The 123,046-nt window shown below is 35.3% G+C and overlaps 31 non-coding genes across 31 annotated transcripts; all 31 read left to right on the forward strand.

The window, feature by feature from the left end:
- The first annotated feature begins 21,816 nt into the window (after positions 1-21,816).
- On the forward strand, positions 21,817-21,890 carry TRNAT-UGU (transfer RNA threonine (anticodon UGU)). The gene has a single exon. It is a non-coding gene; the product is annotated as a tRNA-Thr (tRNA).
- Positions 21,891-27,258: 5,368 nt separating this feature from the next.
- On the forward strand, positions 27,259-27,332 carry TRNAT-UGU (transfer RNA threonine (anticodon UGU)). Its single transcript has one exon. It is a non-coding gene; the product is annotated as a tRNA-Thr (tRNA).
- Positions 27,333-27,541: 209 nt separating this feature from the next.
- Positions 27,542-27,615, forward strand: TRNAT-AGU (transfer RNA threonine (anticodon AGU)). Its single transcript has one exon. It is a non-coding gene; the product is annotated as a tRNA-Thr (tRNA).
- Positions 27,616-32,911: 5,296 nt separating this feature from the next.
- Positions 32,912-32,985, forward strand: TRNAT-AGU (transfer RNA threonine (anticodon AGU)). Its single transcript has one exon. It is a non-coding gene; the product is annotated as a tRNA-Thr (tRNA).
- Positions 32,986-36,036: 3,051 nt separating this feature from the next.
- On the forward strand, positions 36,037-36,110 carry TRNAT-AGU (transfer RNA threonine (anticodon AGU)). The gene has a single exon. It is a non-coding gene; the product is annotated as a tRNA-Thr (tRNA).
- A 2,775-nt stretch (positions 36,111-38,885) lies between these two features.
- Positions 38,886-38,959, forward strand: TRNAT-UGU (transfer RNA threonine (anticodon UGU)). Its single transcript has one exon. It is a non-coding gene; the product is annotated as a tRNA-Thr (tRNA).
- A 751-nt stretch (positions 38,960-39,710) lies between these two features.
- TRNAT-UGU (transfer RNA threonine (anticodon UGU)) lies at positions 39,711-39,784 on the forward strand. The gene has a single exon. It is a non-coding gene; the product is annotated as a tRNA-Thr (tRNA).
- Positions 39,785-39,992: 208 nt separating this feature from the next.
- TRNAT-AGU (transfer RNA threonine (anticodon AGU)) lies at positions 39,993-40,066 on the forward strand. The gene has a single exon. It is a non-coding gene; the product is annotated as a tRNA-Thr (tRNA).
- A 7,176-nt stretch (positions 40,067-47,242) lies between these two features.
- On the forward strand, positions 47,243-47,316 carry TRNAT-AGU (transfer RNA threonine (anticodon AGU)). Its single transcript has one exon. It is a non-coding gene; the product is annotated as a tRNA-Thr (tRNA).
- Positions 47,317-48,067: 751 nt separating this feature from the next.
- Positions 48,068-48,141, forward strand: TRNAT-AGU (transfer RNA threonine (anticodon AGU)). Its single transcript has one exon. It is a non-coding gene; the product is annotated as a tRNA-Thr (tRNA).
- Positions 48,142-49,487: 1,346 nt separating this feature from the next.
- On the forward strand, positions 49,488-49,561 carry TRNAT-AGU (transfer RNA threonine (anticodon AGU)). The gene has a single exon. It is a non-coding gene; the product is annotated as a tRNA-Thr (tRNA).
- Positions 49,562-52,615: 3,054 nt separating this feature from the next.
- On the forward strand, positions 52,616-52,689 carry TRNAT-AGU (transfer RNA threonine (anticodon AGU)). The gene has a single exon. It is a non-coding gene; the product is annotated as a tRNA-Thr (tRNA).
- Positions 52,690-57,731: 5,042 nt separating this feature from the next.
- Positions 57,732-57,805, forward strand: TRNAI-AAU (transfer RNA isoleucine (anticodon AAU)). Its single transcript has one exon. It is a non-coding gene; the product is annotated as a tRNA-Ile (tRNA).
- A 3,792-nt stretch (positions 57,806-61,597) lies between these two features.
- On the forward strand, positions 61,598-61,671 carry TRNAT-AGU (transfer RNA threonine (anticodon AGU)). The gene has a single exon. It is a non-coding gene; the product is annotated as a tRNA-Thr (tRNA).
- A 1,345-nt stretch (positions 61,672-63,016) lies between these two features.
- Positions 63,017-63,090, forward strand: TRNAT-AGU (transfer RNA threonine (anticodon AGU)). Its single transcript has one exon. It is a non-coding gene; the product is annotated as a tRNA-Thr (tRNA).
- Positions 63,091-66,143: 3,053 nt separating this feature from the next.
- TRNAI-AAU (transfer RNA isoleucine (anticodon AAU)) lies at positions 66,144-66,217 on the forward strand. The gene has a single exon. It is a non-coding gene; the product is annotated as a tRNA-Ile (tRNA).
- An 8,909-nt stretch (positions 66,218-75,126) lies between these two features.
- On the forward strand, positions 75,127-75,200 carry TRNAT-AGU (transfer RNA threonine (anticodon AGU)). The gene has a single exon. It is a non-coding gene; the product is annotated as a tRNA-Thr (tRNA).
- Positions 75,201-75,408: 208 nt separating this feature from the next.
- TRNAT-AGU (transfer RNA threonine (anticodon AGU)) lies at positions 75,409-75,482 on the forward strand. Its single transcript has one exon. It is a non-coding gene; the product is annotated as a tRNA-Thr (tRNA).
- Positions 75,483-77,962: 2,480 nt separating this feature from the next.
- On the forward strand, positions 77,963-78,036 carry TRNAT-UGU (transfer RNA threonine (anticodon UGU)). Its single transcript has one exon. It is a non-coding gene; the product is annotated as a tRNA-Thr (tRNA).
- A 208-nt stretch (positions 78,037-78,244) lies between these two features.
- On the forward strand, positions 78,245-78,318 carry TRNAT-AGU (transfer RNA threonine (anticodon AGU)). Its single transcript has one exon. It is a non-coding gene; the product is annotated as a tRNA-Thr (tRNA).
- Positions 78,319-79,381: 1,063 nt separating this feature from the next.
- TRNAT-UGU (transfer RNA threonine (anticodon UGU)) lies at positions 79,382-79,455 on the forward strand. The gene has a single exon. It is a non-coding gene; the product is annotated as a tRNA-Thr (tRNA).
- Positions 79,456-79,663: 208 nt separating this feature from the next.
- On the forward strand, positions 79,664-79,737 carry TRNAI-AAU (transfer RNA isoleucine (anticodon AAU)). The gene has a single exon. It is a non-coding gene; the product is annotated as a tRNA-Ile (tRNA).
- Positions 79,738-81,074: 1,337 nt separating this feature from the next.
- On the forward strand, positions 81,075-81,148 carry TRNAT-AGU (transfer RNA threonine (anticodon AGU)). The gene has a single exon. It is a non-coding gene; the product is annotated as a tRNA-Thr (tRNA).
- A 1,071-nt stretch (positions 81,149-82,219) lies between these two features.
- Positions 82,220-82,293, forward strand: TRNAT-UGU (transfer RNA threonine (anticodon UGU)). Its single transcript has one exon. It is a non-coding gene; the product is annotated as a tRNA-Thr (tRNA).
- Positions 82,294-82,503: 210 nt separating this feature from the next.
- Positions 82,504-82,577, forward strand: TRNAT-AGU (transfer RNA threonine (anticodon AGU)). Its single transcript has one exon. It is a non-coding gene; the product is annotated as a tRNA-Thr (tRNA).
- A 1,071-nt stretch (positions 82,578-83,648) lies between these two features.
- On the forward strand, positions 83,649-83,722 carry TRNAT-UGU (transfer RNA threonine (anticodon UGU)). Its single transcript has one exon. It is a non-coding gene; the product is annotated as a tRNA-Thr (tRNA).
- A 210-nt stretch (positions 83,723-83,932) lies between these two features.
- On the forward strand, positions 83,933-84,006 carry TRNAI-AAU (transfer RNA isoleucine (anticodon AAU)). Its single transcript has one exon. It is a non-coding gene; the product is annotated as a tRNA-Ile (tRNA).
- Positions 84,007-102,226: 18,220 nt separating this feature from the next.
- On the forward strand, positions 102,227-102,300 carry TRNAT-UGU (transfer RNA threonine (anticodon UGU)). Its single transcript has one exon. It is a non-coding gene; the product is annotated as a tRNA-Thr (tRNA).
- A 5,584-nt stretch (positions 102,301-107,884) lies between these two features.
- TRNAT-UGU (transfer RNA threonine (anticodon UGU)) lies at positions 107,885-107,958 on the forward strand. Its single transcript has one exon. It is a non-coding gene; the product is annotated as a tRNA-Thr (tRNA).
- Positions 107,959-109,313: 1,355 nt separating this feature from the next.
- Positions 109,314-109,387, forward strand: TRNAT-UGU (transfer RNA threonine (anticodon UGU)). Its single transcript has one exon. It is a non-coding gene; the product is annotated as a tRNA-Thr (tRNA).
- A 9,073-nt stretch (positions 109,388-118,460) lies between these two features.
- TRNAT-AGU (transfer RNA threonine (anticodon AGU)) lies at positions 118,461-118,534 on the forward strand. Its single transcript has one exon. It is a non-coding gene; the product is annotated as a tRNA-Thr (tRNA).
- Positions 118,535-123,046: the final 4,512 nt, after the last annotated feature.

Here is a 123,046-nt window from a genome sequence, read left to right on the forward strand (position 1 = left end):
ATAAATGGACTACTGTCATCTAATATATATATATATAGATCTTTCTATATAAAATTTGGAGGCTTCCAGCTAGTATTATGTTAATTTTAGACTTAATCTCATAGTAATAAATTAATTTTTTTATATCCATTTTGAAATGTATAATAGATATCCAAGTTGACTTATTCTCTTTCCCCTTATTTAAAATGGACTTATGAAGAATGTTTTTAGGTGGTGAGAGGTATAATCCACATTTAGAGATGAATGTTTAGCATGAAATTCCAAAATATGTAGTATTATACTTCTATCATTGATAGTAACCTTGCAAGTCTGGAATACAAAACAATATATAATAAAAACTCTTCAACAAAGGATTTAAGATACCAATTTATTTATTATTTTTTGAAAAAAACAAAAACTGTTAAGAAAGAAAACATCTTGATGAGCTAATTGACTTGAACACTAAGGGGTTAATTTTACAGCCTTTATTAGGAGAGAAACAATGGGAACAGTTATCTTGACAAAGGCCCCATGAGAGCCGATACGCGTGGATTGACTGATTTCCCAGCACCTGTGAGCTTTGTGCAAAGCAAGGAGAGGCTGATTGAGAGCCTGTATGTACCATCATTGTGCTCCCAGAACCGTATACCAAGAAGCCAGGATCTGTGCAAACAAAAGGAAGACAGATTGGTTGAACGGTAGGAGCGGCAATTTCAAAATAAGTGCGCGCACTTCTGCAAACGGATCGTTATACCCTCTGAGGATTTTCAAGTATTAAAGCGAAGAAACTGCTGATCGGTATTTGTCGCAAATTAAGAAGGAAAGTCCAACTGTTGGTGAGATAGCCTGGCGGTTATACAACAGTGAAACCAGACTGTGCTACACTGAGGGGATATTTGGTGAGTAAGAACTGATAATACAAAAGCTTGCCAATATCGCTGAGACCCAGATTCAGCATACTAGATTTATCTTACACGCATCAATACTGAAAAGATCAGCCCGGGCTAATTTGATGTAACAAATTTGATGTAACAAATTGGAAAAATATCTTAAGTTGCAACTTTATTACACTTATCCGGAATAGGAGTAAATCAGAATCTGACTAATGTTATCGCTGCAAGGTTACTAAAAGGGACTTTGAGAGCTGGTATCTTTATTATACTTCCACTAACCTGCATCACACGAATCACCTCTCATCTTATGTTCTTTATTTTAGATTGTTTGATAAGTATAATATATTGTTTTTTAGGAAGAAGTATATTATAAGTATAATAAATTGTGTTTTAGGAATAAGTATATTATATTGTGTTTTAGGAATTGTTTTTTAGGAATCATTGTTCTATTAGATTTTTTAATACTAATTATTTTAGGGGCACCGGTGCAATTCTACGCTAAATGTCCTAATGTTTTGACTAGTCTATGTATTAAAATAAAATATTATCAATTTATTTAAATAACTTGTTTTTTAGGATAATTTTTTATTGTCCTTAGAGCTGAATTAGTTTGGTAATATTATTAATAATCTCTTTTTAGAATAGGTATAGTTGTGATTTATATATATACTTTTATTTTTTGGAAATTGTGACTCACACTTTTAGACATATTCCCCACCAGAAATCAATTACTCTCACAGTTAGCCTTCACTGGCGCCACCCACAATCTTTCCTTTCAGTCTTTTCAACTTTTTCACACTTTGTGAGGAGTGTGAACAGTGGGCAGGCTTAAACTGTTTTACTGAGCTCCCTGACACAATCCACTTTTTACATAAAGCACTATAAACAGCCTACTAGCAAAATTTCGTATATCAGGGTAACAGGCCTTCATATAGAGTAAATGCCATATACTTCCTCATATATCGTCTCTTAGTTCTTATTGTTGCATGGACTTGCAAGTAATCATAGCTAACCGCCATCAGAGTACATATCAAACCTAAGTCCTGCATGTCTTGTAGCAGTCAGAATAGCTCTGAGATGTCCTCATCCCACACTGGCTCGAGCCACATGGGAGTTGTTCTCCGTGACAATGATAGACTCTGATAACTGGCAGAGAACGCTTGAGGAGTGTGCCAGGTATATGGCAACAGTATCGTCAGGCAAAATCAAGCAGTGTAACATGGCCAGTTCTCTCTCCGGTTTCGTTATTACCAATTGATTCTGAGCAACCAGCTTCTGCATGGGTTTAAAAATCCACTCCTCCGTAAAGGTCTTGACAGCTGTTCCCCCGGCGATCGGCCGCCTCACCGCGGGACTCAGCACAGCAGCCTCTTCTTCATCCACTGTATGTCGCCGCTCCTTAGATTCAGTTAGGGCTGTCATAGGGGACATTTGACTCGTTGTTCTGGTTGCCTGCTTCTCGGGACTTTCACCCGTTATGGTATGGGTTCTCTGAGTTGCCACATTCTGCGTAGGTCTCCGCGGACCGCTCGGCTGCGCCACCAGGTTCTCACAGAGACAGCACCACACTGCCTCTGATATCTCCTCTTCAATCCGAGTAAGATGTGCGACTAAAACCCTTCCAATAGTTTCATAGATATGTGTCATCATGGTAGTTTTAACCAGGTATTATCATCTGTAGTCGCCAGCCTCGTGGGCCCATTAGAGTACCAAAATTCCGGCTCCAAGCACACTGCAAGTTCCGTGGTCGCTCCTAAACACCAATAAATGAAACTGCCATAGTTTAAACAAGAATAATATAACTTAATGCCATCCAAGTCCACTTTTTGGCTCTGGAAAATAAAACAAAGTCAGGAGCTCTTAGTATACACGTCCTGCCATGTTGGAAGTTAGCTCCGCCCCCCGTGTATGCTTTTTTATGCTTAAGTAACAGATTTTATATTGTTTTCATGTACAGACAAAAGCATCTGCATGGTTTCAAAGCACAGATACAGGCATTAGTATGATTTTTATAAACTGATACAGGCATTTGTATGGTTTCCAAGCAAAGTTACAAGCATTTGTATGGTTTTCATGAAAAAATACAGGCATTTGCATGGTTTTCAATTCTAGATGCAAGCATTTGTATGTTTTCATGTACAGATACAGGTTTTTATTGGGTTTCCATTCACATATCTAGGCATTTGTATGGTTTCCATTCACAGATTCAGGCATTTGTATGGTTTCCATTCACAGATTCAGGCACTTGTATGGTTTTCATTCACATATACAGACGTGTATGCTTTTCATACTTAGATAAAATAATTTTATATTGTTTGCATGTACAGACAAAAGCATTTGTATGGATTGATTTACAAAAACAGATTTTTATTTGGTTCCCATGCACATATCCAAGCATTTGTATGGTTTCCATTAACAGATTCAGACATTATATGGTTTCCATGCACAGCCACATGCATTTGTATGGTTTGAATGTACACATGCAGGCATTTTTATGGTTTTCTTGCACAGATACATGCATTTGTATAGTTTTCATTCATAGATACAGGCATTGTTCTTGTTAAATATAGGTATTTATATGCTTTTCATGCACATGCACAGATACATGCATTTGTATGGTTTCCTTGCACAGCCACAGGCATTTGTATGGTTTCAATGAACAGATACAGGCATTTGTATGGTTTCCTTGCACAGCCACAGGCATTTGTATGGTTTCAATGAACAGATACAGGCATTTGTATGGTTTCCTTGCACAGCCACAGGCATTTGTATGGTTTCAATGAACATATACAGGCATTTGCATGGTTTTCTTTCCTAGATGCAATCATATGTATGGTTACATTTACAGATACAGGTTTTTATTTGGTTTCCATGCACATATCCAGGCATTTGTATGGTTTCTATTCACAGATTCAAACATTTGTATGGTTGTACAGCCACAGGCATTTCTATGGTTTTTATGCACAAATGCAGACATTTTAAATGCATTTGTATATTTTCCATGCATAGATACAGGCATTTTTATAGTTAGATACATGCATTTATACACATATACAGGCATGTGTATGCTTTTTTATGCTCAAATAACAGATTTTAAGCATTTGCATGGTATCCCAGCACAGATACAGGCATTTGTATGTTTTTCATACACTGATACAGGCATTTGTATGGTTTCCAAGCAAAGAGACAAGCATTTGTATGGTTTTTATGCACAAATACAGGCATTTGCATGGTTTTGATTTATAGATGCAAGCATTTGTATGTTTTTATGTACAGATACAGGTTTTTATTGGGTTTCCATGCACATATCTAGGCGTTTGTATGGTTTCCATTCACAGATTCAGGCATTTGTATGGTTTCCATTCACAGATTCAGGCATTTGTATGGTTTCCTTGCACAGCCACATGCATTTGTATGGTTTGTATGTACACATGCAGGCATTTTTATGGTTTTCTTGCACAGATACATGCATTTGTATAGTTTTCATTCATAGATACAGGCATTGTTCTTGTTAAATACAGGTATTTATATGCTTTTCATGCACATGCACAGATACATGCATTTGCATGGTTTCCTTGCACAGCCCCAGGCATTTGTATGGTTTCAATGAACAGATACAGGCATTTGCATGATTTTCTTTCCTAGATGCAATCATTTGTATGGTTTCATTTACAGATACATGTTTTTATTTGGTTTCCATGCACATATCCAGGCATTTGTATGGTTTCTATTCACAGATTCAAGCATTTGTATGGTTGTACAGCCACATGCATTTATATGGTGTTTATGCACAAATGCAGACATTTTAAATGCATTTGTATATTTTCCATGCATAGATACAGGCATTTTTATACTTAGATACATGCATTTATGCACATATACAGGCATGTGTATGCTTTTTTATGCTCAAATAAGAGATTTTAAGCATTTGCATGGTATCCTAGCACAGATTTTCATACACTGATACAGGCATTTGTATGGTTTTCATGCACAAATACAGGCATTTGCATGGTTTTCATTTCTAGATGCAAGCATTTGTATGTTTTTATGTACAGATACAGGTTTTTATTGGGTTTCCATGCACATATCTAGGCGTTTGTATGGTTTCCATTCACAGATTCAGGTATTTGTATGGTTTCCTTGCCACAGGCATTTGTATGGTTTGTATGTACACATACAGGCATTTTTATGGTTTTTAAGCGCAGATACATGCATTTGGATAGTTTCCATTCATAGATACAGGCATTGTTCTTGTTAAATACAGACATTTATATGCTTTTCATGCACATGCACAGATACATGCATATGTATGGTTTCCATACACATATACAGGCATGTGTAAGCTTTTCATACACATATACAGGCATTTGTATGGTTTCCATGCACAAATACAGGCATTTGCATGGTTTTTATTTCTACATGCAAGCATTTGTATGGTTTCATGTACAGATACAGGTTTTTATTTGGTTTTGATGAACGGATACTGGCATTTGCATGGTTTTCATACCTAGATGTAATCATTTGTATGTTTTCATTTACAGATAAAGGTTTTTATTTGGTTTCCATGCACACATCCAAGCATTTGTATGGTTTCTATTCACAGATTCAAGCATTTTATGGTTGTACAGCCACAGGCATTTTTTTTTTTTAAATTTAATTAATTTTTTATTAAAGTTGAGCAAGTACATACAGAAAACAAGCTTCACCAGTTTACATCAGGATAAGAAATGTTACAATCACAATTTAACATGAAGCATAAAAGTATCAACCATGTTTTGTAGGAGAGGGATAAAGGAAGGGGGGAAGGATAAGGGGAGGGGATTACACATCCATTAAGTACATTTGTTACTTAGTTGGTTAAAATAAAACATCACTATGTGATATCCTAAGAAAACAGAATCAAAATCGACTTTTTACTCCTATATAAGCAAATATTTAACTAGCAATTATGACAATTTGTTCAGGTTAGGGGTCTTTGCTCCTAAATAAAAATTATATCAAGAATAAAATCCCTCCTTCCTGTAAAGCAATAATGCAATTTCCCTAATGCTAGGGTATGATTCACTTCGGAGATCCATTGTGTGTATGTGGAGGGTTGTTGCTGTTTCCATAATCTCGGAATCAGCCTTTTAGCACTATTTAACATCATATGCATTAGTTTACTTCGATACTTAAATCCCAACTGTGGGGTTTGATTGAGTAGAATAATGGCGGGGGTGAGGTAAATATTTGTATTAAGTGTTAAGTTAATACATTTTCCTATCTGGGACCAGCATGTATATAATTTCAGGCAAAACCACCAGATGTGGCAATGAGTGCCTATGTCCCCACATCTTCTCCAGCAGCTTTAGGAGGCCCCCGGGAAGATGGATCTTATTCTCTGGGGTGTAAGATACCACCTAGCTATAATATTATAATTAAGTTCCGTCAAAACTAGTGAGATAGATGAATGGTATGTCACTCTAAAGCTTCGCCTCCAATCTTCATCATTGATTTGGCATTGAAGCTCAGATTCCCAATTGGAGAGATATTTTGGTCTTACTTTCGGGAAGGATCCTCTAAGAATTTTATAAGTGGTAGAGAGAATGGATTTCTTTATGTTAGGGTTAAGACAGATATGTTCAAATGGGGTGAGTGGTCTAATGATGTCTTTCTTATAAGGTCATGAATTAATGGCATGCGGGTTTGGAGGTATACATACCACTTGTGAAAAGGGGGGCCTAGTGTATCGCTTAATGCAGTTTTTTCTTTGAATTGTGACGTATCTGTTAATAAGAATATATGGAGATTTTTATATACTGAATTATTGCTAATCCATACGTAAGGACTTTGTTTAAAGAAGAGTTTGTTATTTAACAGTGGGGTAAGGGGTGAGATAGTTGTCGAAAGTGCATTTGGCTTTGAGAGACGTGTATCCCAAATGTCCAGCGTGGTCTTAATATATATGTTATTTGTTATATTGTCTGGTCTGGCCGTCTTAGGGAGCCAGCATAAGTCTCGTAGGCTATCTACATTGGAGATGTTAGTTTCAACTTGCACCCAGAGTTTGGATGGAGATGCATGGTTCCAAGCTATAATATGAGTCAGGTGGTTGGCTAAATAATAATTTTGTAAATTAGGCATATTTAGACCACCGTCCTCTTTACTTAAGTATAATGCCTGTCTATTAATTCTAGGTCTTTTGTATGACCAGATGAATGCTTCTATATTTTTTTGTTGAAGCATGAGAAAGCGTTGTGGAAGGGGTATCGGTAGAGTTTGAAATAAATATAGATATTTCGGAACAATCATCATTTTGATAGTGTTGATACGACCCATCCAAGATAAATGGCCCTGTTTGTGCCAGATTTCTAGTAATTTGGATGAATCGGTTTGGAGTTTTGTGTAGTTAGAGTAAAATAAGTCTTGTGGGTTTTCAGGTATATTTACCCCTAAGTATTTAATCAGTTTGACGATTGAGAAGGATGTGGTCCGGGTGATGCTTTCTAACTCATTCGGTTCTATGTTAATAGGTATTAGCCCTGACTTTCCCATGTTTATTGAGAAATTGGAGACCTGTTTGTATTCTTCTAAGATTTTTATTAATGCGGGTATGGAAGATGTGGGGGATTGCAAAGTGAAAATGATGTTGCCTGCAAAAAGCAGACATTTTTGAGTTAAATTATCAAATTTAAAACCCTTTATGTCTATACTGCTTCTTATTTGGTCAGCCAGAATTTCAACAGTTATAGCAAAAAGCAAAGGGGACAGTGGGCAACCCTGGCGAGTACCATTTGATATTGGAAAAGACGTTGAGATAGTGTCATTTATTTAGATTTTTGCACTGGGGTTTGTATATAGGTCCTGTGTTCTAGTTATGAAGGTATTAGAGAATCCGAATTTCGACAGGGCCGACCACATAAATTGCCAGTCGACCTTATCAAAGGCCTTTTCGGCATCAGTGAATATAAGAATTAATGGTTTGTTTAGTTTTGTGGCTTCATGAAGACAGTGTAGCACTCGTATGGTGTTATCTTTAGCTTCTCGGCCTCTGAAAAAACCCACTTGGTCCTGATGTATCAGTTTTGGGAGGACCATGTTAAGGCGGGAAGCCAATATTTTAGCACATATTTTAATATCTACATTAATAAGAGATATTGGTCTATAGTTTCCCACTATATCCTTAGGTGTGTCTGGTTTAGGGATTACACTAATCAAAGCTTCAAGTAGGGGTTGTGAGAATGTCCCTGGTCACTTGAATGAAATAAAGTATGTAAATGTGGGCCTAGTTGAGGTTGGAGTACTTGGTAAAAATTTGTTGTAAGTCAATCTGGACCAGGGGCTTTGCCTACTGGAAATAATTTAATAGTTGAGAATATCTCCTGTAAGGTTATTGGTGAGTCTAGTAGACGTGTATCCTCTTCTTGGAGAGTAGGCACCTCCAAAGAAGCCAAATAAGCATCAACAAGTTTGCCTTTGTTATCTTCTCAGTTAGGAGATAAATTATATAGCGAAGGGTAAAAGGAGACAAAGCTATTTGCTATATCCTCTGATTTGGTGAAAATTGTGCCATTTTTATGGGTGTTTTTTTAAATGTATGCGGTATATATTTGTTTTTTAAGTGATCTCGCCAGTAATCGGCCCACTTTATTGCTTTCTGCATAGTATTTGGTTTTGGTGGTAAGAGCTCGCATATGAGTGTGTTGTATTAGAAATTTATTTATGTCATCCTTAGCTTGAATTAAGTCATCTAATTTTTTGGAGGAAACTGGATCTTTTTTATGTATAGTGTCTAGTAGCGATGCGTTTTTAGTGAGTAGAGAGAGTTGGGAAGATCTGAGTTTACATAATTTAGACATGTGTTGCATAAGCAGACACCTTATATAGCACTTGAAAGCCTCCCAATTGTTTGTTATAGATGTATCAATTGGATTATTCAATTGGAAATATTCTTCCGTGCTCTTTGTAATGTTATCTAACGTGTCTTGGTCTGAGAGAATATAATCATTTAATCTCCAATTCATTTTGTTTCTTGGCTTGGTTGACCATTGAAATGAAGTTATGACCATACTATGGTCGGACCATGACGTCTGGGAGATTTTAGAGTATATAAGGTTTGTTAGTGTCGCTTGGTCACAAAAGATATAATCTAGTCTGGTGTACATACATTGTGGGTGAGAGAGGAAAGTATAGTCCCTTTGTGGGGTATAAACTGTTCTCCAAGTGTCAGATAGAGTTAGGGATTGCAAAAGTATTTTGTTGTTGTTTATTTGACTGTTTCGTATGTATGATTTTCCAGTGGAAGTGTCCATTTCTGGATCCATTGGGAAATGAAAATCGCCCCCTAGGACAATCGGGCCTTTGGTTATATCTAAAAGTGCATTTGTTACGAGTCGAAAAAAAGGAAGGGGTAGGTTTATTCGGGGCATATAAATTAGCTAGTGTTATGGGTCTTCCAAAGTAGTAGTAGTATTAATATTCTCCCTTCTTGATCACAATACTTATGAAGTAATTCAAAGGGGGTATTTCGCTTGAAAGATATGGAGACCCCATTTTTGCTGTTGGGGACTGAGCTAAGATAGTGTAGGTTGTAATGTTTTGTGGGAAGTCTAGGTTCTCTAGCTTTCTTGAAGTGGGTCTCTTGTAGCATAACAATGTCAATTCCTCTTTTGTATAAATCGTGGAAGGCTATAGATCTTTTTTCAGCCACTAGGAACCCTTTGACATTTTGGGTGGCTATATTTATCTGTCCCACTAAATGGTGGTGAGTTGCTGTCATTGTGAGTATTTGTGTAACGAAATTGGGTCTAATGTAACAATGTTGAGTGCAGGGTATATACACGTATAAGGGAAGTGAATAGGAAAGGGATAGTTACTAGTATAAGGGTAGGGGAAAAGGATAGGTAATGTATGGAGATGCTATAAAGAAAACAACTACAGCTGTCTCTTGTTCATTTGGTGTGTTGCAAGGAGCTATTTAAGAAGCTTTTCCCGTATGCACAAGTAGGTGAAGAAATTATAATAGTACAATATAACCGTCTATATTATATGTATGAATACAATCAGCAACACAAACTATCAGAAATTTCTAACACCTTAAAATATGTTTAAGCTAAACATTGTAATGTATTTAAACAACAGTGCCTATGAAGACGACAACAGAAGTATAATCTTATATCTGCAAGTTCTGCACTGCACCGAACTAGCGGGTTTCAACTTGCAGGCAAAGTCCTGCCATAGCAGGCCTCTTCTATTAGTTTACTAAATAAAGGTAACCATAAACAGTAAGTAAAACGTTAACTAGGTTATGTGTTTAGACAATCAAACAGCCCAGTAAAGCAATGTACCATTTTATTAGTATCTACCACTTCACTCATAGATCAGGACTGTATGAGGCTGTTTAGGAGGAATTACTGATTTGAGGTGGTTCCTGCAGTGCTCAATCCAGAACAGAACCATATCAGTAGTTAGAAGATAAAAGGACAATTTTAGTAGCAAACCTCACGCCAGTTCCTTTTGTTGATCAGACGAAAATAATTGCTTCCTCTTGTATTGTTTGGAAAGGGGGTCCGTCCACTCCCGTCTTTGTGGTTTGAAGATGTCATGATGAATGGGACCTTTGCTTATTTGCGCAGGTTCTTTGATCTCCAGAGGTGGTAGTGGTACATTAATTGCTGCACAGAAGGGCATTATTTGTTGGACCTCTTCACATTCAAATTTCTTTCCGTTCTTCATTACTATAATAGAAGTTGGGAAACCCCATCTGTATGGAACTTTCAATTTCCTTAGGTGACCGGTCAGATCTGCAAATTCACGTCTCTTTTGGAGAGTACGCATAGATAAGTCCTGAAAGATCTGAATCCGGATTTCTTGAAACAAAAGAGCCTGTTTTTGTCTAGCAAGATTATATATTAACTCCTTTTGTTGGAATTGCTGAAATCTGACAATGACATCTCTAGGTGGCTGGTTGTCTAGGGGCTCAGGGCGGAGAGCTCTGTGTGCCCTATCCATAGAAATTTCTGGTATAGTGGTGCTAGTACCTTTTGCCAGTTCCTTGAGCTATAATGTGCTTGTTCTGGTCCTTCATTTTAAAGGAGAGGTCTGCGATATTTTGGGACATAACCGCTTCATGTTCCTCTAGGGAATTAACTCTACTCCCCAGGTCAGAAATGTCTTTTTTAAAGTCAGTGCATTCCTCTTTTATGCATGTCTTGACCTGCTCTATCAACATTTCCATGGCTTTATATGTAATAGGGGGATCTGTTGTGTGATCTGGAGAGGCAGCTGACGAGTTGCTAGAGGAGTCTTCTTGGTCATATAAAGATTCTTCCATTGGCTGGGAAGAAGTAATAGGCTCCTTTTAATTTTTGTTTTTGTCAGAGTGTTTAAAAAAATTATTGACTGCTTTTTGTCCATTCTGTGTCAGTCTTTGGGATTTATACCCTTTGGTGGATTTCCTCTGAGACATTGTGGAGGATCTTTAAATTTTCTTGACTGAATTTAGTAAACTGGGTTACCTTTTTTGTGTGTGTTTGTGTCCTATATTATTGCAAGCCCTGTTGCATCATATAAAACACTCTGCAAACTGTCCTCTTGTTTAGCTTTATGACAGACTGCCTCTGAATCTACTATTTTATGTAAGAAATTGCCCTGCAACTCTTATAGTACATTATTAAGAGTGTACTACATAAGAAGGGGTAGCGTGGTGCAGCAATTTACTTGTGCGGATTTACCCGCATTTGTATAGTTTCAATGAACAGATACAGGCATTTGCATGGTTTTCATTCCTAGATGCAATCATTTGTATGATTTCATTTACAGATACAGGTTTTTATTTGGGTTCCATGCACATATTGAGGCATTCGTATGGGTTCTATTCACAGATTCAGGCATTTGTATGATTTCCGTGCTTAGCCACAGGCATTTGTATGGTTTGTATGTACACATGCAGGCATTTTTATGGTTTTCAAGCACCGATATAGGGATTTGTATGGTTTTCATACACTGATACAGGCATTTCTATGGTTTCCAAACACAGATACAAGCATCTGTATGGTTTCCATGCACCGATACAGACATTTCTATGGTTTTCATTCCTAGATGCAAGCATTTTTATGGTTTCATTTACAGATACATGTTTTTATTTGGTTTCCATGCACATATCAAGGCATTTGTATGGCTTCTTTTCACAGATTCAGACATCTATGGTTTCCATGCTTAGCCACAGGCGTTGTACACATGCAGGCATTTTTATGGTTTTCAAGCGCAGATACATGCATTTTGATAGTTTCCATTCACAGATAAATGCATTTGTATGGTTTACATATACATATACAGGCATGTGTAAGCTTTTCATGCACAGATACAGGCATTTGTATGGTTTCCATGAACAGACACAGACATTTGTATGGTTTTCATGTACAGATACAGGATTTTATATTGTTTGCATGTACAGATTAAAGCATTTGTATGTTTCCAAGCACAGATACAGGCATTTTTTATGGCTTTCATACACTGATACAGGCATTTGTATGGTTTCCAAGCACAGATACAAGCATTTTTATGGTTTCCATGCACAGATACAGGCATTTGCATGGTTTTCATTCGTAGATGCAATCATTTGCATGGTTTCATGTGCAAATACAGGTTTTTATTTGTTTTCCATACACATATCCAGGCATTTGTTAGGTTGCCATTCACATACTCAAGCATTTGTATAGTTTCCATGTACAGCCACAGGCATTTCTATGGTTGTTATGCACAAATGCAGGCATTTTTATGCTTTTCAAGCACTGATACATGCATTTGTATATTTTCCATGCATAGATACATGCATTTTTATAGTTAGATACAGGCATTTATATGCTTTTCATGCACATGCACAGATACAGGCATTTGTATGGTTTCAATGAACAGATACAGGCATTTGCATGGTTTTCTTTCCTAGATGCAATCATTTGTATGGTTTCATTTACAGATACAGGTTTTTATTTGGTTTCCATACACATATCCATGCATTCGTATGATTTCTATTCACAGATTCAGTTATTTGTATGGTTTCCATGTACAGCCACATGCATTTTTATGCTTTTCAAGCACAGATACATGCATTTGTACATTTTCCATGCATAGATACAGGCATTTTTATAGTTAAATACAGGCATTATATGCTTTTCATGCACATGCACAAATACATGCTTTTGTATGGTTTCTATTCACATATACAGGCGTGTGTAAGCTTTTAATGCTTAGATAAAGGATTTCTTATTGTTTCATGCACAGTCAAAAGCATTTGTATGGTTTCCTAGCACACATACAGGCATTTGTATGATGTTCATACACCGATACAGGCATTTGTATGGTTTCCAAGCACAAATACAGACATTTGTATGGCTTCCATGCACAAATACAGGCATTTGCATGGTTTTCATGCACAGCTACAGTCATTTATATGCTTTGCATATACAAATGCATGCATTTTTATGGCTTTCTTGGACAGATACATGCATTTGTACAGTTTACATGCATAGATACAGGCATTTTTATAGTTAGATACAGGCATTTATATGTTTTTCATGCACATGCACAGACACATGCATTTGTATTGTTTCCATGTACACATACAAGCATGTGTATGGTTTCCATGAACAGATACAGGCATTTTCATGGTTTTCATTCCCAGATGCAAGCATTTGTATGGTTTCATTTAAAGATACAGGTTTTTATTTTGTTTCAATGCACATATCCAGGCATTTGTATGGTTTATATTCACAGATTCAAACATTTGTATGGTTCCATGGACAGCCACAGGCATTTGTATGGTTTGTATGTACACAGGCATTTTTATGGTTTTCTTGCACAGATACATGCATTTATATAGTTTCCATGCTTAGATACAGGCATTTTTAAAGTTATATACAGGCATTTATATGATTTTCATGATATGCACAGATACATGCAATTGCATGGTTTCCATGCACATGTACAGGCATTTGTATGGTTTCCATGGTTAGATAAATTATTTTATATTGTTTACAGGTACAGACAAAAGCATTTGTATGGTTTCCTAGCACTGATACAAACATTTGTATGGTTTTCATACACTGATACAGGCATTTCTATGGTTTCCAAGCACAGATACAAGCATTTGTTTGGTTTCCATGCACAGATACGGGCATTTGTATGGTTTTCATTCCTAGATGCAAGCATGTGTATGGTTTCATGTACAGATACAGGTTTTTATTTGGTCTCCATGCACATATACAGGCATTTGTATGGTTTCGATTCACAGATTCAGACATTTGTATGGTTTCCATGTACAGCCACAGGCATTTGTATGGTTTGTATGTACACATGCAGGCATTTTTATGGTTTTCTTTTTTTTGTTTTGTTTTTTATTTATAACCAATAATGGATAACAAAAATAATATACATGTCTTTTTACCACGCAGGGCAGGAATGCAGAACTTCTGCAGCAACATAATTTTACAATGTAGTATGAACATACAATATTAACCTAAATATGCACCAATAACATAGCATATGTATTTCAGTACCACAATTCAAGATATGCAAGATAAATGATACATCATTATATACATCCTATGTATTCACATTATTGGATTTTTTTATGTTTTAAGCATTACAAAAAACACAACAACAACGTAAAATTACAAAAAAACCAACAAAAAAAAACAAAAAAAAAACTCTACACTTTGAAAAGGTATTAGCAATACCGTATAGTAACCGCTTATTATCTTTTCCTTCTTTCCTCTTTAATTCTATTTATTGTTTTCTCTTTATCACATACACACCACAAAGAGAGAGAGAAAAAAAAAAAAAAAACCACAACAACTTAAGAATACAAATCATACAGGAGTAACTTCCACAAAATGAAAAGGTCCAGCTCCCCTCATAACTTATAACGGATATGATAAAACAAATTACCATCACTACCAAATCTACTAAATAAAATTCCTTTAGTAGGCACTAAACTAATACGGTCCTTGAGCTCCGACTCCTTTCCTAGTCCTTCCTTAAAAAAAAAATAATTAGCAGCTAACTAACCATAAGGCGAGACAAGACAATAACAGGATAAAACAAGAAAAAAAAAAATTAATATTCCCCCCTCCTCTCCGCCCCCACCTCAGCTATCACTCATGAAGTTCCCAACTAGGCTACTCAATCCAATTATACGGAAAAATATTTAATAGGGTCAGTTCCGCAAAGCTCACTGATGATAGAAAGGGAGAGAGGATCGTTTTTGAAGCGTAATTGGATAAGATAAAATAACAGGGGACCATCTCCAGAGGAACTTCTTGATTCTATTCTCAGAAGCATCATGGAGATGATATGATTAAAAAAGAATTTGATCTTGAAGTATTTTAAAGACGGTGGCTAATCCTGGTAACGCTCTAGCTTTCCAATTTTTAAGTATACAATATCTAACTGCCAGTATTATTGTATTCAGACTATTTATAGTACTACTATTGAAAGCATCTTTTAAAGGAGATAAAAAAATAATATCATCTGCAGATAGGCCTATTGTAAATTTATACAATTTATTAAACCAGTAAATGATTTTTAGCCACAATTGTCTAACTATAGGGCAAGTCCAGAACATATGCAATATATCAGCTCTGGTATGAGCACATCGTGGACAAAAATTAACCACGGATGGATAGAACTTAGATAATTTCCATGGTGTATGGTAAAAATTGTTAATCAATTTCATATGTGATTCCTTCCAGGCCATCGGGACTTTACATTTACGTATTGACTCAAAACTCCGTTTAATTGTCCCGTGCTCTACAGAAGGAATTAAAGGTAACCAAAATTTACAGATAATATCCCTAATAGACAAGTTCTGTTTATTCAACATAATATCATAAATCAGGGAAATCGAAGAGTCCCCTGATGTGAATTTTTGTATACAGAGCTTAATATCCGACCAGAACATCAAAGAAGGAGCCAGCCAATTCTGATCTGAAATGAAATGCCGGATTTGAAAGTAGGCAAATAAACTGGATCTAGGTAGTCCATATTTCCTAAAGATAGCCTCCGCAGATAACAGTTGATAATTTTCATCAAATAATTGTTTTACATAGCATAACCCTTTTTCAGCCCAGTCTTTAAAAGCTCTCTGATATATACCTGGGAGAAAGCCTGGATTGCCTAAAATCGGTAGAAATTCTGAAACAGTATAATCTAACTCTAAAATTCCACATAGTTTTTGCCATGCCTGGACTATGTTTTTCATGGAAATAAGACAACTCACATTCTGGGGCAATTTCTGTACGTGAACATGTAAAATAGCTTTTAAAGAAAACGGTACAATTAGAGAAGATTCTATTTCTTCAGATGCAACTATGTTAGATCCTGAAAGCCAATCTGTTGCTATTTTAACCAGGGCGGCCAGATTATACAATTTAAGATTAGGAAGAGCAAGTCCAGCTACTCTGGTGCTTTGCATTAATCTTATAAGAGCAATTCGTGGTTTTTTATTATTCCAAATAAATTTAGAAAATAAGGCATTCATTAATTTCAGATCTTTATTTAATATAAAGAGCGGAAGATTCTGAAGTGGATATAGCAAACGTGGGAAGATAATAGATTTAATTAAATTGACTCGAGCTGTCAAAGATAATGGAAATGCAGCCCAAAGTTGTAGGTCAGTTTCAATCTTTTTGAATAGTGACTCAAAGTTATCTTTATACCAATAAGATGGGTTTTTATGTAAAACTAAACCTAAATATTTAATGGCATCAACTCGTTTAAATGGGACATTGGGAACTACTATCTGTGTGTTAGTAAAACATAATAGTTCGCTTTTTTCAAGATTTATCTTATACCCGGAGAAGGAACTAAAGATTTTCAAAATTTGTAAAACAGACGGTATAGCCTGTTGCGTATTGACTAAAAATACTAAGACGTCATCCGCATATAACAAAGTTTTAAGATAGTGTGTACCAAACGGGACTCCGCATAAGGCCTCTCTGAATCGTATTGCTAAAGTTTCCAATGCCATATTAAAAAGCACAGGGGACAATGGACACCCTTGTCTAGTGCCTCTCTGTAATGTGATTTTAGCGGATCGTGACCCATTAATAAGTAAAAAAGAAATTGGATTAAGATATAACCTATGGATAAATTGTACAAATTCTCCATTAAACCCAAACAGCTCTAATGTCCCGAATAAATACTCCCATACAATAGAATCAAATGCTTTAACTGCATCCAGGGAAAGAATAGCTACATCCTGCCATAGAGGTTTCTTTTTGCCTTGATCCACATTCCAAGCATAATCTAAGAAATTAATTAATTTACGGATATTTTTTGATGAATTTCTATTAACCATAAAACCTGTTTGATCCGGATGGATAATTTTATACAGACAGATAGACAATCTTGAGGCAATAACAGACATTAATAGTTTGTAATCTATGTTTAAAACAGAGATCGGTCTGTATGAAGCCGGGTCTTCAGGATTTCTACCTTTCTTTAAAATAAGTGAGACGTTTGCTGCTGAGAAATAGCTTGAGATAGGATTCTTTGTATAATAATAAAAATTAAAAAGTTTTTCTAACATCCATAAAATATCTTCGCCCATACATCTATAAAACTCTGCAGGAAATCCGTCTGGTCCTGCGGCTTTATTCAGCTTTAAATTATCTAGGGCTTTTCGAATTTCTTCCGTAGAGATTGGGGCATTAATTGCTATTAGATCCTCCCTGGAGAGTTTAGGTATCTTTATCGAATTCAGAAAGATATCCATATTCGCATTATCAATTTCGATTGCGGAATAAAGCTGATGATAATAAGTGTGAAAAGTTTCTAAGATATCTTTAGTTTCCGTAGACCTACCTTTATCCATTTGAATAGCTAGGATAAGATTTTTCTTTTTTCTGGCTTTGGTAAGTCTAGCCAAATATTTGGCCGAGCAGCCATGAACACCTTTAAAGTGAAGGTTTATTTTTGCTTCTTCCTCAACTAATTTTTGTTTAAGGAAGAGATCTCTCTCCTTTCTATTATCTTTATATCTATCCCAATTAGCCGCCGTGCGGTTTAAACAAAATTTGCTGTACGAATTCCTAACTTGATTTGTAATTTGAGTCTCTCGTGCACTCCGCTTTTTTTTTGCTATGCTCACAAACGATTGAATCTCTCCCCATAATACTGCTTTATAAGCTTCACAGAGAATTTCTGGTTTATCTAGATAACTTATATTCTCCGCGTGATATTGCTGCCAAGATACTTTTAAAAAAACTAACAAATTTGGGGTTAGTATATAAATAGCGGGGGAAAACAAATCCAGGAGTTTTACTTTTTTCTCTATTACCTAAGGGAAAAAATAACGAGATAATAGCGTGATCTGACACCATAATATCCCCAATCTCAGTCTCCAGTTCCTGTATAGATAGACTTTCGGAAATTAAAAAAAAATCTATTCTCGAGAGGGATGCGTGTGCTGTTGACTCACACGAGAATGCCAGCTTATCAGGACTTTTTAATCGCCAAATATCTACTAATTTTAACCTGGTACACAATTGTTTTAAAAATTTTGCATTTCTATCATGCATCGATCTGTTTTTATTGGAAGATTTGTCCAACACTGGACAAAGCGTTACATTAAAATCTCCCCCGAGTATTAAGTTCTCAATCGAAAAAGGAAACAATTTCAGTTTTATTTTTCCCCAAAAATCTCTAGAGAATTTATTTGGAGCATACACGTTGCATATCACTAGTTTTATAATATTTAATTGGATTTGCAATACAATATATCTAGCTGCTGGATCTATATCTGCTTTAACTATCTTATAATTTAACTCTTTGTGAAGCAAAATAGCTAGCCCACATTTTCTGGCTCTCCCGGCGGTAGAGATAACTTCACCAACTTTGTCCTCAATTTCGCTGCTTCTTGTTCGTTGAGATGTGTCTCCTGAAGGAGAACCACATCCGGTTCATAGCTCGCTAGTGTTTTAATAATGAGTTTACGCTTGATGGGGGAGGTTATTCCCCCTATATTCCATGATAAAATTTTGATTCCCTCACCCATCTAACCATAGGAGCTCCACATGACTCAGCCCAGGGGAACCATTGAAGAGATACACATATGCTGCAACACATAGGCGGGGAACAGGGGAAGAAGGAGGAAAAAAAAATCAAAAAACAAACACACATAAACAACCAGACACCATATATCAAAATAACAATTTCGCTAACACTGACTAATGTAGGCATCATACTGCCCCAATATTGGAGATCTCAACCAGTGTGTAACCTACTTCTTATCTTAACATAGGTCTTAGGCTAGCTCTGTACAGTCTCTATATAGGTTTTAACTTCCGAGATATCCTCAAAAGAGCGTCTAACGCCTTGATCTTCCACTATAATTTGTGCAGGATAGATCATCCGAGCTTTTAAGCCTTTATTTATTAATTGCGTACTATATGGGGCCATTGCTCTTCTCTTAGAGGAGGTCTTGGAAGAGAAATCCTGAAACATTAAGACCCTACAATTCCCAAATATCGGGGGGTCAGATGATTTGAACAGCCTCAAAAGTTCCACTTTATCTTGGTATTTTAAAAGTTTAAATAGGCAAACTCTATTCTTTAGGACTCCCTCTGAAGAGGTTTTCTTAGGGCCCAATCTGTGTGCCCACTCAATCATAAGAGGTAGTAATTGAGGAGACATCCCCAGAGCAAGAGGTAGAGTAGTGGAAGTAAATTTTAAAAGGTCTTCATATTCTGGTAATTCCGGGAGGCCAACTAACCTAATATTATTGCGCCTGGAGCGATCTTCAAGATCCTCCAGACGCAGCTGCATATTTTTAATTTTTGACTCCTGTTTCTGCGTTATTTCAGAGAGTATGTGGGTTTGATCTTCTACATCAGAGATTCTAGTCTCTGCCTCTGTTAGTCTAGCTGAAAATTGTCTCACTTCGGATGACAGTGTAACTAGCTCTGAAGAGATAGACCCTAATTCTTTTTTAATTACTTCGAATTGAGGGGAGAATATATCTGACATTTTTTATATGAGTTCTTGCAGGTCAAGAGAGCTCTTACTAGGCTCCATTGAACTATCTAGACTGGTATCTATTGTTTTATTACTATTTTTCTTATCTTTCACTTTCGCAGGCATTATGGGTGAATTGACTTTCACCTGAGTGATATATTTTTCCATAAAAATTAGTGCGTGAATTGTACAAAAAACTCAACAAACTCAATAATGCCAGGAAGGACCTGGCAAAACAAAACGTGAATCTATACAACCTGTGTATATTAAATAGACCTATGTGAAACAAACCCCTTTTTTTCCTCTTTTTTTTTTTTTTTTTCTCCTTTTTTCAACCTGTTCCTTTCTTCATACCCCCCCCCTTTAATGCATCAATTTAATTAGATGAGAAATAAGTGAGAAGGAAAGGCCTGTGAAAAATCCAATACTAGTAACCAGTCACAGCTAAGTTCTATGATCCTTTTTATCAGGGTATTGAAAAATGAAGCATACAAAAACCTGCTTATCACTACCTTGTAATACTTTCTACCACATAAGTGAGTGTTGCACTGTCGGCCAAATAACATGGTAGGATTATATATATAGCACTTATCTAAACAATCCCCACATCTCATTTCAGTTTGTACAGATAGAATGTATGGCCTCACCATCTACCTTACACCTATACAAGCAACTTTGATAAAGAATTAAACATTCAACATCCCCTGCCAAAATATTTTACAGAGAAGGAGAGCAAATTATACACATACCCTAATCAGTATATTGCATAGCACTAGAACCATAGATCAAATCTAGAGGTATCTCCTGCTCTCAAAACACATATAGCCAAGCATAAATATCCTCTTTATACAAGGTAAAAATGCAGGGGTTAACACTAAAGTCTGTAGGTGCTTTTAAACAGACAGAACCCAGACACAAACAATTAGAATCAACTTTGTTTGCAGTTAATAATTGCCCAGGAGATCAACTGATTCAGGCTTTACCCACTGTAGCATATGAGAGCCATTTCTCCAGGCTCCTAACTGTATTGGTAAGCAGACTGCCGAAAAGTTCCAGAAAATTATCTTCCCAAGCTCGTTTGCCAATCTACAATAGCAGCTCTTATAGCAATGTCATAAAAAGTACAGCGTTATAACCTCTTACTACTGGGACAAACTTGCAATTTACAAAGTTCACCATCAATAGATGTAGATATGAAACTTTACACTCACATAGCACTCCAACAGCTGCAAGATACTTGGGTTCTGGGAGAGCCTTTAAAGCTGCTGCTTTCGATATTATAGCCCAATCGCTCACCGGATCACTTTCCTCTTAATGGTGCAGGAATCCTTAGCTCTTGCGCGTCCACAGCTCTGTGATGAAAAGCTCCTACTGTAGAGCCACGTGTTTCACCACACCTCTGTATCTCATTTGTTGGTTCAGAGGGCTCGTCTTGGCCGGCCACCACTATTGGTCGATGGCTCCTCACTGCGTCCGTCCACCCCAGCCGCCTGCAGGGGTCTGGAAACCTGCTGCGGTCCGCGTTGGAAACAACAGGGATAGGCGGGTAACAATGCCCTAGGAGATCTTACAATCCCACAACGGGCACACAGCTCTCACACCGCCCTCTCGAACCGCCTCAGGCTGTAGTGCGTTCCTCTTTTTCTACACGCCTAGCGGCGTTCCGGATTAGGCGACCTGCACCCCAGCCGTTAATGATCAGTATGTGAGCCCCATCTCGCTCCCAGGGAAAGTCACTTGGTGATATCCTTTACAGCGGCACCTTTTAGCTTTACTAGGGCACTGGGGTGATAGCCTTAGCTATAGCAAAGTTGCGGCTCTCATATATTGTTCATTTGTAAAACTCGACAAACGTACCAAAGCCCAGAACACACAAAAAACCTCCAATGCATTATTATTTAGATGTCTAAAACAACTCCTACAAAAACCATCCGGATGTACTTGAATGTCAGGCGCTGTGGCTTAGTTGGTTAAAGTGCCTGTCTTGTAAACAGGAGATCCTGAGTTCGAATCTCAGCAGTGCCTTCTCTAAATCTGTCATATTTAATTCATATTAAAAAAGTATAAAGGTCTCTAAAATACAATGTAGGGTAATTTAAATGTGTGTTAAATTACATGATAATATAAGTTGTTTATTGGATGTTAAAATGTAAATGGCATAGAATGTGCTTTTTTTCTTAATATTTCAGGCCATGTCAGTCTCTGAGACCAAAAAAAAAACACCTGGTACTACAAGGCGCTGTGGCTTAGTTGGTTAAAGCGCCTGTCTAGTAAACAGGAGATCCTGAGTTCGAATCGCAGCAGTGCCTTTCTATTTCTAAAAAGCATCATATGATAAAAAGATTTTTAAAAATGCATAAAAGGTCTAGCAGGACATCAAATCTTCTTAAAAAGCCTACTTGAATCCAGTTGACAGCATTTTCCCTATTGAGGCTGAGCACAAAAAGCATGACCCAAAGCGAAGTGAAGCCACTAACGATCAAATCTCTTTTAGCAAAAAAAATATTACCTGAAATTTTTACAGAAAATTCAATCCATCTGATTTATCATTTATTTGTAAAATATAGTTTAAAGCAAATCCACTAACCTACAAATCTTTATTGAAGAAAATATCACATGCTAATTTTGTAAAAAATACAATAAATCTCATATATTGTTCATTTGTAAAACTCGACAAACGTACCAAATCCCAGAACACACAAAAAACCTCCAATGTATTATTATTTAGATGTCTAAAACAACTCCTACAAAAACCATCCGGATGTAATTGAATGTCAGGCTCTCACACCGCCCTCTCGAACCGCCTCAGGCTGTAGTGCGTTCCTCTTCTTCTACACGCCTAGCGGCGTTCCGGATTAGGCGACCTGCACCCCAGCCGTTAATGATCAGTATGTGAGCCCCATCTCGCTCCCAGGGAAAGTCACTTGGTGATATCCTTTACAGCGGCACCTTTTAGCTTTACTAGGGCACTGGGGTGATAGCCTTAGCTATAGCGAAGTTGCGGCTCTGTCACATGAGCCAATATTATAGCACCGGGGGATATTCTGAGAGGGCTTAAAGAGCATAGCCCGACTCCCTAGGGTGTAGTCCACACTAGCAACGAGAGCAACCGCAGGTGGGATTAGCTGGAAAAGGCTGTCTGAACACCACTCTGCACGCCAACCTCAGCGTGTACTCTGCTCACGACAGCTCCTCCCACTGGAAACACTCCCCCTCCTCTCAGGACTTTTATGGTTTTCAAGCACAGATACATGCATTTGTATGGTTTCCATGAACAGACACATGGAAACCATACAAATGAATGTATCTGTGCTTTCCATGCACAAATACAGGCATTTACATGGTTTTTATTTCTAGATGCAAGCATTTGTATGGTTTCATGTACAGATACAGGTTTTTATTTAGTTTCCATTAACGGATACAGGCATTTGCATGGTTTTCATTCCTAGATGCAATAATTTGTATGTTTTCATTTACAGATAAAGGTTTTTATTTGGTTTCCATCCATGCACACATCCAAGCATTTGTATGGTTTCTATTCACAGATTAAAGCATTTGTATGGTTGTGCAGCCACAGGCATTTCCATGGTTTTTATGCACAAATGCAGACATTTTAAATGCATTTGTATATTTTCCATGCATAGATACAGGCACCACTAATGGTAGAGGTCTACAAATTTCACAATCATCTGACCCACTTCGATAGATGTTACTCAAGCATATTTTGATAAAAGTTGAATCATTATTGATATGAGTACTCACTGGAATAGGAAGATTTTTTAAAGTTTGAGATTTTAATGTATAAACATCATGAATTGCGCAGAGTAAAATTTTAATTTAATATTTTAACGTATGCAGTAAACAACATCAAATCTTCTTAAAAAGCCTACTTGAATCCAGTTGACAGCATTTTCCCTATTGAGGCTGAACACAAAAAGCATGGCCCAAAGCGAAGTGAAGCCACTAACGATCAAATCACTTTTAGCAAAAAAAATATTACCTGAAAATTTTACAGAAAATTCGATCCATCTGATTTATCATTTATTTGTAAAATATAGTTTAAAGCAAATCCACTAACCTACAAATCTTTATTGAAGAAAATATCACATGCTAATTTTATAAAAAATACAAAAAATCTCATATATTGTTCATTTGTAAAACTCGACAAACGTACCAAAGCCCAGAACACACAAAAAACCTCCAATGCATTATTATTTAGATGTCTAAAACAACTCCTACAAAAACCATCCGGATGTAGTTGCATGTCAGGCGCTGTGGCTTAGTTGGTTAAAGCGCCTGTCTTGTAAACAAGCGATCCTGAGTTTGCATCTCAGCAGTGCCTTCTCTAAATCTGTCATATTTAATTCATATTAAAAAAGTATGAAGGTCTCTAAAATACAATATAGGATAATTTAAATGTGTGTTAAATTACATAATATAAGTTGTTTATTGGATGTTAAAATGTAAATGGCATAGAATGTGCTTTTTTTCTTAATATTTCAGGCCATGTCAGTCTCTGAGACCAAAAAAAAGACCTGGTACTACAAGGCGCTGTGGCTTAGTTGGTTAAAGCGCCTGTCTAGTAAACAGGAGATCCTGAGTTCGAATCTCAGCAGTACCTTTCTATTTTTAAAAAGCATTATATGATAAAAAGATTTTTAAAAATGCATAAAAGGTCTAGCAGGACATCAATAGTGAGAAGAGTAACAAATTGGGATAAGATAGTTGCTGTATGCATACGTACTTTAAAAAATAAAAGTAAAATCCTTCTTCAGTGATTAAATGAATATCATAACATTAGTCAAAGGATAATGGTTAGTATATTGTAATTACAACACATTTCTACAACTTTAAAGACTTACTTTTCAAATTTTACATGTAGATAGTTCAACTTATTCTTCCTAGTTCGATAGTAATACCGAATCATGTCTTTTATCAATATTCTGGGCAAATATAAAAGAATAATAATAATTGGAAGATTCCCAGACATTTCTTCTTCATATATTAGATAAACTTTCAAAACATAGATGAAATGATTTGAAACTAAGATTATATTTTTGTTTGTTTACAGCTTTTTAAGTCAATGGTAGAGGTCTACAAATTTCACAATCATCTGACCCACTTCGATAGATGTTACTCAAGCATATTTTGATAATATTTGAGTCATTATTGATACGAGTACTCACTGGAATAGGAAGAATTTTTAAAGTTTGAGATTTTAATGTATAAACATCATGAATTGCGCAGAGTAAAATTTTAATTTAATATTTTAATGTATGCAGTAAACAACATCAAATCTTCTTAAAAAGCCTACTTGAATCCAGTTGACAGCATTTTCCCTATTGAGGCTGAACACAAAAAGCATGGCCCAAAGCGAAGTGAAGCCACTAACGATCAAATCACTTTTAGCAAAAAAAATATTACCTGAAAATTTTACAGAAAATTCAATCCATCTGATTTATCATTTATTTGTAAAATATAGTTTAAAGCAAATCCACTAACCTACAAATCTTTATTGAAGAAAATATCACATGGTAATTTTATAAAAAATACAAAAAATCTCATATATTGTTCATTTGTAAAACTCGACAAACGTACCAAAGCCCAGAACACACAAAAAACCTCCAATGCATTATTATTTAGATGTCTAAAACAACTCCTACAAAAACCATCCGGATGTAATTGAATGTCAGGCGCTGTGGCTTAGTTGGTTAAAGCGCCTGTCTTGTAAACAGGAGATCCCAGAACACACAAAAAACCTCCAATGCATTATTATTTAGATGTCTAAAACAACTCCTACAAAAACCATCCGGATGTAATTGAATGTCAGACGCTGTGGCTTAGTTGGTTAAAGCGCCTGTCTTGTAAACAGGAGATCCAGAGTTCGAATCTCAGCAGTGCCTTCTCTAAATCTGTCATATTTAATTGATATTAAAAAAGTATAAAGGTCTCTAAAATACAATGTAGGATAATTTAAATGTGTGGTAAATTACATGATAATATAAGTTGTTTATTGGATGTTAAAATGTAAATGGCATAGAATGTGCTTTTTTTCTTAATATTTCAGGCCATGTCAGTCTCTGAGAACATAAAAAACACCTGGTACTACAAGGCGCTGTGGCTTAGTTGGTTAAAGCCCCTGTCTAGTAAACAGGAGATCCTGAGTTCAAATCTCAGCAGTACCTTTCTATTTTTAAAAAGCATTATATGATAAAAAGATTTTTAAAAATGCATAAAAGGTCTAGCAGGACATCAATAGTGAGAAGAGTAACAAATTGGGATAAGATAGTTGCTGTATGCATACGTACTTTAAAAAATAAAAGTAAAATCCTTCTTCAGTGATTAAATGAATATCATAACATTAGTCAAAGGATAATGGTTAGTATATTGTAATTACAACACATTTCTACAACTTTAAAGACTTACCTTTAAAATTTTACATGTAGATAGTTCAACTTATTCTTCCTAGTTAGATAGTAATACCGAATCATGTCTTTTATCAATATTCTGGGCAAATATAAAAGAATAATAATAATTGGAAGATTCCCAGACGTTTCTTCTTCATATATTAGATAAACTTTCAAAACATAGATGAAATGATTTGAAACTAAGATTATATTTTTGTTTGTTTACAGCTTTTTAAGTCAATGGTAGAGGTCTACAAATTTCACAATCATCTGACCCACTTCGATAAATGTTACTCAAGCATATTTTGATAATATTTGAGCCATTATTGATATGAGTACTCACTGGAATAGGAAGATTTTTTAAAGTTTGAGATTTTAATGTATAAACATCATGAATTGCGCAGAGTAAAATTTTAATTTAATATTTTAATGTATGCAGTAAACAACATCAAATCTTCTTAAAAAGCCTACTTGAATCCAGTTGACAGCATTTTCCCTATTGAGGCTGAACACAAAAAGCATGGCCCAAAGCGAAGTGAAGCCACTAACGATCAAATCTCTTTTAGCAAAAAAAATATTACCTGAAAATTTTACAGAAAATTCAATCCATCTGATTTATCATTTATTTGTAAAATATAGTTTAAAGCAAATCCACTAACCTACAAATCTTTATTGAAGAAAATATCACATGCTAATTTTATAAAAAATACAAAAAATCTCATATATTGTTCATTTGTAAAACTCGACAAACGTACCAAAGCCCAGAACACACAAAAAACCTCCAATGCATTATTATTTAGATGTCTAAAACAACTCCTACAAAAACCATCCGGATGTAATTGAATGTCAGGCGCTGTGGCTTAGTTGGTTAAAGCGCCTGTCTTGTAAACAGGATATCCCAGAACACACAAAAAACCTCCAATGCATTATTATTTAGATGTCTAAAACAACTCCTACAAAAACCATCCGGATGTACTTGAATGTCAGGCGCTGTGGCTTAGTTGGTTAAAGTGCCTGTCTTGTAAACAGGAGATCCTGAGTTCGAATCTCAGCAGTGCCTTCTCTAAATCTGTCATATTTAATTCATATTAAAAAAGTATAAAGGTCTCTAAAATACAATGTAGGGTAATTTAAATGTGTGTTAAATTACATGATAATATAAGTTGTTTATTGGATGTTAAAATGTAAATGGCATAGAATGTGCTTTTTTTCTTAATATTTCAGGCCATGTCAGTCTCTGAGACCAAAAAAAAACACCTCGTACTATAAGGCGCTGTGGCTTAGTTGGTTAAAGCGCCTGTCTAGTAAACAGGAGATCCTGAGTTCGAATCTCAGCAGTGCCTTTCTATTTCTAAAAAGCATCATATGATAAAAAGATTTTTAAAAATGCATAAATGGTCTAGCAGGACATCAAATCTTTTTAAAAAGCCTACTTGAATCCAGTTGACAGCATTTTCCCTATTGAGGCTGAACACAAAAATCATGACCCAAAGCGAAGTGAAGCCACTAACGATCAAATCTCTTTTAGCAAAAAAAATATTACCTGAAATTTTTACAGAAAATTCAATCCATCTGATTTATCATTTATTTGTAAAATATAGTTTAAAGCAAATCCACTAACCTACAAATCTTTATTGAAGAAAATATCACATGCTAATTTTGTAAAAAATACAATAAATCTCATATATTGTTCATTTGTAAAACTCGACAAACGTACCAAAGCCCAGAACACACAATAAACCTCCAATGTATTATTATTTAGATGTCTAAAACAACTCCTACAAAAACCATCCGGATGTAATTGAATGTCAGGCTCTCACACCGCCCTCTCGAACCGCCTCAGGCTGTAGTGCGTTCCTCTTCTTCTACACGCCTAGCGGCGTTCCGGATTAGGCGACCTGCACCCCAGCCGTTAATGATCAGTATGTGAGCCCCATCTCGCTCCCAGGGAAAGTCACTTGGTGATATCCTTTACAGCGGCACCTTTTAGCTTTACTAGGGCACTGGGGTGATAGCCTTAGCTATAGCGAAGTTGCGGCTCTGTCACATGAGCCAATATTATAGCACCGGGGGATATTCTGCGAGGGCTTAAAGAGCATAGCCCGACTCCCTAGGGTGTAGTCCACACCAGCAACGAGAGCAACCGCAGGTGGGATTAGCTGGAAAAGGCTGTCTGAACACCACTCTGCACGCCAACCTCAGCGTGTACTCTGCTCAGGACAGCTCCTCCCACTGGAAACACTCCCCCTCCTCTCAGGACTTTTATGGTTTTCAAGCACAGATACATGCATTTGTATGGTTTCCATGAACAGACACATGGAAACCATACAAATGAATGTATCTGTGCTTTCCATGCACAAATACAGGCATTTACATGGTTTTTATTTCTAGATGCAAGCATTTGTATGGTTTCATGTACAGATACAGGTTTTTATTTAGTTTCCATTAACGGATACAGGCATTTGCATGGTTTTCATTCCTAGATGCAATAATTTGTATGTTTTCATTTACAGATAAAGGTTTTTATTTGGTTTCTATCCATGCACACATCCAAGCATTTGTATGGTTTCTATTCACAGATTAAAGCATTTGTATGGTTGTGCAGCCACAGGCATTTCCATGGTTTTTATGCACAAATGCAGACATTTTAAATGCATTTGTATATTTTCCATGCATAGATACAGGCACCACTAATGGTAGAGGTCTACAAATTTCACAATCATCTGACCCACTTCGATAGATGTTACTCAAGCATATTTTGATAAAAGTTGAATCATTATTGATATGAGTACTCACTGGAATAGGAAGATTTTTTAAAGTTTGAGATTTTAATGTATAAACATCATGAATTGCGCAGAGTAAAATTTTAATTTAATATTTTAATGTATGCAGTAAACAACATCAAATCTTCTTAAAAAGCCTACTTGAATCCAGTTGACAGCATTTTCCCTATTGAGGCTGAACACAAAAATCATGACCCAAAGCGAAGTGAAGCCACTAACGATCAAATCTCTTTTAGCAAAAAAAATATTACCTGAAATTTTTACAGAAAATTCAATCCATCTGATTTATCATTTATTTGTAAAATATAGTTTAAAGCAAATCCACTAACCTACAAATCTTTATTGAAGAAAATATCACATGCTAATTTTGTAAAAAATACAATAAATCTCATATATTGTTCATTTGTAAAACTCGACAAACGTACCAAAGCCCAGAACACACAAAAAAACTCCAATGTATTATTATTTAGATGTCTAAAACAACTCCTACAAAAACCATCCGGATGTAATTGAATGTCAGGCTCTCACACCGCCCTCTCGAACCGCCTCAGGCTGTAGTGCGTTCCTCTTCTTCTACACGCCTAGCGGCGTTCCGGATTAGGCGACCTGCACCCCAGCCGTTAATGATCAGTATGTGAGCCCCATCTCGCTCCCAGGGAAAGTCACTTGGTGATATCCTTTACAGCGGCACCTTTTAGCTTTACTAGGGCACTGGGGTGATAGCCTTAGCTATAGCGAAGTTGCGGCTCTGTCACATGAGCCAATATTATAGCACCGGGGGATATTCTGCGAGGGCTTAAAGAGCATAGCCCGACTCCCTAGGGTGTAGTCCACACCAGCAACGAGAGCAACCGCAGGTGGGATTAGCTGGAAAAGGCTGTCTGAACACCACTCTGCACGCCAACCTCAGCGTGTACTCTGCTCAGGACAGCTCCTCCCACTGGAAACACTCCCCCTCCTCTCAGGACTTTTATGGTTTTCAAGCACAGATACATGCATTTGTATGGTTTCCATGAACAGACACATGGAAACCATACAAATGAATGTATCTGTGCTTTCCATGCACAAATACAGGCATTTACATGGTTTTTATTTCTAGATGCAAGCATTTGTATGGTTTCATGTACAGATACAGGTTTTTATTTAGTTTCCATTAACGGATACAGGCATTTGCATGGTTTTCATTCCTAGATGCAATAATTTGTATGTTTTCATTTACAGATAAAGGTTTTTATTTGGTTTCTATCCATGCACACATCCAAGCATTTGTATGGTTTCTATTCACAGATTAAAGCATTTGTATGGTTGTGCAGCCACAGGCATTTCCATGGTTTTTATGCACAAATGCAGACATTTTAAATGCATTTGTATATTTTCCATGCATAGATACAGGCACCACTAATGGTAGAGGTCTACAAATTTCACAATCATCTGACCCACTTCGATAGATGTTACTCAAGCATATTTTGATAAAAGTTGAATCATTATTGATATGAGTACTCACTGGAATAGGAAGATTTTTTAAAGTTTGAGATTTTAATGTATAAACATCATGAATTGCGCAGAGTAAAATTTTAATTTAATATTTTAATGTATGCAGTAAACAACATCAAATCTTCTTAAAAAGCCTACTTGAATCCAGTTGACAGCATTTTCCCTATTGAGGCTGAACACAAAAAGCATGGCCCAAAGCGAAGTGAAGCCACTAACGATCAAATAACTTTTAGCAAAAAAAATATTACCTGAAAATTTTACAGAAAATTCGATCCATCTGATTTATCATTTATTTGTAAAATATAGTTTAAATCAAATCCACTAACCTACAAATCTTTATTGAAGAAAATATCACATGCTAATTTTATAAAAAATACAAAAAATCTCATATATTGTTCATTTGTAAAACTCGACAAACGTACCAAAGCCCAGAACACACAAAAAACCTCCAATGCATTATTATTTAGATGTCTAAAACAACTCCTACAAAAACCATCCGGATGTAGTTGCATGTCAGGCGCTGTGGCTTAGTTGGTTAAAGCGCCTGTCTTGTAAACAAGCGATCCTGAGTTTGCATCTCAGCAGTGCCTTCTCTAAATCTGTCATATTTAATTCATATTAAAAAAGTATGAAGGTCTCTAAAATACAATGTAGGATAATTTAAATGTGTGTTAAATTACATGATAATATAAGTTGTTTATTGGATGTTAAAATGTAAATGGCATAGAATGTGCTTTTTTTCTTAATATTTCAGGCCATGTCAGTCTCTGAGACCAAAAAAAAGACCTGGTACTACAAGGCGCTGTGGCTTAGTTGGTTAAAGCGCCTGTCTAGTAAACAGGAGATCCTGAGTTCGAATCTCAGCAGTACCTTTCTATTTTTAAAAAGCATTATATGATAAAAAGATTTTTAAAAATGCATAAAAGGTCTAGCAGGACATCAATAGTGAGAAGAGTAACAAATTGGGATACGATAGTTGCTGTATGCATACGTACTTTAAAAAATAAAAGTAAAATCCTTCTTCAGTGATTAAATGAATATCATAACATTAGTCAAAGGATAATGGTTAGTATATTGTAATTACAACACATTTCTACAACTTTAAAGACTTACTTTTCAAATTTTACATGTAGATAGTTCAACTTATTCTTCCTAGTTCGATAGTAATACCGAATCATGTCTTTTATCAATATTCTGGGCAAATATAAAAGAATAATAATAATTGGAAGATTCCCAGACGTTTCTTCTTCATATATTAGATAAACTTTCAAAACATAGATGAAATGATTTGAAACTAAGATTATATTTTTGTTTGTTTACAGCTTTTTAAGTCAATGGTAGAGGTCTACAAATTTCACAATCATCTGACCCACTTCGATAGATGTTACTCAAGCATATTTTGATAATATTTGAGTCATTATTGATACGAGTACTCACTGGAATAGGAAGAATTTTTAAAGTTTGAGATTTTAATGTATAAACATCATGAATTGCGCAGAGTAAAATTTTAATTTAATATTTTAATGTATGCAGTAAACAACATCAAATCTTCTTAAAAAGCCTACTTGAATCCAGTTGACAGCATTTTCCCTATTGAGGCTGAACACAAAAAGCATGGCCCAAAGCGAAGTGAAGCCACTAACGATCAAATCTCTTTTAGCAAAAAAAATATTACCTGAAAATTTTACAGAAAATTCAATCCATCTGATTTATCATTTATTTGTAAAATATAGTTTAAAGCAAATCCACTAACCTACAAATCTTTATTGAAGAAAATATCACATGCTAATTTTATAAAAAATACAAAAAATCTCATATATTGTTCATTTGTAAAACTCGACAAACGTACCAAAGCCCAGAACACACAAAAAACCTCCAATGCATTATTATTTAGATGTCTAAAACAACTCCTACAAAAACCATCCGGATGTAATTGAATGTCAGGCGCTGTGGCTTAGTTGGTTAAAGCGCCTGTCTTGTAAACAGGATATCCCAGAACACACAAAAAACCTCCAATGCATTATTATTTAGATGTCTAAAACAACTCCTACACAAACCATCCGGATATAATTGAATGTCAGGCGCTGTGGCTTAGTTGGTTAAAGCGCCTGTCTTGTAAACAGGAGATCCAGAGTTCGAATCTCAGCAGTGCCTTCTCTAAATCTGTTATATTTAATTGATATTAAAAAAGTATAAAGGTCTCTAAAATACAATGTAGGATAATTAAAATGTGTGTTAAATTACATGATAATATAAGTTGTTTATTGGATGTTAAAATGTAAATGGCATAGAATGTGCTTTTTTTCTTAATATTTCAGGCCATGTCAGTCTCTGAGACCAAATAAAACACCTGGTAATACAAGGCGCTGTGGCTTAGTTGGTTAAAGCGCCTGTCTAGTAAACAGGAGATCCTGAGTTCGAATCTCAGCAGTGCCTTTCTATTTTTAAAAAGCATTATATGATAAAAAGATTTTTAAAAATGCCTAAAAGGTCTAGCAGGACATCAATAGTGAGAAAAGTAACAAATTTGGATAAGATAGTTGCTGTATGCATACGTACTTTAAAAAATAAAAGTAAAATCCTTCTTCAGTGATTAAATAAATATCATAACATTAGTCAAAGGATAATGGTTAGTATATTGTAATTACAACACATTTCTACAACTTTAAAGACTTACCTTTCAAATTTTACATGTAGATAGTTCAACTTATTCTTCCTAGTTCGATAGTAATACCGAATCATGTCTTTTATCAATATTCTGGGCAAATATAAAAGAATAATAATAATTGGAAGATTCCCAGACGTTTCTTCTTCATATATTAGATAAACTTTCAAAACATAGATGAAATGATTTGAAACTAAGATTATATTTTTGTTTGTTTACAGCTTTTTAAGTCAATGGTAGAGGTCTACAAATTTCACAATCATCTGACCCACTTCGATAGATGTTACTCAAGCATATTTTGATAAAAGTTGAATCATTATTGATATGAGTACTCACTGGAATAGGAAGATTTTTTAAAGTTTGAGATTTTAATGTATAAACATCATAAATTGCGCAGAGTAAAATTTTAATTTAATATTTTAATGTATGCAGTAAACAACATCAAATCTTCTTAAAAAGCCTACTTGAATCCAGTTGACAGCATTTTCCCTATTGAGGCTGAACACAAAAAGCATGGCCCAAAGCGAAGTGAAGCCACTAACGATCAAATCTCTTTTAGCAAAAAAAATATTACCTGAAAATTTTACAGAAAATTCAATCCATCTGATTTATCATTTATTTGTAAAATATAGTTTAAAGCAACTCCACTAACCTACAAATCTTTATTGAAGAAAATATCACATGCTAATTTTATAAAAAATACAAAAAATCTCATATATTGTTCATTTGTAAAACTCGACAAACGTACCAAAGCCCAGAACACACAAAAAACCTCCAATGCATTAGATGTCTAAAACAACTCCTACAAAAACCATCCAGATGTAATTGAATGGCAGGCGCTGTGGCTTAGTTGGTTAAAGCACTTGTCTTGTAAACAGGAGATCCTGAGTTCGAATCTCAGCAGTGCCTTCTATAAATCTGTCATATTTAATTGATATTAAAAAAAGTATAAAGGTCTCTAAAATACAATGTAGGATAATTTAAATGTGTGTTAAATTACATGATAATATAAGTTGTTTATTGGATGTTAAAATGTAAATGGCATAGAATGTGCTTTTTTTCTTAATATTTCAGGCCATGTCAGTCTCTGAGACCAAAAAAAACACCTCGTACTACAAGGCGCTGTGGCTTAGTTGGTTAAAGCACCTGTCTTGTAAACAGGAGATCCTGAGTTTGAATCTCAGCAGTGCCTTCTATAAATCTGTCATATTTAATTGATATTAAAAAAAGTATAAAGGTCTCTAAAATACAATGTAGGATAATTTAAATGTGTGTTAAATTACATGATAATATAAGTTGTTTATTGGATGTTAAAATGTAAATGGCATAGAATGTGCTTTTTTTCTTAATATTTCAGGCCATGTCAGTCTCTGAGACCATAAAAAACACCTGGTACTACAAGGCGCTGTGGCTTTGTTGGTTAAAGCGCCTGTCTAGTAAACAGGAGATCCTGAGTTCAAATCTCAGCAGTACCTTTCTATTTTTAAAAAGCATTATATGATAAAAAGATTTTTAAAAATGCATAAAAGGTCTAGCAGGACATCAATAGTGAGAAGAGTAACAAATTGGGATAAGATAGTTGCTGTATGCATACGTACTTTAAAAAATAAAAGTAAAATCCTTCTTCAGTGATTAAATGAATATCATAACATTAGTCAAAGGATAATGGTTAGTATATTGTAATTACAACACATTTCTACAACTTTAAAGACTTACCTTTCAAATTTTACATGTAGATAGTTCAACTTATTCTTCCTAGTTCGATAGTAATACCGAATCATGTCTTTTATCAATATTCTGGGCAAATATAAAAGAATAATAATAATTGGAAGATTCCCAGACGTTTCTTCTTCATATATTAGATAAACTTTCAAAACATAGATGAAATAATTTGAAACTAAGATTATATTTTTGTTTGTTTACAGCTTTTTAAGTCAATGGTAGAGGTCTACAAATTTTACAATCATCTGACCCACTTCGATAGATGTTACTCAAGCATATTTTGATAATATTTGAGTCATTATTGATATGAGTATTAACTGGAATAGGAAGATTTTTTAAAGTTTGAGATTTTAATGTATAAACATCATGAATTGCGCAGAGTAAAATTTTAATTTAATATTTTAATGTATGCAGTAAACAACATCAAATCTTCTTAAAAAGCCTACTTGAATCCAGTTGACAGCATTTTCCCTATTGAGGCTGAACACAAAAAGCATGGCCCAAAGCGAAGTGAAGCCACTAACGATCAAATCTCTTTTAGCAAAAAAAATATTACCTGAAAATTTTACAGAAAATTCAATCCATCTGATTTATCATTTATTTGTAAAATATAGTTTAAAGCAAATCCACTAACCTACAAATCTTTATTGAAGAAAATATCACATGCTAATTTTATAAAAAATACAAAAAATCTCATATATTGTTCATTTGTAAAACTCGACAAACGTACCAAAGCCCAGAACACACAAAAAACCTCCAATGCATTAGATGTCTAAAACAACTCCTACAAAAACCATCCAGATGTAATTGAATGGCAGGCGCTGTGGCTTAGTTGGTTAAAGCACTTGTCTTGTAAACAGGAGATCCTGAGTTCGAATCTCAGCAGTGCCTTCTATAAATCTGTCATATTTAATTGATATTAAAAAAAGTATAAAGGTCTCTAAAATACAATGTAGGATAATTAAAATGTGTGTTAAATTACATGATAATATAAGTTGTTTATTGGATGTTAAAATGTAAATGGCATAGAATGTGCTTTTTTTCTTAATATTTCAGGCCATGTCAGTCTCTGAGACCAAATAAAACACCTGGTAATACAAGGCGCTGTGGCTTAGTTGGTTAAAGCGCCTGTCTAGTAAACAGGAGATCCTGAGTTCGAATCTCAGCAGTGCCTTTCTATTTTTAAAAAGCATTATATGATAAAAAGATTTTTAAAAATGCCTAAAAGGTCTAGCAGGACATCAATAGTGAGAAAAGTAACAAATTTGGATAAGATAGTTGCTGTATGCATACGTACTTTAAAAAATAAAAGTAAAATCCTTCTTCAGTGATTAAATAAATATCATAACATTAGTCAAAGGATAATGGTTAGTATATTGTAATTACAACACATTTCTACAACTTTAAAGACTTACCTTTCAAATTTTACATGTAGATAGTTCAACTTATTCTTCCTAGTTCGATAGTAATACCGAATCATGTCTTTTATCAATATTCTGGGCAAATATAAAAGAATAATAATAATTGGAAGATTCCCAGACATTTCTTCTTCATATATTAGATAAACTTTCAAAACATAGATGAAATGATTTGAAACTAAGATTATATTTTTGTTTGTTTACAGCTTTTTAAGTCAATGGTAGAGGTCTACAAATTTCACAATCATCTGACCCACTTCGATAGATGTTACTCAAGCATATTTTGATAAAAGTTGAATCATTATTGATATGAGTACTCACTGGAATAGGAAGATTTTTTAAAGTTTGAGATTTTAATGTATAAACATCATAAATTGCGCAGAGTAAAATTTTAATTTAATATTTTAATGTATGCAGTAAACAACATCAAATCTTCTTAAAAAGCCTACTTGAATCCAGTTGACAGCATTTTCCCTATTGAGGCTGAACACAAAAAGCATGGCCCAAAGCGAAGTGAAGCCACTAACGATCAAATCTCTTTTAGCAAAAAAAATATTACCTGAAAATTTTACAGAAAATTCAATCCATCTGATTTATCATTTATTTGTAAAATATAGTTTAAAGCAACTCCACTAACCTACAAATCTTTATTGAAGAAAATATCACATGCTAATTTTATAAAAAATACAAAAAATCTCATATATTGTTCATTTGTAAAACTCGACAAACGTACCAAAGCCCAGAACACACAAAAAACCTCCAATGCATTAGATGTCTAAAACAACTCCTACAAAAACCATCCAGATGTAATTGAATGGCAGGCGCTGTGGCTTAGTTGGTTAAAGCACTTGTCTTGTAAACAGGAGATCCTGAGTTCGAATCTCAGCAGTGCCTTCTATAAATCTGTCATATTTAATTGATATTAAAAAAAGTATAAAGGTCTCTAAAATACAATGTAGGATAATTTAAATGTGTGTTAAATTACATGATAATATAAGTTGTTTATTGGATGTTAAAATGTAAATGGCATAGAATGTGCTTTTTTTCTTAATATTTCAGGCCATGTCAGTCTCTGAGACCAAAAAAAACACCTGGTACTACAAGGCGCTGTGGCTTAGTTGGTTAAAGCACCTGTCTTGTAAACAGGAGATCCTGAGTTTGAATCTCAGCAGTGCCTTCTCTAAATCTGTCATATTTAATTGATATTAAAAAAAGTATAAAGGTCTCTAAAATACAATGTAGGATAATTTAAATGTGTGTTAAATTACATGATAATATAAGTTGTTTATTGGATGTTAAAATGTAAATGGCATAGAATGTGCTTTTTTTCTTAATATTTCAGGCCATGTCAGTCTCTGAGACCATAAAAAACACCTGGTACTACAAGGCGCTGTGGCTTTGTTGGTTAAAGCGCCTGTCTAGTAAACAGGAGATCCTGAGTTCAAATCTCAGCAGTACCTTTCTATTTTTAAAAAGCATTATATGATAAAAAGATTTTTAAAAATGCATAAAAGGTCTAGCAGGACATCAATAGTGAGAAGAGTAACAAATTGGGATAAGATAGTTGCTGTATGCATACGTACTTTAAAAAATAAAAGTAAAATCCTTCTTCAGTGATTAAATGAATATCATAACATTAGTCAAAGGATAATGGTTAGTATATTGTAATTACAACACATTTCTACAACTTTAAAGACTTACCTTTCAAATTTTACATGTAGATAGTTCTACTTATTCTTCCTAGTTCGATAGTAATACCGAATCATGTCTTTTATCAATATTCTGGGCAAATATAAAAGAATAATAATAATTGGAAGATTCCCAGACGTTTCTTCTTCATATATTAGATAAACTTTCAAAACATAGATGAAATGATTTGAAACTAAGATTATATTTTTGTTTGTTTACAGCTTTTTAAGTCAATGGTAGAGGTCTACAAATTTCACAATCATCTGACCCACTTCGATAGATGTTACTCAAGCATATTTTGATAATATTTGAGTCATTATTGATATGAGTATTAACTGGAATAGGAAGATTTTTTAAAGTTTGAGATTTTAATGTATAAACATCATGAATTGCGCAGAGTAAAATTTTAATTTAATATTTTAATGTATGCAGTAAACAACATCAAATCTTCTTAAAAAGCCTACTTGAATCCAGTTGACAGCATTTTCCCTATTGAGGCTGAACACAAAAAGCATGGCCCAAAGCGAAGTGAAGCCACTAACGATCAAATCTCTTTTAGCAAAAAAAATATTACCTGAAAATTTTACAGAAAATTCAATCCATCTGATTTATCATTTATTTGTAAAATATAGTTTAAAGCAAATCCACTAACCTACAAATCTTTATTGAAGAAAATATCACATGCTAATTTTATAAAAAATACAAAAAATCTCATATATTGTTCATTTGTAAAACTCGACAAACGTACCAAAGCCCAGAACACACAAAAAACCCCCAATGCATTATTATTTAGATGTCTAAAACAACTCCTACAAAAACCATCCGGATGTACTTGAATGTCAGGCGCTGTGGCTTAGTTGGTTAAAGTTCCTGTCTTGTAAACAGGAGATCCTGAGTTCGAATCTCAGCAGTGCCTTCTCTAAATCTGTCATATTTAATTCATATTAAAAAAGTATAAAGGTCTCTAAAATACAATGTAGGGTAATTTAAATGTGTGTTAAATTACATGATAATATAAGTTGTTTATTGGATGTTAAAATGTAAATGGCATAGAATGTGCTTTTTTTCTTAATATTTCAGGCCATGTCAGTCTCTGAGACCAAAAAAAAACACCTGGTACTACAAGGCGCTGTGGCTTAGTTGGTTAAAGCGCCTGTCTAGTAAACAGGAGATCCTGAGATCGAATCTCAGCAGTGCCTTTCTATTTCGAAAAAGCATCATATGATAAAAAGATTTTTAAAAATGCATAAAAGGTCTAGCAGGACATCAAATCTTCTTAAAAAGCCTACTTGAATCCAGTTGACAGCATTTTCCCTATTGAGGCTGAACACAAAAAGCATGACCCAAAGCGAAGTGAAGCCACTAACGATCAAATCTCTTTTAGCAAAAAAAATATTACCTGAAATTTTTACAGAAAATTCAATCCATCTGATTTATCATTTATTTGTAAAATATAGTTTAAAGCAAATCCACTAACCTACAAATCTTTATTGAAGAAAATATCACATGCTAATTTTGTAAAAAATACAATAAATCTCATATATTGTTCATTTGTAAAACTCGACAAACGTACCAAAGCCCAGAACACACAAAAAGCCTCCAATATATTATTATTTAGATGTCTAAAACAACTCCTACAAAAACCATCCGGATGTAATTGAATGTCAGGCGCTGTGGCTTAGTTGGTTAAAGCGCCTGTCTTGTAAACAGGAGATCCTGAGTTCGAATCTCAGCAGTGCCTTCTCTAAATCTGTTATATTTAATTGATATTAAAAAAGTATAAAGGTCTCTAAAATACAATGTAGGATAATTAAAATCTGTGTTAAATTACATGATAATATAAGTTGTTTATTGGATGTTAAAATGTAAATGGCATAGAATTTGCTTTTTTTCTTAATATTTCAGGCCATGTCAGTCTCTGAGACCAAATAAAACACCTGGTACTACAAGGCGCTGTGGCTTAGTTGGTTAAAGCGCCTGTCTAGTAAATAGGAGATCCTGAGTTCGAATCTCAGCAGTGCCTTTCTATTTTTAAAAAGCATTATATGATAAAAAGATTTTTAAAAATGCCTAAAAGGTCTAGCAGGACATCAATAGTGAGAAGAGTAACACATTTGGATAAGATAGTTGCTGTATGCATACGTACTTTAAAAAATAAAAGTAAAATCCTTCTTCAGTGATTTAATGAATATCATAACATTAGTCAAAGGATAATGGTTAGTATATTGTAATTACAACACATTTCTACAACTTTAAAGACTTACCTTTCAAATTTTACATGTAGATAGTTCAACTTATTCTTCCTAGTTCGATAGTAATACCAAATCATGTCTTTTATCAATATTCTGGGCAAATATAAAAGAATAATAATAATTGGAAGATTCCCAGACATTTCTTCTTCATATATTAGATAAACGTTCAAAACATAGATGAAATGATTTGAAACTAAGATTATATTTTTGTTTGTTTACAGCTTTTTAAGTCAATGGTAGAGGTCTACAAATTTCACAATCATCTGACCCACTTCGATAGATGTTACTCAAGCATATTTTGATAAAAGTTGAATCATTATTGATATGAGTACTCACTGGAATAGGAAGATTTTTTAAAGTTTGAGATTTTATTCCAAGTTCTTTTTTATTGAAATAGTTTGGCAAACATATAATAAGGATAAGTCAAGATATAAGGAATATGACAATTTTAGATGTAACATAATGACCAATTCCAGTTGACAACATTAATCATTGAGAGAAAAAACAAATTTCTTTTAAAACAAAACTGGGAATGGCCTTGACGGCCAGAAAGAGGGATGGGGGAAACAAAAAGAAAATGAAAATGAAAGAATTCAGGTAAAATAGAATACAATATATTTGGTTTAAACTGGGTGAATTGAGAAGTACCAGCTAGCATAGTAAAAAGGGGTAGGTGTTCTCCTATAAGGGTGTCAGTTATAAGGATTCGTGTACTCACAAGGAAATAGTTACGTCAGTAGGGGTGATTCACTGACCGATGTTGCTGTTTTCGTATATTGTGTCCACATATCTTGGGCAATAAGGAATATGTCTCTGGAGTCTAGCCTGAAAGATCTATACTCTTCCAGTTCTATAAGGTCAGTGACTTTGTGTCTCCAAAGTGTTACATTTGGTGGATCAGGAGATTTCCAGGACTTAGCAATGAGGGATTTGGCACTATTTATGAGAATGCGTAAAAGGATGCTGTGAGCTTTAGAGGGTAGCCTAATATGTTTATTTAAAAGAAATATTAGCGGATCTAATGGTAATGTAAGCTGAAAGATATTTTCTATTTCTCCTATGAGGGTTCTCCAGTATGAGTTTATGCTGTTGCACCACCACCACATGTGGCCCATGCCACTGCCAACGTGGCCGCAGCGCCAACAGCGATTACTAGTTGTGGGGTATAATCTATGCAAACGTCTGGGGGTGAGGTACCAGTTATGGAGGATTTTATAGTTCATCTCCAGCATAGCTGCCGAGGATGAAGAAGATTTGGTGTTACTAAAAATAGAGGATGCTGTATGGGGTAGGATGATGACTCCTAGTTCCCTTTCCCAGGACTCAATAGTCCCCGGTAGGTTGCCAGGAGGGGGGTGGGACAGTATTGAGTATATCTTAGATAGGGTATGGTTTAAGGAAATAGGGGATGATAGTAGAGTCTCAAGCTTAGTCTTAGGTCTGAGCATATTGAGCGAATATTTATGTGACGTGATATAATGGTGAAGTCTCCTGTAATGGAACCAGTTTTGGGCCCAGTCAAAGTTTAATTCTTGTAGTTTTGCCTGAGAGTGCAGGTGATCGTTATCAGAGAGATGATGAATCGCCACATCAGGGGAAGGGGTGATATGCGAGGAATGGGTTTTTAGCTCTGTCAGAGAGAACTCAGGGTTGTGTACTAACGAGGTAAGGGGGGAGGGTCTGGATGAAAGGTGAGGATTGTTCACGTTTGCCCTATCCCATTGAATTAGGGTTTCCTTAGTGATAGGGTTTTCTAAGTTCTTGGCAATGGGGGTGGATCTAGGAGTCCAGCACAGGGAATGTAAGTGTAAATCTTTATGTAAGTGTTCCTCAAGCGAGATCCACCTCTTCTGAGTCTTATGGACCCTCCAGTCGAGTATTCGCTGGATGAAAATAGCAGATCTATAGAGCTCTAAGTTAGGGACCCCGAGGCCGCCATGAATACGAGGGGTTAACATTATTCGCTTATTAATCCTTGAGTAACCACCTCTCCATATAAATGAACTAAATAGTTGTTGTAAATTCTTAAGGTAATGGGGAGGGAGTGGGACGGGGAGGGTTTGTAGCAGGTAAAGAAGTCTAGGGAAGGCAGTCATTTTTATGGCATTAATTCTGCCAATCCATGATAGGCGTCTTGAGTGCCACGACGAAAGTTCCCTTTCTAGGGATAGCTTTAGGGGGGCGTAATTTAGATTGAAGATAGACTCTAAATCCTCGGTAAGGTGGATACCTAGGTATCGTAAGGAGGTTCTACACCTACGGAAGGGGCAAATTAGTTCAATTTGTTGGGCAAGAGTATGTGGTAATGAGACACCAATGTATTCTGATTTGGCCTGATTAATGAGGAAATTGGATAGTTTATTAAAAAGCGAAAGCTCCTCTAGAAGGATAGGGATCGATGTGTCGGGAGAAGTAAGGGAGAACAGCACATCGTCTGCAAAAAGGGATAATTTGTAGGTCTCATTCCCTATTGTTATACCTTTGATATCTGGATTAAGTCTGATCTTAGTGGCAAATGCCTCTAATAGGCACACAAACAGAAGTGGGGATAAGGGGCATCCCTGCCTAGTACCATTCGAAATCGGGAATGGCGAGGAAAGGATACCGTTTAAGGAGATTCGAGCACTAGGGTTCTGGTATAGGGCAAAAATTCTATGGAGCATGAGCTCTCCCAATCCCATGGTCTGTAAGGTGGATTTGAGGAAGGACCATCGGACCCGGTCAAAGGCCTTCTCCGCGTCGGTGGATAACCAGATCGCGGGAAGGCCTTGTTTTTTAGAATGCCATAAGAGGTGGAGATTGCGAACCGTGTTATCTTTAGCCTCCCTGAAGGGGACGAATCCCACCTGATCTTGATGAACTAAGTATGGGAGATATTGGTTCAATCTGGTTGCTATCATTTTGGCGTAGATTTTTACATCTGCATTTAGCAGGGAGATCGGTCTGTAGTTGGGAATAGCATCGGGGGATTTATTAGGTTTAGGAATTACGGAGATATGAGCTAGAAAGGATTGGGAAGAGAAGAATTTATTATTGTCGATATCTGTGAAATGGGCCAACAGGTAGGGGGCAAGGGTGTCTGTAAATTTGGAGTAATATGAGTGGCCAAAGCCATCAGGGCCTGGGGCCTTGCCCGGGGGGAAGGAGAGGATGGCGTTCTGTAGTTCTTTTAACGTGAAAGGTGATTCCAGGTCAGATTTTTGTTCTGTCGTCAGGGAGGGGAGATGTAGGGAGGTCAAGTAGTCAGTAATTTCTGCTGGGGAAGGGGGGGTGCCATTGTTATCTAAGTTATAAAGGTCTTTGTAATATGAACGAAATTGGTTCGCGATATCAGAAGAGGTAGACCATGCCTTGCCTGTTTTATCTTTTATGGACATTATATAACCCCTAGAGGCTTTGTTGCGTAGTAGGCGAGCCAATAGTTTACCTTGTTTATTCCCTCCTTCGTAAAACCGTCTTCTTAGGAAAAGAGCTCTACGTTTGGCCTCTAAACCCAAAAGGAGGGTTAGCTGACCTTGTTTGTGCTTAATATGTTCGAGTAGGGAGGGGTTATTGGGGAATCTTTTATGGGAGTCTTGTAGTTTTTCTAATTCTTCTAAAAGGTGTCTAAGTGCAAGGGTGTTTTGTTTATTTCTTTCAGCTTTGATCGCTATAAGCTCTCCTCTAAGTACACATTTGTGGGCTTCCCAAACATTGAGGGGAGAAACGTCTGGGGTGGAGTTAGAAGTGAAATAGGATTCCAGAGACTTAGTAATTTGTATTTTAACTATAGGGTCAGATAGGAGCGATTCATCAAGCCTCCACAAACGATCCTGTCTTTGAGAGGTGGGCCAATTGAGGGAACAGGAGATCATGGCGTGGTCTGACCACGTGATGGACATAATGTTAGTGGATTGGACCAGGGCAAGGCTAGTAACATCAATCATCAGGTAATCAATGCGGGAGTAGGATTGGTGGGGATATGAATAAAACGTATAATCTTTGACCGTGGGATAATGTATTCTCCAAGCATCATGGACATTGAGCCTGGAGATGTGGGACTTGATCGTTTTTAGAACCTTCTGGGGAATCGCGGACGATCCCGAAGAACAGTCCAGGTTGGGGTCAAACGCTAAGTTGAAATCCCCTCCCAAAATTAAACTGCCCCTAGATAATTCGGAGATGGTGTTACACGATTGAAGGAAAAATTGGGTGTGGCAGGAATTAGGAGCATATATATTGGCGATAGTGACAACTTTATTGAAAAGTTTGCCAGTGATAACAATCAGTCTACCTTCTCTGTCTTTGAAGATGTTAGTGATATGGAAGGGGATCTGTTTGTGGATTAGTATTCCCACACCATTGTGTTTAGAAGTGTTTGAGGATAAGAACACTTGGCCAAATTTCCTAAGGGACTGTAGAGGTTCCCTGCCTTTCTTGAAATGAGTCTCCTGTATTAGGATGATATCACTTTTTTGTCTATGGTAGTCTCTCAAGGCTTGGGATCTTTTTTGAGGGGTGTTCAGTCCCTTAACATTATGGGACATTATTTTAATAGACCTAAGGTGTGTGGCCATAGGAAAGATGTGTGAGGTCAATTATATTTCTAAAGGTGTGGGATTGAGAGGAGGCAAAATGCTTGTGGATTGAATGTGGAGTTATATGATAGCTATTGTGTGAGTAATTGTGAGGAGAAGCATGATGATAAGTGGTTGACCAATGTTTGAGGTAGTTGGAGTGGCTGGATAGACTGGTACAGTAAGCATTAAAACATTCAGTAACTTGCAGTTTAACTATAAAGAACATGAATTCAACAAGTAAAATATGCAAAACAAACAAACAAACACAAGGATGAAAATTCTTCCAACAATAGGTGGTGTGTATTAAGGTTTGTGAATACACCATTCGGGGGGTAGGAATGATGTCGGATAACCCTAAATGGCATTCAAACATTAAATGACGAAAAATAAGGCATTGTTAGCAACTATAAAAATTAGACTAGAATGGACATATTGAAGTAGCAAGGCGATTAAGAACAAGAACAAACAAGCAAAAAAGTCGTTCATACAATACCCCTGGAACAACCTATCATAGAGTCCTTCAGGGAGAAATGTCCAGTAGAGGAAATGTCCAGGGACAAACCCACGCTTGCGCGCAGGAAATGTGTATGGTAAGTAGAGGGCCTCAGGATTCTGTAGCTGCAGATGAAGGGCCAGTCTTGCGTCGTTTAGGTTCTGCCCTTGACCAACTCAGTCTTTGTTCTCTGGAAGATCCTTCCCTTGAGCAATCCGGCTCAGGGGTTGGGACAATAATTTTCTCTGGGGGGGGGTCAAAAGATATGTTGAGTTTCCTGGATATGTCCTCCAAGTCAGAGAAGTTTTTATAAATGATCTGTCCTCCATTGAAAGAAATAATTAAGCTAAAAGGGAAGCCCCATCGATATTTAATACTTTTTTCCTGAAGGACTTTGGTGATGAAACGAACCTCTCTTCTGCGCTGAATTGTCTGGGGACATAGGTCTTGATAGATCTGTAGATTGTGGTTATGGAAAAGGATTGACCTCCTAGTTCTAGCGGCTTGCCAGATCTCCTCCTTGGTGGTAAACTTTAAAAATCTAATAATAACATCCCTGGGGGGTGCCGGGGGTCGTGCAGGAGGCCTGAGGGCCCTATGGATTCTCTCGATGTCATCATGATGTATGGGAGGAGCTTGAGGTAGTAGGACTTGGAAGAGCTCAGTGACATAGGCCCTAAGTTGCTCCTGAGAGACATCCTCAGGTATACCCCTGAGGCGCAGATTGTTCCTCCGCCCTCGATTTTCAAGGTCCTCAATTTTATCATTAAGATTTTGCAGCATAGAGTCTTGGATAGATATTTGTTGGGAATTCAAGCTAACCATGTTGTTAAGGTGATCTTGTCCCTCCTCTAAGAATTCCATCCTAGAACCAAGGTCATTAAGATCCTTCTTTAGGTCTTTTATTTCATTTTTAATAAAATTCTTCAAATCGGCAATATCAGATTTAGATGGGAGACCAGCAATCTGGGACTGAATAGACTGCAAGGGGTCTTGTGTGTTATTGGCAGCGGGGTTAACAGGAGTGGAATCTGTGGCCTGCATTGTGGTCGTGCCAGTAGAATCCTGAGGATGGAAGAAGGATGACACTGAAGGGCCAAGCTGGTTTAATTTGCCTTGTTTTTCAGGTTTATTACCCTTCCTGCCTGCCATGCTGGGAGTAGAGATGGCATGGACAGGAAGGGGAGCGAGAATGTCTGACTTAGATTATGAGATTGGTAATGGATAGGGGAGACTAGGTGGCAGTGATAATAACGGCCTTGGGGAGCACGTGGCAGATTGGAAGATAGTGGAGGCAGGCCGCAGGGCCTATGAGTAAGATTGTATCACTAGGCCTCAGTATCCCCAGGGGGAAATGATATGATCTAGCCGGTTCTGTGAGATGTAAAATAGTCCGGTCTACCCCTGTGCTTCCCCGCTAGTCATATTCAGGTTCAATGAGAATGTTTATGGTGTTATGCTTGCCTGAGCATAACAAAAAATCTCATATATTGTTCATTTGTAAAACTCGACAAACGTACCAAAGCCCAGAACACACAAAAAACCTCCAATGCATTATTATTTGGATGTCTAAAACAACTCCTACAAAAACCATCCGGATGTAATTGAATGTCAGGCGCTGTGGCTTTGTTGGTTAAGGCGCCTGTCTTGTAAACAGGAGATCCTGAGTTCGAATCTCAGCAGTGCCTTCTCTAAATATGTCATATTTAATTGATATTAAAAAAGTATAAAGGTCTCTAAAATACAATGTAGGATAATTTAAATGTGTGTTAAATTACATGATAATATAAGTTGTTTATTGGATGTTAAAATGTAAATGGCATAGAATGTGCTTTTTTCTTAATATTTCAGGCCATGTCAGTCTCTGAGACCAAAAAAAACACCTGGTACTACAAGGCGCTGTGGCTTAGTTGGTTAAAGCGCCTGTCTAGTAAACAGGAGATCCTGAGTTCGAATCTCAGCAGTGCCTTTCTATTTTTAAAAAGCATCATATGATAAAAAGATTTTTAAAAATGCATAAAAGGTCTAGCAGGACATCAAATCTTCTTAAAAAGCCTACTTGAATCCAGTTGACAGCATTTTCCCTATTGAGGCTGAACACAAAAAGCATGACCCAAAGCGAAGTGAAGCCACTAACGATCAAATCTCTTTTAGCAAAAAAAAATATTACCTGAAAATTTTACAGAAAATTCAATCCATGTGATTTATCATTTATTTGTAAAATATAGTTTAAAGCAAATCCACTAACCTACAAATCTTTATTGAAGAAAATATCACATGCTAATTTTGTAAAAAATACAATAAATCTCATATATTGTTCATTTGTAAAACTCGACAAACGTACCAAAGCCCAGAACACACAAAAAACCTCCAATGTATTATTATTTAGATGTCTAAAACAACTCCTACAAAAACCATCCGGATGTAATTGAATGTTAGGCGCTGTGGCTTAGTTGGTTAATGCGCCTGTCTTGTAAACAGGAGATCCTGAGTTCGAATCTCAGCAGTGCCTTCTCTAAATCTGTTATATTTAATTGATATTAAAAAAGTATAAAGGTCTCTAAAATACAATGTAGGATAATTTAAATGTGTGTTAAATTACATGATAATATAAGTTGTTAATTGGATGTTAAAATGTAAATGGCATAGAATGTACTTTTTTTCTTAATATTTCAGGCCATGTCAGTCTCTGAGACCAAAAAAAACACCTGGTACTACAAGGCGCTGTGGCTTAGTTGGTTAAAGCGCCTGTCTAGTAAACAGGAGATCCTGAGTTCGAATCTCAGCAGTGCCTTTCAATTTTTAAAAAGCATTATATGATAAAAAGATTTTTAAAAATGCATAAAAGGTCTAGCAGGACATCAATAGTGAGAAGAGTAACAAATTGGGATACGATAGTTGCTGTATGCATACGTACTTTAAAAAATAAAAGTAAAATCCTTCTTCAGTGATTAAATGAATATCATAACATTAGTCAAAGGATAATGGTTAGTATATTGTAATTACAACACATTTCTACAACTTTAAAGACTTACCTTTCAAATTTTACATGTAGATAGTTCAACTTATTCTTCCTAGTTCGATAGTAATACCGAATCATGTCTTTTATCACTATTCTGGGCAAATATAAAAGAATAATAATAATTGGAAGATTCCCAGACATTTCTTCTTCATATATTAGATAAACTTTCAAAACATAGATGAAATGATTTGAAACTAAGATTATATTTTTGTTTGTTTACAGCTTTTTAAGTCAATGGTAGAGGTCTACAAATTTCACAATCATCTGGCCCACTTCGATAGATGTTACTCAAGCATATTTTGATAATATTTGAGTCATTATTGATATGAGTACTCACTGGAATAGGAAGATTTTTTAAAGTTTGAGATTTTAATGTATAAACATCATGAATTGCGCAGAGTAAAATTTTTAATTAATATTTTAATGTATGCAATAAACAACATCTTAAAAAGCCTACTTGAATCCAGTTGACAGCATTTTCCCTATTGAGGCTGAACACAAAAAGCATGGCCCAAAGCGAAGTGAAGCCACTAACAATCAAATCTCTTTTAGAAAAAAAAATATTACCTGAAAATTTTACAGAAAATTCAATCCATCTGATTTATCATTTATTTGTAAAATATAGTTTAAAGCAAATCCACTAACCTACAAATCTTTATTGAAGAAAATATCACATGCTAATTTTATAAAAAATACCAAAAATCTCATATATTGTTCATTTGTGAAACTCGACAAACATACCAAAGCCCAAAACACACAAAAAACCTCCAATGCATTATTATTTAGATGTCTAAAACAACTCCTACAAAAACCATCCGGATGTAATTGAATGTCAGGTGCTGTGGCTTAGTTGGTTAAAGCGCCTGTCTTGTAAACAGGAGATCCTGAGTTCGAATCTCAGCAGTGCCTTCTCTAAATCTGTCATATTTAATTGATATTAAAAAAGTATAAAGGTCTCTAAAATACAATGTAGGATAATTAAAATGTGTGTTAAATTACATGATAATATAAGTTGTTTATTGGATGTTAAAATGTAAATGGCATAGAATGTACTTTTTTTTCTTAATATTTCAGGCCATGTCAGTCTCTGAGACCAAAAAAAACACCTGGTACTACAAGGCACTGTGGCTTAGTTGGTTAAAGCGCCTGTCTAGTAAACAGGAGATCCTGAGTTCGAATCTCAGCAGTGCCTTTCTATTTTTAAAAAGCATTATATGATAAAAAGATTTTTAAAAATGCATAAAAGGTCTAGCAGGACATCAATAGTGAGAAGAGTAACAAATTGGGATAAGATAGTTGCTGTATGCATACGTACTTTAAAAAATAAAAGTAAAATCCTTCTTCAGTGATTAAATGAATATCATAACATTAGTCAAAGGATAATGGTTAGTATATTGTAATTACAACACATTTCTACAACTTTAAAGACTTACCTTTCAAATTTTACATGTAGATTGTTCAACTTATTCTTCCTAGTTCGATAGTAATACCGAATCATGTCTTTTATCAATATTCTGGGCAAATATAAAAGAATAATAATAATTGAAAGATTCCCAGACGTTTCTTCTTCATATATTAGATAAACTTTCACAACATAGATGAAATGATTTGAAACTAAGATTATATTTTTGTTTGTTTACAGCTTTTTAAGTCAATGGTAGAGGTCTACAAATTTCACAATCATCTGACCCACTTCGATAGATGTTACTCAAGCATATTTTGATAATATTTGAGTCATTATTGATATGAGTACTCACTGGAGTAGGAAGATTTTTTAAAGTTTGAGATTTTAATGTATAAACATCATGAATTGCGCAGAGTAAAATTTTAATTTAATATTTTAATGTATGCAGTAAACAACATCAAATCTTCTTAAAAAGCCTACTTGAATCCAGTTGACAGCATTTTCCCTATTGATGCTGAACACAAAAAGCCTGGCCCAAAGCGAAGTGAAGCCACTAACGATCAAATCTCTTTTAGCAAAAAAATATTACCTGAAAATTTTACAGAAAATTCAATCCATCTGATTTATCATTTATTTGTAAAATATAGTTTAAAGCAAATCCACTAACCTACAAATCTTTATTGAAGAAAATATCACATGCTAATTTTATAAAAAATACAAAAAATCTCATATATTGTTCATTTGTAAAACTCGACAAACGTACCAAAGCCCAGAACACACAAAAAACCTCCAATGCATTATTATTTAGATGTCTAAAACAACTCCTACAAAAACCATCCCGATGTAATTGAATGTCAGGCGCTGTGGCTTAGTTGGTTAAAGCGCCTGTCTTGTAAACAGGAGATCTTGAGTTCGAATCTCAGCAGTGCCTTCTCTAAATCTGTCATGTTTAATTGATATAAAAAAAGTATAAAGGTCTCTAAAATACAATGTAGGATAATTAAAATGTGTGTTAAATTACATGATAATATATGTTGTTTATTGGATGTTAAAATGTAAATGGCATAGAATGTGCTTTTTTTCTTAATATTTCAGGCCATGTCAGTCTCTGAGACCAAAAAAAACAACTGGTACTACAAGGCGCTGTGGCTTAGTTGGTTAAAGCGCATGTCTAGTAAACAGGAGATCCTGAGTTCGAATCTCAGCAGTGCCTTCTCTAAATCTGTCATATTTATTTGATATTAAAAAAGTATAAAGGTCTCTAAAATAAAATGTAGGATAATTAAAATCTGTGTTAAATTACATGATAATATAAGTTGTTTATTGGATGTTAAAATGTAAATGGCATAGAATGTGCTTTTTTTCTTAATATTTCAGGCCATGTCAGTCTCTGAGAGCAAATAAAACACCTGGTACTACAAGGCGCTGTGGCTTAGTTGGTTAAAGCGCCTGTCTAGTAAACAGGAGATCCTGAGTTCGAATCTCAGCAGTTCCTTTCTATTTTTAAAAAGCATTATATGATAAAAAGATTTTTAAAAATGCATAAAAGGTCTAGCAGGACATCAATAGTGAGAAGAGTAACAAATTGGGATAAGATAGTTGCTGTATGCATACGTACTTTAAATAATAAAAGTAAAATCCTTCTTCAGTGATTAAATGAATATCATAACATTAGTCAAAGGATAATGGTTAGTATATTGTAATTACAACACATTTCTACAACTTTAAAGACTTACCTTTCAAATTTTACATGTAGATAGTTCAACTTATTCTTCCTAGTTCGATAGTAATACCGAATCATGTCTTTTATCAATATTCTGGGCAAATATAAAAGAATAATAATAATTGGAAGATTCCCAGACGTTTCTTCTTCATATATTAGATAAACTTTCAAAACATAGATGAAATGATTTGAAACTAAGATTATAATTTTGTTTGTTTACAGCTTTTTAAGTCAATGGTAGAGGTCTACAAATTTCACAATCATCTGACCCACTTTGATAGATGTTACTCAAGCATATTTTGATAATATTTGAGTCATTATTGATATGAGTACTCACTGGAATAGGAAGATTTTTTAAAGTTTGAGATTTTAATGTATAAACATCATGAATTGCGCAGAGTAAAATTTTTAATTAATATTTTAATGTATGCAATAAACAACATCTTAAAAAGCCTACTTGAATCCAGTTGACAGCATTTTCCCTATTGAGGCTGAACACAAAAAGCATGGCCCAAAGCGAAGTGAAGCCACTAACGATCAAATCTCTTTTAGAAAAAAAAATATTACCTGAAAATTTTACAGAAAATTCAATCCATCTGATTTATCATTTATTTGTAAAATATAGTTTAAAGCAAATCCACTAACCTACAAATCTTTATTGAAGAAAATATCACATGCTAATTTTATAAAAAATACCAAAAATCTCATATATTGTTCATTTGTAAAACTCGACAAACGTACCAAAGCCCAAAACACACAAAAAACCTCCAATGCATTATTATTTAGATGTCTAAAACAACTCCTACAAAAACCATCCGGATGTAATTGAATGTCAGGTGCTGTGGCTTAGTTGGTTAAAGCGCCTGTCTTGTAAACAGGAGATCCTGAGTTCGAATCTCAGCAGTGCCTTCTCTAAATCTGTCATATTTAATTGATATTAAAAAAGTATAAAGGTCTCTAAAATACAATGTAGGATAATTAAAATGTGTGTTAAATTACATGATAATATAAGTTGTTTATTGGATGTTAAAATGTAAATGGCATAGAATGTACTTTTTTTTCTTAATATTTCAGGCCATGTCAGTCTCTGAGACCAAAAAAAACACCTGGTACTACAAGGCACTGTGGCTTAGTTGGTTAAAGCGCCTGTCTAGTAAACAGGAGATCCTGAGTTCGAATCTCAGCAGTGCCTTTCTATTTTTAAAAAGCATTATATGATAAAAAGATTTTTAAAAATGCATAAAAGGTCTAGCAGGACATCAATAGTGAGAAGAGTAACAAATTGGGATAAGATAGTTGCTGTATGCATACGTACTTTAAAAAATAAAAGTAAAATCCTTCTTCAGTGATTAAATGAATATCATAACATTAGTCAAAGGATAATGGTTAGTATATTGTAATTACAACACATTTCTACAACTTTAAAGACTTACCTTTCAAATTTTACATGTAGATAGTTCAACTTATTCTTCCTAGTTCGATAGTAATACCGAATCATGTCTTTTATCAATATTCTGGGCAAATATAAAAGAATAATAATAATTGAAAGATTCCCAGACGTTTCTTCTTCATATATTAGATAAACTTTCACAACATAGATGAAATGATTTGAAACTAAGATTATATTTTTGTTTGTTTACAGCTTTTTAAGTCAATGGTAGAGGTCTACAAATTTCACAATCATCTGACCCACTTCGATAGATGTTACTCAAGCATATTTTGATAATATTTGAGTCATTATTGATATGAGTACTCACTGGAGTAGGAAGATTTTTTAAAGTTTGAGATTTTAATGTATAAACATCATGAATTGCGCAGAGTAAAATTTTAATTTAATATTTTAATGTATGCAGTAAACAACATCAAATCTTCTTAAAAAGCCTACTTGAATCCAGTTGACAGCATTTTCCCTATTGATGCTGAACACAAAAAGCCTGGCCCAAAGCGAAGTGAAGCCACTAACGATCAAATCTCTTTTAGCAAAAAAATATTACCTGAAAATTTTACAGAAAATTCAATCCATCTGATTTATCATTTATTTGTAAAATATAGTTTAAAGCAAATCCACTAACCTACAAATCTTTATTGAAGAAAATATCACATGCTAATTTTATAAAAAATACAAAAAATCTCATATATTGTTCATTTGTAAAACTCGACAAACGTACCAAAGCCCAGAACACACAAAAAACCTCCAATGCATTATTATTTAGATGTCTAAAACAACTCCTACAAAAACCATCCCGATGTAATTGAATGTCAGGCGCTGTGGCTTAGTTGGTTAAAGCGCCTGTCTTGTAAACAGGAGATCTTGAGTTCGAATCTCAGCAGTGCCTTCTCTAAATCTGTCATGTTTAATTGATATAAAAAAAGTATAAAGGTCTCTAAAATACAATGTAGGATAATTAAAATGTGTGTTAAATTACATGATAATATATGTTGTTTATTGGATGTTAAAATGTAAATGGCATAGAATGTGCTTTTTTTCTTAATATTTCAGGCCATGTCAGTCTCTGAGACCAAAAAAAACAACTGGTACTACAAGGCGCTGTGGCTTAGTTGGTTAAAGCGCATGTCTAGTAAACAGGAGATCCTGAGTTCGAATCTCAGCAGTGCCTTCTCTAAATCTGTCATATTTATTTGATATTAAAAAAGTATAAAGGTCTCTAAAATACAATGTAGGATAATTAAAATCTGTGTTAAATTACATGATAATATAAGTTGTTTATTGGATGTTAAAATGTAAATGGCATAGAATGTGCTTTTTTTCTTAATATTTCAGGCCATGTCAGTCTCTGAGACCAAATAAAACACCTGGTACTACAAGGCGCTGTGGCTTAGTTGGTTAAAGCGTCTGTCTAGTAAACAGGAGATCCTGAGTTCGAATCTCAGCAGTTCCTTTCTATTTTTAAAAAGCATTATATGATAAAAAGATTTTTAAAAATGCATAAAAGGTCTAGCAGGACATCAATAGTGAGAAGAGTAACAAATTGGGATAAGATAGTTGCTGTATGCATACGTACTTTAAAAAATAAAAGTAAAATCCTTCTTCAGTGATTAAATGAATATCATAACATTAGTCAAAGGATAATGGTTAGTATATTGTAATTACAACACATTTCTACAACTTTAAAGACTTACCTTTCAAATTTTACATGTAGATAGTTCAACTTATTCTTCCTAGTTCGATAGTAATACCGAATCATGTCTTTTATCAATATTCTGGGCAAATATAAAAGAATAATAATAATTGGAAGATTCCCAGACGTTTCTTCTTCATATATTAGATAAACTTTCAAAACATAGATGAAATGATTTGAAACTAAGATTATAATTTTGTTTGTTTACAGCTTTTTAAGTCAATGGTAGAGGTCTACAAATTTCACAATCATCTGACCCACTTTGATAGATGTTACTCAAGCATATTTTGATAATATTTGAGTCATTATTGATATGAGTACTCACTGGAATAGGAAGATTTTTTAAAGTTTGAGATTTTAATGTATAAACATCATGAATTGCGCAGAGTAAAATTTTTAATTAATATTTTAATGTATGCAATAAACAACATCTTAAAAAGCCTACTTGAATCCAGTTGACAGCATTTTCCCTATTGAGGCTGAACACAAAAAGCATGGCCCAAAGCGAAGTGAAGCCACTAACAATCAAATCTCTTTTAGAAAAAAAAATATTACCTGAAAATTTTACAGAAAATTCAATCCATCTGATTTATCATTTATTTGTAAAATATAGTTTAAAGCAAATCCACTAACCTACAAATCTTTATTGAAGAAAATATCACATGCTAATTTTATAAAAAATACCAAAAATCTCATATATTGTTCATTTGTAAAACTCGACAAACGTACCAAAGCCCAAAACACACAAAAAACCTCCAATGCATTATTATTTAGATGTCTAAAACAACTCCTACAAAAACCATCCGGATGTAATTGAATGTCAGGTGCTGTGGCTTAGTTGGTTAAAGCGCCTGTCTTGTAAACAGGAGATCCTGAGTTCGAATCTCAGCAGTGCCTTCTCTAAATCTGTCATATTTAATTGATATTAAAAAAGTATAAAGGTCTCTAAAATACAATGTAGGATAATTAAAATGTGTGTTAAATTACATGATAATATAAGTTGTTTATTGGATGTTAAAATGTAAATGGCATAGGATGTGCTTTTTTTCTTAATATTTCAGGCCATGTCAGTCTCTGAGACCAAAAAAAACACCTGGTACTACAAGGCACTGTGGCTTAGTTGGTTAAAGCGCCTGTCTTGTAAACAGGAGATCTTGAGTTCGAATCTCAGCAGTGCCTTCTCTAAATCTGTCATGTTTAATTGATATAAAAAAAGTATAAAGGTCTCTAAAATACAATGTAGGATAATTAAAATGTGTGTTAAATTACATGATAATATATGTTGTTTATTGGATGTTAAAATGTAAATGGCATAGAATGTGCTTTTTTTCTTAATATTTCAGGCCATGTCAGTCTCTGAGACCAAAAAAACAACTGGTACTACAAGGCGCTGTGGCTTAGTTGGTTAAAGCGCATGTCTAGTAAACAGGAGATCCTGAGTTCGAATCTCAGCAGTGCCTTCTCTAAATCTTTCATATTTATTTGATATTAAAAAAGTATAAAGGTCTCTAAAATACAATGTAGGATAATTAAAATCTGTGTTAAATTACATGATAATATAAGTTGTTTATTGGATGTTAAAATGTAAATGGCATAGAATGTGCTTTTTTTCTTAATATTTCAGGCCATGTCAGTCTCTGAGACCAAATAAAACACCTGGTACTACAAGGCGCTTTGGCTTAGTTGGTTAAAGCGCCTGTCTAGTAAACAGGAGATCCTGAGTTCGAATCTCAGCAGTTCCTTTCTATTTTTAAAAAGCATTATATGATAAAAAGATTTTTAAAAATGCATAAAAGGTCTAGCAGGACATCAATAGTGAGAAGAGTAACAAATTGGGATAAGATAGTTGCTGTATGCATACGTACTTTAAAAAATAAAAGTAAAATCCTTCTTCAGTGATTAAATGAATATCATAACATTAGTCAAAGGATAATGGTTAGTATATTGTAATTACAACACATTTCTACAACTTTAAAGACTTACCTTTCAAATTTTACATGTAGATAGTTCAACTTATTCTTCCTAGTTCGATAGTAATACCGAATCATGTCTTTTATCAATATTCTGGGCAAATATAAAAGAATAATAATAATTGGAAGATTCCCAGACGTTTCTTCTTCATATATTAGATAAACTTTCAAAACATAGATGAAATGATTTGAAACTAAGATTATAATTTTGTTTGTTTACAGCTTTTTAAGTCAATGGTAGATGTCTACAAATTTCACAATCATCTGACCCACTTTGATAGATGTTACTCAAGCATATTTTGATAATATTTGAGTCATTATTGATATGAGTACTCACTGGAATAGGAAGATTTTTTAAAGTTTGAGATTTTAATGTATAAACATCATGAATTGCGCAGAGTAAAATTTTAATTTAATATTTTAATGTATGCAGTAAACAACATCAAATCTTCTTAAAAAGCCTACTTGAATCCAGTTGACAGCATTTTCCCTATTGAGGCTGAACACAAAAAGCATGGCCCAAAGCGAAGTGAAGCCACTGACGATCAAATCTCTTTTAGCAAAAAAATATTACCTGAAAATTTTACAGTAAATTCAATCCATCTGATTTATCATTTATTTGTAAAATATAGTTTAAAGCAAATCCACTAACCTACAAATCTTTATTGAAGAAAATATCACATGCTAATTTTATAAAAAATACAAAAAATCTCATATATTGTTCATTTGTAAAACTCGACAAACGTACCAAAGCCCAGAACACATAAAAAACCTCCAATGCATTATTATTTAGATGTCTAAAACAACTCCTACAAAAACCATCCGGATGGAATTGAATCTCAGGCGCTGTGGCTTAGTTGGTTAAAGCGCCTGTCTAGTAAACAGGAGATCTTGAGTTCGAAACTCAGCAGTGCCTTCTCTAAATCTGTCATATTTAATTGATATTAAAAAAGTATAAAGGTCTCTAAAATACAATGTAGGATAATTAAAATGTGTGTTAAATTACATGATAATATAAGTTGTTTATTGGATGTTAAAATGTAAATGGCATAGAATGTACTTTTTTTCTTAATATTTCAGGCCATTTCAGTCTCTGAGACCAAAAAAAACACCTGGTACTACAAGGCGCTGTGGCTTAGTTGGTTAAAGCGCCTGTTTAATAAACGGGAGATCCTGAGTTCGAATCTCAGCAGTGCCTTTCTATTTTTAAAAAGCATTATATGATAAAAAGATTTTTAAAAATGCATAAAAGGTCTAGCAGGACATCAATAGTGAGAAGAGTAACAAATTGGGATAAGATAGTTGCTGTATGCATACGTACTTTAAAAAATAAAAGTAAAATCCTTCTTCAGTGATTAAATGAATATCATAACATTAGTCAAAGGATAATGGTTAGTATATTGTAATTACAACACATTTCTACAACTTTAAAGACTTACCTTTCAAATTTTACATGTAGATAGTTCAACTTATTCTTCCTAGTTCGATAGTAATACCGAATCATGTCTTTTATCAATATTCTGGGCAAATATAAAAGAATAATAATAATTGGAAGATTCCCAGACTTTCTTCTTCTTATATTAGATAAACTTTCAAAACATAGATGAAATGATTTGAAACTAAGATTATAATTTTGTTTGTTTACAGCTTTTTAAGTCAATGGTAGAGGTCTACAAATTTCACAATCATCTGACCCACTTCGATAAATGTTACTCAAGCATTTTTTGATAATATTTGAATCATTATTGATATGAGTACTCACTGGAATAGGAAGATTTTTTAAAGTTTGAGATTTTAATGTATAAACATCATGAATTGCGCAGAGTAAAATTTAATTTAATATTTTAATGTATGCAGTAAACAACATCAAATCTTCTTAAAAAGCCTACTTGAATCCAGTTGACAGCATTTTCCCTATTGATGCTGAACACAAAAAGCATGGCCCAAAGCGAAGTGAAGCCACTAACGATCAAATCTCTTTTAGCAAAAAAAATATTACCTGAAAATTTTACAGAAAATTCAATCCATCTGATTTATCATTTATTTGTAAAATATAGTTTAAAGCAAATCCACTAACCTACAAATCTTTATTGAAGAAAATATCACATGCTAATTTTTTTTTTTTTTTTTTTGGTCAACAAGTGGTACAGTGAGAAGAAATCAAAAGTACACCACGCAGGGTGTCATAACGTAAAGTAATATAGAGCTGATAAAATTGCATAATACGGCAATACATGTTTATACAGATATATAAATACAACAGTATACAATGCATATAATATAGTAAGATCAGCACCTGTTTCCAGTGCCTCATAAAATGCTTTAGCATCAGTACTCTCTGGTACCACACTGTTGGGATTTTTTTTTTTACTTATTCAAACCTATAATCTAACGAAGCTTATGGAAAGGGCCAATGTCCGTATCTCCAGTGTCCATATTTGGTTATGTGCTTCGTTCCACATAACACCTTTCCAGTTGCTCCAAGCCCTTAATAACTATCCACATTTAACACGCTAACATTTAACAATTAACCATTAACTTTGATAGCTGATCACAATCCTGGTGCGGCAAGGGAGGGCGGGGGAGAGCCAGGAACCTGGGGTGAGGGAGGAAGAGAGGGAGGGGGGAGAGAGAAAAAAAAAAACAAAAAAAAAAAACACATTTCTGATTCAAAACAGCATTACCTCTAGAGAGTCGTCGCCCACCGTGTTTTGCCTCCCCTCTCTTAGATTTATTTGTAACATTGTCTCCAAATGAGCAAAATGTTTCAAAATCTGATTCTGTATGAGTGGATCTAATGTGTCTATGTGTATTTTCCATTTCTGAAGAAAGGGGCGCAGTCTACGTGTTGTATCTAACCTAACGTCACACTGCTCGACGAAAAGCTGTTTGAGTAGTAAATGTTTTAGTTGTGCTATTGTCGGGGCTTGTCTGTTGATCCATCTTTTGAGGATACATTGTCTAGCCAGTAGTGTGCATAGTGAAAGGAACCTGTGTGACTTCTTATGAGTATCATCCCATCTTAACAGAAATATTTCCGCTTCAGCAAGTGTTATCTCTATCTGATATGAACTCTTTAGCCAATATTGACATTGGCTCCAGAATCTCCTAATCTTTGGGCAGGCATAGAAATAGTGGTGAAATGATGGCGCTGCTATCCCGCACTTAATACAGCGGTTAGGGATCCGCCGATCCCACTTTGAGAGTCTGTGTGGTGTGATATAATCCATGTGTAAGATTCTAATCTGCGTTTCCCTTTGCGATATCGCTAGTGTAGCTTGCCTGGTGTGTTCTATGCTTTCTTTTATGTCTTGTACTGTCAAGTCCAGTAAGCAGTTATCTCTGTACTTTGACATCATATTTGCCAAGATCAGAGGTTCTTTCTGCTGTAAGAGGCGTGTGTATATATGAGAGAGTGAAAATAATCCCACTCGGAATAATGTCTGTGTAATTGCAAAAGGCGGTGATCCCCAGAACTCAGCATTGGAGGTTTGTAATGAACCCACATAATGCCGAAGCTGCAAATAAGCATAAAAGTGCCTATTCGAAAGTTGAAACTTGGTTTTTAGTTCCTGAAATGATCGCACTGTGTGTTGTAGGGGGTCTAATACATCCCCAATTACCTTTAGGCCAGCTTTTTTCCAGTCTCGGAAGGGTTCCTGATCCAATCCAGCCGGAAAGTCTGGGTTCCCCACTATGGGGATGAATTTGGGGGGGGGAGAGTCAATCTTCAAATATTTATGTATCTTGTGCCAAGCCCTTAATGGGTCTTTGTATGTTATGTTAGCAAGAATTTCATCTGGGAGTGTCTGTCCACTTCCATATGGAAGGTACGCCAACAAAGTTGGCGCGACTACTGCCTCCTCAAGCTTGTCATCTCCGAAGTGGCCTGTGCCCATTTGCCAATCCAATACTAATCTAGCCAGGGCTGCCCAGTTATATAGTTTTAAGTTCGGGAGGCCTGGGCAAATATAAAAGAATAATAATAATTGGAAGATTCCCAGACGTTTCTTCTTCTTATATTAGATAAACTTTCAAAACATAGATGAAATGATTTGAAACTAAGATTATAATTTTGTTTGTTTACAGCTTTTTAAGTCAATGGTAGAGGTCTACAAATTTCACAATCATCTGACCCACTTCGATAGATGTTACTCAAGCATATTTTGATAATATTTGAGTCATTATTGATATGAGTACTCACTGGAATAGGAAGATTTTTTAAAGTTTGAGATTTTAATGTATAAACATCATGAATTGCGCAGAGTAAAATTTTAATTTAATATTTTAATGTATGCAGTAAACAACATCAAATCTTCTTAAAAAGCCTACTTGAATCCAGTTGACAGCATTTTCCCTATTGAGGCTGAACACAAAAAGCATGGCCCAAAGCGAAGTGAAGCCACTGACGATCAAATCTCTTTTAGCAAAAAAATATTACCTGAAAATTTTACAGTAAATTCAATCCATCTGATTTATCATTTATTTGTAAAATATAGTTTAAAGCAAATCCACTAACCTACAAATCTTTATTGAAGAAAATATCACATGCTAATTTTGTAAAAAATACAATAAATCTCATATATTGTTCATTTGTAAAACTCGACAAACGTACCAAAGCCCAGAACACACAAAAAACCTCCAATGTATTATTATTTAGATGTCTAAAACAACTCCTACAAAAACCATCCGGATGTAATTGAATGTTAGGAGCTGTGGCTTAGTTGGTTAAAGCGCCTGTCTTGTAAACAGGAGATCCTGAGTTCGAATCTCAGCAGTGCCTTCTCTAAATCTGTTATAATTAATTGATATTAAAAAAGTATAAAGGTCTCTAAAATACAATGTAGGATAATTTAAATGTGTGTTAAATTACATGATAATATAAGTTGTTAATTGGATGTTAAAATGTAAATGGCATAGAATGTACTTTTTTTCTTAATATTTCAGGCCATGTCAGTCTCTGAGACCAAAAAAACACCCAGTACTACAAGGCGCTGTGGCTTAGTTGGTTAAAGCGCCTGTCTAGTAAACAGGAGATCCTGAGTTCGAATCTCAGCAGTGCCTTTCAATTTTTAAAAAGCATTATATGATAAAAAGATTTTTAAAAATGCATAAAAGGTCTAGCAGGACATCAATAGTGAGAAGAGTAACAAATTGGGATACGATAGTTGCTGTATGCATACGTACTTTAAAAAATAAAAGTAAAATCCTTCTTCAGTGATTAAATGAATATCATAACATTAGTCAAAGGATAATGGTTAGTATATTGTAATTACAACACATTTCTACAACTTTAAAGACTTACCTTTCAAATTTTACATGTAGATAGTTCAACTTATTCTTCCTAGTTCGATAGTAATACCGAATCATGTCTTTTATCACTATTCTGGGCAAATATAAAAGAATAATAATAATTGGAAGATTCCCAGACATTTCTTCTTCATATATTAGATAAACTTTCAAAACATAGATGAAATGATTTGAAACTAAGATTATATTTTTGTTTGTTTACAGCTTTTTAAGTCAATGGTAGAGGTCTACAAATTTCACAATCATCTGACCCACTTCGATAGATGTTACTCAAGCATATTTTGATAATATTTGAGTCATTATTGATATGAGTACTCACTGGAATAGGAAGATTTTTTAAAGTTTGAGATTTTAATGTATAAACATCATGAATTGCGCAGAGTAAAATTTTTAATTAATATTTTAATGTATGCAATAAACAACATCTTAAAAAGCCTACTTGAATCCAGTTGACAGCATTTTCCCTATTGAGGCTGAACACAAAAAGCATGGCCCAAAGCGAAGTGAAGCCACTAACAATCAAATCTCTTTTAGAAAAAAAAATATTACCTGAAAATTTTACAGAAAATTCAATCCATCTGATTTATCATTTATTTGTAAAATATAGTTTAAAGCAAATCCACAAACCTACAAATCTTTATTGAAGAAAATATCACATGCTAATTTTATAAAAAATACCAAAAATCTCATATATTGTTCATTTGTGAAACTCGACAAACGTACCAAAGCCCAAAACACACAAAAAACCTCCAATGCATTATTATTTAGATGTCTAAAACAACTCCTACAAAAACCATCCGGATGTAATTGAATGTCAGGTGCTGTGGCTTAGTTGGTTAAAGCGCCTGTCTTGTAAACAGGAGATCCTGAGTTCGAATCTCAGCAGTGCCTTCTCTAAATCTGTCATATTTAATTGATATTAAAAAAGTATAAAGATCTCTAAAATACAATGTAGGATAATTAAAATGTGTGTTAAATTACATGATAATATAAGTTGTTTATTGGATGTTAAAATGTAAATGGCATAGGATGTGCTTTTTTTCTTAATATTTCAGGCCATGTCAGTCTCTGAGACCAAAAAAAACACCTGGTACTACAAGGCACTGTGGCTTAGTTGGTTAAAGCGCCTGTCTAGTAAACAGGAGATCCTGAGTTCGAATCTCAGCAGTGCCTTTCTATTTTTAAAAAGCATTATATGATAAAAAGATTTTTAAAAATGCATAAAAGGTCTAGCAGGACATCAATAGTGAGAAGAGTAACAAATTGGGATAAGATAGTTGCTGTATGCATACGTACTTTAAAAAATAAAAGTAAAATCCTTCTTCAGTGATTAAATGAATATCATAACATTAGTCAAAGGATAATGGTTAGTATATTGTAATTACAACACATTTCTACAACTTTAAAGACTTACCTTTCAAATTTTACATGTAGATAGTTCAACTTATTCTTCCTAGTTCGATAGTAATACCGAATCATGTCTTTTATCAATATTCTGGGCAAATATAAAAGAATAATAATAATTGAAAGATTCCCAGACGTTTCTTCTTCATATATTAGATAAACTTTCACAACATAGATGAAATGATTTGAAACTAAGATTATATTTTTGTTTGTTTACAGCTTTTTAAGTCAATGGTAGAGGTCTACAAATTTCACAATCATCTGACCCACTTCGATAGATGTTACTCAAGCATATTTTGATAATATTTGAGTCATTATTGATATGAGTACTCACTGGAGTAGGAAGATTTTTTAAAGTTTGAGATTTTAATGTATAAACATCATGAATTGCGCAGAGTAAAATTTTAATTTAATATTTTAATGTATGCAGTAAACAACATCAAATCTTCTTAAAAAGCCTACTTGAATCCAGTTGACAGCATTTTCCCTATTGATGCTGAACACAAAAAGCCTGGCCCAAAGCGAAGTGAAGCCACTAACGATCAAATCTCTTTTAGCAAAAAAATATTACCTGAAAATTTTACAGAAAATTCAATCCATCTGATTTATCATTTATTTGTAAAATATAGTTTAAAGCAAATCCACTAACCTACAAATCTTTATTGAAGAAAATATCACATGCTAATTTTATAAAAAATACAAAAAATCTCATATATTGTTCATTTGTAAAACTCGACAAACGTACCAAAGCCCAGAACACACAAAAAACCTCCAATGCATTATTATTTAGATGTCTAAAACAACTCCTACAAAAACCATCCGGATGTAATTGAATGTCAGGCGCTGTGGCTTAGTTGGTTAAAGCGCCTGTCTTGTAAACAGGAGATCTTGAGTTCGAATCTCAGCAGTGCCTTCTCTAAATCTGTCATGTTTAATTGATATAAAAAAAGTATAAAGGTCTCTAAAATACAATGTAGGATAATTAAAATGTGTGTTAAATTACATGATAATATATGTTGTTTATTGGATGTTAAAATGTAAATGGCATAGAATGTGCTTTTTTTCTTAATATTTCAGGCCATGTCAGTCTCTGAGACCAAAAAAAACAACTGGTACTACAAGGCGCTGTGGCTTAGTTGGTTAAAGCGCATGTCTAGTAAACAGGAGATCCTGAGTTCGAATCTCAGCAGTGCCTTCTCTAAATCTGTCATATTTATTTTGATATTAAAAAAGTATAAAGGTCTCTAAAATACAATGTAGGATAATTAAAATCTGTGTTAAATTACATGATAATATAAGTTGTTTATTGGATGTTAAAATGTAAATGGCATAGAATGTGCTTTTTTTCTTAATATTTCAGGCCATGTCAGTCTCTGAGACCAAATAAAACACTTGGTACTACAAGGCGCTGTGGCTTAGTTGGTTAAAGCGCCTGTCTAGTAAACAGGAGATCCTGAGTTCGAATCTCAGCAGTTCCTTTCTATTTTTAAAAAGCATTATATGATAAAAAGATTTTTAAAAATGCATAAAAGGTCTAGCAGGACATCAATAGTGAGAAGAGTAACAAATTGGGATAAGATAGTTGCTGTATGCATACGTACTTTAAAAAATAAAAGTAAAATCCTTCTTCAGTGATTAAATGAATATCATAACATTAGTCAAAGGATAATGGTTAGTATATTGTAATTACAACACATTTCTACAACTTTAAAGACTTACCTTTCAAATTTTACATGTAGATAGTTCAACTTATTCTTCCTAGTTCGATAGTAATACCGAATCATGTCTTTTATCAATATTCTGGGCAAATATAAAAGAATAATAATAATTGGAAGATTCCCAGACGTTTCTTCTTCATATATTAGATAAACTTTCAAAACATAGATGAAATGATTTGAAACTAAGATTATAATTTTGTTTGTTTACAGCTTTTTAAGTCAATGGTAGAGGTCTACAAATTTCACAATCATCTGACCCACTTTGATAGATGTTACTCAAGCATATTTTGATAATATTTGAGTCATTATTGATATGAGTACTCACTGGAATAGGAAGATTTTTTAAAGTTTGAGATTTTAATGTATAAACATCATGAATTGCGCAGAGTAAAATTTTTAATTAATATTTTAATGTATGCAATAAACAACATCTTAAAAAGCCTACTTGAATCCAGTTGACAGCATTTTCCCTATTGAGGCTGAACACAAAAAGCATGGCCCAAAGCGAAGTGAAGCCACTGACGATCAAATCTCTTTTAGCAAAAAAATATTACCTGAAAATTTTACAGTAAATTCAATCCATCTGATTTATCATTTATTTGTAAAATATAGTTTAAAGCAAATCCACTAACCTACAAATCTTTATTGAAGAAAATATCACATGCTAATTTTATAAAAAATACAAAAAATCTCATATATTGTTCATTTGTAAAACTCGACAAACGTACCAAAGCCCAAAACACATAAAAAACCTCCAATGCATTATTATTTAGATGTCTAAAACAACTCCTACAAAAACCATCCGGATGGAATTGAATCTCAGGCGCTGTGGCTTAGTTGGTTAAAGCGCCTGCCTTGTAAACAGGAGATCTTGAGTTCGAAACTCAGCAGTGCCTTCTCTAAATCTGTCATATTTAATTGATATTAAAAAAGTATAAAGGTCTCTAAAATACAATGTAGGATAATTAAAATGTGTGTTAAATTACATGATAATATAAGTTGTTTATTGGATGTTAAAATGTAAATGGCATAGAATGTACTTTTTTTCTTAATATTTCAGGCCATGTCAGTCTCTGAGACCAAAAAAAACACCTGGTACTACAAGGCGCTGTGGCTTAGTTGGTTAAAGCGCCTGTTTAATAAACGGGAGATACTGAGTTCGAATCTCAGCAGTGCCTTTCTATTTTTAAAAAGCATTATATGATAAAAAGATTTTTAAAAATGCATAAAAGGTCTAGCAGGACATCAATAGTGAGAAGAGTAACAAATTGGGATAAGATAGTTGCTGTATGCATACGTACTTTAAAAAATAAAAGTAAAATCCTTCTTCAGTGATTAAATGAATATCATAACATTAGTCAAAGGATAATGGTTAGTATATTGTAATTACAACACATTTCTACAACTTTAAAGACTTACCTTTCAAATTTTACATGTAGATAGTTCAACTTATTCTTCCTAGTTCAATAGTAATACCGAATCATGTCTTTTATCAATATTCTGGGCAAATATAAAAGAATAATAATAATTGGAAGATTCCCAGACTTTCTTCTTCTTATATTAGATAAACTTTCAAAACATAGATGAAATGATTTGAAACTAAGATTATAATTTTGTTTGTTTACAGCTTTTTAAGTCAATGGTAGAGGTCTACAAATTTCACAATCATCTGACCCACTTCGATAAATGTTACTCAAGCATTTTTTGATAATATTTGAATCATTATTGATATGAGTACTCACTGGAATAGGAAGATTTTTTAAAGTTTGAGATTTTAATGTATAAACATCATGAATTGCGCAGAGTAAAATTTAATTTAATATTTTAATGTATGCAGTAAACAACATCAAATCTTCTTAAAAAGCCTACTTGAATCCAGTTGACAGCATTTTCCCTATTGATGCTGAACACAAAAAGCATGGCCCAAAGCGAAGTGAAGCCACTAACGATCAAATCTCTTTTAGCAAAAAAAATATTACCTGAAAATTTTACAGAAAATTCAATCCATCTGATTTATCATTTATTTGTAAAATATAGTTTAAAGCAACCCCACTAACCTACAAATCTTTATTGAAGAAAATATCACATGCTAATTTTTTTTTTTTTTTTTTGGTCAACAAGTGGTACAGTGAGAAGAAATCAAAAGTACACCACGCAGGGTGTCATAACGTAAAGTAATATAGAGCTGATAAAATTGCATAATACGGCAATACATGTTTATACAGATATATAAATACAACAGTATACAATGCATATAATATAGTAAGATCAGCACCTGTTTCCAGTGCCTCATAAAATGCTCTAGCATCAGTACTCTCTGGTACCACACTGTTGGGATTTTTTTTTTTTTACTTATTCAAACCTATAATCTAATGAAGCTTATGGAAAGGGCCAATGTCCGTATCTCCAGTGTCCATATTTGGTTATGTGCTTCGTTCCACATAACACCTTTCCAGTTGCTCCAAGCCCTTAATAACTATCCACATTTAACACGCTAACATTTAACAATTAACCATTAACTTTGATAGCTGATCACAAACCTGGTGCGGCAAGGGAGGGCGGGGGAGAGCCAGGAACCTGGGGTGAGGGAGGAAGAGAGGGAGGGGGGAGAGAGAAAAAAAAACAAACAAAAAAAAAACACATTTCTGATTCAGAACAGCATTACCTCTAGAGAGTCGTCGCCTACCGTGTTTTGCCTCCCCTCTCTTAGATTTATTTGTAACATTGTCTCCAAATGAGCAAAATGTTTCAAAATCTGATTCTGTATGAGTGGATCTAATGTGTCTATGTGTATTTTCCATTTCTGAAGAAAGGGGCGCAGTCTACGTGTTGTATCTAACCTAACGTCACACTGCTCGATGAAAAGCTGTTTGAGTAGTAAATGTTTTAGTTGTGCTATTGTCGGGGCTTGTCTGTTGATCCATCTTTTGAGGATACATTGTCTAGCCAGTAGTGTGCATAGTGAAAGGAACCTGTGTGACTTCTTATGAGTATCATCCCATCTTAACAGAAATATTTCCGCTTCAGCAAGTGTTATCTCTATCTGATATGAACTCTTTAGCCAATATTGACATTGGCTCCAGAATCTCCTAATCTTTGGGCAGGCATAGAAATAGTGGTGAAATGATGGCGCTGCTATCCCGCACTTAATACAGCGGTTAGGGATCCGCCGATCCCACTTTGAGAGTCTGTGTGGTGTGATATAATCCATGTGTAAGATTCTAATCTGCGTTTCCCTTTGTGATATCGCTAGTGTAGCTTGCCTGGTGTGTTCTAAGCTTTCTTTTATGTCTTGTACTGTCAAGTCCAGTAAGCAGTTATCTCTGTACTTTGACATCATATTTGCCAAGATCAGAGGTTCTTTCTGCTGTAAGAGGCGTGTGTATATATGAGAGAGCGAAAATAATCCCACTCGGAATAATGTCTGTGTAATTGCAAAAGGCGGTGATCCCCAGAACTCAGCATTGGAGGTTTGTAATGAACCCACATAATGCCGAAGCTGCAAATAAGCATAAAAGTGCCTATTCGAAAGTTGAAACTTGGTTTTTAGTTCCTGAAATGATCGCACTGTGTGTTGTAGGGGGTCTAATACATCCCCAATTACCTTTAGGCCAGCTTTTTTCCAGTCTCGGAAGGGTTCCTGATCCAATCCAGCCGGAAAGTCTGGGTTCCCCACTATGGGGATGAATTTGGGGGGGGGGGGAGTCAATCTTCAAATATTTATGTATCTTGTGCCAAGCCCTTAATGGGTCTTTGTATGTTATGTTAGCAAGAATTTCATCTGGGAGTGTCTGTCCACTTCCATATGGAAGGTACGCCAACGAAGTTGGTGCGACTACTGCCTCCTCAAGCTTGTCATCTCCGAAGTGGCCTGTGCCCATTTGCCAATCCAATACTAATCTAGCCAGGGCTGCCCAGTTATATAGTTTTAAGTTCGGGAGGCCTAGCCCCCCTGCCGAGTATGGGAGCTGAAGTTTTTCCAACGCTATTCTCAGTTTGCCCTTTTTCCATATAAATTGAGATATTGCCCTGGTAAGTACCCGTAAATCCGTTTGAGTCAATAGAAATGGTAACATGAGCATTGGGTAAAGTATTTTGGGCAATATTGTCATTTTGACTAAATTGACCCGGCCCGACAGTCCCAATGGGAAGTTGAGCCAGTTGGACAGCTGAGAGGATAACTGAGCGCATTTATCCGTGATATTCAATCTGTATATTTGCGAGGGGTCTCTATGTAGGTGTATGCCTAAATATGTTAAGCCTTCAGTCGCCTCCACAAACGGGAAGCTATGCTTTGAGAGTGGGTGTCTGCAAAGCCACAATATCTCGGACTTCGAGGTATTTATCTTATACCCGGAGAAGCCTCCAAATTCCTTTATTATTTGGAGTATGATGGGAACGTGAGTTTGGGGGATTCCACGAACAGTAACATGTCATCCGCGTATAATGCTATATGAAGAGGGATGTCTTTAATCACGATACCTGGAAAAACCTGTCTGAGCCTTATGGCTAGTGGTTCCAACGCCAGATTAAATATCAGTGGGGACAGGGGACACCCCTGTCTGGTGCCCCGTTGTAATTGGAAGTCGCTGGAAAAGAGACCATTAACAAGGATCCTAGCTACCGGCGAGTCATAAATTTTTCCAAGCGCATCCAAAAACGGGCCCTCAAACCCAAATCTGTGTAATGTGTCCATCAGATGGGGCCACTCCACTCTGTCGAAGGCCTTCTCTGCGTCCAGGGACAGCAGGAAGGCCTCCGGGCGGGTCTCTTCAGCATCGTATCTCCCCGACCTCCAGTAATGGTCTATAACTTGCAGCACTCTGCGGAGATTTACCACCGATGTGCGTTTATATATGAAGCCCGTCTGGTCCGGGTGGATCAGATCTGGCAATATGGTCTTAAGGCTGTTTGCCATGATTTTCGTGAACAGCTTATAGTCCACATTCAAGAGCGAGATGGGCCTATAAGATTCTGGCAATGAATGATCCTTGCCGGGTTTAGGTATAAGCGTGATGTGGGCTGCCGTGAAATCCCTAGAGGGGCGCGCGTCTGTGAGAAGGAATGAGTTAAATAACTTAGTAAGTGTAATAGTCACCTGTGGTTGTAAAACTTTATAAAACTCGGGGGGCAGCCCATCCGGGCCAGGTGCTTTGCCCCCAGGTAGGTCTCTTATGGTGCTAGACAATTCGTCTTGCGTAATCGGGGCATTCATTTTATCTAATTGGTCTGAAGTGATCTGTGGTAGTCTTATCGAGGCCCAGAATTGAGCCAATTTGTCGCCCGATGTCGGGGTTTGTTTAGTATATAACTGTGAGTAGTATTGTTCAAAGCATCACACTATGTCTTCAGACTTAGTGTGTGATCTATCTTTCCAGCGTAGAGCTGCAATTTTAACTTTCGCTGTTTGCACCTTAGTCAACGTAGCCAATAATTTGCCCGCCCGTCCCCCAAACCTGTAGAATTTACCCGCGGTTTTCAATAATCCTGATGCGGCTTGTTGTTTTATGAAGGATTCTAGTTCATTTTTTGCGGCTATGTATTGGTCATACTGTATTTTCGAGTTAGACTGGAGGTATGAGTGATAAGTCTGTCCTAGCTGCTTTTGTAATGTTCTGTGTCTGTGTTGGGTTTTATATTTTACTTGTGCAGCATATGAGATTATATTCCCTGCCAATACTGTCTTGGCTGCCTCCCAGAATAGTTTTACATTATCTATGTGAGCGGCATTATCTGTCACATAGTCTGTCCATGAATGTTGTAGGAATTTAATGAAAGTTTCAGATTTTGTTAGGTATGTGGGAAACCGGAGTGTATTTCTGTTTGTGTAGCGTTCTGTAGATCCCAGTGTCAGCTCTACTGGCGCATGGTCTGAAATTAATATCTCATGTATTTTGCAGTCTTGCACCTGTTCAGCTAACTTATTGTCAACTAACAGTATATCTATTCGTGATAGGGTGTGTTTGGCTTTTGAAAGACATGTATATTCCTTACCTTCCGGGTTGTACAATCTCCAAATATCACAGGTATTGATATCTGATTCAAACATTTTAAATATTTTCGATTCATATTTTGCTTTATAGTTTTTTTGGGGATCTCTAACTCTAAGAGTCTCTAACCATTGCCTGTCTAGAGTGTGTGTAGGGGAGATATTAAAATCCCCCCCCACTATCAGCTTGGATCCTAGATACGGTGCTAGATTTTTGATTAGTTCTTTCCAAAATCCTAAATCTCTGTGGTTGGGTGCATATAAGTTACAGAATACATAGTCTATAGAGTCTACTGTCGCTTCCACTATCATGTATCTATCGTTAGAATCTAAATAGGTATGTTTTATATCGACCTTCACTCTTTTCCCAAATGCTATAGCTAATCCTCTACTGGCCCTAGTGTGCGATAAAAAGACCACGTGTCCTATCCATTCCCTTTGTAATTTTTGGTGCTCTATGTCTAGTAAATGTGTCTCTTGAAGCATTGCGACGTCGGTGCTTATTTTCCTAAGGTGGTTAAGGACTGCCTTGCGTTTAATTGGTGTGTTGAGGCCTCCCACGTTCCATGTTACTATTCTAAGTGGCATACGTGCAAGTGTGTAGTATGCAGTGTGCAAGAAGAATTAGAAGAGAGAGAAAAAAAAAAAAAAAAAAAAGAAAAGAAGGGGGGGGGGGAAGGGGGGGTACGCGGGAGTAAGGAGGGGCGAGGGCAAAGGAAGGTCGGAGGGTTCAAACTCTTATCAAACAGTGTGAAAAACAGGTTGACAGAACATCTCATAATACAAACATCGCTATACCACATTTGATTGAGTGATGCAAAAGCTCCTCCCTGTCTGAACCTTGTGGTGACTTTCAGTAGTGGACTGTCTTTCCTGTATGTTATACTGACTGTAGCTTTGACAGAGCTGGGGGATCTATGTAAGCCCTGGAGTCTTAGCTGTAATGACATGTTCAAACTTCCCTCCAACTGGGCCAATAAGAGGTGTAGATGTGTTGTCCCCCCGCTTGCTGTGTGCTTTGCTTTCCTTGGTGTCATCTTCCCTTTCAATATCTGTCTCATAGCTGTTTCCCTACCAGAATAGGTAGGTGAAAGTTTGTTTCCGTTGGTTATACAGAGGGCCTGTGTCTGTTTAAAGACTGTGTAGCCTAGGATACTAGTGATGTTGGGATGCCTAGGATTTCCCCATCTCTGCCGACCAAGGATGTCTAGATTCCCCGGCCAGTATCCCCCCCACCTCCCCCAACCTCGCTGTGTGTCCCTCTTAGTCAGCTTTAAAATTGTGTTTTCCAGTTGGTTCCCCCCGCCTAAGTAAGAAAGGTCTCTGTGTATGTGGTTTTCTGTCAGTAAACATTCAGAATTGCATAGAAAACATAAAATGGCATATCTAAACATTAATAGAAACATATTAACCCAGCTTGTAGTAGTCATTTTGCTCTTCACAACAGCAGTTAAATATAGCTGCCATGTTCTTAGAGAACAATTGAAAACATTGCAACCAATAATTATTAAAAATATGATCGGTGACAAACATAACATATAACTGTGATACATTACAAAGTGGAGCAACTTTACCCTGGGGGTCTGGGATAATCCCCCTCTATACCAGTCCACCTTCGTGGCCCAAAGGCCTCCATCTTCCCAGTAACCGTGACTTAACCAGTCCTGTACAGCCATTCAAAAAAACTTTAGTGATTCTCGTAAAGCTGTCAACTGCTCCTAGAGCAGGGAGAGTAGTAGTAAGCTGTGATTTCATCTTCCTTCTGAGTGTTGACCCTGTTCCGTAGCTAGGTAACTCTTCAGAGCTTGTGGTGAGTGGAAGAATTTGACTCCATGCGATGTTTGCAATCTCAGTTTAGCCGGGAACAGTAAGGCTACCTGTCTCCCTTGCTCATGAAGCTGAGAGCACAGTGGAGCAAACTCTTTTCTCTGCTTGGTTACCTCCATGGAGTAATCTTGAAAAAGAAGAAGTTTTGAATCTTCATAAAGAATTTCTTTGCGAGCCCTATAGGCCCTTAGGATTTTGATTTTCTCCTGGAAATTTAGGCATTTAAATATAACCTGTCTGGGTTTGTCTTTGGCTTGATCTAGGCCTCTCTCCGGGCCTATGCGGTGCGCTCTCTCTACATCTATTGGCAATATATCAGGGTGAATGCCAAGGAGCTTAGGAAAGGTCAACGCCGTAAATTCTAAGAGATCTTTACCTTTGATACGTTCTGGGACCCCAACTAGCCGTAGCTTGTTGCGCCTACTCCTGTTCTCCAAGTCATCAACACGTTCTTGAAGCAGTTGTGATTTCTTTACTAGTTGTTTAATTGTTGCATCCGCTGTCACTTGTCTGTCTTCTACATCTGAGATGCGAGTTTCAGCTGCATTTATTCTGGAGGCAAATTGACGTACCTCGCATGTAAGTGTATCAACTCCCGTTTGCAGGGAGTCCATTTTGGGGAGGAAGAATGACTTTAATTCCTGCAGCAAAGCATTATGATCTAGTCCTGTGGGTGCCCCCTGATCCAATGTATCTGACATTTCTGCATGGATCTCTGCAGGGTGTTTTAGCTGTTTTTTATTTTCGGCGTTCTTTGTCCTGTGTGACATGTCTGTGACTGCAGGCGTGGAGAGTTTGTGAAAAAATTTATCAACTTTCATCGAAATTTAGGGTTTTATTAACACTTTGGTGTGTCTCTGTGCGTGTTTATTTGCACACTGCGTTGTGCGTTGCGTTGTGGAGTCTATGGGGACAGTTAGCTGATTAAACAGCTTTTTTTTAAAAAGGTAGGGAGAGACCAAGCTGTTAAGAGGTAAGAGAGGAAAGTTATTTACTCTTAAGACTGTAGTATCTTTTAATTCCCCCCTAAAGGCAGGATTTAATGTTCCTTTAATATAAGTTTTCCTTTATCCTCCACCTTCAGCGCTCCCAATAAAGTGTGGTTTGTCGCCTCGGCGGCAATTTGTCTGCTCTTGGTGCAGGGGAACAGTGGCATGTGAATTTCTCTGCCACCAGCAATAAGCATCTGCCACGTGGGTGCCGTTATCTCAAGCCGCTCTGAGTGTGTTGCGGTGCGGGTTTAAAACATTAAAAGTCTCTGAGTCTTTTTTTTCCCCTTTTTCTCTGATATGTTCACTCTTGTGTTAGTTTCCCAGCTCTTTTTAATTATCCCCCACTCTCTTTGGATAGCTCCGTGGAGGTTGTGTAAGCCTTTCTTCCAGGCCTCCCCCCTGAAAACTCTCCCCACTGATCAAAGTTCACTTCTATATATGGAGTGTCTCCTGCTCTATCACTGAGGCTGATTCATAGTATAAGTCCCCTTCAAAGGTCTAGCTCGTGATTACCTGAGTAGTATGAGGGTAAGCCTGCAGGCGTAGTTAATACTCTGTGTCCCGGAGTGATCCCGATATGATGGGGGTTGAGCCAATATGGCGGTGCGCATAAGTGTGGAGGTTTTTCTTTTCCAGGTCTCCCGGTCGCTAGATCCGATGTAGCGATCTGCACACTGGTGATACAGGTCGGCGAAGCTTCTTGCTACCCGACAATATTTTAAGGTGTGGGGCTAGGCAGGTATTAGAGGTTTGTTAGGCTAATTCGTAACTTCAGTTTACGGAGCTCTGTTGAGATGCGACTGCCTGGTGAGCCCGCCTACCGGAAGTCCTCCCACATGCTAATTTTATAAAAAATACAAAAAATCTCATATATTGTTCATTTGTAAAACTCGACAAACGTACCAAAGCCCAGAACACACAAAAAAACTCCAATGCATTATTATTTAGATGTCTAAAACAACTCCTACAAAAACCATCCGGATGTAATTGAATGTCAGGCGCTGTGGCTTAGTTGGTTAAAGCGCCTGTCTTGTAAACAGGAGATCTTGAGTTCTAATCTCAGCAGTGCCTTCTCTAAATCTCTCATATTTAATTGATATTGAAAAAGTATAAAGGTCTCTAAAATACAATGTAGGATAATTAAAATCTGTGTTAAATTACATGATAATATAAGTTGTTTATTGGATGTTAAAATGTAAATGGCATAGAATGTGCTTTTTTTCTTAATATTTCAGGCCGTGTCAGTCTCTGAGACCAAATAAAACACCTGGTAGTACAAGGCGCTGTGGCTTAGTTGGTTAAAGCGCCTGTCTAGTAAACAGGAGATCCTGAGTTCAAATCTCAGCAGTGCCTTCTCTAAATTGGTCATATTTATTTGATATTAAAAAAGTATAAAGGTCTCTAAAATACAATGTAGGATAATTAAAATCTGTGTTAAATTACATGATAATATAAGTTGTTTATTGGATGTTAAAATGTAAATGGCATAGAATGTGCTTTTTTTCTTAATATTTCAGGCCGTGTCAGTCTCTGAGACCAAATAAAACACCTGGTAGTACAAGGCGCTGTGGCTTAGTTGGTTAAAGCGCCTGTCTAGTAAACAGGAGATCCTGAGTTCGAATCTCAGCAGTGCCTTTCTATTTTTAAAAAGCATTATATGATAAAAAGATTTTTAAAAATGCATAAAAGGTCTAGCAGGACATCAATAGTGAGAAGAGTAACAAATTGGGATAAGATAGTTGCTGTATGCATACGTACTTTAAAAAATAAAAGTAAAATCCTTCTTCAGTGATTAAATGAATATCATAACATTAGTCAAAGGATAATGGTTAGTATATTGTAATTACAACACATTTCTACAACTTTAAAGACTTACCTTTCAAATTTTACATGTAGATAGTTCAACTTATTCTTCCTAGTTCGATAGTAATACCGAATCTTGTCTTTTATCAATATTCTGGGCAAATATAAAAGAATAATAATAATTGGAAGATTCCCAGACGTTTCTTCTTCATATATTAGATAAACTTTCAAAACATAGATGAAATGATTTGAAACTAAGATTATAATTTTGTTTGTTTACAGCTTTTTAAGTCAATGGTAGAGGTCTACAAATTTCACAATCATCTGACCCACTTCGATAGATGTTACTCAAGCATATTTTGATAATATTTGAGTCATTATTGATATGAGTACTCACTGGAATAGGAAGATTTTTTAAAGTTTGAGATTTTAATGTATAAACATCATGAATTGCGCAGAGTAAAATTTTAATTTAATATTTTAATGTATGCAGTAAACAACATCAAATCTTCTTAAAAAGCCTTCTTGAATCCAGTTGACAGCATTTTCCCTATTGATGCTGAACACAAAAAGCATTGCCCAAAGCGAAGTGAAGCCACTAACGATCAAATCTCTTTTAGCAAAAAAATATTACCTGAAAATTTTACAGAAAATTCAATCCATCTGATTTATCATTTATTTGTAAAATATAGTTTAAAGCAAATCCACTAACCTACAAATCTTTATTGAAGAAAATATCACATGCTAATTTTATAAAAAATACAAAAAATCTCATATATTGTTCATTTGTAAAACTCGACAAACGTACCAAAGCCCAGAACACACAAAAACCTCCAATGCATTATTATTTAGATGTCTAAAACAACTCCTACAAAAACCATCCAGATGTAATTGAATGTCAGGCTTAGTTGGTTAAAGTGCCTGTCTTGTAAACAGGAGATCCTGAGTTCGAATCTCAGCAGTGCCTTCTCTAAATCTGTCATATTTAATTGATATTAAAAAAGTATAAAGGTCTCTAAAATACAATGTAGGATAATTAAAATGTGTGTTAAATTACATGATAATATACGTTGTTTATTGGATGTTAAAATGTAAATGGCATAGAATGTACTTTTTTTCTTAATATTTCAGGCCATGTCAGTCTCTGAGACCAAAAAATACACCTGGTACTACAAGGCGCTGTGGCTTAGTTGGTTAAAGCGCCTGTCTAGTAAACAAGAGATCCTGAGTTCAAATCTCAGCAGTGCCTTTCTATTTTTAAAAAGCATTATATGATAAAAAGATTTTTAAAAATGCATAAAAGGTCTAGCAGGACATCAATAGTGAGAAGAGTAACAAATTGGGATAAGATAGTTGCTGTATGCATACGTACTTTAAAAAATAAAAGTAAAATCCTTCTTCAGTGATTAAATGAATATCATAACATTAGTCAAAGGATAATGGTTAGTATATTGTAATTACAACACATTTCTACAACTTTAAAGACTTACCTTTCAAATTTTACATGTAGATAGTTCAACTTATTCTTCCTAGTTCGATAGTAATACCGAATCATGTCTTTTATCACTATTCTGGGCAAATATAAAAAAATAATAATAATTGGAAGATTCCCAGACGTTTCTTCTTCATATATTAGATAAACTTTCAAAACATAGATGAAATGATTTGAAACTAAGATTATATTTTTGTTTGTTTACAGCTTTTTAAGTCAATGGTAGAGGTCTACAAATTTCACAATCATCTGACCCACTTCGATAGATGTTACTCAAGCATATTTTGATAATATTTGAGTCATTATTGATATGAGTACTCACTGGAATAGGAAGATTTTTTAAAGTTTGAGATTTTAATGTATAAACATCATGAATTGCGCAGAGTAAAATTTTTATTTAATATTTTAATGTATGCAATAAACAACATCTTAAAAAGCCTACTTAAATCCAGTTGACAGCATTTTCCCTATTGAGGCTGAACACAAAAAGCATGGCCCAAAGCGAAGTGAAGCCACTAACGATCAAATCTCTTTTAGAAAAAAAAATATTACCTGAAAATTTTACAGAAAATTCAATCCATCTGATTTATCATTTATTTGTAAAATATAGTTTAAAGCAAATCCACTAACCTACAAATCTTTATTGAAGAAAATATCACATGCTAATTTTATAAAAAATACAAAAAATCTCATATATTGTTCATTTGTAAAACTCGACAAACGTACCAAAGCCCAGAACACACAAAAAACCTCCAATGCATTATTATTTAGATGTCTAAAACAACTCCTACAAAAACCATCCGGATGTAATTGAATGTCAGGCGCTGTGGCTTAGTTGGTTAAAGCGCCTGTCTTGTAAACAGGAGATCCTGAGTTCGAATCTCAGCAGTGCCTTCTCTAAATCTGTCATATTTAATTAATATTAAAAAAGTATAAAGGTCTCTAAAATACAATGTAGGATAATTAAAATGTGTGTTAAATTACATGATAATATAAATTGTTTATTGGATGTTAAAATGTAAATGGCATAGAATGTACTTTTTTTCTTAATATTTCAGGCCATGTCAGTCTCTGAGACCAAAAAATACACCTGGTACTGCAAGGCGCTGTGGCTTAGTTGGTTAAAGCGCCTGTCTAGTAAACAGGAGATCCTGAGTTCGAATCTCAGCAGTGCCTTTCTATTTTTAAAAAGCATTATATGATAAAAAGATTTTTAAAAATGCATAAAAGGTCTAGCAGGACATCAATAGTGAGAAGAGTAACAAATTGGGATAAGATAGTTGCTGTATGCATACGTACTTTAAAAAATAAAAGTAAAATCCTTCTTCAGTGATTAAATGAATATCATAACATTAGTCAAAGGATAATGGTTAGTATATTGTAATTACAACACATTTCTACAACTTTAAAGACTTACCTTTCAAATTTTACATGTAGATAGTTCAACTTATTCTTCCTAGTTCGATAGTAATACCGAATCATGTCTTTTATCACTATTCTGGGCAAATATAAAAAAATAATAATAATTGGAAGATTCCCAGACGTTTCTTCTTCATATATTAGATAAACTTTCAAAACATAGATGAAATGATTTGAAACTAAGATTATATTTTTGTTTGTTTACAGCTTTTTAAGTCAATGGTAGAGGTCTACAAATTTCACAATCATCTGACCCACTTCGATAGATGTTACTCAAGCATATTTTGATAATATTTGAGTCATTATTGATATGAGTACTCACTGGAATAGGAAGATTTTTTAAAGTTTGAGATTTTAATGTATAAGCATCATGAATTGCGCAGAGTAAAATTTTTATTTAATATTTTAATGTATGCAATAAACAACATCTTAAAAAGCCTACTTAAATCCAGTTGACAGCATTTTCCCTATTGAGGCTGAACACAAAAAGCATGGCCCAAAGCGAAGTGAAGCCACTAACGATCAAATCTCTTTTAGAAAAAAAAATATTACCTGAAAATTTTACAGAAAATTCAATCCATCTGATTTATCATTTATTTGTAAAATATAGTTTAAAGCAAATCCACTAACCTACAAATCTTTATTGAAGAAAATATCACATGCTAATTTTATAAAAAATACAAAAAATCTCATATATTGTTCATTTGTAAAACTCGACAAACGTACCAAAGCCCAGAACACACAAAAAACCTCCAATGCATTATTATTTAGATGTCTAAAACAACTCCTACAAAAACCATCCGGATGTAATTGAATGTCAGGCGCTGTGGCTTAGTTGGTTAAAGCGCCTGTCTTGTAAACAGGAGATCCTGAGTTCGAATCTCAGCAGTGCCTTCTCTAAATCTGTCATATTTAATTGATATTAAAAAAGTATAAAGGTCTCTAAAATACAATGTAGGATAATTAAAATGTGTGTTAAATTACATGATAATATAAGTTGTTTATTGGATGTTAAAATGTAAATGGCATAGAATGTACTTTTTTTCTTAATATTTCAGGCCATGTCAGTCTCTGAGACCAAAAAATACACCTGGTACTGCAAGGCGCTGTGGCTTAGTTGGTTAAAGCGCCTGTCTAATAAACAGGAGATCCTGAGTTCGAATCTCAGCAATGCCTTTCTATTTTTAAAAAGCATTATATGATAAAAAGATTTTTAAAAATGCATAAAAGGTCTAGCAGGACATCAATAGTGAGAAGAGTAACAAATTGGGATAAGATAGTTGCTGTATGCATACGTACTTTAAAAAATAAAAGTAAAATCCTTCTTCAGTGATTAAATGAATATCATAACATTAGTCAAAGGATAATGGTTAGTATATTGTAATTACAACACATTTCTACAACTTTAAAGACTTACCTTTCAAATTTTACATGTAGATAGTTCAACTTATTCTTCCTAGTTCGATAGTAATACCGAATCATGTCTTTTATCACTATTCTGGGCAAATATAAAAAAATAATAATAATTGGAAGATTCCCAGACGTTTCTTCTTCATATATTAGATAAACTTTCAAAACATAGATGAAATGATTTGAAACTAAGATTATATTTTTGTTTGTTTACAGCTTTTTAAGTCAATGGTAGAGGTCTACAAATTTCACAATCATCTGACCCACTTCGATAGATGTTACTCAAGCATATTTTGATAATATTTGAGTCATTATTGATATGAGTACTCACTGGAATAGGAAGATTTTTTAAAGTTTGAGATTTTAATGTATAAACATCATGAATTGCGCAGAGTAAAATTTTTATTTAATATTTTAATGTATGCAATAAACAACATCTTAAAAAGCCTACTTGAATCCAGTTGACAGCATTTTCCCTATTGAGGCTGAACACAAAAAGCATGGCCCAAAGTGAAGTGAAGCCACTAACGATCAAATCTCTTTTAGAAAAAAAAATATTACCTGAAAATTTTACAGAAAATTCAATCCATCTGATTTATCATTTATTTGTAAAATATAGTTTAAAGCAAATCCACTAACCTACAAATCTTTATTGAAGAAAATATCACATGCTAATTTTATAAAAAATACAAAAAATCTCATATATTGTTCATTTGTAAAACTCGACAAACGTACCAAAGCCCAGAACACACAAAAAACCTCCAATGCATTATTATTTAGATGTCTAAAACAACTCCTACAAAAACCATCCGGATGTAATTGAATGTCAGGCTTAGTTGGTTAAAGCGCCTGTCTTGTAAACAGGAGATCATGAGTTCGAATCTCAGCAGTGCCTTCTCTAAATCTGTCATATTTAATTGATATTAAAAAAGTATAAAGGTCTCTAAAATACAATGTAGGATTATTAAAATGTGTGTTAAATTACATGATAATATAAGTTGTTTATTGGATGTTAAAATGTAAATGGCATAAAATGTACTTTTTTTCTTAATATTTCAGGCCATGCCAGTCTCTGAGACCAAAAAAAACACCTGGTACTACAAGGCGCTGTGGCTTAGTTGGTTAAAGCGCCTGTCTAGTAAACAGGAGATCCTGAGTTCGAATCTCAGCAGTGCCTTTCTATTTTTAAAAAGCATTATATGATAAAAAGATTTTTAAAAATGCATAAAAGGTCTAGCAGGACATCAATAGTGAGAAGAGTAACAAATTGGGATAAGATAGTTGCTGTATGCATACGTACTTTAAAAAATAAAAGTAAAATCCTTCTTCAGTGATTAAATGAATATCATAACATTAGTCAAAGGATAATGGTTAGTATATTGTAATTACAACACATTTCTACAACTTTAAAGACTTACCTTTCAAATTTTACATGTAGATAGTTCTACTTATTCTTCCTAGTTCGATAGTAATACCGAATCATGTCTTTTATCAATATTCTGGGCAAATATAAAAGAATAATAATAATTGGAAGATTCCCAGACGTTTCTTCTTCATATATTATATAAACTTTCAAAACATAGATGAAATGATTTGAAACTAAGATTATATTTTTGTTTGTTTACAGCTTTTTAAGTCAATGGTAGAGGTCTACAAATTTCACAATCATCTGACCCACTTCGATAGATGTTACTCAAGCATATTTTGATAAAAGTTGAATCATTATTGATATGAGTACTCACTGGAATAGGAAGATTTTTTAAAGTTTGAGATTTTAATGTATAAACATCATGAATTGCGCAGAGTAAAATTTAAATTTAATATTTTAATGTATGCAGTAAACAACATCAAATCTTCTTAAAAAGCCTACTTGAATCCAGTTGACAGCATTTTCCCTATTGAGGCTGAACACAAAAAGCATGGCTCAAAGTGAAGTAAAGCCACTAACGATCAAATCTCTTTTAGCAAAAAAAATATTACCTGAAAATTTTACAGAAAATTCAATACATCTGATTTATCATTTATTTGTAAAATATAGTTTAAAGCAAATCCACTAACCTACAAATCTTTATTGAAGAAAATATCACATGCTAATTTTATAAAAAATACAAAAAATCTCATATATTGTTCATTTGTAAAACTCGACAAACCTACCAAAGCCCAGAACACACAAAAAACCTCCAATGCATTATTATTTAGATGTCTAAAACAACTCCTACAAAAACCATCCGGATGTAATTGAATGTCAGGCGCTGTGGCTTAGTTGGTTAAAGCGCCTGTCTTGTAAACAGGAGATCCTGAGTTCGAATCTCAGCAGTGCCTTCTCTAAATCTGTCATATTTAATTGATATTAAAAAAGTTTAAAGGTCTCTAAAATACAATGTAGGATAATTTAAATGTGTGTTAAATTACATGATAATATAAGTTGTTTATTGGATGTTAAAATGTAAATGGCATAGAATGTGCTTTTTTTTTCTTAATATTTCAGGCCATGTCAGTCTCTGAGACCAAAAAAAACACCTGGTACTACAAGGCGCTGTGGCTTAGTTGGTTAAAGCGCCTGTCTAGTAAACAGGAGATCCTGAGTTCGAATCTCAGCAGTGCCTTTCTATTTTTAAAAAGCATTATATGATAAAAAGATTTTTAAAAATGCATAAAAGGTCTAGCAGGACATCAATAGTGAGAAGAGTAACAAATTGGGATAAGATAGTTGCTGTATGCATACGTACTTTAAAAAATAAAAGTAAAATCCTTCTTCAGTGATTAAATGAATATCATAACATTAGTCAAAGGATAATGGTTAGTATATTGTAATTACAACACATTTCTACAACTTTAAAGACTTACCTTTCAAATTTTACATGTAGATAGTTCTACTTATTCTTCCTAGTTCGATAGTAATACCGAATCATGTCTTTTATCAATATTCTGGGCAAATATAAAAGAATAATAATAATTGGAAGATTCCCAGACGTTTCTTCTTCATATATTATATAAACTTTCAAAACATAGATGAAATGATTTGAAACTAAGATTATATTTTTGTTTGTTTACAGCTTTTTAAGTCAATGGTAGAGGTCTACAAATTTCACAATCATCTGACCCACTTCGATAGATGTTACTCAAGCATATTTTGATAAAAGTTGAATCATTATTGATATGAGTACTCACTGGAATAGGAAGATTTTTTAAAGTTTGAGATTTTAATGTATAAACATCATGAATTGCGCAGAGTAAAATTTAAATTTAATATTTTAATGTATGCAGTAAACAACATCAAATCTTCTTAAAAAGCCTACTTGAATCCAGTTGACAGCATTTTCCCTATTGAGGCTGAACACAAAAAGCATGGCTCAAAGTGAAGTAAAGCCACTAACGATCAAATCTCTTTTAGCAAAAAAAATATTACCTGAAAATTTTACAGAAAATTCAATACATCTGATTTATCATTTATTTGTAAAATATAGTTTAAAGCAAATCCACTAACCTACAAATCTTTATTGAAGAAAATATCACATGCTAATTTTATAAAAAATACAAAAAATCTCATATATTGTTCATTTGTAAAACTCGACAAACCTACCAAAGCCCAGAACACACAAAAAACCTCCAATGCATTATTATTTAGATGTCTAAAACAACTCCTACAAAAACCATCCGGATGTAATTGAATGTCAGGCGCTGTGGCTTAGTTGGTTAAAGCGCCTGTCTTGTAAACAGGAGATCCTGAGTTCGAATCTCAGCAGTGCCTTCTCTAAATCTGTCATATTTAATTGATATTAAAAAAGTTTAAAGGTCTCTAAAATACAATGTAGGATAATTTAAATGTGTGTTAAATTACATGATAATATAAGTTGTTTATTGGATGTTAAAATGTAAATGGCATAGAATGTGCTTTTTTTTTCTTAATATTTCAGGCCATGTCAGTCTCTGAGACCAAAAAAAACACCTGGTACTACAAGGCGCTGTGGCTTAGTTGGTTATAGCGCCTGTCTAATAAACAGGAGATCCTGAGTTCGAATTTCAGCAGTGCCTTTCTATTTTTAAAAAGCATTATATGATAAAAAGATTTTTAAAAATGCATAAAAGGTCTAGCAGGACATCAATAGTGAGAAGAGTAACAAATTGGGATAAGATAGTTGCTGTATGCATACGTAATTTAAAAAATAAAAGTAAAATCCTTCTTCAGTGATTAAATGAATATCATAACATTAGTCAAAGGATAATGGTTAGTGTATTGTAATTACAACACATTTCTACAACTTTAAAGACTTACCTTTCAAATTTTACATGTAGATAGTTCAACTTATTCTTCCTAGTTCGATAGTAATACCGAATTATGTCTTTTATCAATATTCTGGGCAAATATAAAAGAATAATAATAATTGGAAGATTCCCAGACGTTTCTTCTTCATATATTAGATAAACTTTCAAAACATAGATGAAATGATTTGAAACTAAGATTATATTTTTGTTTGTTTACAGCTTTTTAAGTCAATGGTAGAGGTCTACAAATTTCACAATCATCTGACCCACTTCGATAGATGTTACTCAAGCATATTTTGATAAAAATTTAATCATTATTGATATGAGTACTCACTGGAATAGGAAGATTTTTTAAAGTTTGAGATTTTAATGTATAAACATCATGAATTGCGCAGAGTAAAATTTTAATTTAATATTTTAATGTATGCAGTAAACAACATCAAATCTTCTTAAAAAGCCTACTTGAATCCAGTTGACAGCATTTTCCCTATTGAGGCTGAACACAAAAAGCATGGCCCAAAGCGAAGTGAAGCCACTAACGATCAAATCTCTTTTAGCAAAAAAAATATTACCTGAAAATTTTACAGAAAATTCAATCCATCTGATTTATCATTTATTTGTAAAATATAGTTTAAAGCAAATCCACTAACCTACAAATCTTTTTTTTTTTTTAATATATTTTTATTGAGGTTATAAACATATACACACGGGTAAGATGACAGTGTAATCTTGGACATAAGCGTATGTTCATACAGTTACAAGACTGTCAATAGAGTCCATAATATACATAAAAGTACTCACACTTAGATCAGTAGTTACAAGTTTAACATAAAGATGGTCAAAAATGATAGCCTTACATCTTCAACACCATATGGTATAATGATATGCATATTGACGTTAGGTATAAGTGCACCTTGTGAAGAAATATAAACTTATATGAACAACAATAAACCTCTTTTTTTATATCTATATCAGACTTTTTCCCAGTGAAAAGATTGGTCACTCTTGGACCAAGAAGACTAAAAACACAAGAGCTTGGGAATAGTATTATTAGGATCGCTGGATTACAACAATAAATACACAATAAATGTCAACCATCATGAATAATATGTCAGTCTTTTGAAAACAAACGTGATACACCCATCAAAGTATCCTTATTATTTAAAGAAAAACCATTGAGCAAACAACTGAGTACATTTAATATCATAGTATTGTTAAGATCAGTAAAGGAATCAATGATGATGAGTGAGTTAGGCGGTTGTCATGTAAAGTGAAAACGAACTTTTCTATAGGATGCATTTTCCTATACCTACGAAGTAGGCTCAAGGGCAGGGGGTGGGAGGAAAGAACAAGAATGAAATATGATAAAGTTAGGCTGTGAGGACAAATAACCAAATATAAGTTTAGGACCGGATCAATAAAAAGTATATCACCATTGGATCTATCTGGTAGGAGAACTCATGTAGTATTTATGTAGTATCCCCCCTCAGGGGTCACCACCGGACACAGACGGGTAAGGGGGAGTGGATACGACCCGCTCTCAAGTAGAGAGCGGGAAAGGGTGAGGGGAGATACCGTCAGTTGTAAAATATTATGGGAGCTGATAGGCCTATAAACCATAAACCAGGGGATATTATATGAAATAAAAACCTATGTACTGGCGTAAGTATATCGAACCCATGCTTGAATATGTCTCACGGAATAGGAGAATAGAGTCCAAGAGGCATAAAACTAAGAGTTGTAACTACTGCCTTGTCACATATGTCGATCAGAATGCATAGGTGTTCCCAGTCATCTATCCTCTATATCCTAAACAGTATACAAACCATGGAAATAGGAGGTAGCTCAGGCTATAAAGCTTAGCAGCACATATCATTAAGTGAAGTCTGCAGCAGGAGTCTAACTATAACTGAACTTGTATATCCCTCTAGTGGAGAATACTACACTTTATCACCAGATATATTACCCAACTTTTGGGAGAAATTCTCAGTGTTAATTATGCAGCGGAGGGTATCGTTAAATTATTGTAAACTAGCTAATTATGAACAGTAAATTAGCCTCCGGTCTTTTATTCTGGGTATGGGCCCTATACCCAGACAACTGGTTGTGAACATTATGTAAAAAGCAACGTACCGGAGACTTCCAACATACTATTTGGAAATAAAATACTGTAACCCCAGACTGGGTCTCTGGTCACGCATAGTGTACTCCAACAGACCAGCAAACTAAAATAATCGTATTGTATTGTGCTAACCACGTTATCATGTTAAGTTACACTAAAAGCTGTAACCTAAAATATCACATAAACAATTAGCCCGTTATACTATAAACATAGAGTTAACAATGAAACCTCCTGTGGTATACAATACCCATGCGTGTAAACAATGTATTAACGTAGGTTGCGTCAGAGAGGATATGTATACCATGTAAGAGGGTATTATGTTAAGAGCAAAGCACATTAGTATATATGCAGTAGTATGCAATACACCTTATTATGTAAGTTAAGTGTATCCTATATTATCAGGTAGACTGAGCAGTACTGATAAGCACAACACAAGTGAAATACAATCTTCCCTATTATTCTATATATAACTAGATAAAATCATATATATGGCATCCAGGTCAGCATAAACCCCAGAGTTTGTTTAGTCTATACCGGCTCCAACATAAGTGGTGAGGGTTGTAGGCAGGTATACATGGCGGCCGTCCCATATCGTGCATAGTTCGCCGTCATCTAGGATCAGTCGAACACGAGGCAAATGTTCTGTGTTAAATGATAATTGAGGCCTCCAGTAGTCATTGCTAAATAGCATTTTGTATGGAGGACCCATAATTATTACAGTTCTATTCTCAGCAGCGATGATATATTGTATGGGTACATCAACTTTCATGCTTATATATTAACTTTGTTTTAAAAACTTTGAAACGTCTAAATTAGTATAAGAGAAGCTGCAGTTTGATAACGTTCAGCATAATGGTTTCACATCAGTCATGGAGACATAATATTGGGAGCAGAAAACAGTTCAATTCGTATACAACCTGACCGGCAGGCCATGAAGTAGGCTCCTTTATGTAAATCACAATTAACCTACTCCTCTTCTGTTAGAGACGGGTAAAAGATAACACTCCAAACCCCTAGATAGTGCATGTGTCCAAGGGGAGCTGCGGTATAGTACCTGATGGAAGAGGGCTGTAAACGGTACATTTGGCCATGTATAACCTCCCATATATTGAAGCGACGTTATCTGTGTTGCTACCTTTGAGATTGTCTCCTCCAAGTGCGGAGGTAATTGCTTACCGTTTACGTTCAGGCCTTTGTCAGAGTCTGGTATGGAGTTGTCCCTACATTCTTTTATGTCACCATGCGGTGCAGAGGGTTCCGATCTCATTAATGAAGATGGCGGCTGTCGATGTTCCGTTTCTCCCTCTGCAGTGTCATACCGCCATTCACAAGCTGCTTGGTCATCCAGAGGGGTATTATGTGTAGCGGAGAAGTTGAAAGCTTCAGCTACTGCGCCTAGAAGTGTCTCTTCACAATTATCTAGCCATTTAGTAAGCCGATTTAGGATATACGCGGCCATGTCTCCACACATGCTGTAGTTATCATAGGCGAATGTAATTCGGCTAGTGTAAGTTATGTCAGATAAAGTAGCTGTCCCTTTATAGGTCCCAACAATCAATAGGGTGATGATATATCATATAGTTCTCTGGAATAGGCAAGAAAAAGTATAAAGATAGGTAAATGAACCTATAAAATTATTATATGGAGCTGGAGCTCCTGAAACAGGCGTCTTGCTTCCATGATGGTCAGCTCCTCCCTCACTAACCTACAAATCTTTATTGAAGAAAATATCACATGCTAATTTTATAAAAAATACAAAAAATCTCATATATTGTTCATTTGTAAAACTCGACAAACGTACCAAAGCCCAGAACACACAAAAAACCTCCAATGCATTATTATTTAGATGTCTAAAACAACTCCTACAAAAAACATCCGGATGTAGTTGAATGTCAGGCGCTGTGGCTTAGTTGGTTAAAGCGCCTATCTTGTAAACAGGAGATCCTGAGTTCAAATCTCAGCAGTGCCTTCTCTAAATCTGTCATATTTAATTGATATTAAAAAAGTATAAAGGTCTCTAAAATACAATGTAGGATAATTTAAATGTGTGTTAAATTACATGATAATATAAGTTGTTAAAATGTAAATGGCATAGAATGTGCTTTTTTTCTTAATATTTCAGGCCATGTCAGTCTCTGAGACCAAAAAAAACACCTGGTACTATAAGGCGCTGTGGCTTAGTTGGTTAAAGCGCCTGTCTAGTAAACAGGAGATCCTGAATTCGAATCTCAGCAGTGCCTTTCTATTTTTAAAAAGCATTATATGATAAAAAGATTTTTAAAAATGCATAAAAGGTCTAGCAGGACATCAATAGTGAGAAGAGTAACAAATTGGGATAAGATAGTTGCTGTATGCATACGTACTTTAAAAAATAAAAGTAAAATCCTTCTTCAGTGATTAAATGAATATCATAACATTAGTAAAAGGATAATGGTTAGTATATTGTAATTACAACACATTTCTACAACTTTAAAGACTTACCTTTCAAATTTTACATGTAGATAGTTCAACTTATTCTTCCTAGTTCGATAGTAATACCGAATCATGTCTTTTCTCAATATTCTGGGCAAATATAAAAGAATAATAATAATTGGAAGATTCCCAGACGTTTCTTCTTCATATATTAGATAAACTTTCAAAACATAGATGAAATGATTTGAAACTAAGATTATATTTTTGTTTGTTTACAGCTTTTTAAGTCCATGGTAGAGGTCTACAAATTTCACAATCATCTGACCCACTTCGATAGATGTTACTCAAGCATATTTTGATAATATTTGAGTCATTATTGATATGAGTACTCACTGGAATAGGAAGATTTTTTAAAGTTTGAGATTTTAATGTATAAACATCATGAATTGCGCAGAGTAAAATTTTAATTTAATATTTTATGTATGCAATAAACAACATCAAATCTTCTTAAAAAGCCTACTTGAATCCAGTTGACAGCATTTTCCCTATTGAGGCTGAACACAAAAAGCATGGCCCAAAGCAAAGTGAAGCCACTAACGATCAAATCGCTTTAAACAAAACAAATATTACCTGAAAATTTTACAGAAAATTCAATCCATCTGATTTATCATTTATTTGTAAAATATAGTTTAAAGCAAATCCACTAACCTACAAATCTTTATTGAAGAAAATATCACATGCTAATGTTATAAAAAATACAAAAAATCTCATATATTGTTCATTTGTAAAACTCGACAAACGTACCAAAGCCCAGAACACACAAAAAACCTCCAATGCATTATTATTTAGATGTCTAAAACAACTCCTACAAAAACCATCCGGATGTAACTGAATGTCAGGCGCTGTGGCTTAGTTGGTTAAAGCGCCTGTCTTGTAAACAGGAGATCCTAAGTTCAAATCTCAGCAGTGCCTTCTCTAAATCTGTGATATTTAATTGATATTAAAAAAGTATAAAGGTCTCTAAAATACAATGTAGGATAATTTAAATGTGTGTTAAATTACATGATAATCTAAGTTGTTTATTGGATGTTAAAATGTAAATGGCATAGAATGTGCTTTTTTTCTTAATATTTCAGGCCATGTCAGTCTCTGAGACCAAAAAAAACACCTGGTACTACAAGGCGCTGTGGCTTAGTTGGTTAAAGCGCCTGTCTAGTAAACAGTAGATCCTGAATTCGAATCTCAGCAGTGCCTTTCTATTTTTAAAAAGCATTATATGATAAAAAGATTTTTAAAAATTCATAAAAGGTCTAGCAGGACATCAATAGTGAGAAGAGTAACAAATTGGGATAAGATAGTTGCTGTTTCGGGGTGCGGAGCCAGCGCTCAAATGAGATGGCTGCACTTGTGTGAGCTCCGTTAGTGTAAGAGAGCTATTTTAATGATTCCTGATGCCTAAGTAAAGAAAAACAACCTGAAAAATCTCCACAGTGTGGGTAGGCACTTATGGAAGCTAAGACTGGTGACATCCGACCTTCGATCTAACATTTCACCCGGCCTCATTTGCAGCAACGCCACGGAACAACAGGTGGCGGCCGCCATCTCTAAATCAGAGACAACACGAGGGCGATTAAACCCTATGGCCCTATTGACTAGAGGTGATATAGGGGTGTCAGACCCCTCTGGAACGGAATGCTAGCAACTCGTGTGGGCCATCAGAGATGCCGTTCCGGAGCGGAAAGGACAGAGCATGGCCTCGGAGATCGTGAGTAACCACACACATGAGACATTTTGATAAGATATAGACAGGAGAAGGGGCAGGAACTCTATTCTCAAGCTATAGCCACAGGTGAATCTCCAGTGGCCGGGAAAGATAACCCAGAATATCCCTATACACATCATGGCTCCTCACAATGGCCACGCGGCATATGCCCACACACGTTGCAACTAAAGGGAGAGGGGAGTATCGGCTCATTCAGTTTATAGTGAATTAATACACTTGAGAAGCAGGGATTGCCGATGCCTTAATTAGCAGGCTCCCACATACATCTGATAGATCTTTTGGGATGCAGAGACGGTCACACCACAAGATTCTTGGGAAGTACCTTAAGCAATATAGTGACGCATAGCAGTCACGCAACATAGCGGTGCATATTACTGTGGGACTCAGTTTAAATATTCACTTCAGAATCTGTACTGTGCATAGGATAACTCTGTGTGCTGGGCTAGGCTCAAATATTCTTTGTGAGCTTACTAGTCTAAATACTGAAGATAATAGCAATCATGTCCCCAAAAAAGGGCAACAAGGGAGAGAATCCAGCTAGAAAAAAAAAAAAATAATACAACGCCATCAGTGAATAAATTTTTCAAAAGCCTTGAGTCTTCACATGCACCTACTGAATTGGACATAGAGTCTAGAACAAGGCAAGATTCAACATCTTCAGACTCAGAACAAGAGGATATGCATCAGGCAGTGACAATCCCTAAAGCTCTATTAGATTCTTTACCTTCAAAAAAGGACTTTTCTTCTTTAATACAGCAAGTCAGAGAGTGTATACGCGAAGAAATCGCAGACATTAAGAAAGACCTCACAGATGTGGGGGAAAGAGTAGTAAAATTGGAGGAAACAACAGAAGCACAACACACAGTAATCTCCAACTTTTCAGATAAATTCTCCCAGCAAGACATCACAATCCTCCAACTAGAAAATAAAATCGATGACCTGGAGAATAGAAGCCGCAGGCAGAATATTAGGATGAGAGGAATCCCTGAGGAGGTCTCCCCCCAAGAACTTGAACCCTATGTGCAAAGTCTATTCGCTTATTTGACTGATACAGGGGATGATTCCTCATATGCCTTAGACAGAATACATAGGGCGCTAAGAGCAAGACCTGCTGAGAACCAACCTCCACGAGATGTGATTGTGAAAGTATCAAGCTATCCAATTAAAGAAACTTTAATGAAAAAGGCCAGAATGAAGCACCTGATTAAATTCAAAGGCACAGACTTGCAACTATTTGAAGACCTGTCTTCAAGAACACTTCAAAAGAGAAGAGAAATGAGACCGTTGACAAATACACTCCGTAAGCAGAATATCCCATATAGATGGGGTCACTCTTTCAACCTACAGATCCAATGGAAAGGCAGGCGCCTTGTGTGTGACAACCCGGACGATATACCTTCAGTGTGTAAAGAATTACATCTAGATCTTCCTCCGCCGACTGATATCAACAGATCTCGGCCGGATAGACCACCACAAGGGGATGTACCTCTACCACAAAGACCGGAGTGGAGGAAAGTTCCTGTGAAAAAGAACGATAAATTCTCTAAGCCGTTACCCAAAGAGACTACCTCAAGAGAAGATATTTGAAAGAGACTAGAAGGGTTTCTTTTTGTCTTTCTTCCCTTTCTTTTCAGGTTGTTTCCTGCAAGTACCTTGCGAGTAATCCCTGGGGTGACATATCCCCCAGTCAGATGGGAAAGGAGGGTGAGTATACTCACCATGTGGTAATTAAAAGATCAAGCGAGGGCAAAGCATTGCTCTCTCTTCTTGTATTTTTAAGAGAAATGTGTTTATGATAATGTCTTTTCCCTGTTTTTCCTTTTCTTTCCTTTTTTGTTAATATGTTGATAACGCAACAGGATGTAATTTAATTTAATTTAAGTTTCAATGTTACTTGTAGCTCCAAAGTATGTTCTCCCTCACTACTTTGAAGCTTTATGCTTCTATGCTATTGCAATGTTATTGGTTTACGGTTTTTATTTTTGTTACTCCAGGGGTGTGTCCACAAGCCTATACATTTTATGTCATACCTAATGAATAGAGGGGAAACCTTCATCTACAATGCTAATGTTGAAGGGTACTGGTGATCCACAACTCCGCATAGTCACCCAAAATGTCCAAGGTTTCAACTGTCCAAACAAAAGGGCCATGGCACTACGAGATATCCATAAACGGGGAGGGCAGATTGTACTATTGCAAGAAACACATTTTAAGGCAGGCAGAATTCCAAAGTATCTATCATCACAATATACACAACATTTTCATAGCACTAATTTTAAAAAAAAAAACTAATGGAGTGAGCATCCTATTACATAAATCTTTCCCATTTAAAGCGCTGCATATTAATAAGGACAATGAAGGTAGATATTTGGGAGTCATGGGACTGTTATATGGAAAACCTGTCACGATAGTCAATTTGTATGCCCCCAATAGACACCAAGAGGGTTTCATGGACAAAGCCAGTTCAAAAATTCTAGAAATACTAAAGGGCCCACTTATAGTAGGGGGGGATTTAAATGCTCCACTAGTCCCTGAGATGGACTGTTCTAGTGCCAAATCTAGTGTTCCCCAGAGAACCCTCCAATCTCTATGGAAGAATTTTAAGTCATTAGCCTTACATGACGCTTGGAGGTACCTACACCCAGACAAAAGAGACTTTACTTTTTTCTCTCATCCACATAACGTCCACTCGAGACTAGATTATTTGCTGGTCGACCATAGTGCCCTTTATTTTATCACCCAATGCCATATAAAACATACTACCTGGTCAGACCATTCCATGGTGGAATGCACATTAAGATGGCCTTCTATGCCCATTAGATCCTTTAGCTGGAAATTAGAAGATGCTTTATTATTAGATTCAGCTAACTTAGAAAATTACACTAAGCATATAGAAACATACTTTGACATTAATAACACTAATGACACGACACCAGACATGCTCTGGGAAGCCCATAAAGCTTATATGAGAGGCGAATTTATAAAATCCAGGGCAATTAAACAAAGAGAAAATAGGAAGGCCTATTCTAACATGGCTAGGGAAGTCTCAGAATTAGATTATTTAGTCAAAATGAACCCGGTAAATACTCAATACCAACAATTACTTGCCGAAAAAAGGAATAATTTAAACAAATTACTACTTATCGAAACACAACGAAAACAACTGTTTCTAAAACAGAAGTTCTATGGTGAAGGTAACAAATCTGGGAGGCTTTTGGCAAGAGCCCTAAAAAAACAGCAGTTAAAATCTTACATTCATGCATTAAACTCACATACAGGCAAAAAGGTAGAAGACACAGTGGGTATTGCGAAACTATTTCACGACTTTTACCACAGACTATATAACATTTACCCTGATAGATCATTTAATGCGCATAAAGAGGCATGTGATAAATATCTACACAATATAGAGCTTCCCCACATTTCTAATGATGAGGCGTCTGCATTAGAGGCACCTATATCAGCAGAAGAAGTTATGGCAGCTATAATAGATATTAAACCCAATAAGGCGCCCGGTCCAGACGGCTTTACAGCCTTATATTACAAAACATTTAAAACTTTATTAAGTCCACAGCTAGCTGATTTGTTCTCATACATAGCCAATGAACACACATTCCCTGACACTATGCTTCAGGCACATATAACTGTACTTCCGAAACCCGGAAAACCAGCTTCTACGCCAGCAAATTTTAGGCCAATATCTTTACTAAACGTAGACTTAAAAATTTATGCAAAAATCTTAGCAGAAAGATTAAATAAGTTGCTGCCGGTATTGCTAGATGGGGATCAAGTGGGTTTTGTCCAGAATAGGGAAGCGAGGGATAATATAAGTAAAGTCGTTACCCTTATAGATTATATCAAAACTACAAAGACCCCAGCTGTGTTACTGTCAAAAAATGCTGAAAAAGCTTTCGATAGATTGGATTGGACCTTTTTACATACTACACTGATTAAATTCGGCCTCCCTTCCAAATTTATATCCCTAGTATTTGCTTTGTATTCTAACCCCACCGCCCGAATTAGAGTGAATGGCCATTTATCTGAAGAATTTGTAATTCGTAATGGATCGAGACAGGGCTGCCCTTTGTCCCCCTTATTATTTGTTTTGGCACTAGAGCCACTCGCAATTAGATTGCGAAACAACCCCAATATTAAAGGCATAGAGGTTTCGGGTAAGTCCCACAAATTGGCTATGTTTGCTGATGACGTTCTGATGACACTAACAAGCCCTGTCGATTCCCTACATTATGTCCAGAAAGAACTTCAAGTGTACGGTACAGTGTCAAATTTTCTAGTTAATCCCACTAAATCAGAACTTTACCCAATCAATATCCCACCTTCCACACTAGGGGAGATCAAGGCGCAATGTCCTTTTAAAATTAATACTAAAGCCCTAAAATATCTTGGGGTATATCTAACCTCTGACAGCGAAAAGTTAAGGAGCTTAAACTATGGGAAATTACTGGAGGAGTTTCAATCTTTAACTTCCAAATGGATGCCTAAAAATAATATATCATGGCTAGGTAGGATAGCGGCAACGAAGATGACACTCCTGCCCAAGGCATTGTATATAATGCAAGCCCTCCCGATATCTGGGGTATCTGCATATATCCAGAAGCTACAGAGGGTATTAAATACTTACATATGGCAAGGAAAAAAACCCAGATTATCACAAGCAACTATATACACACCTAAAGTAGATGGAGGCCTGGGTGTTCCCAATTTGAATTGGTATAAATTGGCTATATCCTTGTGTAGGGTAGTGGATTGGGTTGGACAGGGCAAGCATGCTTTCAAAAAGGTAACAACTCTGGAAACACAATTACTAAAACTCACACACATGGGGGGGTTATGCTGGACACCCTTACAACCAAGCACAATTCTGGAAGGCAAACCCTATACCATTCTTAGTGAAACCTGGAATACCATGAAGAGCCTTAGAAACAAGTTCCCCAGACTATCCACAACATACTCACCTCTCACTACATTGTCAGACAATAGAGAGATTGGCGCAAATTGGCCCCAGAATAATCTTATAGATGGGGAAGTGAATGAGTTTTATGATTTGATTCCCATTTGTGCATTGATGGAAGATGGGAAGATTAGTGATAGACAGAAGTTGTTGGACAAGGGATTTTGTAGTTTTTCAAATTGGTTGAATTTACATCAGGTCAGACATTACATCTTAACACATAGAGATAGAAGTAATTTTGTGCAAAATCTTACACCTTTTGAAGACTTATGTCTAAAAGGTAAAACAACAAAAAGGGGCATTATGTCTTCAATATACCAACTCCTTTTGTCGCTGGACCTACCAGACAAACCGAAATATATTAGGAAGTGGGAGGAAGATCTAGAGATACAAATTAGTATGCAACAGTGGAAAAAATGGGCTAGATTTACAGCAGGTTCCGCGCGCTCGGCGCATTACCTAGAGACGAATATGAAGATTCTAACAAGGTGGTATCTCACGCCACACAGACTAAAGTTTATGTTCCCAAAAGCAAGTAACAAGTGTTGGAGGGGATTTGGCCAGATTGGGACACTATCACACATATGGTGGGACTGCCCACGTCTCTACCCCTTTTGGAAGCATATTTTTGAAGCAGTTAAGATTACCACAGGTATGACTCTAGCTTTCGACTTCACGATTCCTCTGTTTAACGACTTCTCCTGTATCCCATGTAAGATAAGACGTTGCATTGCTCAGATTATGTTTAATGTAGCCAAGAAATTGATTCCTACTTTTTGGAAGTCATCAGAGGTCCCCAGTTTAGATAAATGGAGACAACAGGTAGATCATGTTATTGCAATGGAGAGATATTTTTACCTATCCCAGGGCAATTTAAATTTATATTGTGACATAGTTTTTCTGTGGGAACAATATAAATATGGCAACACTGGATGATTGGGTGGATTATCTGATATCTAGAGGGAGGTGGATATACTTTGTGTTACTTGAAAGGCGACCTTCTTGCTGAATGTGTTATGAGTAATAGAAGCATTAGGTCTTTATTCTCTTTATTGTGGATACACCCTGGAGGAAATATTTTTTGTTTTTGGTTCATTCTTGTTTTTGTTAATGTTGTTTTCTTATAAATAAGCCTCTCAAATTGTTATGTACATTATATTCCCTATTGATCAGACCCATATAGTCATGCATTGTCAATTCACAAATTTATGTAATTAAACAAGAAACTTCAGTGAGCTACAATAAGCAGTCTTTGCTACACGCTAATACAAGCAATGAGTACAATACGGTCACTGCTGTTTAAACGATAAAAGACACTTGTGAACAAATCAATGGACTCTCAGACTTCCAAATCCACGCTATACAGCTGGAATACAGTGTTGTACTTTTATTTACATTGTTTGACAAAGAAATCTTGTATATGGCTATAATGATGTAATGTATGTTCAATATTATTTTCAATAAAAATGAATATATAAAAAAAAAAAAAAGATAGTTGCTGTATCCATACGTACGTTAAAAAATAAAAGTAAAATCCTTCTTTAGTGATTAAATGAATATCATAACATTAGTCAAAGGATAATGGTTAGTATATTGTAATTACAACACATTTCTACAACTTTAAAGACTTACCTTTCAAATTTTACATGTAGATAGTTCAACTTATTCTTCCTAGTTCGATAGTAATACCGAATCATGTCTTTTATCAATATTCTGGGCAAATATAAAAGAATAATAATAATTGGAAGATTCCCAGACGTTTCTTCTTCATATATTAGATAAACTTTCAAAACATAGATGAAATGATTTGAAACTAAGATTATATTTTTGTTTGTTTACAGCTTTTTAAGTCAATGGTAGAGGTCTACAAATTTCACAATCATCTGACCCACTTCGATAGATGTTACTCAAGCATATTTTGATAATATTTGAGTCATTATTGATATGAGTACTCACTGGAATAGGAAGATTTTTTAAAGTTTGAGATTTTAATGTATAAACATCATGAATTGCGCAGAGTAAAATTTTTATTTAATATTTTAATGTATGCAGTAAACAACATCAAATCTTCTTAAAAAGCCTACTTGAATCCAGTTGACTGCATTTTCCCTATTGAGGCTGAACACAAAAAGCATGGCCCAAAGCGAAGTGAAGCCACTAACGATCAAATCGCTTTTAGCAAAAAAAATATTACCTGAAATTTTTACAGAAAATTCAATCCATCTGATTTATCATTTATTTGTAAAATATAGTTTAAAGCAAATCCACTAACCTACAAATCTTTATTGAAGAAAATATCACATGCTAATTTTATAAAAAAATACAAAAAATCTCATATATTGTTCATTTGTAAAACTCGACAAACGTACCAAAGCCCAGAACACACAAAAAACCTCCAATGCATTATTATTTAGATGTCTAAAACAACTCCTACAAAAACCATCCGGATGTAATTGAATGTCAGGTGCTGTGGCTTAGTTGGTTAAAGCGCCTGTCTTGTAAACAGGAGATCCTGAGTTCAAATCTCAGCAGTGCCTTCTCTAAATCTGTCATCTTTTATTGATATTAAAAAAGTATAAAGGTCTCTAAAATAAAATGTAGTATAATTAAAATGTGTGTTAAATTACATGATAATCTAAGTTGTTTATTGGATGTTAAAATGTAAATGGCGGGGGAACTTCCGGGCGGCGGCCATGATAGGCTGCTTAATTGTTAGCTGCTCACGGCTTCTACATTAATCTGGCTAAAATCACCTTTTCAATGCACCATCGCTTGGATATATATAGTATATGAAACTCAGCTGAAGAAGCCCTTTCATCAAACCTAACTATCTTCCTGAACAAGACCAGCTACAATTAACTGGAGACTTTTTGAGGTTGCGGCCTCCTATCTAACCCCCCGGCGGAGTGCCATTGGGCCTCTGTCGTTAAGCGGTACTCAGTGAAGTACAGATACTACCTATTAATAGTGGAGATTGACTTGCTAAGCATATCGGATGGAGCCCGAGAAAACCATGTTACTAGAGCTAATTACCAAAATCTTGGATGACCATTTTGCTCGTCTTGAGAGAGCATTAAGTGCAGCATGGAGCAAAGATGGCGACACAGCCCCACAGCACAACGAGGACGGAGTGAAGGAGCTGCTGCCTAGTCCAGTGCCTCTAACGGAGGGGAACTTCTTAGAAATACAGCAGAGGGAGCTTCCACTTACAACCCTAAGTCACCCAGAGAGAGCGCCCGTCCTGAACACTCCTGTATATCTTATACAGGCAGAGATTACCGCTTACGCCGCAACCCGGCTTCCCAACATCTTACATCCTGCTGAGGGTTATCGGGATGTATTGAAGATACGGGGGCATAGCTCCGGGTCTGCGACCGTCCCAACTCTACAGGCGGTGCAGACGATATCAAAAGTGGTTGGGCGACTGTCTAATGGGACTATCGAAACCACGGGGGTTCTGCATTACTTCGAGTGCAGCTTGCTACGGCACTCCAGCTTCCTGCGGCTTATCCCGGGAACTCATCTTCAGAGACTCAGACCAGTTTGCTTGGACCCTCCTTGTGGCTCTACTTACCCCAGGTATTGCTTTGTAGCGCTGAAAGCCGGCATAGGGTAGCGTGTAACATCCTTGAGGGACATGGAGACCGATGGTAATCTCCCCATAACTCTCTATGCAAGTGACCACCTAAAGCCACACAGATCTTTTGTTCACTTATTGTAAACTCAGTATGGCCTGGACTCGCAAATATTACTTGTTCCAGCTTTGCAGACACCCCCACACTTTGACAGTCAGACCTTTGCGGTCATTAATGGGTCACTAATGAGACGCTATTGCAGTTAAAAAAGCTGGACTACCACTTTGTGGGGCCTTTTATCTTTTATCTTAGTACCAGCGCAAAGGACTGTAATTACAGAGCAGGGGCGACCAGCTAGTCCACACTGTGAGATCTTGACCGGCTGCACTTTCCCCAAATATCGCTTCTCTTCAGAGAAAGTTGGAGTTGGGTAAATGCTGCCCCAACCCTGAACTGGCAGTGTACATCTGGGTTGCTGTAATGTTGTGGACAGAGTGATTTCAGCAACTCGTAAAAGAAGTTTGATTTATTTATGTTTTTTCTTTGTCCTTATAGCCAAGATGTGTTAATGCATGGGATGACCCGTTTGAGGGGGTTGCCTTGGTTCACTTGCTCAACATAGTCAATACACCCTCACAACCTGGGTTAAGTTTTTTTTTTAGTTTTGGCTAGTTATTCAGTTATTACAATGAATAGTTTATATGTTATCAGTAGTTTGAATGCCTATAGTAGATATATCCACCTTGTCCAGCTAAGACTAGTTAAATATATGACTCCCTCATAGAGCTGCTACTAGGTTAGTACACCATGAAAACTTGTGGCTGTGTTTTTCCCAGCGGCCGAGGCAGAAACTACAGTTCACGCTTTAAAAGTCAGCCCTATGTCCCTAGTTTCCTGCATTACTATAGGTCATTTCTACCTTATTGAGTTATTACATCCCAAGTATAAATCTAAAGAGCTCATGTCTGTCTAAGCCTAGCCTATGCACTAAATTACTAGTATGATTATTCTCATGCACTGTTGACGTTGAATTCCTATTACTTACTGCCTGCAGTTTGCAGCTTAGACATGCATAAGCAAATGTGTCCACTATCGTCTAATTATATATTCTATTATTTACCCCTTAGTGCCTATCATACTGTGCTGTTTACTTGTGCAGCCAAGATCTAATTGTACTGTGATTTGGTATATTTCAAGAGCTTCCTAAGGTACCTCTTTATGCCCTATCAGTGTATATACCTGCTTTTTCCTTACTGAGCAGAGAGCAAAGAGCAAAACACATATGAGGTCTTAATTGTATAATTATTTGCGGCTTAGGTTATTGTAAGTGAGGGCGTCCATATCATCTTATATTATTGTTGGGTAATTCTATCATACCTGCATATTACTTATCTTACCATATGGCTATACTCAAGCATGTTTTCTAGCTTTAAAAACAATACAGAACCTATATGTACTCAAGCAGGCTTTATGATTTATCTCTCCCTTGATATCCATTCATCTAAGCATGTTTTATAGCTCTGAAAATATTTTAGAACCTGTATTTACTCAAACATGTTTTATAGCTTTAAAAATATTATAAAACCTGAGGTTTAGTTGAGACCCATAAGTGGTCTCATTGGTTTCATTGCACCTTCCACTGTTTTATTTTGCATGTTGTGGGGTCCAAAAGTGGCCTCTAGAGTAAATAAGAAGGTCCATAACTTTGTTGGCATTTCTTTATGTATTATGTACCTGAATTTATTTCTGTATACCTTGCCTGTATGTCATTTCATAAAACCTCAATAAAAAAATATTTAAAAAAAAAAAAAAAAATGTAAATGGCATAGAATGTGCTTTTTTTCTTAATATTTCAGGCCATGTCAGTCTCTGAGACCAAAAAAACACCTGGTACTACAAGGCACTGTGGCTTAGTTGGTTAAAGCGCCTGTCTAGTAAACAGGAGATCCTGAATTCGAATCTCAGCAGTGCCTTTCTATTTTTAAAAAACATTATATGATAAAAAGATTTTTTAAAAATGCATAAAAGGTCTAGCAGGACATCAATAGTGAGAAGAGTAACAAATTGGGATAAGATAGTTGCTGTATGCATACGTACTTTAAAAAATAAAAGTAAAATCCTTCTTTAGTAATTAAATGAATATCATAACATTAGTCAAAGGATAATGGTTAGTATATTGTAATTACAACACATTTCTACAACTTTAAAGACTTACCTTTCAAATTTTACATGTAGATAGTCCAACTTATTCTTCCTAGTTTGATAGGAATACCGAATCATGTCTTTTATCAATATTCTGGGCAAATATAAAAGAATAATAATAATTGGAAGATTCCCAGACGTTTCTTCTTCATATATTAGATAAACTTTCAAAACATAGATGAAATGATTTGAAACTAAGATTATATTTTTGTTTGTTTACAGCTTTTTAAGTCAATGGTAGAGGTCTACAAATTTCACAATCATCTGACCCACTTCGATAGATGTTACTCAAGCATATTTTGATAATATTTGAGTCATTATTGATATGAGTACTCACTGGAATAGGAAGATTTTTTAAAGTTTGAGATTTTAATGTATAAACATCATGAATTGCGCAGAGTAAAATTTTAATTTAATATTTTAATGTATGCAATAAACAACATCAAATCTTCTTAAAAAGCCTACTTGAATCCAGTTGACAGCATTTTCCCTATTGAGGCTGAACACAAAAAGCATGGCCCAAAGCGAAGTGAAGACACTAATGATCAAATCTCTTTTAGCAAAAAAAATATTACCTGAAAATTTTACAGAAAATTCAATCCATCTGATTTATCATTCATTTGTAAAATATAGTTTAAAGCAAATCCACTTACCTACAAATCTTTATTGAAGAAAATATCACATGCTAATTTTATAAAAAATACAAAAAATCTCATATATTGTTCATTTGTAAAACTCGACAAACATACCAAAGCCCAGAACACACAAAAAACCTCCAATGCATTATTATTTAGATGTCTAAAACAACTCCTACAAAAACCATCCGGATGTAATTGGATGTCATTGGATGTCATTGGATGTCATTGGATGTCATTGGATGTCATTGGATGTCATTGGATGTCATTGGATGTCATTGGATGTCAGGCGCTGTGGCTTAGTTGGTTAAAGCGCCTGTCTTGTAAACAGGAGATCCTGAGTTCAAATCTCAGCAGTGCCTTCTCTAAATCTGTTATATTTAACTGATATTAAAAAAGTATAAAGGTCTCTAAAATACAATGTAGGATAATTTAAATGTGTGTTAAATTACATGATAATCTAAGTTGTTTATTGGATGTTAAAATGTAAATGGCATAGAATGTGCTTTTTTTCTTAATAGTTCAGGCCATGTCAGTCTCTGAGACCAAAAAAAAAACACCTGGTACTACAAGGCGCTGTGGCTTAGTTGGTTAAAGCGCCTGTCTAGTAAACAGGAGATCCTGAATTCAAATCTCAGCAGCGCCTTTCTATTTTTAAAAAGCATTATATGATAAAAAGATTTTTAAAAATGCATAAAAGGTCTAGCAGGACATCAATAGTGAGAAGAGTAACAAATTGGGATAAGATAGTTGCTGTATCCATACGTACTTTAAAAAATAAAAGTAAAATCCTTCTTTAGTGATTAAATGAATATCATAACATTAGTCAAAGGATAATGGTTAGTATATTGTAATTAAAACACATTTCTACAACTTTAAAGACTTACCTTTCAAATTTTACATGTAGATAGTTCAACTTATTCTTCCTAGTTCGATAGTAATACCGAATCATGTCTTTTATCAATATTCTGGGCAAATATAAAAGAATAATAATAATTGGAAGATTCCCAGACGTTTCTTCTTCATATATTAGATAAACTTTCAAAACATAGATGAAATGATTTGAAACTAAGATTATATTTTTGTTTGTTTACAGCTTTTTAAGTCAATGGTAGAGGTCTACAAATTTCACAATCATCTGACCCACTTCGATAGATGTTACTCAAGCATATTTTGATAATATTTGAGTCATTATTGATATGAGTACTCACTGGAATAGGAAGATTTTTTAAAGTTTGAGATTTTAATGTATAAACATCATGAATTGCGCAGAGTAAAATTTTTATTTAATATTTTAATGTATGCAGTAAACAACATCAAATCTTCTTAAAAAGCCTACTTGAATCCAGTTGACTGCATTTTCCCTATTGAGGCTGAACACAAAAAGCATGGCCCAAAGCGAAGTGAAGCCACTAACGATCAAATCGCTTTTAGCAAAAAAAATATTACCTGAAATTTTTACAGAAAATTCAATCCATCTGATTTATCATTTATTTGTAAAATATAGTTTAAAGCAAATCCACTAACCTACAAATCTTTATTGAAGAAAATATCACATGCTAATTTTATAAAAAAATACAAAAAATCTCATATATTGTTCATTTGTAAAACTCGACAAACGTACCAAAGCCCAGAACACACAAAAAACCTCCAATGCATTATTATTTAGATGTCTAAAACAACTCCTACAAAAACCATCCGGATGTAATTGAATGTCAGGTGCTGTGGCTTAGTTGGTTAAAGCGCCTGTCTTGTAAACAGGAGATCCTGAGTTCAAATCTCAGCAGTGCCTTCTCTAAATCTGTCATCTTTTATTGATATTAAAAAAGTATAAAGGTCTCTAAAATAAAATGTAGTATAATTAAAATGTGTGTTAAATTACATGATAATCTAAGTTGTTTATTGGATGTTAAAATGTAAATGGCGGGGGAACTTCCGGGCGGCGGCCATGATAGGCTGCTTAATTGTTAGCTGCTCACGGCTTCTACATTAATCTGGCTAAAATCACCTTTTCAATGCACCATCGCTTGGATATACATAGTATATGAAACTCAGCTGAAGAAGCCCTTTCATCAAACCTAACTATCTTCCTGAACAAGACCAGCTACAATTAACTGGAGACTTTTTGAGGTTGCGGCCTCCTATCTAACCCCCCGGCGGAGTGCCATTGGGCCTCTGTCGTTAAGCGGTACTCAGTGAAGTACAGATACTACCTATTAATAGTGGAGATTGACTTGCTAAGCATATCGGATGGAGCCAGAGAAAACCATGTTACTAGAGCTAATTACCAAAATCTTGGATGACCATTTTGCTCGTCTTGAGAGAGCATTAAGTGCAGCATGGAGCAAAGATGGCGACACAGCCCCACAGCACAACGAGGACGGAGTGAAGGAGCTGCTGCCTAGTCCAGTGCCTCTAACGGAGGGGAACTTCTTAGAAATACAGCAGAGGGAGCTTCCACTTACAACCCTAAGTCACCCAGAGAGAGCGCCCGTCCTGAACACTCCTGTATATCTTATACAGGCAGAGATTACCGCTTACGCCGCAACCCGGCTTCCCAACATCTTACATCCTGCTGAGGGTTATCGGGATGTATTGAAGATACGGGGGCATAGCTCCGGGTCTGCGACCGTCCCAACTCTACAGGCGGTGCAGACGATATCAAAAGTGGTTGGGCGACTGTCTAATGGGACTATCGAAACCACAGGGGTCCTGCATTACTTCGAGTGCAGCTTGCTACGGCACTCCAGCTTCCTGCGGCTTATCCCGGGAACTCATCTTCAGAGACTCAGACCAGTTTGCTTGGACCCTCCTTGTGGCTCTACTTACCCCAGGTATTGCTTTGTAGCGCTGAAAGCCGGCATAGGGTAGCGTGTAACATCCTTGAGGGACATGGAGACCGATGGTAATCTCCCCATAACTCTCTATGCAAGTGACCACCTAAAGCCACACAGATCTTTTGTTCACTTATTGTAAACTCAGTATGGCCTGGACTCGCAAATATTACTTGTTCCAGCTTTGCAGACACCCCCACACTTTGACAGTCAGACCTTTGCGGTCATTAATGGGTCACTAATGAGACGCTATTGCAGTTAAAAAAGCTGGACTACCACTTTGTGGGGCCTTTTATCTTTTATCTTAGTACCAGCGCAAAGGACTGTAATTACAGAGCAGGGGCGACCAGCTAGTCCACACTGTGAGATCTTGACCGGCTGCACTTTCCCCAAATATCGCTTCTCTTCAGAGAAAGTTGGAGTTGGGTAAATGCTGCCCCAACCCTGAACTGGCAGTGTACATCTGGGTTGCTGTAATGTTGTGGACAGAGTGATTTCAGCAACTCGTAAAAGAAGTTTGATTTATTTATGTTTTTTCTTTGTCCTTATAGCCAAGATGTGTTAATGCATGGGATGACCCGTTTGAGGGGGTTGCCTTGGTTCACTTGCTCAACATAGTCAATACACCCTCACAACCTGGGTTAAGTTTTTTTTTTAGTTTTGGCTAGTTATTCAGTTATTACAATGAATAGTTTATATGTTATCAGTAGTTTGAATGCCTATAGTAGATATATCCACCTTGTCCAGCTAAGACTAGTTAAATATATGACTCCCTCATAGAGCTGCTACTAGGTTAGTACACCATGAAAACTTGTGGCTGTGTTTTTCCCAGCGGCCGAGGCAGAAACTACAGTTCACGCTTTAAAAGTCAGCCCTATGTCCCTAGTTTCCTGCATTACTATAGGTCATTTCTACCTTATTGAGTTATTACATCCCAAGTATAAATCTAAAGAGCTCATGTCTGTCTAAGCCTAGCCTATGCACTAAATTACTAGTATGATTATTCTCATGCACTGTTGACGTTGAATTCCTATTACTTACTGCCTGCAGTTTGCAGCTTAGACATGCATAAGCAAATGTGTCCACTATCGTCTAATTATATATTCTATTATTTACCCCTTAGTGCCTATCATACTGTGCTGTTTACTTGTGCAGCCAAGATCTAATTGTACTGTGATTTGGTATATTTCAAGAGCTTCCTAAGGTACCTCTTTATGCCCTATCAGTGTATATACCTGCTTTTTCCTTACTGAGCAGAGAGCAAAGAGCAAAACACATATGAGGTCTTAATTGTATAATTATTTGCGGCTTAGGTTATTGTAAGTGAGGGCGTCCATATCATCTTATATTATTGTTGGGTAATTCTATCATACCTGCATATTACTTATCTTACCATATGGCTATACTCAAGCATGTTTTCTAGCTTTAAAAACAATACAGAACCTATATGTACTCAAGCAGGCTTTATGATTTATCTCTCCCCATTCATCTAAGCATGTTTTATAGCTCTGAAAATATTTTAGAACCTGTATTTACTCAAACATGTTTTATAGCTTTAAAAATATTATAAAACCTGAGGTTTAGTTGAGACCCATAAGTGGTCTCATTGGTTTCATTGCACCTTCCACTGTTTTATTTTGCATGTTGTGGGGTCCAAAAGTGGCCTCTAGAGTAAATAAGAAGGTCCATAACTTTGTTGGCATTTCTTTATGTATTATGTACCTGAATTTATTTCTGTATACCTTGCCTGTATGTCATTTCATAAAACCTCAATAAAAAAATATTTAAAAAAAAAAAAAAAATGTAAATGGCATAGAATGTGCTTTTTTTCTTAATATTTCAGGCCATGTCAGTCTCTGAGACCAAAAAAACACCTGGTACTACAAGGCACTGTGGCTTAGTTGGTTAAAGCGCCTGTCTAGTAAACAGGAGATCCTGAATTCGAATCTCAGCAGTGCCTTTCTATTTTTAAAAAACATTATATGATAAAAAGATTTTTTAAAAATGCATAAAAGGTCTAGCAGGACATCAATAGTGAGAAGAGTAACAAATTGGGATAAGATAGTTGCTGTATGCATACGTACTTTAAAAAATAAAAGTAAAATCCTTCTTTAGTAATTAAATGAATATCATAACATTAGTCAAAGGATAATGGTTAGTATATTGTAATTACAACACATTTCTACAACTTTAAAGACTTACCTTTCAAATTTTACATGTAGATAGTCCAACTTATTCTTCCTAGTTTGATAGGAATACCGAATCATGTCTTTTATCAATATTCTGGGCAAATATAAAAGAATAATAATAATTGGAAGATTCCCAGACGTTTCTTCTTCATATATTAGATAAACTTTCAAAACATAGATGAAATGATTTGAAACTAAGATTATATTTTTGTTTGTTTACAGCTTTTTAAGTCAATGGTAGAGGTCTACAAATTTCACAATCATCTGACCCACTTCGATAGATGTTACTCAAGCATATTTTGATAATATTTGAGTCATTATTGATATGAGTACTCACTGGAATAGGAAGATTTTTTAAAGTTTGAGATTTTAATGTATAAACATCATGAATTGCGCAGAGTAAAATTTTAATTTAATATTTTAATGTATGCAATAAACAACATCAAATCTTCTTAAAAAGCCTACTTGAATCCAGTTGACAGCATTTTCCCTATTGAGGCTGAACACAAAAAGCATGGCCCAAAGCGAAGTGAAGACACTAATGATCAAATCTCTTTTAGCAAAAAAATTATTACCTGAAAATTTTACAGAAAATTCAATCCATCTGATTTATCATTCATTTGTAAAATATAGTTTAAAGCAAATCCACTAACCTACAAATCTTTATTGAAGAAAATATCACATGCTAATTTTATAAAAAATACAAAAAATCTCATATATTGTTCATTTGTAAAACTCGACAAACATACCAAAGCCCAGAACACACAAAAAACCTCCAATGCATTATTATTTAGATGTCTAAAACAACTCCTACAAAAACCATCCGGATGTAATTGGATGTCATTGGATGTCATTGGATGTCATTGGATGTCATTGGATGTCATTGGATGTCATTGGATGTCATTGGATGTCATTGGATGTCAGGCGCTGTGGCTTAGTTGGTTAAAGCGCCTGTCTTGTAAACAGGAGATCCTGAGTTCAAATCTCAGCAGTGCCTTCTCTAAATCTGTTATATTTAACTGATATTAAAAAAGTATAAAGGTCTCTAAAATACAATGTAGGATAATTTAAATGTGTGTTAAATTACATGATAATCTAAGTTGTTTATTGGATGTTAAAATGTAAATGGCATAGAATGTGCTTTTTTTCTTAATAGTTCAGGCCATGTCAGTCTCTGAGACCAAAAAAAAAACACCTGGTACTACAAGGCGCTGTGGCTTAGTTGGTTAAAGCGCCTGTCTAGTAAACAGGAGATCCTGAATTCAAATCTCAGCAGCGCCTTTCTATTTTTAAAAAGCATTATATGATAAAAAGATTTTTAAAAATGCATAAAAGGTCTAGCAGGACATCAATAGTGAGAAGAGTAACAAATTGGGATAAGATAGTTGCTGTATCCATACGTACTTTAAAAAATAAAAGTAAAATCCTTCTTTAGTGATTAAATGAATATCATAACATTAGTCAAAGGATAATGGTTAGTATATTGTAATTAAAACACATTTCTACAACTTTAAAGACTTACCTTTCAAATTTTACATGTAGATAGTTCAACTTATTCTTCCTAGTTCGATAGTAATACCGAATCATGTCTTTTATCAATATTCTGGGCAAATATAAAAGAATAATAATAATTGGAAGATTCCCAGACGTTTCTTCTTCATATATTAGATAAACTTTCAAAACATAGATGAAATGATTTGAAACTAAGATTATATTTTTGTTTGTTTACAGCTTTTTAAGTCAATGGTAGAGGTCTACAAATTTCACAATCATCTGACCCACTTCGATAGATGTTACTCAAGCATATTTTGATAATATTTGAGTCATTATTGATATGAGTACTCACTGGAATAGGAAGATTTTTTAAAGTTTGAGATTTTAATGTATAAACATCATGAATTGCGCAGAGTAAAATTTTAATTTAATATTTTAATGTATGCAGTAAACAACATCAAATCTTCTTAAAAAGCCTACTTGAATCCAGTTGACAGCATTTTCCCTATTGAGGCTGAACACAAAAAGCATGGCCCAAAGCGAAGTGAAGCCACTAACGATCAAATCGCTTTTAGCAAAAAAAATATTACCTGAAAATTTTACAGAAAATTCAATCCATCTGATTTATCATTTATTTGTAAAATATAGTTTAAAGCAAATCCACTAACCTACAAATCTTTATTGAAGAAAATATCGCATGCTAATTTTATAAAAAATACAAAAAATCTCATATATTGTTCATTTGTAAAACTCGACAAACGTACCAAAGCCCAGAACACACAAAAAACCTCCAATGCATTATTATTTAGATGTCTAAAACACCTCCTACAAAAACCATCTGGATGTAATTGAATGTCAGGCGCTGTGGCTTAGTTGGTTAAAGCGCCTGTCTTGTAAACAGGAGATCCTGAGTTCAAATCTCAGCAGTGCCTTCTCTAAATCTGTCATATTTAATTGATATTAAAAAAGTATAAAGGTCTCTAAAATAAAATTTAGTATAATTAAAATGTGTGTTAAATTACATGATAATCTAAGTTGTTTATTGGATGTTAAAATGTAAATGGCGGGGGAACTTCCGGGCGGCGGCCATGATAGGCTGCTTAATTGTTAGCTGCTCACGGCTTCTACATTAATCTGGCTAAAATCACCTTTTCAATGCACCATCGCTTGGATATACATAGTATATGAAACTCAGCTGAAGAAGCCCTTTCATCAAACCTAACTATCTTCCTGAACAAGATCAGCTACAATTAACTGGAGACTTTTTGAGGTTGCGGCCTCCTATCTAACCCCCCGGTGGAGTGCCATTGGGCCTCTGTCGTTAAGCGGTACTCAGTGAAGTACAGATACTACCTATTAATAGTGGAGATTGACTTGCTAAGCATATCGGATGGAGCCCGAGAAAACCATGTTACTAGAGCTAATTACCAAAATCTTGGATGACCATTTTGCTCGTCTTGAGAGAGCATTAAGTGCAGCATGGAGCAAAGATGGCGACACAGCCCCACAGCACAACGAGGACGGAGTGAAGGAGCTGCTGCCTAGTCCAGTGCCTCTAACGGAGGGGAACTTCTTAGAAATACAGCAGAGGGAGCTTCCACTTACAACCCTAAGTCACCCAGAGAGAGCGCCCGTCCTGAACACTCCTGCATATCTTATACAGGCAGAGATTACCGCTTACGCCGCAACCCGGCTTCCCAACATCTTACATCCTGCTGAGGGTTATCGGGATGTATTGAAGATATGGGGGCATAGCTCCGCGTCTGCGACCGTCCCAACTCTACAGGCGGTGCAGACGATATCAAAAGTGGTTGGGCGACTGTCTAATGGGACTATCGAAACCACGGTGGTCCTGCATTACTTCGAGTGCAGCTTGCTACGGCACTCCAGCTTCCTGCGGCTTATCCCGGGAACTCATCTTCAGAGACTCAGACCAGTTTGCTTGGACCCTCCTTGTGGCTCTACTTACCCCAGGTATTGCTTTGTAGCGCTGAAAGCCGGCATAGGGTAGCGTGTAACATCCTTGAGGGACATGGAGACCGATGGTAATCTCCCCATAACTCTATATGCAAGTGACCACCTAAAGCCACACAGATCTTTTGTTCACTTATTGTAAACTCAGTATGGCCTGGACTCGCAAATATTACTTGTTCCAGCTTTGCAGACACCCCCACACTTTGACAGTCAGACCTTTGCGGTCATTAATGGGACGCTATTGCAGTTAAAAAAGCTGGACTACCACTTTGTGGGGCCTTTTATCTTTTATCTTAGTACCAGCGCAAAGGACTGTAATTACAGAGCAGGGGCGACCAGCTAGTCCACACTGTGAGATCTTGACCGGCTGCACTTTCCCCAAATATCGCTTCTCTTCAGAGAAAGTTGGAGTTGGGTAAATGCTGCCCCAACCCTGAACTGGCAGTGTACATCTGGGTTGCTGTAATGTTGTGGACAGAGTGATTTCAGCAACTCGTAAAAGAAGTTTGATTTATTTATGTTTTTTCTTTGTCCTTATAGCCAAGATGTGTTAATGCATGGGATGACTGTCCCGTTTGAGGGGGTTGCCTTGGTTCACTTGCTCAACATAGTCAATACACCCTCACAACCTGGGTTAAGTTTTTTTTTTAGTTTTGGCTAGTTATTCAGTTATTACAATGAATAGTTTATATGTTATCAGTAGTTTGAATGCCTATAGTAGATATATCCACCTTGTCCAGCTAAGACTAGTTAAATATATGACTCCCTCATAGAGCTGCTACTAGGTTAGTACACCATGAAAACTTGTGGCTGTGTTTTTCCCAGCGGCCGAGGCAGAAACTACAGTTCACGCTTTAAAAGTCAGCCCTATGTCCCTAGTTTCCTGCATTACTATAGGTCATTTCTACCTTATTGAGTTATTACATCCCAAGTATAAATCTAAAGAGCTCATGTCTGTCTAAGCCTAGCCTATGCACTAAATTACTAGTATGATTATTCTCATGCACTGTTGACGTTGAATTCCTATTACTTACTGCCTGCAGTTTGCAGCTTAGACATGCATAAGCAAATGTGTCCACTATCGTCTAATTATATATTCTATTATTTACCCCTTAGTGTCTATCATACTGTGCTGTTTACTTGTGCAGCCAAGATCTAATTGTACTGTGATTTGGTATATTTCAAGAGCTTCCTAAGGTACCTCTTTATGCCCTATCAGTGTATATACCTGCTTTTTCCTTACTGAGCAGAGAGCAAAGAGCAAAACACATATGAGGTCTTAATTGTATAATTATTTGCGGCTTAGGTTATTGTAAGTGAGGGCGTCCATATCATCTTATATTATTGTTGGGTAATTCTATCATACCTGCATATTACTTATCTTACCATATGGCTATACTCAAGCATGTTTTCTAGCTTTAAAAACAATACAGAACCTATATGTACTCAAGCAGGCTTTATGATTTATCTCTCCCTTGATATCCATTCATCTAAGCATGTTTTATAGCTCTGAAAATATTTTAGAACCTGTATTTACTCAAACATGTTTTATAGCTTTAAAAATATTATAAAACCTGAGGTTTAGTTGAGACCCATAAGTGGTCTCATTGGTTTCATTGCACCTTCCACTGTTTTATTTTGCATGTTGTGGGGTCCAAAAGTGGCCTCTAGAGTAAAGGAGAAGGTCCATAACTTTGTTGGCATTTCTTTATGTATTATGTACCTGAATTTATTTCTGTATACCTTGCCTGTATGTCATTTCATAAAACCTCAATAAAAAAATATTTAAAAAAAAAAAAAAAAATGTAAATGGCATAGAATGTGCTTTTTTTCTTAATATTTCAGGCTATGTCAGTCTCTGAGACCAAAAAAACACCTGGTACTACAAGGCACTGTGGCTTAGTTGGTTAAAGCGCCTGTCTAGTAAACAGGAGATCCTGAATTCGAATCTCAGCAGTGCCTTTCTATTTTTAAAAAAACATTATATGATAAAAAGATTTTTTAAAAATGCATAAAAGGTCTAGCAGGACATCAATAGTGAGAAGAGTAACAAATTGGGATAAGATAGTTGCTGTATGCATACGTACTTTAAAAAATAAAAGTAAAATCCTTCTTTAGTAATTAAATGAATATCATAACATTAGTCAAAGGATAATGGTTAGTATATTGTAATTACAACACATTTCTACAACTTTAAAGACTTACCTTTCAAATTTTACATGTAGATAGTCCAACTTATTCTTCCTAGTTCGATAGTAATACCGAATCATGTCTTTTATCAATATTCTGGGCAAATATAAAAGAATAATAATAATTGGAAGATTCCCAGACGTTTCTTCTTCATATATTAGATAAACTTTCAAAACATAGATGAAATGATTTGAAACTAAGATTATATTTTTGTTTGTTTACAGCTTTTTAAGTCAATGGTAGAGGTCTACAAATTTCACAATCATCTGACCCACTTCGATAGATGTTACTCAAGCATATTTTGATAATATTTGAGTCATTATTGATATGAGTACTCACTGGAATAGGAAGATTTTTTAAAGTTTGAGATTTTAATGTATAAACATCATGAATTGCGCAGAGTAAAATTTTAATTTAATATTTTAATGTATGCAATAAACAACATCAAATCTTCTTAAAAAGCCTACTTGAATCCAGTTGACAGCATTTTCCCTATTGAGGCTGAACACAAAAAGCATGGCCCAAAGCGAAGTGAAGCCACTAACGATCAAATCTCTTTTAGCAAAAAAAAATATTACCTGAAAATTTTACAGAAAATTCAATCCATCTGATTTATCATTCATTTGTAAAATATAGTTTAAAGCAAATCCACTAACCTACAAATCTTTATTGAAGAAAATATCACATGCTAATTTTATAAAAAATACAAAAAATCTCATATATTGTTCATTTGTAAAACTCGACAAACATACCAAAGCCCAGAACACACAAAAAACCTCCAATGCATTATTATTTAGATGTCTAAAACAACTCCTACAAAAACCATCCGGATGTAATTGGATGTCATTGGATGTCATTGGATGTCATTGGATGTCATTGGATGTCATTGGATGTCATTGGATGTCATTGGATGTCATTGGATGTCATTGGATGTTATTGGATGTCAGACGCTGTGGCTTAGTTGGTTAAAGCGCCTGTCTTGTAAACAGGAGATCCTGAGTTCAAATCTCAGCAGTGCCTTCTCTAAATCTGTTATATTTAACTGATATTAAAAAAGTATAAAGGTCTCTAAAATACAATGTAGGATAATTTAAATGTGTGTTAAATTACATGATAATCTAAGTTGTTTATTGGATGTTAAAATGTAAATGGCATAGAATGTGCTTTTTTTCTTAATAGTTCAGGCCATGTCAGTCTCTGAGACAAAAAAAAAAACACCTGGTACTACAAGGCGCTGTGGCTTAGCTGGTTAAAGCGCCTGTCTAGTAAACAGGAGATCCTGAATTCGAATCTCAGCAGCGCCTTTCTATTTTTAAAAAGCATTATATGATAAAAAGATTTTTAAAAATGCATAAAAGGTCTAGCAGGACATCAATAGTGAGAAGAGTAACAAATTCGGATAAGATAGTTGCTGTATCCATACGTACTTTAAAAAATAAAAGTAAAATCCTTCTTTAGTGATTAAATGAATATCATAACATTAGTCAAAGGATAATGGTTAGTATATTGTAATTACAACACATTTCTACAACTTTAAAGACTTACCTTTCAAATTTTACATGTAGATAGTTCAACTTATTCTTCCTAGTTCGATAGTAATACCGAATCATGTCTTTTATCAATATTCTGGGCAAATATAAAAGAATAATATTAATTGGAAGATTCCCAGACGTTTCTTCTTCATATATTAGATAAACTTTCAAAACATAGATGAAATGATTTGAAACTAAGATTATATTTTTGTTTGTTTACAGCTTTTTAAGTCAATGGTAGAGGTCTACAAATTTCACAATCATCTGACCCACTTCGATAGATGTTACTCAAGCATATTTTGATAATATTTGAGTCATTATTGATATGAGTACTCACTGGAATAGGAAGATTTTTTAAAGTTTGAGATTTTAATGTATAAACATCATGAATTGCGCAGAGTAAAATTTTAATTTAATATTTTATGTATGCAATAAACAACATCAAATCTTCTTAAAAAGCCTACTTGAATCCAGTTGACAGCATTTTCCCTTTTGAGGCTGAACACAAAAAGCATGGCCCAAAGCGAGGTGAAGCCACTAACGATCAAATCTCTTTTAGCAAAAAAAATATTACCTGAAAATTTTACAGAAAATTCAATCCATCTGATTAATCATTTATTTGTAAAATATAGTTTAAAGCAAATCCACTAACCTACAAATCTTTTTTTTTTTTTTTTAATATATTTTTATTGAGGTTATAAACATATACACACGGGTAAGATGACAGTGTAATCTTGGACATAAGCGTATGTTCATACAGTTACAAGACTGTCAATAGAGTCCATAATATACATAAAAGTACTCACACTTAGATCAGTAGTTACAAGTTTAACATAAAGATGGTCAAAAATGATAGCCTTACATCTTCAACACCATACGGTATAATGATATGCATATTGACGTTAGGTATAAGTGCACCTTGTGAAGAAATATAAACTTATATGAACAACAATAAACCTCTTTTTTTATATCTATATCAGACTATTTCCCAGTGAAAAGATTGGTCACTCTTGGACCAAGAAGACTAAAAACACAAGAGCTTGGGAATAGTATTATCAGGATCGCTGGATTACAACAATAAATACACAATAAATGTCAACCATCATGAATAACATGTCAGTCTTTTGAAAACAAACGTGATACACCCATCAACGTATCCTTATTATTTAAAGAAAAACCATTGAGCAAACAACTGAGCACATTTAATATCATAGTATTGTTAAGATCAGTAAAGGAATCAATGATGATGAGTGAGTTAGGCGGTTGTCATGTAAAGTGAAAACAAACTTTTCTATAGGATGCATTTTCCTATACCTACGAAGTAGGCTCAAGGGCAGGGGGTGGGAGGAAAGAACAAGAATGAAATATGATAAAGTTAGGCTGTGAGGACAAATAACCAAATATAAGTTTAGGACCGGATCAATAAAAAGTATATCACCATTGGATCTATCTGGTAGGAGAACTCATGTAGTATTTATGTAGTATCCCCCCTCAGGGGTTGTTGTCACCACCGGACACAGACGGGTAAGGGGGAGTGGATACGACCCGCTCTCAAGTAGAGAGCGGGAAAGGGTGAGGGGAGATACCGTCAGTTGTAAAATATTATGGGAGCTGATAGGCCTATAAACCATAAGCCAAGGGATATTATATGAAATAAAAACCTATGTACTGGCGTAAGTATATTGAACCCATGCTTGAATATGTCTCACGGAATAGGAGAATAGAGTCCAAGAGGCATAAAACTAAGAGTTGTAACTACTGCCTTGTCACATATGTCGATCAGAATGCATAGGTGTTCCCAGTCATCTATCCTCTATATCCTAAACAGTATACAAACCATGGAAATAGGAGGTAGCTCAGGCTATAAAGCTTAGCAGCACATATCATTAAGTGAAGTCTGCAGCAGGAGTCTAACTATAACTGAACTTGTATATCCCTCTAGTGGAGAATACTACACTTTATCACCAGATATATTACCCAACTTTTGGGAGAAATTCTCAGTGTTAATTATGCAGCGGAGGGTATCGTTAAATTATTGTAAACTAGCTAATTATGAACAGTAAATTAGCCTCCGGTCTTTTCTTCTGGGTATGGGCCCTATACCCAGACAACTGGTTGTGAACATTATGTAAAAAGCAACGTACCGGAGACTTCCAACATACTATTTGGAAATAAAATACTGTAACCCCAGACTGGGTCTCTGGTCACGCATAGTGTACTCCAACAGACCAGCAAACTAAAATAATCGTATTGTATTGTGCTAACCACATTATCATGTTAAGTTACACTAAAAGCTGTAACCTAAAATATCACATAAACAATTAGCCCGTTATACTATAAACATAGAGTTAACAATGAAACCTCCTGTGGTATACAATACTCATGCGTGTAAACAATGTACTAACGTAGGTTGCGTCAGAGAGGATATGTATACCATGTAAGAGGGTATTATGTTAAGAGCAAAGCACATTAGTATATATGCAGTAGTATGCAACACACCTTATTATGTAAGTTAAGTGTATCCTATATTATCAGGTAGACTGAGCAGTACTGATAAGCACAACACAAGTGAAATACAATCTTCCCTATTATTCTATATATAACTAGATAAAATCATATATATGGCATCCAGGTCAGCATAAACCCCAGAGTTTGTTTAGTCTATACCGGCTCCAACATAAGTGGTGAGGGTTGTAGGCAGGTATACATGGCGGCCGTCCCATATCGTGCATAGTTCGCCGTCATCTAGGATCAGTGGAACACGAGGCAAATGTTCTGTGTTAAATGATAATTGAGGCGTCCAGTAGTCATTGCTAAATAGCATTTTGTATGGAGGACCCATAATTATTACAGTTCTATACTCAGCAGCGATGATATATTGTATGGGTACATCAACTTTCATGCTTATATATTAACTTTGTTTTAAAAACTTTGAAACGTCTAAATTAGTATAAGAGAAGCTGCAGTTTGATAACGTTCAGCATAATGGTTTCACATCAGTCATGGAGACATAATATTGGGAGCAGAAAACAGTTCAATTCGTATACAACCTGACCGGCAGGCCATGAAGTAGGCTCCTTTATGTAAATCACAATTAACCTACTCCTCTTCTGTTAGAGACGGGTAAAAGATAACACTCCAAACCCCTAGATAGTGCATGTGTTCAAGGGGAGCTGCGGTATAGTACCTGATGGAAGAGGGCTGTAAACGGTACATTTGGCCATGTATAACCTCCCATATATTGAAGCGACGTTATCTGTGTTGCTACCTTTGAGATTGTCTCCTCCAAGTGCGGAGGTAATTGCTTACCGTTTACATTCAGGCCTTTGTCAGAGTCTGGTATGGAGTTGTCCCTACATTCTTTTATGTCACCATGCGGTGCAGAGGGTTCCGATCTCATTAATGAAGATGGCGGCTGTCGATGCTCCGTTTCTCCCACTGCAGTGTCATACCGCCATTCACAAGCTGCTTGGTCATCCAGAGGGGTATTATGTGTAGCGGAGAAGTTGAAAGCTTCAGCTACTGCGCCTAGAAGTGTCTCTTCACAATTATCTAGCCATTTAGTAAGCCGATTTAGGATATACGCGGCCATGTCTCCACACATGCTGTAGTTATCATAGGCGAATGTAATTCGGCTAGTGTAAGTTATGTCAGATAAAGTAGCTGTCCCTTTATAGGTCCCAACAATCAATAGGGTGATGATATATCATATCGTTCTCTGGAATAGGCAAAAAAAAGTATAAAGATAGGTAAAAGAACCTATAAAATTATTATATGGAGCTGGAGCTCCTGAAACAGGCGTCTTGCTTCCATGATGGTCAGCTCCTCCCTCACTAACCTACAAATCTTTATTGAAGAAAATATCACATGCTAATTTTATAAAAAATACAAAAAATCTCATATATTGTTCATTTGTAAAACTCGACAAACGTACCAAAGCCCAGAACACACAAAAAACCTCCAATGCATTATTATTTAGATGTCTAAAACAACTCCTACAAATACCATCCGGATGTAATTGTCTGGCAGGCGCTGTGGCTTAGTTGGTTAAAGCGCCTGTCTTGTAAACTGGAGATCCTGAGTTCGAATCTCAGCAGTGCCTTCTCTAAATCTGTCATATTTAATTGATATTAAAAAAGTATAAAGGTCTCTAAAATACAATGTAGGATAATTTAAATGTGTGTTAAATTACATGATAATATAAGTTGTTTATTGGATGTTAAAATGTAAATGGCATAGAATGTGCTTTTTTTCTTAATATTTCAGGCCATGTCAGTCTCTGAGACCAAAAAAACACCTGGTACTACAAGGCGCTGTGGCTTAGTTGGTTAAAGCGCCTGCCTAGTAAGCAGGAGATCCTGAGTTCGAATCTCAGCAGTGCCTTTCTATTTTTAAAAAGCATTATATGATAAAAAGATTTTTAAAAATGCATAAAAGGTCTAGCAGGACATCAATAGTGAGAAGAGTAACAAATTGGGATAAGATAGTTGCTGTATGCATACGTACTTTAAAAAATAAAAGTAAAATGCTTCTTCAGTGATTAAATGAATATCATAACATTAGTCAAAGGATAATGGTTAGTATATTGTAATTACAACACATTTCTACAACTTTAAAGACTTACCTTTCAAATTTTACATGTAGATAGTTCAACTTATTCTTCCTAGTTCGATAGTAATACCGAATCATGTCTTTTATCAATATTCTGGGCAAATATAAAAGAATAATAATAATTGGAAGATTCCCAGACGTTTCTTCTTCATATATTAGATAAACTTTCAAAACATAGATGAAATGATTTGAAACTAAGATTATATTTTTGTTTGTTTACAGCTTTTTAAGTCAATGGTAGAGGTCTACAAATTTCACAATCATCTGACCCACTTCGATAGATGTTACTCAAGCATATTTTGATAATATTTGAGTCATTATTGATATGAGTACTCACTGGAATAGGAAGATTTTTTAAAGTTTGAGATTTTAATGTATAAACATCATGAATTGCGCAGAGTAAAATTTTAATTTAATATTTAATGTATGCAGTAAACAACATCAAATCTTCTTAAAAAGCCTACTTGAATCCAGTTGACAGCATTTTCCCTATTGAGGCTGAACACAAAAAGCATGGCCCAAAGCGAAGTGAAGCCACTAACGATCAAATCTCTTTTAGCAAAAAAAATATTACCTGAAAATTTTACAGAAAATTCAATCCATCTGATTTATCATTCATTTGTAAAATATAGTTTAAAGCAAATCCACTAACCTACAAATCTTTATTGAAGAAAATATCACATGCTAATTTTATAAAAAATACAAAAAATCTCATATATTGTTCATTTGTAAAACTCGACAAACGTACCAAAGCCCAGAACACACAAAAAACCTCCAATGCATTATTATTTAGATGTCTAAAACAACTCCTCCAAAAACCATCCGGATGCATTTAAACGTCAGGAGCTGTGGCTTAGTTGGTTAATGCGCCTGTCTAGTAAACAGGAGTTCCTGAGTTTGAATCTCAGCAGTGCCTTTCTATTTTTAAAAAGCATTATATGATAAAAAGATTTTTAAAAATGCATAAAAGGTCTAGCAGGACATCAATAGTGAGAAGAGTAACAAATTGGGATAAGATAGTTGCTGTATGCATACGTACTTTAAAAAATAAAAGTAAAATCCTTCTTCAGTGATTAAATGAATATCATAACATTAGTCAAAGGATAATGGTTAGTATATTGTAATTACAACACATTTCTACAACTTTAAAGACTTACCTTTCAAATTTTACATGTAGATAGTTCAACTTATTCTTCCTATTTCGATAGTAATACCGAATCATGTCTTTTATCAATATTCTGGGCAAATATAAAAGAATAATAATAATTGGAAGATTCCCAGACGTTTCTTCTTCATATATTAGATAAACTTTCAAAACATAGATGAAATGATTTGAAACTAAGATTATATTTTTGTTTGTTTACAGCTTTTTAAGTCAATGGTAGAGGTCTACAAATTTCACAATCATCTGACCCACTTCGATAGATGTTACTCAAGCATATTTTGATAATATTTGAGTCATTATTGATATGAGTACTCACTGGAATAGGAAGATTTTTTAAAGTTTGAGATTTTAATGTATAAACATCATGAATTGCGCAGAGTAAAATTTTTATTTAATATTTTAATGTATGCAGTAAACAACATCAAATCTTCTTAAAAAGCCTACTTGAATCCAGTTGACAGCATTTTCCCTATTGAGGCTGAACACAAAAAGCATGGCCCAAAGCGAAGTGAAGCCACTAACGATCAAATCGCTTTTAGCAAAAAAAATATTACCTGAAATTTTTTTTTTTTTTTAAACTTTATTTATAGAAAAGAATCCAAGACATACAAATTAAGTACAATCACATTGGTATACTAGGATTTGATATCAACATATACAAAGTAAGACATATAAGGCAGTGATCGTGTTAAAAGGCCCGATACTGAAATGAAATCATCATGCATGTACTTGGATTAATTTTTTTATCAAGAAATATCTAAATAAACAGACAAACAAAGGGAAGAAAAAGAAAAGAAAAAGAAAAGGGAGAAAGCATACTAAGATAAGGAAAGAAAGAGAATAGCGTAGAAGGAAAAAAGGAAAGGTCAACAAACAACAAAGATGCTCATACTCACCCAGGGTACCTCCGGATCCCTCCCATCCAGCCAACACCACGCCTCCGCAAATGAAAGGAATTCTCAACAGTTTGAATCAGTGGAAAGACACCAGTTGCCCTTTAGATTTTCGTTTAAGACATACAGACTGTTTTTAAAGGGAAGGAGAACTCTATCCCTAACCATGTGTGGTAGCTGCATCAAATATACCTCCCATTTAAGAAGAAACCTCTTCACTCTTTTCTCAGGGTCTCCCCTTGTGTCTGCCTGTTCAATTAACATCTGAGTATGTACCGCTCTAAGCAGCTGTTGAAATGGAGGGGTTCTCTCTCCCACCCATTCCCTGAGGATAGCCTGTTTAGCTAGCATGAGAACTGTAGTTACAAAAGTGTTGTATTTAGGTGTCTGGTCTCTAGGCGTAAGAAAAATCACATACTGTGCTGAGAGGGGTAAAATTTGCTTGGTTAGTTTGCCCAGCCAAAACGAAATCTTCTGCCAGAAACTTTGCACCTTTGGGCACCCCCACAACAGATGAATCCAGTCCGGGGATACCCTGCTGCATTTACTGCATAGATCATGTGCTCCTCGAACCCATTTTGCACGCATGCCAGGGGTAATATAAGCTTGGTGCAAGAACTTTAGGTGTGATTCTCTCAATTTTGCAGAGATGGTGCCCTGAATTGCCCTCTCAAAGCTCAAAGTAATCTGCGCTGTGTCCACCTCTAAATCTTCAAAATGAGACCATTTCGATACAATCCCACGCAGAGTGGAATCCTCGAAATGACAATACAACAGAGTATATGTGTGTGTGAGTTTGTAAGGTCCCAGTTTTGCCAAGGCACAAAGTCTGTCTATATTGGAAGGTTCCCTAGACAACAGTCCCCCTGAAATTAATGTGGAAATGTAATGTCTGCATTGGAAATACGCAAACCTATGGGTGCTGGGGAGATCATATTTCACCCGCAAGTCCTGAAAAGGTAGAATGTCCAAGGTCAAGGGATGCAGTAGTTGATAAAGTCTGGTCAGATTCGATTCCTGCCATATCTGAAATGCTTGGGTAGTATAACCAGGAAGGAAGTTGAGGTTACCCTGTATTGGGAGATATTTACTAGTAGATTTCTGCAATCCCCATAGTTTACAAATCTTGGCCCAGGCTCTCAAGGGGTCTCTAAATAAGATATGATTTTGTACAAATATGGGTAATGATTTGAAATCCGCATGAGGCAAGAAAGCCAAGTGTAGCGGTTTGATGAAGTTAGACTCTAGATTAGGGACTGTGTAAAAGTCATTCCCCACCAGCCAGTCCAGTATGAACCTAGAAAGAGCTGCCCAATTATACCACATGATATTAGGAAGACGGAGCCCACCCCCATTCACCGGCATTGACAGAGGGGTCTTACCTATCCTGTGTTTCTTACCCTGCCAAATAAAATTGCCAATGGAAGTCTGCAAGGAAGCAATATCTTGCTGGGTAAGAAGCAAGGGCAACATCTGCAAGGGGTAAAGAAGCTTAGGCAGAGCAACCATCTTGAAAAGATGCACCCTTCCTGAAAGAGAAAGGGGGAGTTTCACCCAACTCAGCAACATTTGTTTAATATCTTTTACAATCCCACCAAGATTAAGAGAATATAGTTTATGAGGATTGACATGTATGCGAATGCCCAAGTACTTAAAGCAGCCGTCAGTAATTGTAAGACCAGTACCCGCCAGATCTGTGTTACAGGAGTTCTGTAACCACGTGACTTCAGATTTGTCTATATTAATCTTATATCCTGAGAACTTGCCAAATTCCTCAATAATATCCAAGAGAGGGTGTAAATTGGCACCCGGATCACCTATGAAGAGCAATAGATCGTCAGCATATAATGAAAGATGCTGCCGTCGGCCGTGTATGTTTAAACCCGCACAGTGCTGTCTGATATAGGATGCTAGGGGCTCGATGGCCAGATCAAAGAGGAGAGGAGAAAGGGGGCACCCCTGTCTTGTACCCCTCTGCAACGCAAAAGAGGGAGAAAGCCCTCCGTTTATTATGAGAGAAGCCTTGGGGGCCATGTATAATTGCTGTAAAAAATTGGAAAAGTTACCCCGGATACCGAAGTGAGATAGTGATGTGTGTAAATGGTCCCACTCAATGCGATCAAATGCCTTTTCAGCGTCAAGCGCCAAAAGGCAAGCATCTGGCAGCTGAGAGGGGGGTTGTGCATGTGCATTGTACCAATAATGGGTCACCACACCAAGAGTTTT

This window comes from Bombina bombina, chromosome 4 (genome assembly GCF_027579735.1).
Source record: "Bombina bombina isolate aBomBom1 chromosome 4, aBomBom1.pri, whole genome shotgun sequence".
Classification (NCBI taxonomy): Eukaryota; Metazoa; Chordata; class Amphibia; order Anura; family Bombinatoridae; genus Bombina; species Bombina bombina.